General features: G+C 38.4%; 3 protein-coding genes across 4 annotated transcripts; 1 reads left to right on the top strand and 2 right to left on the bottom strand.

The window, feature by feature from the left end:
- Positions 1–11017: 11017 nt before the first annotated feature.
- Positions 11018–21999, bottom strand: LOC6031282 (angiopoietin-related protein 2). Its single transcript, XM_038250985.1, has 3 exons — positions 21992–21999; positions 11774–11830; positions 11018–11715 (listed from the first exon to the last, which is right to left on the bottom strand). Exons 1-3 carry the CDS (start codon positions 21997–21999, stop codon positions 11064–11066), a joined length of 717 nt encoding a protein of 238 aa, XP_038106913.1. The 3' UTR covers positions 11018–11063.
- Positions 22000–32673: 10674 nt separating this feature from the next.
- On the top strand, positions 32674–49584 carry LOC119766436. Its single transcript, XM_038250984.1, has 6 exons — positions 32674–32691; positions 32809–33133; positions 33513–33709; positions 33763–34632; positions 39108–39129; positions 49434–49584. The coding sequence occupies exons 1-6, from the start codon at positions 32679–32681 to the stop codon at positions 49582–49584; spliced, it is 1578 nt and encodes a 525-aa protein (XP_038106912.1). The 5' UTR covers positions 32674–32678.
- A 33979-nt stretch (positions 49585–83563) lies between these two features.
- Positions 83564–130185, bottom strand: LOC6040869 (T-box protein H15). Of its 2 annotated transcripts, none has more exons than XM_038255154.1 (7): positions 129330–130185; positions 121609–121787; positions 120509–120639; positions 99838–100123; positions 95433–95677; positions 95284–95295; positions 83564–84552 (listed from the first exon to the last, which is right to left on the bottom strand). In XM_038255154.1, the coding sequence occupies exons 1-7, from the start codon at positions 129592–129594 to the stop codon at positions 83988–83990; spliced, it is 1683 nt and encodes a 560-aa protein (XP_038111082.1). In that variant the 5' UTR covers positions 129595–130185; the 3' UTR covers positions 83564–83987. The 2 variants fall into 2 exon arrangements, with proteins under 2 accessions (XP_038111082.1, XP_038111083.1); XM_038255155.1 differs by having other exon boundaries at positions 129337–129562.
- Between the last annotated feature and the right edge of the window lie 13994 nt (positions 130186–144179).

Genomic DNA, 144179 nt, shown 5'->3' with positions numbered 1-144179 from the left:
TTCACAATCAAAACAAAAAAAGGTAAGCTCGGTTGAAAAAATAAATACTGGTTTCTTCTTTTGATAAGAAAAATATTAATTTCCATTTCGAAGATAATTTTTTGTTCGGTGAATCAATGTTTTGTTTATTGCAACAATAAGCAATTATACCGATGCAAATATTTTTCAAAGTTTTAGTCCTTCGGCTCTGGCCGGGGTCAAGGGAAGGAGAAAAATAATAAAAAATATAAATATTGAAATTACGAGTCTTAGTTTCAACATTTACATGGATAACGTGTTGTAAAATGAATTTTACACTAGTGCAGTTGTTTTGCAATCATAAGTTTTCAAAAAAAAAAAGTAAGATTGGACGAAAACAAAAAAAAATGCGAAAAAACATATTGCGATAATAAGCATCATCAATTTTCAAAAATTCTAAAAAAAATTAAATCAACAAAACATGCTAAAAATGATTTTGAACATAGGGGAATGCAATTTAAATTGATTTCAGCTGTTTGAACTTAAATTTCCTTTGTAATTTTGAAGTGTTTTGAAAAAATATTTTTTGTCCCCTGATTTTTCGGGCCAATTAAGAAGACGGGGGAGGGGGGAGAAAAACTATTAATAAATTTTTTACCAGCCTTATTCAAAGAATAACATTATGGTGAAAAATTATTCAAAATTAAATTAATGTTTGCATACGGTTTTACTTTCAATTTCTTTCGAACTTTGAAACAGGACAGTGGAATTTTAATCAAGCAACGTTGGTTTTTTATAATGCATTTGCAGTACCTCAAGAAGTAGTTTTCAGCAAATTTAAAAGTTTCAAATTTTAGGATATTACGGTTCTGTTAAGCAACGGAGAAGGACAACCATGGGTGGTCTCTCATGCTCATGCTCTCATGCTCAATTTAAAAATTTAAAATTTCAGTTTACTATAATTTTTTAAACATTGATGAATAGTTGTATTGATACCCTCAAAGTGTGATAAATAAAATAATTTCGAAGTAGAATACGTTATGCATCATCGATTTTTTTTAGGAAAAAAAATACACTAAGAACATTAAAAATTAGTTTAACAGTTACAAGTTTTAATTGTTTTTAAAACAGAATTCGAGAGTATCATTAAATTTAGAACATTTTTTAAGTAAATTTGGAAAATCTCCAATTCATTCTACGAAATTGGCTTTGGTGGCGAAAAATTGATGTTTTTTGTGTGATTTTTTTTTCTTATTTATTTTTATCAAATTTGGATCTATTTATTTCTTTAGCATCAAATTTAAACAAATTTTATAAAAAAATACTTATAAATAAAATTTAAAGTAAATTATTCTTCAAATGAAACAATAAAGCTACTTCACTAAAGCTCAATAATTTTGCGTAATTATTGCATTTTTCTCACTTTTCAGCTGGTATTTGTGAGAACCGAATATCAAAGTCATCCCAGTTTTTAAAACGTACATGGACATTGTGTGGCTCGTTAATAAAGACACCTTACATGTTGTGTGACCCAGCCTAGTATATGTTTTGAAAATGTGAATCATGAGAAAAGTCTTACCAGCTGTATAATATTTCAAAAAAAAACATTGAAATCTTATCATAGGCCTGCCCAACGTCCGGCCGGGACGACTTTTAAAAATAGTTCTATGACCGGCCCCTAACGCTGATCATGAAATATTAAATAAAAAAATTGTGTGTCTAAATGAAAAAAATAACTTGAGATCATTTTTTTTTTTTGCGATAAAATGTTGTGAATTCAATTATTATTTTGATTTGGCTTTGTAATTTTGAAATATTTTTTCTTTCGAATGCATCATGCCATTTCTTTATTGAATGTTTCAGAATCAACCAATAAACTGTAAAATGGCGCAAGATAACGAAATTACCCATTTCGTAAAAATGTTAAATGAAAAATAAACTTTTATCGCTGTCTTAAAATGCACAAAAGACATTTAATTTAAAATTTTACAATTTGTGCCATGTTTACTGCAAATTGAAGCTTTTCTTTTATGAGGAACTTGATTAAAATTTATTTTTTCAATAATTGAGTAAGCAAAACAAAATATTTTTTTAAGTAAAACTGTGCAGTGATAAAGTTTTGTTTGAAAAAGCTTACAGACAACAATTTAGTCATACTGAAAACAAAGATTGCTGCAAAAAATTCTAAAATTTAAAAAAAAGTCCAAAATAAGTAAAGAAATCAGCGAGCAAAAATATATTTTTTCATAAACAATTACACAAACAATTTTAAACAAAAAAAAATCAAATAAACAAATTTTTGAAATTTATCTGTGTTAATCTTTCTAAAATCAAGGTAATGAACTAACACTAGTTTATTTATTGATAGGACACATAAAAAACATTTAAAAAAACTCTAGACTTGAAAGAACCTTAAATTTAAAAAAAAGTTTACATTTTCAACTTTTAACAAACTTTTGATCCGGCCACTGGTTTAGAAAAGTCAGATCTGGCCCGCAGGGCAAAAAGGTTGGACACCCCTGTCTTATCACATTGTACATGTACATTGTATTTTCCATAAACATCGATAAACTTGCAATTCAATATACCGATTATTACCACGTTTTCAATATGATTCCGCTTAAAAATCATAAATAAATTGATTAAAAAACCGTCAAATTCAAATTGAGATATCTATAAATAGACACCGATAGACACGGAGATATTTTCAGGAAATGTAGTTGAAAGTGTATACTTTCATGTGCATTGTTCGGTTTTGCGCCAAAATGCGCCATTTTGAAAACATAGCAACTTGAAAATAGGCTCAAAATCACTTAACAATAGTTATAACTTCTCAATAAAGGCTAAAAACATTATGCTGTCTTCGGCAAAGATGTGTAATTTTATGTCATAAACAACTCTTCAGAACATAGTAGGCCGCTAAAATGCTAACATTTTGAGTTATCGCCAAAAAGTGCTTTTTGGACCATTTTTGCAAAAATGCCGTATATCTCGAGTAGCTACAAATTTGGCGCCTTGGACTAACTTTCATGAAATTTTTTCCTCTACAGCTTTGCCGAAGACACCAAAGCCCTAAAGCGTCATCCAGCAAAGTTAGTTTTTGGTTGTCACCCTGGAAGGTCAATAACTTTAAAAGATAGCCCTTATCAAGTACAACAACTTTTCCGAAGACACCATTTGGCTAGGATGTCAAATAAAAGAGCTATCAATTTATTCCACTTAATATTGCCACTCCGAACACTGTGCAATGGTGATAATACTAATCATTTTTAGAAGAACCAGTGCTGAAAAGTTCATTATAGCACTAATTTCCATTAGTTTTTTTAAATGACTCGTTGTATTTGTCAGACTCTACACAACCTCGTTAGACAAATGTACAATTTATGCTGAAAAAATATATTTTTTTAAATAAAAGTTGTTTATGCTACAAGTTGCGAAAACAACTTTTTTTCAGCACGAGTCGTGCATTTGTCCAACGAGGCTGTGCAAAACCTCACAAATACAACGAGTCATTCAATAAACTAATGGAAATTTGTGGAAAAATACGACAAGCGCTGAAAAATCAAGTTTTGCAACGAGCTGCTTACAACATTTTTTGCAATTCCAAAAAACGGAATTTTAAGTCAATTATCTATGTTTAAAAAAAAAATTCGCCTAGATTGAATATTTTTTTACAATGTACATCAAATTTATAGGAATACACATTAAATATACGTTTTGAATATTAAAAAAAAACTCTCATATCAGTACCCGAAACCTACTCTCGCACATTCTCTCAAACGAAAAAATATCTACTCCACCCAAACGGAACGAACAAAGTTCCATTTCCACCATATCGTAAGTTTCTTAGCCGTTTCTTTTTGCTGATATTGTTTTTCACTTTTCCTCTCCAAAAAAAAACCCACACAAAAAACTCAAACCACATAAATATTTTCATCTCGCTGGAGTGTGAAATTTTAATAAGACTGAGTTTTTCAACAGTTTTTTTGCTGCTGCTGCTGACTCCAAGTGTGTGTGTGTTTTCGGTTCTGCGTATGCATCAGTAGCAAACAAAAGCATAAATTATGTTGCGCGCGAAGGTTTTCCCTTGCTTTTTTTTGTCCTCTCTTCCTAGTTTGTGACGTTCTTGGCAGAGGCGTGTGAGTGTCGAGTTTTTTTTTTATTTTTTGCGAGACCTGCTCCTTATCCTTGCACGGTTGAGATGTTCTAGTCTGGGGTTCTGTGGCAGCATCGCCTTGTTATCTGCGGCAGCAGTTGTTTGTTTCTGTTTCGCCCCAGATAGCTGTCAGTGCAAACGAGAGGCGCGCGAGGGAAGCCAAATTTGTTTCCATTTTTTGTTGTTTTGTTTTGTTTTTTTTTTCTTCTGGTTGATCTCGGCTTTTCCAAACATACACGATTTTCCTCCCGCGAGCATGGTGGCATTCGGTGTCTCTCTCTCTCTTTCTTTTTCTATAACACACGGACTGGTTCATGTGGTTTTGTTGATTGTTGTTTTTTACGAGATACGGATGCCGAGAGAGAGAGAGAGAGAGAGAGAGAGAGAGAGAGAGAGAGAGAGAGAGAGAGGAAGGAAGGAAGAGAGGAGGCAAAGTTGAAAGATATCGTTATGGCACTTTTGACAGTTATTTTCATGTAAATTAGGCAGCAACTAAAAATATGCTGACGACGGCGGCGGCGGCCGGGCTGATGCTGGGTGGGTGGTTTAGCATAAGTGAACTCTATGTTGCTGAGTGTAGCGGGCTTGGTATGTATCCGCGGGAGTGAGGGCGAGAGGTGATAAATGTGAGATTGATTCATTTACTTAGGACTTAATTAAGCCATAAAACATGTGGCATTTGTTTTCGTCTAGTTTCTGGAACAGGAACAATTTACTAAGTTATATTTTAATTTTCTTAAAATACATTTAAATCAAATAAATTTTACTACGTACAAGACCAGATATGATAGATGGGTAATTCTCCGCCAACTCACACAGCAGTTGCCCCGACCCCTCTTCGATTTGCGTGAAACTTTTTCCTAAGGGGTAACTTTTGTCCCTGATCACGAATCCGAGGTCTGTTTTTTGATATCTCGTGACGGAGGGGCAGTACGACCCCTTCCATTTTTGAACATGCGAAAAAAGAGGTGTTTTTCAATAATTTGCAGCCAGTAACGGTGATGAGATAGAAATTTGGTGTCAAAGGGACTTTTATGTAAAATTAGACGCCCGATTTGATGGCGTACTAAGAATTCCGAAAAAACGTATTTTTCATCGAAAAAAACACTAAAAACGATTTAAAAATTCTCCCATTTCCCGTTACTCGACTGTAAAAATTTTTGGAACATGTTATTTTATGGGAAATTTAATGTTCTTTTTGAATCTACATTGACCTAGAAGGGTCATTTTTTCATTTAGAACAAAATTTTTCATTTTAAAATTTCGTGTTTTTTCTAACTTTGCAGGGTTATTTTTTAGAGTGTAACAATGTTCTACAAAGTTGTAGAGCAGACAATTACAAAATTTTGATGTATAGACATAAGGGGTTTGCTTTTGAACATCACGAGTTATCGCGATTTTACAAAAAAAAAGTTCTGAAAAAGTTACTTTTTGCGTTTCTCTTTGTTTTGTCGTCCGTGTCTGTCGCGGGTGACCATGAACGGCCATGATCGGTGACGACCAACTTTTTCAAAACTTTTTTTCGTAAAATCGCGATAACTCGTGATGTTTATAAGCAAACCCCTTATGTCTATACATCAAAATTTTTGTAATTGTCTGCTCTACAACTTTGTAGAACATTGTTACACTCTAAAAAGTATCCCTGCAAAGTTAGAAAAAACACGAAATTTTAAAATGAAAAAATTTGTTCTAAATGAAAAAATGACCCTTCTGAGTCAATGTAGATTCAAAAAGAACATTAAATTTCCCATAAAATGACATGTTCCAAAAATTTTTACATTTGAGTAACGGGAAATGGGAGAATTTTTAAAACTTTTTTAGTGTTATTTTCGATGAAAAATACGTTTTTTCGGAATTCTGAGTACGCCATCAAATTGGGCGTCTAGTTTTTCATAAAAGTCCCTTTGACACCAAATTTCTATCTTATCACCGTTTCAGGCTGCAAATTATTGAAAAACACCTCTTTTTTCGCATGTTCATAAATGGAAGGGGTCGTACTCCCCCTCCGTCACGAGATATCAAAAAACGGACCTCGGATTCGTGATCAGGGACAAAAGTTACCCCTTAGGAAAAAGTTTCACGCAAATCGAAGAGGGGTCGGGGCAACTTTTCTCGATTTCGTGTGAGTTGGTAGAGAATTACCCAGATATAATTTGTAAAATAAAAATAACTGGGAAAAATTCATGATTTTTTTATTTGACTTTGTAAAAATAATAGTTCAATGTTTTGGTTTATTCAGGGAACTTTTAATAAAAAAAACCCTAAATATTGTTAAACAAAATTCCAAAATTCATTTTCAGATTCAAATATAAATTTGAATTCTAAATTTAGTTCACCCATTTTTTGATAAAGTGCCCTTTTCCCCTAAGGAAAAGCACCACAGCATAGCACAGCTGGTTGCTGAAATAATGCATCAAAATTTAATATTTTTTTGTAACGTGAGTTTTTTTCTCAGTGCCATTTATTATATCCTTAAATTTTTAACTCGCTATATTCCGGAAACTAATAGGGGAACAGCATCTAATTCCAGCGTGCCTCTAATGTTGGCAGGTCAGAACTTTGACATTCAATTAAAGCTAATTAAAAGCGTTTTCAACTGAACTCGAGTGATAAATAGCTCAATAAGAAGTGAGCAAGCAAGTTTCTATCAAAAGTTTTGTGAAATTAGTTGTTTAAATAGTGAAAATCAGCAAATTGGATGGAGTTAGGAGCGAGAGCTTAACCTGCCAAACATACGAGAATTTCCCCTACTTCAATTTTTAATGTTTAATCATGGAACTGATGGATGATCCCTTTCTAAGTTTTAACATAACAGCAAATTTGAGTTCTGCGACCCCATTTTAGTTCAATTTGAATGATTGATTGTCTTTTAAATTACCAAATACATTTTTTCAATATTCCATCACCGAAATTTCTTTTTCGGCATTCGAATATCAGAAGATAATTGAGGTATATTTTATTTAACATCGATGTAATTATCGTCCTAAACCACAATAAAATTTTGAAAAAAGAAGGGCATGTTTTAAAGGAATACAATACACCATATTCTTGATTAACACAACGAAATGGGGGTGTTTAAAACGAGAATCGTTTAAAAAAAGAATGTCCATGACTTAAATAGAGAATATGACTTTAATTAAGAATCATCGGGATTTCGTAATAGTTCGGAGAATTTTCGAAATGTATCAATGGTATTTTGTTTGGTTATGTTATTAAAACATGTATGCATAGTTTTGAAACATCTGGGATGTTCTAGTTCATCCAAAACCTCCGGGAAATTTGAGCAAAAGGCTTACCAAAAATACAAGTCGAAACTTCAAGATTTTGACTACGGATCCTACCCAGACTGCTTCAGTGAGTGTGGTAGGCTACAAGGCATTGTTGTAACAACCTATTGGGATGATCAGGGTCATCCAAGAACTGTTTGGAGTTAAGATCTGTTGGTCTACCGACCGACGTAACAAGCAAGCGGTCGACGGGTTTTGACCCCGGGACATACCCGCATAGCTTCAGTGAGTATGGTAGGCTACTTTGCTGAGGTGTTGGAATGTTTTTGGATGTCCTGGGTCATCCAAAGACTCTCTAGAGTTAAGATCTGTGAATCTACCGCCGTAACAAGCAGGAGGTCGACGGGTTTTGACCCCAGAATATACCCGTAGTTTACCATACTTGCTAAAGCTATGCGGGTATGTTCCGGGGTCAAACCCCTTCGATCTCTTGCTTGTTACGGCGGTAGACTCACAGATCTTAACTCCAGGGAGTCCTTGGATTACTCAGGACATCCAAAAACATCCCAACACATCAGCAAAGTAGTCTACCATACTCACTGAAGCCCGTCCACCTCTTGCTTGTTACGGCGGTAGATTCACAGATCTTAACTCTAGGGAGTCTTCGGATGACCCAGGACATCCAAAAACATCCCAACACCTTAGCAAATTAGTCTACCACACTCACTGAAGCAGTCTGGGTAGTATCCGTAGTCAAAATCTTGAAGTTTCGACTCGATTTTTGGTAAGCCTCTTGCTCAAAATTCCCGGAAGTTTCGGATGGACTAGAACATCTCAGATGTTGCAAAACTATGCATACATGTTTTAATAACATAACCAAACAAAATACCATTGATACATTTTGAAAATTCTCCGAACTATTACGAAATCCCGATGATTCTTAATTTAAGTCATATTCTCGGTTTAAGTCATGGACATTCTCTTTTTAGTCATGACTTAAAAAAAGTTGCGTGAATCGAGAATCGTTTAAAAAAAAGGTGACTTAAAAAAAGAATATGGTGACAAAGAGATCCTTCGAATTAGAGAGGATATCGAAGAAAGAAAAGCATCGAGAGTGGAACTATTTATTCTGTGGTGCTGTGTTTTGAAAATATTTTAAATAAGAGAAAGGAAGGAGAAAAACTTCAAAAAACTATTTTTATTTATAATAGATTCAAAATTGTTCAATGCTTGCGTACTGTTTCAATTGATTCATTTATTCAGCAATTTAAATATCAAATTATTTAGAAGCAAATAGTATCACAAACAACCACTTCAACACTCGTAACTCACACATGTACTCTTGCTGCCGTTATTTTTCTGTCAACTTTACAACACGCTACTAAAAGAGGAAGTGTCGCTTCGTTTGCTTAATCCTTGATCCTTTCCTTCAGGGGCTGACACCTCTCCTCCCCGTGCGTGGGAAGAGCATCACTCAGTGATCCTTAACCTGCCCCCTTCGTGCCTTTGGAAATCCGACGCTTGGCTTACACCACTTCCTCGAGCTCTCCTCGTACACTTCCCTTAATAATGCCACACGCACTCCCTTAATCTTCGTCGTGCCGTGCCCTCTGGAAACTGGAACGGCTTTTTGAGATTTTTCTTTCGATTTTTTTTGTTTCATTCGTTCGTTTCCTACAATTTTTGGTACATTTTAACGTTCATCCAGATGAGCGGATACATAGAAAGAAGTGCCAAAGTGTCGTTTCGATTCAATTCCCAAATCTTCGTGGTAGGTCCCTGGCAGTCGACACATTGCGACACTCCGATTTCGGTAGTTGAGGGAGCGACGATTGCGCTAAAATGAGTCCCGCGACGGGGAGTCAGGAGTCAACTGAGATCTTTTTGAAAATGGTTTTTATGTTGTTTTGTCTATGTGTCGTTTTGTTATTCTGTCTTTTGTCGTCCTGTCTTTCGTTTTTTTCAGATTTTTCTGTTTTTTTTTGTCTTTTTGTTTCTATCTTGTTGTCTTCTTGTCTTGTTGTCTTGTTGTCTTGTTGTCTTGTTGTCTTGTTGTCTTGTTGTCTTGTTGTCTTGTTGTCTTGTTGTCTTGTTGTCTTGTTGTCTTGTTGTCTTGTTGTCTTGTTGTCTTGTTGTCTTGTTGTCTTGTTGTCTTGTTGTCTTGTTGTCTTGTTGTCTTGTTGTCTTGTTGTCTTGTTGTCATGTTGTCTTGTTGTCTTGTTGTCTTGTTGTCTTGTTGTCTTGTTGTCTTGTTGTCTTGTAGCCTTTCTGTCTTTTTAGTTTTTTTGTCTTTCCCTTTATTTCAAACCCTAGTGACTTCTTACCCCTTTTAACCCCAATTTCTCAGTTTCACACAAAATAAAGCATTTTTTCGCGCTCGCAAAACCGTTGGCGGGGGAAATCCGCGAGGACCTCGCCACGAGGACAACATAATTTATGGGCTTTTTTCGCGCTCCACCGTATCGATTTATGATTGCGAGACGCGTTTCGGGACCGGGGTTTTATGTGCCTTTTTCCGCGTTCAATTTATGCTCTGGGTGTGAAGACCGCACGCAGGCGGGGTCCGGGCCACGAATACGCGAGGCCAAGTGATGGCGCTTGGGCGTCCCGGGTTCGAAACGGGTCGTAAAAATTCCAACTCTAAGCGCCCCTTTTGCCCCAGTCAGTGGCATGGAGATTTGCGCAAAGTAGCTGTGAAGATCTCATTAGAGAGGGATTACTGGAGAAGGATTCTGAGGGGGAAGAAGTGCCGAGTTTTTATGCCTTCTGAGTGGAATTTTATTTTGCCAAATTTGGCGGTAATTTTATGTCACCGGCTTGAACATGTCCCCGGGAAGCAGTGTACACAAGCTTTGTGTTCGGAAAGTAATCATTGAAATGAGCTGATTCGGGGATTATTTTGAAATTTAGGATCTACTTCTGAAGATTAACCTAACAAATTTCGTATGTGATTCAATCCATAGAATAAAGTTCTCTTGGATCCTAAATCCATTTTAAAAGATAACAAAAAATGTGAACCTTTCTTAAATGTGATCTCTATTTTCAAAATAAACAACTCGTCGAAAGACTAAAGATCATCAAACACAGAAACTCAACCCAAAGGCAGCTGACCGTCCCACATGGTTTTATATTTATGATTTGCTGACTGAAAGATCCACTCAATTAGCAGTACCGTCGTCCGTTCGGCGTATTTTCCCGGGAGGTTCAAACCGTCCCAAATCATTAGTCAAATGTCACCCTTTTTCGCGACATCACAGATCAGGGAATCTTCACGCGGAGAGCGAGAGAAAGTGACTTTCGGTGACTTGTGAAATGACGGATCCGGGCATTAATCACGCGAGCCACGTCGTGAACCAGTCTGTGATCGTCCTAGATCGTCCAATTCACCCCGTGAAACGATGGAGGAGCGCATTCCGGGAAAATCAGGGCTTTGTGACGGAGCAGACCAAGGAGTGTCATCATTGTCGTCCCTGCCGAGCTAATTAATTACTCAACGGCCATGTTGTGAAGCGGCGGTAAACGTCTTCACTTGACTCGGGGATCGCTTGGATATCTTGCTGTGGTGACTTAAAAATAGATTGTCGAGTGAAAATTTGAAAAATTGTTTGCGGAATTTAATTAGCGAAATATTTTTCTGTTTCGCTGACAGCGACGAATGAATCTTGTTTTTTTTTTACGTGCAAGTGAACCGTTAAGTTACGAAGCTTTGGACAAACTTTGATCTAGACTACAGCTCGAATCATCATTCTGGTGCGTTTCAACCCATAGAAGTGATCTCGAAATGTGAGCCAATACATCGATGTCTCGTTAAGGCCTCTCAAGTAAAGTGCATTTAAGTTACTTTCATTGCAATATCTGTACCACCAAGCACCTCTCCGAAACTCAGCACAATTCTCCGGATGAAGATCATGATCAGCGTCGAAAGTGCTGAACCCCATCCCAACATTATTCCGCATCGAATCTCCAGCACTCCCTTCAAACGCTCCCAAACTCTTCAACTCGTACTTCTCAACCGGTCCAGCCACCAAAAACTCACTATACCGAGCGATCGCTTCAACACCATCCCAATCCTCCAACACCACCACCAGCTCATACCGCCTCGAATAGCTCAGCTCGTGGATCTTGCCCAGTCCCAACCAAAATTCACCCTCGATGTTCCCGAATCCCCGCTCGTACTCGCGCCAGTCCCGGTGGAAGTACACGGAGCCCTCGAAGCGGTTCTGGATCACGACCCATCCTCCGTCCTCGAACTCTTGGTCGCAAAACACTTGAAAAGGCTCGCGGAATCCGGGCTGGGGTTGGATCCGCTGAACGCCCGAGTGGCGATTCGTAGATCGTGAACAGGTTGTTGGCAGGCCGGTGGGTGAAGTTGGGCTATTGATGGTGTATATAGATATAAAAATTAATGCATTTTTCACTCATCATATTTTACCTCAGAAGTGATTCACCATTTGAATATTGCGCAAATGGAATAAAAAGACAACTTCCACTAACATCAAACGCATTGTGAATGGAAACAATATGTAACAGCTCACAGTTCTTTTAAAGCTTTTCGTTGAATTTTGTCTTATCATCTAAATACAAAGAATAACCGTTAACACGAACTTATTGACCATTGAAAAGCCATTAACGTCACTCTTATCAACATGTGAAATAAGAGTGGTTGGAATTGTCACCCAAAATAACAATATTGAAACAATTTTCTCAGAGTCTCGTACCCAAGTCGCAAAAAACGATTTTGTTTTTGTTTTTGTTTTTGTTTTTGTTTTTGTTTTTGTTTTTGTTTTTGTTTTTGTTTTTGTTTTTGTTTTTGTTTTTGTTTTTGTTTTTGTTTTTGTTTTTGTTTTTGTTTTTGTTTTTGTTTTTGTTTTTGTTTTTGTTTTTGTTTTTGTTTTTGTTTTTGTTTTTGTTTTTGTTTTTGTTTTTGTTTTTGTTTTTGTTTTTGTTTTTGTTTTTGTTTTTGTTTTTGTTTTTGTTTTTGTTTTTGTTTTTGTTTTTGTTTTTGTTTTTGTTTTTGTTTTTGTTTTTGTTTTTTTTTGTTTTTGTTTTTGTTTTTGTTTTTGTTTTTTTTTTTTTGTTTTTGTTTTTGTTTTTGTTTTTGTTTTTGTTTTTGTTTTTGTTTTTGTTTTTGTTTTTGTTTTTGTTTTTGTTTTTGTTTTTGTTTTTGTTTTTGTTTTTGTTTTTGTTTTTGTTTTTGTTTTTGTTTTTGTTTTTGTTTTTGTTTTTGTTTTTGTTTTTGTTTTTGTTTTTGTTTTGTTTTTGTTTTTGTTTTTGTTTTTGTTTTTGTTTTTGTTTTTGTTTTTTTTTGTTTTTGTTTTTGTTTTTGTTTTTGTTTTTGTTTTTGTTTTTTTTTTTTTTGTTTTTGTTTTTGTTTTTTTTTGTTTTTGTTTTTGTTTTTGTTTTTGTTTTTGTTTTTGTTTTTGTTTTTGTTTTTGTTTTTGTTTTTGTTTTTGTTTTTGTTTTTGTTTTTGTTTTTGTTTTTGTTTTTGTTTTTGTTTTTGTTGCCACTTTGATGGTAGTGAAAGTACTTACAATGATGTGCCTAAGCCTTAAAATACAACAATTAAAACTAAACAGTAAATAACTCACACAAATATTTCAATTTAACTCCCTTCCACGGTTCTCCTCACAAAACCGTCGTCAAGCTCGTTGGCCACCAAGTTGAAAATGGCACCCCAAAAGTTGCCAACACTGCTCCGGCTGAGATTCCCATCATTCCCTCCCCCTCTCAGCAGCGTTGCCATTCCGCGTGCCACATTTCACGCGACGGCCTGCAAGATCTTAATTAGGGTGCAATTTGATGTTTGATGAGTCGTGTTAAAAATTCCGCACACACCATCTTTTAAAGTGCCGCTGCACCGATTTCAACCCTCTTGGCCTTTAACGAACAACAACAAAAAAAGATTTAAAAAATGCACTCTGACAGCAGCCGGCCACTCCCCGCTTTTGCCAAGATCGTTCATTAAATTCGAATTTACACGCCCCGGCAAAAGTAGAAACATTCAGTTTGACTCCGCAGCTCCGGGAAAGGTGAAAAATTGCGAAACGCGTGATCATTACGAACGATTTGGGAATGAACTCATCATGCCGAGATTTGCTGGAAGAGGGCAGTTTAATGTGCCAAAAAAGGGTTGAAATTGGGAACATTAGTGGAAACTTTAACAATGTCGTTTTTTCTTTCAAGTTCAATGACCAAATGTTAGCTTTTTAATGGTTTCTTTCCAATTTTCAAACACAATTTTCTTTTTTCAGACAAACTTTTTCGAAACCAGTGGTAAGCTTAAAGTGAGTGTGATTTCGCTAAATTTTATTGCCTTTCAAAGGACATAAATTGATATCGCTTCTGGTGTGATTCCGGTTGATCTTCTGCATACTGTGGCCTCTAACGCACGTACTCCGCCTAGGGTAGATTCCTGCAGGCAGCTTGAGGGAAACTGCTGCAGGATAGTGTGGTCAGTACCAGGGTAACAAGTGCGCCCTAAGTGCGTTTGTTTGCTTTGCGTAAATTTAGGGTAGCTGGCCTTAGGTTGGACTTTTATAATGAATTCTGATTCGAAATTACAGTAATAGTTCCAACAAATCAGCAATCTAAAATGTCAAGTCAATAACAGGAACCTTCCCCCTTTTGTCCAATCGACAACGACTGACGCACAAATAAAAACCAACGACGAGGATTTCGAAATAAAAGCCAGGCTCTTTCTGTCGATGCAGTTGTGCAGTTCTTTCCCCCTTTCAGATCACCGCACCGCACCCTAGACCGTCATCCCCCTGACTCGAATTGATCCTTCGGAAAAAGGACCAAGGATAACGCACTGCTGCTGGCTGGTGCCATCGAATCTTTTGGCTTAAGGATAATAGAATGTCGAAATTTATTATCAATTATTTTGCCTTGATAAACCCCGGAACAAGTGTAACTAATTTTATTGCCCTTTTGCAAAGTGATCTCGTTCGGATGGGGAGGGAGTTTGTGTGCAGCATGCTGCTGCAGGGATTGGATTGGGATGCAACGGGACGGGATGCCGGTTTAGATAGCCGTGAAGCCGCAGAAATAATTGTGGGATTTGGACAATCTTTGGACAGCGTTTTGTCAATGGGATGGAAATGAAAAATGGTTTATGAAAGATTAGTGCAATATTTGAAGTGTTTGAACCATTTATTGAAAACATTTCAAAGGATAAATCAAAGACTTCCGTAATCTTAGAAACCTTATTAAATGAAATTAACTAAATCGAATTACGTGGTAGAATCCATTCATTTTTTTCCAGTTTTTGGTTCTGAGTCGATTAATTTTCGACAACGAGCAATAATTCTCTAGGAATTCGGCCGATTGCAATCATTTATTTTTTTTATTCAAAAACCGAAAACTTTTGAAAGAATTATTAAATCGACTTGATGTCTTCCACAACGTTGTAGGTATTGATGATAAAAAATGAAACATTTGTAAATTTTTATGAAATTTTCGAAACAAATATTTTGAAAATTATTGAAACAAGACTTAGATTTCAAATGTTGATAATATTGAATATCATAAAATTTCACAAATATTTTATTTTTCAACACTGAAAATTGGACCATCAGTTGCTGAGATATTAGCAATAGAAAATGTGGGAATGTTTGGATGAGACTTGATAAACTTAGCTTTTCCTTATATTCGCCTTATTTTAGCAACCAGAGGTCCTATATTCAATGAAATTTTAACAAATATTTAAAAATTAATATTTTCAGGAATGCACACTATTTTTAAAAATCGAAAAACGGGGCACTTTATCAAACAAAATTGTTAACTGAGCAACTCTCTACGAAATCGACCGATTTCGACCATTTTTATTTTTTGATTTAACTCAAACTTTGTGGGGGCTATTTTGCGTCAAAGTTTTTAAATCAAGACTAACATTTTAAAAGCGCCAAACATTGCATATTACGCCCATTTAAAATGCTAGTCTTGATTTAAAAAAATTAAAAATATTTTTTTGGAAAAGATCGGAAAATTTCACGAATTCTTCATGCATTAAAATTGAAAATCGGACCATTATTTGCTGAGATATCGTCATTAGAAAATGGTGGGTTGTTTTGGTCAGATTAAGAAAACTTCAATTTTCGTGCTTCTTTTTCTTAAAGCGGCTCTATCTTAGCAACCCGGGGTCCAATCTTCAATGTCTCTTAGACAATTTTATAGCAAATTTTCTGAACTTTTAAAAAAAATATTTTTAGAAATGGTTACTCATGGTCACTAGTTTTAAAAATTGAAAAACTGCAAATATTTCGCTAAAATCAAACTTTCGGTGTCTATATCTTGAAAACGGAGCCCTTTATCAAAAAATCTGTTAAGTCTTTTCGATTGCAAATTCAATTTTGCATTTAAAAATAATGTCAAACTTGTTTTAGAATGAAACTTCGATTTTTTCCAAAAATCACTATTTTTTCAAAAATTCATAACTCGGCGACAGATTTTTTGACCATGTTTCTCTTTGGCTGAAAAATCTCGAAAATCAAAAAAAACGTATTTTGGGAAATTGAGTTAAAGTTGATTAAAAAATCTGCAATTTTTTTCCGTGTACTTTTTTTCCTCAAAAGCCCTCAACAATACCTACAACTTTGCCGAAGACACCAAATTGATTAGAAAATTCACTCAAAAGTTACAGCTGTTTGAATTTTTACATATCATTTTCGTATGGACAGCAGCCAAAATTGTATGGAGACTTGTATGGATGAACCAATCACACAAAATAGCTTATTTGGTCAAAGGGAAGGCTCCCACAAAGTTTGAGCCAAATCAAAAAATACAAATAAAATCCATTTCCGGTTTTGGTAGAAAATTGCTCAACTACTTTCTGATTGCAAATTTGATTTTGTATTAAAATAGATATGAATTTCAAATAAATTCTAACTATTTCTATTTTTTTTTCAAAAGTATATATATTTTTTTTTCAAAAATCATAGCTCGATGTTTTTTTTCCATGCTTCTCTAAGGCTCAAAAGTTGTGGTTGTTGTTCTCTAAATCATATTACAAAATTTGAAAAAAATCAAAAAAGATAAATTAGGATTTTAGGGAAATCCTAATCAATTCTTACATCTTTGTCAATCAATTCTTACATCTTTGTCGAAAACACCAAATCGATCAGATAAAAGTTACATATTTTTGAATATTTACAAACCATTTTTGTGTGGACAGCTACCAAAATTGTATGGAGACTTGTATGGGTGAAATGTTATACAATTTAGAATTCATTCGAGTCCAGTCTCAATTTATGAAAAAATCAAGTTAAGAATTGTTGTAAGACGTCTTAAAAATAATGTAGAATCTTTCCAAGTTGGAACAATTCAACAAATTTCAAAATTGCGAAAAAATGTTGAACCAAAGTCAAACAACAATCATCAATTTAACAACTTTATGCGATTTGAGTGCTACTTCCCCTACGCACTGCTGTCATTTCATCTAACTTTAGCACCACCATTTCGTCGCCATCGTGCTAACTTGTCGTACGTGCATTTTGGGCCAAATTGAGTTAAGAACGCCATTTTGTGCAGCTCACAATGCCTCACCTTTTGACCTTCACAGATCCCCAAAATTCGATTTCAATCTTGAGATATTCAACAAAAACCGAAAAAACTCCGTGCATTTTTGTCACTTTACATATGAAAGTAGTTTCAATCTTGTCGTGCTGTCTTGTCATTCCATGAAAATTGATGTAAGTGCGACAAAAGGCCAAAGGGATTTCAGGCCAGGAAAGTCAGGATGCGTTTGTCGCACGTACAAGCTAGACTACCGTAAACATTTGTTATTATAACTCGGGACTCCAGCAACCAACTTCAACCAAACTTTGGGACAATGCACAGAATGGTGAGCCAAACAAAACGTGTTTGTTATTGTTTACATTGCGTGCTCTCGTTTATGAATATTCAAGGTCAAACATTAAAACGCGTTTTTCTCGGAACGTCAAAATGGCGGGTGCGACAAGATAGCACGACGACGTCGATTTGATGTTCCGAACTCTCTGACAGTTGATGTGTGGCACACTAATTCAATAAAGTTTCCGTTCATTTGTTCGGAGGTTTCCCTACGCTGTACTCCAATCCAAGTCCGCCCAAAAACCCGCAGCAAATTAACTTCGAATCCAATCACTTGCACCAGTTGCCCAATCATTAATATAAATTATCTAACCCAAACCACCTTCTCCCAACCCCGGGCTTCCAATCTGCCCTTTGATCACGCCTCATAGTTGGACCCCTCCCACCCACACCCACGACCACACTAAAAGTTGCGTGCTCACTTGATTTCTTTCTTCTTTCAGTTTTCTTTTTCCGAAATCCGGAGGTCTGTTTCTCAATTTGGCAGCCAAGTGGGAAAGTTTCAACAATAAAAACGGTAATTTTATAAACCGCATAAAATCGATAAAATTGAATTAGTCAGGGCAGCTTCGATTTTTCTTCTTTTTTTCTCCCACGTTTCGAGCCCGGGTGCAATAAAGAAGTCGAACCAACTAACTAAATAAATGGCTCTATCTCCCACCCGAAAAAAAAACCGAAAGAAAAAAGGGCGAAAAAGTCAAAAGATCATCGCGGCAGCAAGTTGGCAAAATTCAATAACAATCAGCCAGGTCCAATCGGCGAGGGGTGAGAAGATGATGCGCCTTTGTGCTGCGAACGACTCGCCCCTTAACAAATCGAAACCCCCGAAGAAAAAAAAAAGATGCGCGATTTCGAGTTGGGAAATCTGGTCGGAATGCTAGTTTGCGATTTTACGATCCAGCCAGCGTGCTGTTAATGGGTTCCACAGTCAGTGTGTGAGGTTTGCTGTTGTAGTCAGTTGTGATGGCAGAAATTTTCCAAATACTTTTCCTGTTTAACTTTTATTCATTTTAATGACACTTTTGTACGTTTTGTTAGAGAAACAATCAAAAACAAATATTTTTAAAATTTAGCTGCATCAATAAAAAATAATGATTTTGCATCTTATTTTTCACTAAAAATGAGCGGTTTGCACCCAGAGCTAACCGGCAATAACCGAAGGCCGTTATGTTTATTTAAAATTATTTATGATTTTTTAGATAAAAGTGACTTTTGAAGGTATTGAAACTTTATCCGAAAAATATAAAACAATCATAGACCAAATAGTAGTTTATGCAACAAGTTGCAAAAAGATGATTTTTTCAGCACGAGTCGTACATTTATCCAACGAGGTTCAACGAGTTGGATAAATACGAAGAGTGCTGAAAAAAACAAGTTTTGCAACGAGTTCCATACAACATTTTTTGCAATTCCAAAAAACACACACTGAGTGAAATTTTATGTCAAATTTTCATGTATTTTGTCAATAAATCGTTTAAATCAAAAAAATGTTGAAAAGTGTTACTTTTCGAAACAAGTGCTGAAAAGTTCAACTTTTCAGCACCCATTTGAGTGCTGAAAAGTAGAACTTTTCAGCATTTATTTTGAAAAGTGTTGCTATTCGATTCTGTTATTTTTGGTACAGAAAAGTAGGCTATTTCGTCGTTCAAGAATGACAGGAAAAGTAAGTAGTTTCACGACGGAATTGCAAAAATATATTTTTGCAATTCCCTCGTGAAACAACTTACTTTTCCTGTCATTCTTGAACGACGAAATAGCCTACTTTTCTGTACCAAAAATAACAGAATCGAATAGCAACACTTTACAAAATAAATGCTGAAAAATTCTACTTTTCAGCACTCAAATTGGTGCTGAAAAGTTAAACTTTTCAGCACTTGTTTCGAAAAGTAACACTTTTCAACATTTTTTTGATTTAAACGATTTATTGACAAAATACATGAAAATTTGACATAAAATTTCACTCAGTGTGTGTTTTTTGGAATTGCAAAAAATGTTGTATGGAACTCGTTGCAAAACATGATTTTAAATCAAAAAGTAAGTAATAAAAGCTAAAAATTCGTGCATTAGTATCTTTTTTCAAATAGTAATACTCATCTCTGAAAAAAGTTGTTAATGTGAGCATTAGTAATTGCGATATTTATAGCCTTGCAATAAATTTAAATTTCGAAAAAAAAAATTTTTCTTAGAAAAAAATGGCTCTTACTACTTGGACATTCAAATAACAAAAAATGCAATAAAAAGTCAATTTGTACAATATTGTACGAAATTAACAAGTAAAAGAATTCTAGATCAAACACTTTTTGTTGCTATTGTTTTGATTAACTGGTAATTATTTGTTTTCTTTTAGTTATTAGCTTGGGTGGGAAATGATTTAATCTTTCATCCTGGTATGTTTACTGCATCAATTTACATTCACTTTTGAGAGCATTTTCCTCTCAGTTGATTGCTGACCAGCTTTCGACGTGCATTGCTAGAGTTTGTTTTCAAAAGGACGCAAGAGCCAGTTTATCGATCTGTTTTTATTGTTTTTACAAGAAAAATAAAATCATTTGAGATTTGTTTTTATTTACGGCCATCAAATGACAAAATCTAAAAACTAATTAGATTTTGTTTTTGAAATAATTGTAGTTAAATATCGGAGGCAACTTTGTACGAAAATCAGAACTATATAAATCGTAATCGAAGTCGGAGTCCCTTAATGTCAGAACCTTAAGTCGAAAATTGAATTGGAGTCCCCTGGAAATTTAGTGCTTTTTATGTCCATCAACTCTATATATAATATAATAATAATATAATAACATAATATAACATTATATAATAATGATATAAGAATGATAACAACAATAAAAAGAACTCATATATGGGTAATTCCAGGTGAACTGAGTACACTTTTGGACTCGACCTTCATTGATTTGGACCAAACATGGAGGGAACATTCATCTATTGATAGATAACAGAAATCCCAAGTTTGGTGCTCTTTGGACCATCCCTCTATTTTTGGCACCGCTCTGTTTTTTTACTGTTTTCTTAAAAACTTTTTTTTTTCGTTTAATCATAACTTTGCAAATACCTGAGCAAAAATTTTTCTACAGGCTGCATTTTATAGAAAATTGTCCAAGAAATTCAATAAAAATACAATTTTAATCCTTAAATGCCCACTAGTATTATATTTTAACGTTTTAAATATTAAAATTCAGTTTTGACCAATTCCTTATGTTGTTATTTGTTTTATTTTATCACCATCGTGTTCCCCGGACAATTTTACATAATAATTAATGTAAACCTTAAACTAAAATGAACTATTGGCAGGATACAGCGATTCTACTGAAAAAAATATTATTTTACGCTGCACTCGGAAGTACATGGTGTACTTTTCAACAAAACGGGATGAATCTCGCATAGTTCGATTTTTATATGTGAGAAACTTGTTTCGGATTTGAATTCATAGGACAGAGTGCAGTGCAAAATCAACCTTTTTTCAGTAAAATCGCAGTAGTTTATTTTAGTTTAAGGTCTATATAGATTTTTATGTAAAATTGTCTGGGAAACACGATGGTGATAAAATAAAACAAATAAGGAATTGTTCAAAACTGATTTTTAGTGCTTAAAACGTTAAAATATAATATAAGTGGGCATTTAAGGACTGAAATTTTATTTTTATCGAATTCCTTGGACAATTTTCTATAAAATGTAGCCTGTAGAAAGTCTTTTGCTCAAATAGTTGCAAAGTTATGATTAAAAGAAAAAAAAAAAGTTTTTTATAAAATCGTCAAAAAAGAGGACGGTGCCAAAAATAGAGGGATGATCCAATCAGCACCAAACTTGGGATTTCTGTTAGCTATCGATAGATGAATGTTCTCTTCAAGTTTGGTCCAAATCGGTGAAGGTCGAGTCCAAAAGTGTACTCATTTCACCGGGAATGACCCATATCTGAAATATTTCAATGAAATTTATATAATGCATAAAAAAACCAGCACAATTCTCTTGCATTAATTTGTTTTTAAAGGAAATTTTTGAAGATATTAAAGAAAATATTGCCCTTCGGTTTTTGTTAAGGTCGTGGGTAAAGGGAAGAAATCGTTATTTCAAATTTCAAGCCAAACTTGATACATTTTTATGCTCCCAAAGTTTGCACAAAATCAATGTTTTTATGAAAATGCACACATGTGTTTTTTCCGATCTGTGTTCAAAAATGATTTGTTATGTTTATTTTAATGAAAGTGTTGATTCCAGCAATAATTATTTGGCATGTCCCTGGTTTTGAATGAATTATTTCCAAAAAACTTCTAAATTTTCATGAAAATAGAAGCAATTTAATATAAATTTAAATACTTTTTCTGCGTTGGTGAGGCCATTTTTTGAGAAGATTTCCATTCTTTTCTATATAAGCAGTTCTATAAAAAATAATTCGACATCTAAAATATGTTTTAAGTCTCTATTACATTTTTTAAAACAACCTTTTCTTGATTGTCAAAATATTTTTTATGAGTTTTTTTTTTTTCATTTTTTCAAACATGAGCAGTTCTTTTAAAAAAAGGTCGACTTCTATAATATTTTTTAAAGTTTTTGTTTTATTTATAAAAATTGTTGCAATATTTTAGAGACTTTCATATTCTTTAAAATTATATAGTTTCAAAAAATTAAAAAGTTTTGTTTCTTAAATATTGTTGATAATTATTGATAAATCTTCTCTAACCCCATTTAAAAAAGCCTTCAACAATCTGGGGGCAAGTTTTTTTTAGAAGACCTCTAAATTTTTAAAAATATTCAAGTGCAATTAATGCAAAACGATCAAATCACCTGTTCATAGCTGCTTTTCAATATTTATGCATTAAGGCTCACATCAAATGTTTTGATTTGTTTTTTTTTAACTTCGACCTTTTGTTCTTTAGACGTTTTGTCCATTCGACCTTTAGTCCATTCGACCTTATGGCATTCGAACTTTTGTCCATTCGATCATATTGTCTTTGGACCTTTTGTCATACATTCAATATTGAATCAAAGTATTTAACTGAGGGTATCTGAGTATTTATAATTTTGCTTTTTAAAAATGAATCATTCTAGAAAATTGGTGCGGTTCCCTTCTTGTGCAAGTTGCATGCAACAGCGACGAACCGCCCCAATTTTCCCTACAAACTATGGAAAAAAACTTTTCTTCTCCTTTTTAAAATATTGCCAAATTTCGAAATACTCGTGTTTTTTTTTATTTAAACTTGAATAGAGCATATGCATTCACTTTTTTGTGAGCTTGCCACACATATAATTTAGATAAAATTTAATCAATATTCAACTTTCATTGTTAAAAATCACACAATCCGTCTACACAGCTATTTTCGATTTCTAGAAAAGAGTGAAAAACGATAAATTATATCAAATTAGATAATTTCTCGGTAGCACTTGTTAGATAGATACAAGCAAACCCCCTCTTTGAATCAGTATAATTGAGTGCTTCTTCGAAGAATTTTTCTCCTTGACATTCGACTCGACTTTTCTCCCTCACAAGAGGTTCCCTCCACTAATACACCGAATTTGCTGGTGCCCTCGGGGGAATTTGTTTATTTTCGCAACAACGCCTCGGCAAAAGGTGAGCGACACAGAGATTTTTCTCTCCCGCCGCCCCGTGACAACGTGCGGATTCTATTTCACAGTTCAGTTCAGATGGGAAAACGATCATGATTTGTTTTGCCATCGAACGGAGGGGTGGAAATCCGTCTCAAGACGTTAGGATTTTGGTTCTCAGGGAAAAACACTTGTTCTGTGTGAGAAAGGTATCAATTGAGTCAATATGTGGCGGCGATTGATTTATGAAATTGGCACAGCAAGTGATATAAATTATTCCCTGATGTATAGTTGCGTTTTGATGACGCTTTGCCTTAGGGAAATTGAAAGGCTGGGAAAATGATTCCATTCTTTGCAAAAACTTCATTTTTTTCAGATATTCTTCTTTAGAGGTTCCATTACAGATCTAATTAGTCCTTTTCCGTGCCATACTCCCGTGATTACCACGATGCTCCCACCGTCCAAGAGATGCCTCAAATTAACTCATCTCCGTGGTCCGATCGTAACGAACTGTTTCGTCACATACCATTTACTTGATGAATGACAATTAAAAGAACCATTTCACATCACACTTTTCACCTGTTTTCACGAGTTGGCACCCATTTCGTGGTGTGGTTTGGCTCAGATCTCCGAGTCTCCGCCCGTCCGAGGGTCGTCCATTAATCTCCTGCGCGGGAAGCTGCATAATATCGCATTTTTCAGCTCGATTTGATGCCGGTAATTGGCTGTAAAATTTGTAGTACACTCAGCCAAGTCTGCCGGCTCATTATAGACTGAGCTCTAATATGCAGATCATGCCTCTCGGACTCTACCGAACTCATGTGTGCAGCGGAAAAGTCTCTGCAATTTTCCGCAAATAAGCGCCGACTCTAATGATGGCGATGCAAGCATACGGGCGTGATGATTGATTGAGGAATGGGTTCGAACCCTTTCGAGAGCAAACGTGAAACTGGTGCAGCGTAATGACACTTAATGAGACGTTAGACGAGATTTAAAATTAAACAAACTCTAAATTTCAGATACAAAAAAAACTTAACCTTCTTAAAGAAAAACGACCGAGTTCCCCTCGGCTGTGACCAGGTCATGGGAGCTGCGTCCGTAATGCAGTCAGTCGTGCAGTCTTTGCACGTCGTCAACCGTGTGACACCTTTCCGGTTGGCTGAACATTGCTGCACTGCACCACCAATGCAATGTGAAACCTTCTCCGCAGAACATTGCATGTCTTTTGTCGCGAAGGCGAAGACTTTTTTGCATGTCGACGTCGTCGTGCTATCTTGTCGCACCCGCCATTTCGACGTTCCGAGAAAAACGCGTTTTAATGTTTGACCTTGAATATACAAAAACGAGAGCACGCAATGGAAACAATAACAAACACGTTTTGTTTGGCTGGCCATTCTGTGCATTGTCCCAAAGTTTGGTTGAAGTTGGTTGCTGGAGTCCCGAGTTATAATTACAAATGTTTATGGTAGTCTAGCTTGTACGTGCGACAAACGCATCCTGACTTTCCTGGCCTGAAATCCCTTTGGCCTTTTGTCGCACTTACATCAATTTTCATGGAGTGACAAGATAGCACGACAAGATTGAAACTACTTTCATATGTAAAGTGACAAAAATGCACGGAGTTTTTTCGGTTTTTGTTGAATATCTCAAGATTGAAATCGAATTTTGGGGATCTATGACGGTCAAAAGGTGAGGTATTGTGAGCTGCACAATATGGCGTCCTTAACTCAATTTGGCCCAAAATGCACGTACGACAAGTTAGCACGATGGCGACGATGTGCAAAAAAAGACAACCTAATTTGCGTTGTCTCTTCGCAGGCAGTTTAAATCAATACGGCAATTATCGTCAGCAGAGAGTGATTCCTCAGCGACATTTGAATGGGTTTGTGTGAAATCACACCTCGTAAAATTACGCTGCAAAACGTCCACTTGTTGAATGACCCCCCCGGATGGAATCAAAGGGAACTGTTTGAGTGATTTGATAATTACGGCTGCGTTAAGGTCTTCGGGCACGATATGCAGAATATGTAGTGAAGACCGTGCTCAGTGAACCAGAAAGTTCCTTGGCATTGTTATAAGATTGGATAAAGCTGAGTTACTGGAATAATTTCTGCAGACGAGCCTTTCCATGAAAATGATTTTACTTTTTTTGTCTTTTTAGATGCCTGTTTATTGAAAATTTACATTGTTTTCATAAAATATGAGAATTTTTATCGCCAAAAAAAATGTAAAATATAAAATGTAAAATGTAAAATGTAAAATGTAAAATGTAAAATGTAAAATGTAAAATGTAAAATGTAAAATGTAAAATGTAAAATGTAAAATGTAAAATGTAAAATGTAAAATGTAAAATGTAAAATGTAAAATGTAAAATGTAAAATGTAAATGTAAAATGTAAAATGTAAATGTAAAATGTAAAATGTAAAATGTAAAATGTAAAATGTAAATGTAAAATGTAAATGTAAAATGTAAAATGTAAAATGTAAAATGTAGAATGTAAAATGTAAAATGTGTAAAATGTAAAAAAAAAAAATGTAAAATGTAAATGTAAATGTAAATGTAAAATGTAAAATGTAAATGTAAAATGTAAATGTAAAATGTAAATGTAAAATGTAAAATGTAAAATGTAAAATGTAAAATGTAAAATGTAAAATGTAAAATGTAAAAGTAAAATGTAAAATGTAAAATGTAAATGTAAATGTAAAATGTAAATGTAAAATGTAAATGTAAATGTAAATGTAAATGTAAAATGTAAATGTAAATGTAAATGTAAATGTAAAATGTAAATGTAAATGTAAATGTAAAATGTAAAATGTAAAATGTAAATGTAAAATGTAAAATGTAAAATGTAAATGTAAAATGTAAATGTAAATGTAAATGTAAAATGTAAATGTAAATGTAAATGTAAATGTAAATGTAAATGTAAAATGTAAATGTAAATGTAAAATGTAAATGTAAATGTAAATGTAAAATGTAAAATGTAAAATGTAAAATAAAAAATGTAAAATGTAAAATGTAAATGTAAAATGTAAAATGTAAATGTAAAATGTAAAATGTAAAATGTAAAATGTAAATGTAAAATGTAAAATGTAAAATGTAAAATGTAAAATGTAAAATGTAAAATGTAAACGAAGACGAGCCTTTCCATGAAAATGATTTTACTTTTTTTGTCTTTTTAGATGCCTGTTTATTGAAAATTTACATTGTTTTCATAAAATATGAGAATTTTTATCGCCAAAAAAAATGTAAAATATAAAATGTAAAATGTAAAATGTAAAATGTAAAATGTAAAATGTAAAATGTAAAATGTAAATGTAAAATGTAAATGTAAAATGTAAATGTAAATGTAAAATGTAAAATGTAAATGTAAAATGTAAAATGTAAAATGTAAAATGTAAAATGTAATGTAAAATGTAAAATGTAAAATGTAAAATGTAAAATGTAAAATGTAAAATGTAAAATGTAAAATGTAAAATGTAAAATGTAAAATGTAAAATGTAAAATGTAAAATGTAAAATGTAAAATGTAAAATGTAAAATGTAAAATGTAAATGTAAATGTAAAAAAATGTAAAATGTAAAATGTAAATGTAATGTAAAATGTAAATGTAAAATGTAAAATAAAATGTAAAATGTAAAATGTAAAATGTAAAATGTAAAATGTAAAATGTAAAATGTAAAATGTAAAATGTAAAATGTAAAATGTAAAATGTAAAATGTAAAATGTAAAATGTAAAATGTAAAATGTAAACGAAGACGAGCCTTTCCATGAACATGATTTTACTTTTTTTGTCTTTTTAGATGCCTGTTTATTGAAAATTTACATTGTTTTCATAAAATATGAGAATTTTTATCGCCAAAAAAATGTAAAATGTAAAATGTAAAAAAATGTAAAATGTAAAATGTAAAATGTAAAATGTAAAATGTAAAATGTAAATGTAAAATGTAAATGTAAATGTAAAATGTAAAATGTAAAATGTAAAATGTAAAATGTAAAATGTAAAATGTAAATGTAAAATGTAAAATGTAAAATGTAAAATGTAAAATGTAAAATGTAAATGTAAAATGTAAAATGTAAATGTAAAATGTAAAATGTAAAATGTAAAATGTAAAATGTAAAATGTAAATGTAAAATGTAAAATGTAAATGTAAAATGTAAATGTAAAATGTAAAATGTAAAATGTAAAATGTAAAATGTAAAATGTAAATGTAAAATGTAAATGTAAAATGTAAAATGTAAAATGTAAATGTAAAATGTAAAATGTAAAATGTAAAATGTAAAATGTAAAATGTAAAATGTAAAATGTAAAATGTAAAATGTAAAATGTAAAATGTAAAATGTAAAATGTAAAATGTAAAATGTAAAATGTAAAATGTAAAATGTAAAATGTAAAATGTAAAATGTAAAATGTAAAATGTAAAATGTAAAATGTAAAATGTAAAATGTAAAATGTAAAATGTAAAATGAAAAATTTTATTATGTTTTAGTAAAGTACAGAAAACATATTTTTTTCAATCTTTCTATTTTTTACACGTTTTGGTACCACCCTACTCAAGCGACTAACGCTATCAGCTTACACTACATACCCCTACCCGTCAGTACTTCCAGCACTTGTCCCCCTGTCGCTGCTTTTTAGGCGCTAAAGTGTCGAATTCCCCGAGGATGATCGGGAACGAATCGAATTTATTGCTCAATTGTTTCACACGCGCGACCACCACCAGAAACCTGTTTTGAACACATTTTTCCTCCCTGATTTGCTCAAGAATCTTCTCTCACTCGACAATGATGAGAAAAACTGGTCCCAAAATGACACGCCAAGTTTTGCGCGCCAATTTTGCTCACGCTCGCGCGACACGTGCTCGATTTTATGGCTCCGAGCCCGAGTGTCACTTTCGGGGTGGCCATTTGTCAACGTGTGAGCTGACACGGGAGAAAATCTTTGTCTCTGGTGCATTCAATTGTCATTAAGCGCGAGCAATTGTTGCGAGAATTTTAACGAGGCTGAAATTACATCGAAATCGATTAACCTGCCTCAATTATCGAAGAAGAAGAAGACAAGTTGAGCCAGAGAAAAAAACAGGAAATATGGCAACTCATTGTTCTTCGTCGGCAGTGTTGCGCGAACATTGTGCTAATTATTGTATCACTCTCTTGTTGCTTACTCTTTTTTCCTCCTTCCCCTTTTAACCTCTAGCACTTTTGCACTGACACCGGTCGAGTAATCCACCTTCCGGGGCCGACCCGAGCTGACTTTGATTGAATGGCTGACAAAAACGTTCGCTGCAACGCTGTCATCTGGACGGGCTATCAGGACCTGCTGGCCACACTGCCAAATGGGCACAGTTGGTTTTAATTTGTTTCTGCAAAGTTTACCGTCAGATGAGGTGGCTTTGTACTTTTTCAATAGTTATGTGGAATGTTTCAAAATCCCTAGTTGATTATAATAAAGTGAGCTAAAATTAGAATTAAAATCAAATTCACCCCTCACCACAGTACCACATTTTGCGCAAAACTTGACAAATGAGCGTTATTCACGCTCATTTACACGTAATTATTCACAAACGGCTTTCGCGGATATTGTTTTACACATTTATTTACTTTTTCGTATTCCCGTATCAGCCTATGGGTAACTTTCGTGAGGCTCTCGACTTGAATCATGTTTTTTTTTTTGTTTCAAACAGTTTGCTGCTGGTGCTACTAATGATTTGCACCCAATCGAAAAAACAAACTGCTGCCAACAGCGGAGAAGAATCGTGCACGCTAGAGTGGATATCTGGAAATGGTTATCTCTGGCTAATTGCGATAAATCAATCATATTAATCATCGTTACAGGGTTATTGAGCTGTTGGATGAAACATAGCAAATATATTACGTAGGAAGTTAGCGTTATATGTAGAATACACAAAAAAGGTATTTTCTGATAAATTTTGAAGACACTAAATTGTTATAAGTTATCACCTGTCACCTATGTCGATCGGTCTTATAGGGGTTGCATTAATTTCTCCATACAGGGCTGAGGTGCTATGAAAGTATTGGAAAACCTATGTCTCGAGAAAATATTTTCTGATCAATTTGATTTGATACACGGAAAAATCACGATTGTTTTATTTTATCTTCAACACTCAGCAATTTGCTACAAAAACTGGATATTTAGTTTATTTATATTGTAGGTTAGTGAAACGCTTAAAGTGCCCTATGACCAGACAACAGAAGCCATTTTGGATGTCTTTGTTATTTTTTCAGCTTTTAAGATTTCCGATTTTTTTTTAAGTATTAGAGGACCAAAAAGGCATCTTCAAGAAGTATGGGCATAAAACTGTCAATGGGTAAGAATTTTCGAAACAAAATTAGATAAAAAATAAAGTGCAAAAATATGCTACAAAATCTGAATTAGGCACTTTCTACATCATAATGAATTATGATGTTTGCTCAAAATCAAACATTAAGCGGGTAAATCTTGAAAAGAAAAGCACACTTTAAAAAATGTGTATGCTTGAAATTCAATTTCCCAAATGAATATTAATCGCTTTTGTGGTATTGTTGCAGTTTGGTTCAAAATCGGGTGCCCTTTCAGCCTACAACTTCTAGTACTTTGTTCAGGAGGAAATCCATTTTTTGTGTGTGATACAAACTTCAAATGCATTTTTCTCAGCTTGTTGTTTTTGGATATGAGACATTTATGCGAACTTTGACGGATGTTTTTTTTTTTCAATTGATAATGAATTTTCGAAAAAAATGACTCTAAACCTTGAAAATATTTCCAAAAGGGACCATCCATAAACCACGTGGACACTTTAGGGGGTATGGCGATTGTCCACGATCCATACAAAAAGTTTTTTTGTATGGACAATTGTCCACGAAGGGGGTAAAAGATTCACAAAAAAGTGTCCACGTGGTTTATGGATGGTCCCAAACTAATGATTGCTTTTAACTCGTAAACGAAACTAAAGTTCTTTTAAACAAGCAATTTTATTAGGGGAATATATTTTGTAGAGTTTTAAATTTCCTGCAATGGGAAATGGGATAAATACTTTAAAATCCCGATAATCCCCGAGATATTATTGGAATGGTCATATTCACATTTTTTTCAGTTTTTGAAGTTTCAAATCATAGAAAAGATTGATTACCATAACGTGATTATAAAATCGACTACAATTTTAATAGGGAAAACAGACGTCGACGTCGTGCTAACTTGTAGTAAGTGCATTTAGGAAGTTTACTGAAAATTCCGCAGAAGTGTTGGAAATGATGATGGAAACTCATTTTCCTGGTTCTATGATAGTCTCGAGTGATAGTGGAGAAATGGAAGAGGATACGAACAGTGGGCTAGAATGGACCACATTGGTAGAAATACCAACCTTCCAAGCACCATTTTCACCCGGTCTAAAGTAGCTTGGGCAATGAATTCCTTTCAACCGTTCAAATCACCGGGATTAGACGGAATTTTTCCAGCTCTCCTGCAATATGGAGGGAACAAATTACTTGAGTCCCTCACAGAAATTTTTAAAGCTAGTTTCAAACTAGGATACATTCCAAAAATCTGGAGTAAAACTCGTATTGTGTTTATTCCAAAAGTTGGAAAAAAAGATAAAACAGCTCCAAAATCTTCCAGACCAATAAGTCTAACATCAACCATGCTTAAAATCATGGAAAAGATAATAGATGAATACATAAAATCAAACATCTTAAAAACCTTTCCACTAAGTAAGGCACAGTTTGCGTATCAACAGAATAAGTCAACAATTACAGCATTGGATACTCTTGTTACAAAACTGGAGAAAAATCTAGAGGCTAAAGAAATTGCCCTCACAGCTTTTCTTGACATTGAAGGAGCTTTTGACAATGCATCATACAGCTCCATCAAAAATGTATGGAAAGAGAGGGTTTGATCCCTGCATAATACAGTGGATCATGACCATGTTGAACAATCGTGAAGTATTTGCCGAACTAGGAATGTCAACAATTACTGTTAAGACCACTAGGGGTTGTCCACAAGGAGGTGTACTGTCACCGTTGCTGTGGTCACTAGTTGTGGATGATCTTCTCAACAAATTAACAACAGAAGGCTTTGAAGTAATTGGCTTTGCTGATGATGTGGTCATTTTGACTCGCGGAAAATTTGCCCACGTCTTGTCAGAGAGAATGCAATATGCTTTAAACCTCACGTCACAATGGTGTGCAAATCAAGGGCTCAGCATTAACCCTGCGAAAACTATTTTAGTTCCGTTTACGCGTAAGAGAAAATTCACCTTGAAAACACTATCGCTAAACGGCTCAAACCTAAAATATTCAACGACAGCAAAATATCTTGGAGTAATCCTTGACGAAAAATTGAACTGGAACTCTCACTTGGAGCAAGTTATAAATAAGGCAACGGCTGCTCTTTGGGTGAGCAGAAATACCTTTGGAAAGCAATGGGGGCTAAAACCGAGAATGATTCATTGGATCTATACGGCAATAATAAGACCTAGAATAACATACGCTGCTCTTATATGGTGGCCAAAGACAAAACAATTGACAGCTCAAAATAAATTACAAAAAACTACAGCATCTAATAAGTACATCTATTACAGGTGCATCGCGGAATACACCAACAAAGGCCCTAAATGCCGCTCTTCACATTCTTCCCCTGCATCAATTCGTGCAAATGGAAGCTGCGAAGAGTGTTTTAAGGCTAAGAAGAACAAACAATATATCAGAATACAACTCCGTTGAACATTTGCAAATCTTAGCCGAATTGGAAATAAACCAAGGAGTATTCGAGATTACAAACTGGATGGAGAGTAAGTTGGACCTAGACGTACCGTTCAAAATAGTTGAAACAAATCGCCTAGAGTGGGAGTCAGGAGGGCCAACTATTCCTCCAGGATCGATCATATTTTACACCGATGGATCTAAAATGGGAAACAAAACGGGTGCTGGAATAACTGGTCCTGGACTGAATATTTCAATACCTATGGGACAATGGACAACAGTATTTTTAGCGGAAATATACGCTATTGTGGAATGTACAGCAATCTGTTTAAAACGAAATTACAGATTTACAAAAATATGTATCTTCTCAGACAGTCAAGCTGCCTTGAATGCATTAAAATCGCCAACATGCCAGTCCAGGCTTGTTTGGGAATGTAGAACACTTTTGAAACAATTAGCATCCAGAAACCGGGTACATCTGTACTGGGTCCCGGGTCACCGAGGAATAGATGGTAATGAAATAGTAGACCTTTTAGCAAGACGAGGTTCGGACGGGCATTTCATAGGCCCAGAACCATTCTGCGGAGTCTCGAAAAGCACACTTAATATGGAATTCACACAATTGGAGAAAAAGTTGATTCAGTTGAACTGGGTGAAAGCACACGATATGCGTCAGTCGAAAATGTTTATCGTCCCTCCAAACAAAAATTCGCTCAACTCATGAATATGAATAAAAATATCTCAGAATATACATCGGTCTCATAACAGGACACTGTCCGTCTAGATATCACCTGAAAAAAATTGGGCTCAGTCCAATTGATATCTGTCGGATTTGTAACTGTGAGACTGAAACATCAAAACATTTGATTTGCGAATGCAGCGCTGTTTCTGCAAAAAGAAGACGGATCTTCAATAAGGGCATAATAAGTCCAAATGATGTCTGGCTAGAAAACCCCGGCACAGTAGTTGATTTCATCCTAGAAATCTTGCCAAACTGGGGTACATCGCAGTGTCAGCCAATGACCGTAACCCTAAAAGGTAACGTGTCATCCTGAAATTTGCGATAACAAAATTGGCGCCCAAACGTCAAACTCTGAGATACCTGCAGCGCCTCCATATTTCATAACTGGAACTAAACGAAGAATGTCTTGAGCTTGTTTTGTTTACGCGTGTCATACGTTTTTTGGAGTTCTACTAAAAATATATATTCAAAAACTGCAATTATTGAAGAAAAAATGGATTCATCAGGTAGAACTTTTAAACTCTTTCTTTTGGTACCAAAATGAAAAGGATTGGTTACAATCTTTTGGAGAAATAATCGATCGAAAAACAAATTGAAATTATAGGTTATGTAATCAATTCCAGATTTCGGAGCGGAGCATTCGACCGAGGATTTTGGTGTGTCCCTGGCAGATATTATTGACTACATCGGTGAGGCATCTCGGCCGCTCAAGGAAGGAAGTGCAGTGTTTGATGCCAACCATGTGCGGAGTATAGGTTACACGATCAATCGGCTAGGTCGGAGGGAAGTTGTTGCTCGAGTGACCAGAAGCTCTAATCCCAGGGAGAAACCGCATGAGGTTGTGTTGAAGCTCGGAACGGATATATCCGGTTGGGTACTGAAATGTTCGTGCAGGGCAGGAACGCAGAAATGCAAACATGTAATTGCATGCCTTTTGCACTTAGAAAAGTATGTATATTATGTATAAATATTGACTAAATACGAGTTGCGACAGTTAAACAAAAAAAGACAAATTTGGACAGTAGTTTTAACAAAGATTTACATTAGTAACATCAACTGGGGCGAATCGGGACACATGGGGCGAATTGACAACAGTTTTAACCATGTAGAAGCACACTATTTTGATTTAGAACAGACTCAAACCAACAAAATGTGTACATCCATTTCCAAATTTAAAACCATTAAATGCTCTAAACACTGCTGTCCCTATTCAGACTGTAGTCCCGATTCGCCCCAGGTGACGGTATTGTAAATGTTGATGTTTTCGTAAATGTTTTCCCTTAGAGTGATGATTTCCAATTATTTTTTTTCTTTCTCCACTCCACAGGGACCCCATGCTGGAGTACATGTCTTGTACTGACATAAAACAAGCGTGGGGAACAACTAAAAGCGAGAAACGGGCAGAATGGGACGCCAAGCGCGTTTCAGATATGTGCTGTGTTCCCAAACAAAAACCGTTGAATACCAGTGATGTTGAAACCCTCGAAGACATTTTAAAAACAAGTTTCTCACGAATTTTAAATGGTATTTATTTCTGTTATTTTTAATATGATGAAACTAATTGTTATTTTTTTTAGTGTCAAAAAACTCTGCCATATTTAAGCATACTTCTGGAAGATACTTAAATATTCCAAAAATTTATCCGAATCGTGCCATGCAAGGAGTGATAAGTGATTGCCTAACAATGGAAGAACTCGAAAGTTACCTAACCAAACCTTCATCCGTCGTGCTCAACGTTGCCTATTCGATACTGCAAGATGAGGAAGAATATTACAACAGGAATATTCGGTTGAGCTTGCAACGAGTCATAGAATTAGCAGTTGAAACGCAAGAGCAAAATACGAATTTGTGGAAAATCCTTCGTTCTAAGAGAATCACCGCAAGTTCCGCTTACAATTTATTCACATATTTGAGCAACAAAAATCCTGATTGGGAGAAAAAGATTTCCCAGTATTGGGAAGTCAAAGCTCTTAAGGTGGCCGCTACGAAACATGGAAAAGATACCGAGCCGTTGGCGTTTGCTTGTTATCGGCGCGAGAACCCTAATGTGAAAAAATGTGGACTTGTAATTCACCCGACTGAGGGCTGGATTGCCGGTTCCCCGGATGGGTTTGATCCATCCTCTGGCATTATATTAGAGATCAAATGTCCCATGAATAAGGAAGCGACACTTGCCGAAATTCTTACATCAAAAACCGTTAACAGTTACATTAAAAAGTGCCCAAATAGTGAAAACTTTGAGTTGAATAGGCGTCATGTATATTATTGTCAGGTACAAATTAATATGTACATTCTAAATTGTATTATCAGTCACTTTATTATATATTCTGCCAAAGATGATAAATATCAGTTGCTAGAAGTACCATTTGATAAAGAATTTGTGTCGGTAGTAGTGAGTGGACTCAAAAAATTATATTTCGAGAAAATGCTCAAAAAATTAACAAATGGTAATACGTCATAATGTTAGTTGTTTTTTATCATTGAAATCTGAAAACAATAAAATACCCAAAACTATATATTTTTTGTTTTTCTTTTTTAGAATTTTTAAAATAGTGCAGCGCTTTTCGCAGCTCCAGAAGAAAGTAGTCGAGAAATAGCTTTACGAACAGATCAGATCCATTTTCTTTGGAGGTGCGTATTGACCCGTAGGAGTCTTCTCCCCCGTATAAGTACAAACAATCCAGATTTTTAAGCGAAGATGGCGTTACGAATGGTGAACGCCCAAAATGTCAAAATCACGCAGTGGTACCAACATTAAAAACAAAGTGTGCCATGGCATGACAGCCACACTTTGTTTTTAATGTTGGTACCACTGCGTGATTTTGACATTTCGGGCGTTCACCATTCGTAACGCCATCTTCGCTTAAAAATCTGGATCCAGGTTTTTAAGCGAAGATAGCGTTCGAATGGTGAACGTCCCAAATGTCAAAATCGCGCAGTAGCACCAACATTAGAAAATAAAATGTGGCTGTCATACATGGCACACTTTTTTCATAATGTTGGTACCCCTGCGTGATTTTGACATTTCGGGCGTTCACCATTCGAACGCCATTTTCGCTTAAAAATCTGGATTCAAACCTTTGGACTTCTAGGTTCAAGGCTGATACGCAGATCGGAAGGAACGCAAAACTCCATACAAAAAACGCCCGAGGAATGGTCAAGGAAAGGGTCACGAAAAGATTTTTCTCAAGCGGTACGCAGCTGAAAAGTAACACAAAACGGAAAGTGTCATTTGACGTTTCATTGCGCGGTGCTTGTTTGCAATTTTGATGAAAAAATCAAAGAATTTGAATTTTATTTTTTTAATGCGACTGAAAGTTACAAACATTTTAATGATTTTGTATTCGATAAAATAATATCAAAATCCCGGCGAATCTCAAAATGCAGAATCTTGAAATTAAAAGGACAGATTTTCCTTATTTCCAAATTTCCAAACTTCCAAATTTCCTAATTCCATGATTTCCTAATTTTCTAATTTCTTAATTTCCTTATTTTACAATTTCCTAGTTTCATAATTTCCTTATTTTATAATTTCATATTTTCATAATTTCCTAATTGCTTAATTTCCTTATTTCATTATTTCCTAATTTCCTAACTTCTCAATGTCCTTATTTCATAATTTCATAGTTTCATAATGAAACATCATTAAATTTCATAATTGCATAATTTTATAATTTTTTTATTGTAGTTTTTTCTAGTTTTAGAATTTAAAAAATCTAATTTTCTGTTTTTTTGAAAGAAATTTTAAATTATTGATTTGTTAATTTTGTTTATCAATACTAATTGTTGTTAAAAGTTTTTGAATAAATATTTCAAAGCCTGACTACGCCTTCTATCGGATGGAGAAGTAAAACGTCGGTACATTTGCGTAAAAGATGTTTTGGGTGACTCACCCCACATAACCCCTTTTTTTGCCTTCCTCACCTTACTGAGGAAAGGCTATGAAATCACTCGGAAAACGATTTGATATTGAGTCGATATGTATACATGAAGGTGGGTCTAGGAAGGTCAAATTAAAACACCCAAAAGGCCATGCTCTCTTAGAAACAAAATTTTAAAATGTAAAAAATCATATCTCCGGTTGGTTTCAACCAATTTTGATGAAACTTTCGGAGCAGGTCCAGTTTTCAGTCTAGTTTCAAATGAACTTTGAGTTGGGTCAGATTTCCGGATTGTTCCGGATTTATCGCAGATTCCCTTGGGGTAACTTTGTTTGGGCCAGTGGGGTCACTTTATGTTTACTTAATATTTTTCTTCAACACTTTAAAGTTTTAGTGGAAAAAACTGAAGTATTATCAAAAACAAATACTCCTATGCGTATATGGCATATGATGACCCCTCCACATAGCCCTGGGACCACCGGAACCGGTTCCGTAGTACAACCGTGGGGGACAAAATTTTGAAGTCACAGAAATATGTCAAGCGACATGTCAAAAAATATCTACTGGCTCTGAAAAGTTGATTGGTATCACTCAAAAAACTTTACGAGACCATCCGGACACATTGGCCACCTGGAACCGGTGAATCCGGAACATGGTCCATGGTAGAAAAATGTTATCTGTAATTCCCATAGTGCGACATGATAAAAAATATCTGCTGGCTGGGTCCATAAGTCGCTATTGAAAATTATAAAGTTTAGTTAAGTACTTTAAAAGTTATGCTAAAAAACAGGCGCTCGATAACTAGCGACAAACGTCAAAAAACAAAACACACCGAAACGACCGAGGGTTTAATAGATGCAAAAATCATTTTCAATAAATAGATAAATCTTTTTCCGACATTTTATTTTATTTCAAGTCACAATTAAAGAAAAAATAAAAATAAACATTGTAAATAAATTTGAGTAACTTTTATTTTTTATATTTAATCATATTATGCATCGGTGGTAACCTCGTTATTTTTCGGTCAGCCCAGTTAGCGAGCAGCATTCGGTGACTGGGTTACGTTCTCAGCCCAGTTACCGAACAAGTACTGTAAGATGAAAATAATGAGCACTTATCACATCATAATATGGACTCCCGAAATCATCATTAAACATGAAACCCAAGCCCTTGGTCACACTGCTCGCGATCATCTCGGAACCATCCAATAATCAAGTGGACCTATTTTTGTAATTGGGTCCTAAAATTAAGTTTAAATTTGCGATATTGTTGCTCCTAATGATGAAGCTTATTTTTCTGAGACCCTTTGAACGACCGCAAAGGATTTAAAATGGATTTTTAATTCATTTTTTTTAATAACTTTCTCCTTTTGTTATTTGGAAAAAAACACATTGATGCGTACAGATCAAAACTTATCATCATTTAATATCGGTGGACTTAAGTTTACAATACCACAGACAACAGTCATTATATCGTTAATGTTACCTAGCATAGACAAATTAATAGTGCTCGAAAATATTCCAAAAATTTTGATTCTCTGAATGGCCCTTTCGACATGCACTCTTGCACGCGCTATCGCTTCATTTCGGCTTGCTTCCTGAGGTGTTAGTTTGTCTCCCTTCATAAATGGTGGCATGTGCAACTTAATGCATTTCGTTGAGCACTCTGATTCGATTGATACCCCCTTGTCCACCATTATCTCATCTGAATGGGCCTCTAAACGGTCCATGAGCTTCTCTTCATTCACAATGAATTTGTCTGAACTTTTACCTGAGTAAGCCTGACTAACAAATGTAATTAGCCCTGCCGGAGAAACGCCTATCAAGAATTTCACTGTTCGCCGCGACTTGTAATTAGAGTATGATGCAATTCGGCAATTGAGACATTTCAGGGTGGCTATGGGAATTTCTGTTGCGTCTAGTACTACAGTTACGTTAGAAAAATGTTCTCGAAAACAAAGAGGCACGTTTTGTCTCAATTCCTCTTTGGTCGGCCAATAAATGAATTTTTTCAAAATGAGGGATAAAATTTGTAAAGTATGCGAAAAATAATTAGCAACTGTTGGGCCAGAAATCCTAAACAGTGTGGCGATTGCCTCAAATGAAAGGTTTTGTTTTAATTTGACAAGAGTTAGAACTGTCCTATCACTAGCATGCATTTTAAACTTTCGCGGGAATGAGTTGCTCTCTAATGTTCGAACTGCCAGACAGATTTCAGTTAACTGATCAGTTGAAGACAGACCAGTCCATGTGTTAACTTCCTTGTCAGTAACTAGAAGATCTGTTAAGATCATTTGATCGCTTTTGCGAATGTTAGAGTTTGCTTCGCTGTATGTGTTATTGTTCTCATCTAGGCCAGCATCATCTTCACGCAAATCTTCTGTGCATTGATGAGTCGAATCATCCGGCTGGAATTGCAGTGAGCATCCTTCCCCAGGGTTGAACTCTTGGTCGTTCTCGCTGTTAAGAAAGGACTGCTGGTCATCTTGGTCGACATCGCTCAGGATAGAGTCTCCGCACTCTTCGAAACTGCCACGATGAGAGGACGATGAATCTGAGTCGATAACATCCGGCTCGGAATCAGAGCCACCTGAAGATGTACTCAGTGAGCTCGAGCGTCTACTTAAACCAAAAGGAAAAGGTACAGGTATCGCGTTTTTTTTTAAGTATCGTCCACCTACCAAGAAATTCTGTATGATTAAAAAAAATTTACAAAGTAATACAATTTGATTGACTTACCTGGAAGATAGTCTGTCTGCTTAAAGTGATTGCTGCAGATTTTCGAGTTTTTCGTGGGCATTAAACGACACTTGAGCAGATTAAGCCACAGTTTAAACCGCTTAGTTCCTTTGGCCGGGAATCGATGTAATCTTGTGCCGTTTTTCACTCTAGAATAACATCCGCTCACATAGCAAATGTTGTTGGTCTTTGATTTAGGTTTGTAAAACAAACAGTAGTTGTGATCCCAAAGATGAGACAGCGGAGGCTTTGTTGTGACCTGTGAGGTTTTCTGACGTTTTGGCAATTTCTTAATTTGCCTAGATGGGATTGCATTCGACTTAAGGTAGGTAGAGGTGACTAAAATAAACAAACGTTGACATAATGTTTAGTGAAAACATACTTTTGATTACCTTTACAGCGATCCTGCACTTTGAAATGCCGCAGGCAAATTTTGAATTTTCCCACAGCCATATCATTTGGTATTGCCAAAACTCGTTTCCACCGCCGAAACATGGTTATCCGGGTCGGAAACGGTTGTAGAGTTGTCCTCCTCTTTGTGGTACATCCTTTGACGCAACATACTCCATTCGGGTTCACTTTAGGCGTGAGCAAAGGAATTTTCACTGATGGAACAGCACTTTCCTTCAACCCGATCCGGCAACCTATATTATGTTGGTATGTTTACGTTAGATTGTGAGGTTATGTAAAGGAATAAAAATACTAACGAATCTGAAAATCTGTCTCCTTAAAATGCTGCTGGCATATTTTTTCACTCCGGGTTCCAGATAACTGCATAAATTCCTTCCATCGCCGAAACGTGTGGTGTCCTGTCGAGGGCACTCTGAAGAATCTACGATCTTGTGTTTCGATGTTCCGGCATGCGGGAATGATGCACTTCATTTTTCAAGACTGCAACACCAATATTGTGATAAAAACAACACTTATCGAAATAATTTCTTCTTGAGAAGAGCAATTGGATTGTTTCCAAATTGATGCGCTTAAATAATTACACTTTTCTAGCCATAAATAGTGATTTTTTACAAAATTAAAAAAATGAACTTACTTTTCGCGTGAGTTTGACAGAACTGTAAGAAAACAACATCATTCGAACTAGGGCGCCATCTGGTTGTCATCCGTAGCTTTTAATCGCGAATGGGTATACCGCAATAGATCAACTCAATGGTCGCAGTGGTTCTAAACCCAATAAAAAAAAAAAAGTGCATTTCGGGCCGAATTGAGTTAAGGAAGACATTTTGTGCAGCCTCACCTGGACCTTCACAGATCCCCAAAATTCGATTTCAATCCTGAGATATTCAACGAAATCCGAAAAAACTCCGTGCATTTTTGTCACTTTACATATGAAAGTAGTTTCAATCTTGTCGTGCCATCTTGTCACTCCCTGAAAATTGATGTAAGTGCGACAACTGGCCAAAGAGATTTCAGGTCGGAACGCGTTTGACGCATTTACAAGTTAGACTATCGCAAACGTTTGTAATTATTACTCGAGACTCCAGCAACCAACTTCAACCGAACATCGGAACAATACCCAGAATGATCAGCCAAAGAAAACGCATTTGTTATTGTTTACATTGTGTGCTCTTGTTTTTGTTTATTCAAGGTCAAACATTAAAACGCGTCGGAACGTCGAAATGGGCGGTGCGACAAGATAGCAAGACGACGTCGAGCTGACAAGCATTTGAAAATTTAAATTTATGTACCTTTTTGTGCACCGGCTTTCAAATCAAGCTTAATTTGATATCCAGTGAGATCAAAAACATATTACTTTGACATAAAATAATATGTTTCTGTCCCAGAAATAAAAATAAGTAAGGTCGACGCAAATATTTTTCAAAGTTTATGTCTCTCAACTATGCCGAAGTTGAGGAATCAGAGCCATGTCATTAATTATTTGAATGAAAAAAGTGTTTTTAAATGTATTTTATTACATCTGCCCAGTTGATTGTGCAATCACCCCCCTCATAAACTTTAAAACATATTTGCAAAGGCCTAAACAGATATAATTCAGTTTTTCCTAATTACAGAAAATCATATTTGTTCTAAATAGTTTAAACTCGATTTAATAAATTTATCAATTAAAATTTACTTTTCACTCAACTTTTTCCCTCTTTTGTTTTTATTAGCAAAATTTTGAGGTGAACATCAATTCGAAATAAAACTTGAATTGGCCTTTAAATACAAAAATATAAATAAGTTCAATTTATTCTAATATGCCCTAAAAATTCTCAAAAATGGCTATCGATTACTTAGCGTTCAACTATTTTTTATTCAATTTAGGGCAAAACCGGAACAAAAGATAAAAATTTTCGGATTTTGGGAATCGCTGGTATTGTAAAATTTGGTGGTATTCTCGGATTGGACGCATCTAATTTTTATTTTTCATTTCAAAATGATTTTTGGAAATGATTTAATGTTTTTTTGTACATTTGGTCATCTAAAACACATTGAAAAATAATGTTCCATTTATATTTTTTGTGGATCTGACTCCCAAGCTGCAATTAACTCATACATTCCTGATAAAACAAAATCCAGATTGAACAAACATGCTGTTATAGGCATTTCGGTCATCAAAAAATATCAACTCGCTGATTTTCGGGCGTAATTCAACCAATCCGGACGGATGTTTTTAGAGTGTATTGTAAGTAGGGCTGTGGAGTCGGAGTCGGAGTCGGAGCCGGAGTCGGTGGAGTCGGGTCTTTTTCGGGACCTGGAGTTGGAGTCAGAGTCGGAGTCGGAGTCGGAGTCAGAGTCGGAGTCGGAGTCAGAGTCGGAGTCGTCAAAACTCGAGCAGCTAGAGTCGGAGTCGGAGCCGGAGTCGGCTAAATTTTAAATGCTGGAGTCGGAGTCGGAGTCGGAGCCGAAGATTTCTGATAACCTGGAGTCGGAGTCAGAGTCGGAGTTATCTTAAATTCACAAAAAAATATGTTTTTTTATTGTTCAGTTATCCTCTATAACAGCTTAATTTACAAAACATATTATATTTTTAATTGATTTACCAGATGCAATTATGTTTTTAAAGCTTTTTATTGTGATTGGAAAGCTCTAATTATGTTATTACACTATAATCACTAAATGATAACCTCTTATCCAAGTATGTAGTATCATACTTTAAAAAATTATAAAAAAATATTGGTTATGTAGTCAGACATATCTAATTGATTCTTGACTGCTTCCTTTTGCCTATATTTATGTGCCTTTTCAATTCAAACTTGGCCAAATTTCATCCAGTTCTTTCTGAAAAAAGTACACACACAGTCATTTTTACCCCGATAGCGAATGTCTTGGAGGTTTTAAGTTAAATAATTTTTTAGGAAAAAAATTACGAGGCACATAAAAAGATTAAAACAGTAATCACTGTTTTTGGAAATCGAAAAAGAGTCACTGACAGTTAAACTTTTGTTACAAATAATCAACGATAATAACAATCTCTTACTTGGAACTCAACATGCGCATTTTGTTTATAACTGAGTACAAGAAAATAATAGAAACTAACAAAATATATCAAAAGAAGTTGCAACTAATTTTAAAATAATCATTGATTGTTGATATTGATGTTGATTTAAGGTAAACTATTTTGATATCGATGCAAATTATCGTTGAACAAATCTCAAGAATTCAGCATAAAAATGAACAAATAAAAAAATGTATAGAACAAAATATAGGAATTTAAATTATTTTTCAAATATTAAAAAAAAACAAAATCAACAAATTATCAACTGGTACGAATTTCCTCATACTGTATATCCCACGCCAATATAACGGAAGGTGATTATCATTGCAAATCAATGTACCTTAAAAAATGGAAAACTTGTGACCTAGAAAATATTTTACTTGTGAATATTTGTTTTTTATAATATTTTAAGTTTTTTCATATATTCTGATGGAGGCGCAAGATCATTCATAAAGCTTCGTTTTAGGTGAAGATTCAGGAAGTATCGTGCGCCTCCTTTTGAAAGTATATAAAATTTTAAAATAAAATAAAATAAAAATTTCCAGGGTAAAATATTTTTCATGTCACCGATATTTGAAAATGACATCTTAAGCGTCCTTTCCACGAACAAATTGTTTAGATACATTGATTTGCAATAATAATCTCCTTCAGCCATGGCGTGATGTCCATGTACGTCTGAAAAAAAAAAACAAAAAAAATGTTTCGTTTGAAATTGTCATTTAAAAAACAAGGTGCCTGTCACTGTGCTTCTTATAAATGTCAGCCTGAAAGTGAGCAAATTGAATTGTAATGTCCAATAGATCGTTAAGGCCAGGTTTCTTTTAATTATGCATTCAAAAATAACAATTTAATATTTAAATTTATTAGCTTTGAAAAAAATATTTTCAAATTTGAGGTTAAGCAAATAAATCCTAATTTACTTACAAACCTGTTATTCTCAAAATGCCTCTAAAACTGAAGATATTTTTTGATTTCTGTTTCCATAACGTATAAAACATGTAAACTAAAAAACTTTTTTCCGTTTATTTACTTTACAATATTGTTTTGATCACCGGAAGTCAATTATAATTATTTGCTTATATTGGCAATTTGCGGCGAGAAATATTAAGCTAATCTAGGACAGAAAGAGGAGAGACAGAATTGAAGATCGCGACAACAGTTGGATAGATCCAGACAGGGCGCTGGCAGTTATAAATTTAAATATTAAATTAGCTTAATATTTCTCGCCGCAAATTGCCAATATAAGCAAATAATTATAGTTTATTTACTTTACTTTACTTATTTTTCTTGAGAAAACATGACGCTTAGAGAGTATTTAAATAATCCTATTTATCAATGTTTTAAAAAAAATTAACTAATAATAGTTGAATAACTTTTGTAACATTTAAAAATACGTGGAGTCGGAGTCGGAGTCGGAGCCAACCATTTGTTGAAAGCTGGAGTCGGAGTTGGAGTCGGAGTCGGCTAGAGTTGTTAGGCTGGAATCGGAGTCGGAGTCGGAGCCAACCATTTGTTGAAAGCCGGAGCCGGAGTCGGAGTCGGAGTCGGCTAATCTGAGAAAGCCGGAGTCGGAGTCGGAGTTGGAGTCGTTTGAAATATGACCCGACTCCGCAGCCCTGATTGTAAGAATGTCTGATGATCCTAAAATTGTGCAGATTTCGATTTCTAAAACAATAGTTCCTACATTCTTTTTTTGCGAGTGTATAAAAATTAGCCCTAAATTCCACGAAGGCAAGCGTGACAACAACATTTAATATTTTGAAGTGTGTAAAATAAGTTATGAAAATAAAATTAAATTGATTAACATGTATAGGACACCTTTTTTAAATCTTTCTGAATAACACTAAATTTAAGAAGTAACTTTCTTCAGCACCACTCCATGCTTACAACATTTCAGCAAGTGACAGCATTACAACACCATCGCACTTGTTTCCCACTTTTGGTGAGACGTCGCTCGGCCACGTGGCCCAGCTAATTTTCCGTGTAGTTTCCGTATCACTCGAGCAGCTTAGAGAGTTCACCCAGTCAGTAATTGTCGGGGCGGGTGCTTCCATATCGTTGCATTAATCCTGCCTCGTCAGTTGAAGGTGTAGCATGACAATCGCCACGTTTCTTGAATTTTCCCGAAAAAGTCGTAAAAGTAAAAATCATCGTCGATGCCGTCGTTGCGTTTCACAATTTTCATCGTGAATACTCATGTGTGAAAAAGGTTTCGCCGGATACATTCAATGCGTCGTCCTCTGGGACCAGCATAACTGAGGAAGGATCTTTTCCGGCTAGTGTCAAGTGGCGAGAACTGCGAAAGGACTGCGGCAATCAGCAGAACGACGTTAATGTAGCGGGCATAGCAAATTATTCAATTAATAAAATTTTACGAGCTTGAAGGTGTTGGTGAGTGCTTTGCGTTCACGGCTTCGTGCAGAAGCTGCGTGAGGAGATTCGCTAGAGTATAGGTGAGCTCTCAGGTGAGAGGTGTTCAAGCTGTTTTGTTATAAAATGATCGAAATTTTATATTTTTTTCAAAACATCTATTTAAAAAAAAACATAAATTTCTGCAAAGGCATTTGATATCATTTGACCACCCCCAAAATCTTCACGATTCATCCTAGAACAGAGGATTTTGTTGAGGCGACAAAAACATAAATTGGATTTTCCCGTGAAGTTGTTTATTTTTTCGCTTGGAGCGCCAATCCAGAGCTTCGATTCGTGTGCGTGCTTCTCTTGCCGGGAAAGATGGAACCCGGGAAAATATGAGCCATTCCGCGAAATGGGATTGCGTGGCGAATCGGGTCCTGGCCAGACCGCTGCCGCCGCCACCAGACAGCGATTCAATCCCATCGGCACTGATTTGAAAGTCGTCCTCTTGATAGAGGAGGGATTTCCAGCGAGTGTGTGTTCACGAAAAAATATCAGCAAAATTTATAAAAATGTGTTTTTTTAAGTTAAAAAAATTGTGTAATTGAGCAATTTTTAACAATGATTTTCAAAATTTGAAAAACACATTTTAAATACAAGATTTTAAAGTCAGCACTCTGAATTTGCAACTATAGTCGCGCTTTTCCCGGTCATCATCCGGGTACGAGGCGCAGTTTTCCGCAACCACTGATGAAATTGCATTTTGCATCTGTACTGGCCTCTGTATATAGATTCTAGCCAATTGCAGTGAAGAAGTTCCTGGTTTATGAGCTGCGATTTAGCATGATCGTTGTGCACTCCGCCGACTAGCTGAAAGGAAGTGCCATTGGCCATGCTCGATAAAACCGCTTTGTGACACAAATTGCTGAACTAGACTGGGCAAATGAATGAAACTTCAAATAAAATATTCAAAAAATTTATTATTCAAATCAATGATATAAACGCATTGAAATTTTCATAAACATTTCAAAACAAAAACGTTAAATCCGTACCCACATCGAATCATTTGTTCCTCCTGGCGGTGTGCCCTCCGACCCCCGGAACTGCTGCCGCTAACATCGTCAAATCGTCACCGCGCAAAACCAAAAAAAAGCAGTCCTAACATTAAAACAGCCAACTTCGCACTTCCGCACCAAATTTCTCGCGCCAAAGTGTCGCTCTCCCGGAAAGCGGAAAAGTGTTGGTGTCGATGCGTCTCCAGCGGGAAAATAAACCCCGTACCAGAACAGATTGCTATCTAAAACGATAATTTATTAACCGTAACATCTTATTTTTAACCCCTTTCGCCCGCCTAAATCAACCCTCTAAACAGGGGCATTTAGCAGCAGCAGGTCCCCGGGATAAACTCCCACGGGACACCGACACCAAAACTTCCAGATCATCGACCTATTTTAGACAAATTGCTAAGGTTCTGAAGTTGGACTGCGGGGGGAGGGGAGAAAGGGACGATTCGGTGACGACGGTGTTTTAACAGCAGTGTCTCTCATTTATTATCATCCTGCTAAAATCTGGCCATCCGACCAGGACCGGGAGAGTCCTTCCGGGGGTGAAAATCCGATTTTCGCGTCAACGGAGACGAGAGAAAAAAGGATGAAACCATCTATCAGTGTGGTGAAATTAATCTTACTAGGTGGGGTCCTTCCCTATGACCAAAAAAGCCATTTTATATCATTGGTTCACCCATCCATAAATTTTCGGCAGCTGTCCATACAAAAATGGAACGTAAATTATTCGAAAATCTGTAAACATTGGATAAATTTTCTGATCGATTGAATGTCTTCGGCAACGTTGCAGGTATTGATACTCAGATTTTTTTTTCCGATTTTTAATCAACTTTTGATTACAAAAACCCAATTTAACAGAATCCTTATATTTTTTTATGGGACAAAAAACCGCAACTTTTGAGCCACCGTAGTACTAATTTTTTGAAGAAATGGTTTCTTTTTTCTAACTAAACTTTACCCTGGAACACCCAACGCATGTCCAACTTACACGGACGCCCAAGCCTCCCAAAAAAGTTGGAACGGTAACTTCAACTCGCTGGTTCTCGGGCATAATTTAACCAATTGGGACGATTCTTGTTTCCAGGGATTTGTAAGAATTTGTAGTTGATCTTAAAATGTTGCAGAACTCGATTTGAACAAATCTGTAATTTCTGCGACCGAAAACATCGTTCCGTCTTTTTTTTTTTTTTAAACAGCCTCCGGGGAATTTTTGCGATTTTTTTACATGCGAAAAAAATTAAACGATGTTTTTCAAATTTCAGATTTAATCAGATTGAGTTCTGCAAAGTTCTAGAATCATCTCGATATCCTAACAAATTACTGGAAAAAGAATTGTCTTGATTTTGTGAGTTATGCCCGAGAACCTTGGGCGTTGGAATATTAATGTATAACAAAATTTGCAATCGAAAATTATTCTACAGATTTTTTGATAAAGTGCACCATTAACAAGATACAGCCACTAAAAGTTTAACTTAAACTAAAAAAATCCCGAAGCGAACAAAACAAAAAGGTGCAAGACAATTTAAGTTTTTTGATTTTCATCCAAACATTCTTACATTTTTGCTTTCCTCACTTTACTGAGGAAAGGCTATAAAATCACTCGAAAAACGAACTTTTAAGTTAGACCTCCTAGACCTACCTTCATTTGTACATATCGACTCAGAATCACCAGCTGAGCAAATGTCTGTGTGTTTGGCTGTATGTAGACATGTGTACCAAATCAATGTCACTGGAATATCTCGTCACTGGCTCAACCGATTTTGGCCGGAATGGTTTTAATCGTTCCGTCTTAACGTTCCCTAAGTTGCTATTTAAATTCATGCAGTTTTATCATGTATTTAAAAAGTTACGTTAAAAAACGTTACTTAATCCACCCTTAGGTGGTTGGCGCCTTCCTCACATTTAAAAGGTACTATACAAATTGCAAAAAGTACGTAAATAACACTTAAGTGCTCATAACTTTTGATAGGGTTGTCAGATCTTCAATGTTTTGGATGCGTTGGAAAGGTCTTTTGAATACACATCCTACGATGGGTCGCATGGGAGATCCGGACGACATTTTCATCAAAATATCTGAGATCCGGCCTCGAAAAAGTGCGTAAATAACACTTAAGTGCTTATAACTTTTGATAGGGTTGTCAGATCTTCAATGTTTTGGACGCATTGGAAAGCTTTTTTGAATACCTATCTAACGATAGGTCGCATGAGAGATCCGGACAACGTTTTCATCAAAATATCTGAGATCCGGCCTCCAAAAAGCTTATAAATAACACTTAAGTGCTTATAACTTTTGATAGGGTTGTCAGATCTTCAATGTCTTGGACGTGTTGGAAAGGTCTTTTGAATACCGTTCTGAAAATGTATAGCAAGACGTGTTTTCTTACAAAAACCACCCTTTTTACTATCTTCCGGACTTATGTTAAAATCGTTTTTTTAGCATAACTTTTGAAGTACTTAACTAAACTGCATATCTTTTAATAGCGACTTATGGGACCCCAAGACGGATAGAATGACGCCAAAACGGACAAAATCGGTTCAGCCAATGTCGAGATAATCTAGTGACAATTTTGACAAAGAACTTTGTCCTAAGGGCACTGTCTACGGGTGTCAATCCAAAATTTCGCGAAGCGAAAGTGTAACGATTTGTGTAATCGTTTAAACGCTTATATCTTCCACCCAATTCAAGCAATCTGCATGCTTTATCCACCAAACGAAAGGGGAAGTCTTAAATTGCAAGTAGACTACCTCACAAAGTTGATAAAACTTTGTTAAAGTACTCAAAAGTTAAGATGAAAAATAAAAATTCAGACCGGGAAAATCCCGGTCGCTGATTGGTTGAGCGCAACCTTTTCCGAACACATTAATCAGATTCAAGTATCTAGCACTTAGCAAATTTTGCTCTCTGCCACTGCTTCGAAAGCGTCGTGCCGTCACAGCCAAGCGAGGTTATAAAAGAGCACCGTGCCGCCGGTTGAAGCTCAAACGAGTCCGAAGCTTTGCACGAGGAGGATCGAGAAGCAGCAGCAGCACAGCAGAGCCGCCGAGAGGAAGGAGAGAATTAAAAAATTGGAAAGAGAGGCAGAGCAGGCGCGGGAGGGAAAATTGCCGGCAACTTGGAGTGTCATCATCGCATGGTTTTATCATCGTCATAAGACGTTAAAATGGCCCTTTTCAGGGCCAATTCACACGAAAGAGTATTCTTTAAAAATCTGGTTGGGTACGGTAGTGAGTGTTTGTGTGTGCGGAAGGGAAATCGAGTGGCAAGTTTGGGGCTTGAAAGAGCACCAAATTATCAACGCATACACACAAACGCGGGCTGGGGAGCTTCATTTGTGTGCGCCTGGTTTCTGCCGTGCAACTACCCTTCACGAGTTTGCTCATCCGATCGATCTTGGGGAAAATCGATTTTCGATATTAGTGTGGTTCCGCGAACACAATTTTAGTGTGGTTTACTACACACACACACACACACACACGAGCAAATCCACAGTCGATGGCGCTTTCTTGCTACAAATACACTTGCAACGCACTGTTTGGTGCTCTAGGTGGTGTGTAGTATGTGTAAAGAGAATGAATAAAAAGATCGGAACCCAATTTTTGCGAAGCGAAATCGTTACGTGGCGATTTCCCTCTTCGCAGACTTCCTCCTTTTCCTTCACGCTGATTGGTTGAACAAACCTTTCCCGATCATCCTCTCCGAGAGACGTGAGATTGATGTATCTAAAATCATCTCCACTCAAGCTCATAATTTTCTGACAGCCGAGGAGTCAACATCGAGTGGCAGTTGCAGAATCAGAAGGGACAGCAGAAATTTCCCCCGGTCAACGACGTGGAGAGGTCGCCGAAATGGCTCGGGCCGTCGCAGGAACGGGACGGATTGTCGCTGCAGGCCATCAAGGAAGAACGTTAGGGACCGATGTGGTCAAGCTGCTGATCTTCACCCGGAAGGCTCCGGTTAACGGCATCAAGAAGGGGTCTCCGTGTTGATCGAGAACCAGTTCCCTTTGGGTCAAGTTGGTTGTGGTTGCGATAAAGTTTATGGTTTTTGATACTGGACATGAAATTTAACATTTCGGCAGTCGTGACCGCAATCCGGAGTGGCCGGAGGCCCCGCGGATGTTCCGAAGGGGACATTTGCCGAACCAAAAGAGTTGGGGCAATATGGGTATCAAACTTTATGGTTTTTGATACTGGACATGAAATTTGAAATTTCGGAAGTATTGGCCACAATCTGGAGTGGCCGGAGGCCCCGCGGATGTTCCGATGAGGGGACATTTGCCGAACCATAAGAGTTAGGGCAATATGGGTATCAAACTTTATGGTTTTTTATACTGCACATGCATCTGACCATTATCTGAAGTTACGCAGTTAAAATAAATCGCTTATTTTACGCAGGAAGTAATAAATCGATTACTGCGATTGCCTTTTTATTGTGCCGCGGCGAAATTCTGTTTCTGGAAATATAGAATAACTATTTCGAATTCAATTAGAGCCCTTGAAAGGGCAGTTTTAATGTTTCCTGTTCAAATTTACTTTGCTGCCGCCAATTGCATGCAACAGCCTTGCAAAAACATTTCCGCATCTTGATAACTTTCGAGTGGTGAGGGAAAGTCGATTGATTTCACCTTGATTTCTATTGCAGCTCCATTTGCAATTTCCGTCCCCTTAGTTCGATAGGACGTTGATATTATGTCTTAAAACTATTCACAAAAGAGTTGTCTTATGTAATTATAAGGGAATCATGGGGAAATTTGGACCGGACATTCTTATCGAAAATTTCAACAATCATCTTGCAAAGTTCTTTGTCATACTGGTCATGTGTAACATAACCACCTGCACCTTTTTTGATCAACATCCCACCACACACACAGACATTTGCTCAGAATTTGATTCTGAGTCGATAGGTATACATGAAGGTGGGTCTAGAAGGTCTAATTGAGAAGTTCATTTTTCGAGTGATTTTATAGCCTTTCCTCAGTTATGCGAGGAAGGCAAAAACTGTTTCATATTAAACTAAAATTATGGTAAAAGGGTGGTTTTTTCATGAAACCCTCACATGTTATATATTTTTAGAAAGCATATGAGAAGACCTTTCTTGTGGATTAGGAATTTTCAAGATCTGACTTACCTATCTAAAATTACAAGCAGTTTAAAAAATGGTCAGAATTTACATAACCTCAAATGGTCCCGCCGTCTGATCGCCACAAAAAAAGCCTTGTATAGGGATGCCATTTTCCTGAAAGGCGGTGTCTGTATAATCTTAACAAAAAGTCTGTAGGAAATCTATTTTTTTTTACTCGTCACTTATTTTTATTATGACCTCTTAGGTGCTGCGATCACGTTAGGGGAGATCCATAAACCATGTGGACACTTTAGGGGATTGTAATCACTTTATTAATGAGAGGAAGGCACCAACCACCTAAAGGTGGATTAAGTAACGTTTTTAATAGCAATATATCAGTCAATAATGGTCCAATTTACAATGTTGAAATATGAAACATTTTGAAATTTGAAATGTTAGGATCACTTCGATTTTTTTTTTCATTTTCTAATCAAGACAAACATTTCAAAAGGGTCAAACAATCATTATTATGGGCTGGTCATACAAAATGAGCATATGAATATTTAAAAATTTCAACCTTGAGAAGGGATTTTCAGAGCGATCTGGTGTCTTCGGCCAAACTGTAGGTTATGATTAGGGCTTCTCTGGAAAAAAAAAAGTTAAACGGAAAATACTCTCGATGTTAAGTTGCTTTTGAATCGCTGTATTATTAAATTTTCGAAAATTTGTGATAATTTTAAGGTCACTAAATAATGCATCTTTTGTGCTAAATGATGCAAAATATGTTACCGCTCCTAGAAAATACACAGCTAAAAAGTCATGGTGATATTACATATTTGTAGAGGTACATCTTTAATGTCAGAAAAAATGTATAATTTTACCTCTAAAATGTATAATTTAACAACTTTTTTAGTGTAATGTAACTGTTTCAGTCTTAATTGAGGATCATAGAAAAGGTAATATTCTGCCTTTCACAATTGAATCGGTTTTTTTATCAAGTGCATTGTTCTCAATTGATATGCATTTTAATGAGTGTTTTTTTTTTGTTGAAAAATGCTCAGTTTATTTCAATTTAAAACACTTTATGAAGAAAAAGCAGTGGTTGAATAAATAGTATTTTTTTTTTCAGTTGACTCGTTTCAAATAATATGAAAGTAAAAAATGAAAGTTTTTACGTAAATTTTTGCTCTACTCATTAAACATTATTTCAAAATTTTTAAATATGGAGTAACCTGTAGAAAACGCTTGATACTCTTATAAGAACATTTAAGTTTCCGTTTGGATTTTAATTTTTTTTTTTAAGAGAACAGAAAATTATTTAAAAAAAATATCATTTACTTGAAAACGTTTCACTGTATCAAAAATGAGTCATTTTCGATTCCATTATATTTTGCAAACATATGTGAAAATAATTTTTGAATTTTTGTGTCGTAAAAAATATAACAAAAAACATATTAATACTTTTTGATAATGATAAAGTCTATGAATCCTTCACAATATTAAATAATTTCTGAGACACAAATTTTTCACACAAAAATTTATTCAGTTTCTTGCAACTGAGCATTTTTAAGTGATAACCAATATACCTTGAAAATGACTGATAGTTTCACAGGAAACCAACCCGATTCTTGTTTTGTTTTAAATAAGTTTCCGCGAAAAAATATACTTACCATGATTTTTTGGATTTGGCGGTTTCTGTCAAAGGAGTGATCAAATAAGCACCTTTCAATTTGTTGTTGAAAAGATGGAAACTCAAATAATCGTTTATATTGCAATGATTGCTTCGATATTAGATCATATATTTATGATAAAATGAAATTCGAACCATTCCTTTTTTTATATTATTCCTAGCATTTTCGAAAATGCTAAGTTATTTTTAACGTGAATGAATTTATTTTACATGTTTAAAATTATTTTATTTATGAAATAAAATGGTTCCAAATTTTGTTTTTTGTAAAATACATTAAAATTAAAATAACTATACATTTTCGAAAATGCTGCAAGATAAACCTAACAAAATAAAACTTTTTATAAGGACTCAAATCAACTTTTTCTGATATTTTCAAATGACAGTTAACAATCATCAGTTAGGCCGTTGCAAATATTTTTTAAAGTTTATGTCCCTCGGCTCTGACCAAAGTCGAGGAGGGGGGGGGGGGCGTAAAAAAAATGAATTTGGATCAATATTTGGATGAAAAAAGTGTTTTAAAATGCATTTTACAGGCGTACAGTTGCTTTCCAGTCATTAGTTTTGAAAATATCGAGGAATTGACGGATTTTTTTATTGCAAAAAAAAAAAAACTTTTCGTGGGACTGTACATTGGTATTTCATGAAAATTTAAAATGTTTTCATAGGAGTTTAAACATGCTGAATATGATTATAAACGCGGGTAAATGCATTTTGAGTAGTTTTTAGTTGGTTTACCTTTAATTTTCATTAAAATTTTGAAATTTTTCGAAAAAATATTTTTTTGCCCCCCTGATTATTAAGGCCAACTTTGAAGGGGGAGGGGGCGACATAAACTTTGAAAAATATTTGCAACGGCCTAATTTAAAAAAAATCTCAATCCTTCATCAAATGTATATTAAAAGAAAATATTTTGCGCACATTTGTTCCTTTTACAATTAAGAACCATAATCCCAAATCTCCGCAGATAACAATGTTTTGATTCCAGTTATTAGTTCCATTTAAAATTGGATTTTAAAATCAACTCGTTTCGGTTCGCTCTCTAACTTTTTTTTGTTTGACAATGGTGGTGTCAGAAGGGAGGAAAAGGGGTGAAAGTGTGCTGTGCTGTGTGGAAGTTAGGGATGATAGCCAAAGTTAACTTCCAGAGCGGGCGCCTAGGAGGAGGGGAGCGAGAGAGAGAAAGACTGAAGTCAGACAATCGCTCCGGCAGAACAGTTGTAAGGGTAATTCATTTTTAAATCACTTCCTCAGCCCCGGGGTCGGTATCGTCAAGGGACTTGTCGTTGTCGTCGTCACAGCAGCGCAGCGTCGTCGAAATGGCCAAATGAAGTGATCCATTTAAAATTATGTAATTTAAATGATAATTTCGATGTCAACATTGGAAGGTTTTTTTATGGAGGACTGGGGACTTTAACATTTGGATAAAGTTTGAATTGCCAAAGGACGAAGTACTGTTTGGTTTTGTTGAAATATTTTTAGACAAAATGACAAAAATATATATTTTGTTTTGATCGATGAGTTATAGATTCGAGATAAGGTTTTTTTTTAATTGCAATATCCCAAACCACCAAATTCAAACTACATATCTTCACAAAATAACCCGCCTCGTTCAACTCAAAACACTAATTAGCGCCCTAATATCCTCCCTGAAGCTTTTATCACCCCAAAAACACAACTTTAATGACCCCACAATCTGTCCGGTCGGATCTTGAGCCGGCGTCCCAAAGCTCACACGCGCAAAAGAATCGTAAAACAAGTGCGAATTTCGTCGTTGCAGCCTAATTGAAAGTTGCCGTGTGAAACCTCTACTCTGGACCGCTTGAGGGTTACCTGGTCACGCCAAGAAAACCAGCCGAAGCCAAGACGATGAAGCCCAAAAACGGTAGCCAGGGCCGTTAATTCCCGGAAAGCAAGTGTCCGGTCGTAAAAGGCGCCCAGATAGCTTGCTCGGGAATTGGGTTTGCTTTCCGGGAATTAACCCTTAGCGACCCTAGCCTGGTGAGGAAGATCTTAAAAATTAAATCGCCAGAAACAAGTCAAAATCAACTTCTTTAAATATACCGCCAAGGGATACGTCCTTCTTCTTGCCAACCTAGTCCCAAGTGTAGATTCCAGTCCCAGTCAGAGTTCAGCAGCTTTGACTAATGACTGTTTGTTTTCACCAAACGACGCACAAATCAGCATGTGGGACCCAGCCTCGAGACCCTCCCTGGAACTCGCCGAGCTGTTTTGGAAACACTCGAAATTCCAGAAGTGATCTAGCCCACCGCGTTCCACCTCCCTGCTTCCTCCCTCACCGAAATAACTTGCTCTGACGTAGATTAATAATCTAATCAGCCAGATATGCCCGAACTATCGTGTGTCATTTTTTCCGTCCATCATCCCCTTACGCGGTTGCTGGAATCTGCTTGCTAGACCGGGAAGGACCACCAAAGTGATGCTCAGCGGGCTCTGCTCAAATCTCTCCGGTTGGCGATATCCAGAAGCTAAAAATAATCAATGATCGATGAAATTTCATGCTACGCCTGCTATGCTGGTTGTTAAGCGCCAACTTCGAGCTGGAGAGGAATTCATGCTGGGAAGTTTCTTGGAAACCTGTTGCCATGGACTTAGAAAAGTGCTTCGGAGGTTAATTGTGTGAATGAACTATTCTAAGGAATGGAAATGATAAATGTTTTATTATTTACCAAAAAAAATTGGGCTGAAAAGTTTTATAATAAAATTATCATCAAAATATGCTGAATGTATCAACTTTTTTTGTATTTTGAAGAAAAAACATTTTCCTTAAATGAAAATCAAAATCTTAAAATTGAAATGATTGTATATTCTCTAAAATTTCTATTGTATTTTCTGAAATTCCATTTTAGGGTAACTAAAGCTCTTTTAAAGGGCAAAATTTAATAACAGTCCAGACTCGTTTATCCGAAGCCTTCATTATCCGAAGTTTCTTACACGTAGTTCCATTATCCGAAGGTTTGTATAAGCGAATTATGAAAAAAATGTTTCGTATTCTATATATTCTTACTTTCAACATTAATTTTGAGTTCTGCAATCCCAGTTCTGATTGCCCATCAAATAACCAAATGCATTTTCTCAATATTGTATGACTGCCATTTTGGCAGCCATTATTTATTAAATTATTACAAATCAATTCAGAGTAGTTTAGCCTTCGGATAATCGAGTCCAAATCGAGCCTTGCTGTATTTTATAAATTGAAATTTTCAAGAATACTATTATTCTTTTTTTTAAATCTTATTCAATTCTAATGTTATCTAATCGTATGAAATCTAATCTTATCTTATTTATTTTTCAATTTTGTTTTTTTTTTTGTACATCCAATAAACGGTCTCTAGAATCTGCGATGCTTTCACCTTGATGTATTAAAAATGAAAAAAAAGATAACAAAATAAAATAAATGTATTAAGCCGATACAAATATTTTTCGAAATCATTGTTCTTCGGTTCTGCCCGGGGTTGAGGTAGAAAAATATATATATAATAAGAGATATAATAATCCAAAATTTCAATATTTTAATGAAAAAAAAATCATAATACTGTAGTACAATCAGTTTAAAATAATTCAGTTAAAAAATAATTGTAAGCGAAAACAATAAAAAAAACTTTTTACAACAAAATAAAAATTACGCCATTTTAGAATTTTAAGTAAATCAAGATAATCTGAGTTTTCCTATTTTTAAAGAAGCTATGTACAACATAAAATTACTGGAACTCAACATATTTTTAAGATTAACTCAAACTTGTTAACCATTAATATACACGCAAATTGTTTTCAGCTGATTCCGCTAAAAACTTTATCAAAATTTTGAGGTTTTGTGAAAAAATATTTGTTCAGCCCCCTGATTGTAATTCCGTTTTTGAAGGGGGAGACAAACACTTTGAAAAATATTTGCAGCAGACTTATATGAAAAAGAGACAAATTTTAAATAGAGAAAAAATTACCCAAACCGCCCGTGTTTGCATAAACGTCAGTAATTTAACGTACTTATTGTTTAAAAGCTAAAAAAAATAATTAAATGTTCGAATTTGAAGAAAAAAAAAATGCTTTTTCCGAATTTGGAACTGTTCATGATTTTTTTCAATTTTGGTCGTTGCAAATATTTTTTGAAGTTTATGTCCCTCGGCTTTGACCAAAGTCGAGGAGGAGGGGGGGGGAAGCTAGATTTCAACATTTGGATGAAAAAAGTGTTGAAAAATGCATTTTACAGGCGTACAGTTGCTTTCCAATCATTAGTTTTGAAAATATCGAGGTATTGACGGATTTTTTTTTTCGCAGAAAAAAAACTTTTCGTGGAACTGTACAATAGTATTTTATGAAAATTTGATTTTTTTTCAAAGGATTTCAAATATGATAAATATGATTATAAACGCGGGAAAATGCATTTTAACTGGTTTTCAGATGATTAAACTTTAATTTTCATTAAAATTTTGGAGTTTTTCGAAAAAAAAATTTTTTGTCCTCCGATTATTCAGGCAAAATTTGAGGGGGGGGGAATATTTGTGACGGCCTTATTGATAGAGATTAATTTTATTTGATACATTATGCTGTATGCAATATTACAGTCAAACCTCGTATAAGAGCGCCTCGCATATGCAACTTTGCATATACGAGTCATTCCACCTGATTCGGTTTTGTCGCAAGAGTTGCATATGCGATGTACACTGCCCCTGATCCCATAAATGTCCCATATGCATTTTCATCAATTTCAAGTTATTGATGCAGTTTGGTTCAAAATTGTGTGCTTTTTCAAAAGAGCCTATAACATCCAGTACTTTGTTTTAGAAATCAGGAGGAAATCCAGTTTTTTCGTGAAAAATTAACACGTAGCCTTATGTATGGGACAAAATTCAAATGTGTTGCTTGCTGTTTTTGCATATGGGACATTTATGCGAACATTAGCAGTACAGGGCTTATGGGATTTTGGTTATATGGGAGACATGGGCTATATTTTTTATAAAAAATCATCTTAACTATACAAATTTATAGTGTTTTGGAATCTTTATGAAGTCAGCTATAAAGCTACACCAAATTTACATGGTTTACGATGTTCTAGGTCATGCGAAACTTCGTCAAGTTAAGGCCTATGTGTTCAACGGCGTACAAGTATGAGGTAAGAGATTTTGACTGTGATTTTTGACCACAGATCATCTCCGGATAGCCTCAGGGAGGTTCAGGGACTAGTCTACCAATATGTGGTGATGTTCTGGGTCTTCTGTAGAGTCTCAGGGAGGTTCAGGGACTAGTCTACCGATATGTGGTGATGTTCTGGATCTTCTGTAGAGTCCCGGGAGTTACGATCAATGGGTCTACCGCCGTAACAAGACAGAGGTCGTTAGTTTTTGACCTCAGAACATATCCTGATAGCCGCAGCGAGGTTCAGGGACTAGTCTACCGATATGTAGTGATGTTCTGGGTCTTCTGTAGAGTCCCGGTAGTTACGACCGATGAGTCTACCGCCGTAACAGGGCAAAGGTCAGTGGTTTTTGACCTCGGATCATATCCGGATAGCCTCAGCGAGGTTCAGGGACTAGTGTACCGATATGTGGTGATGTTGTGGGTCTTCTGTAGAGTCCCGGGAGTTACGACCGATGGATCTACCGCCGTAACATGGAAGAAGTCATTGGTTTTTGACCTCGGATAATATCCGGATAGCCTCAGGGAGGTTCAGGTCAAAAACCAACGACCTCTGCCTTGTTACGGCGGTAGACCCATCGGTCATAACTCCCGGGACTCTACAGAAGACCCAGAACATCTCCATATATCGGTAGACTAGTCCCTGAACCTCCCTGAGGCTATCCGGATATGATCTGAGGTCAAAAACCACCGAACTCTGCCTTGTTACGACGGTAGACCCATCGGTCATAATTCCCGGGACTCTACAGAAGACCCAGAACAGCACCACATATCGGTAGACTAGTCACTGAACCTCCCTGAGGCTATCCGGATATGATCTGAGGTCAAAAACCACCGAACTCTGCCGTGTTACGGCTATAGACCCATCGGTCACAACTCCCGGGACTCTACAGAAGACCCAGAACATCACCACACATTGGTAGACTAGTCCCTGAACCATCCTGAGGCTATCTGGATATGATCTGAGGTCAAAAACCACAGTCAAAATCGCCTACCTCATACTTGACGGCGTTGAACACATAGGCCTTAACTTGACGAAGTTTCGCATGACCTAGAACATCGTAAACCTTGTTAATTTGGTGTAGCTGTATAGCTGACTTCATGACGATTCCAAAACACTATAAATTTATATAGTTAAGAAGATTTTGTATAAAAATATAGCCCATGTCTCCCATATAGCAAAAATCCCATAAGCCCTGTACCTCGCATATGCGTGCTTCGCATAAGACACCCCCATATGAGTTGCATATGCGAGGTTTAACTGTACTCACGTCGTTAAAAGCATACATTTCTAACTCTGATATTTGATTATGCGTGTACACAAAAAGCAAAGGCTGCCTTTTTTAGTTCTCAAAGGCCGTAGCGAATATTTTTCAAAGTTTATGTCGCAGTAAGCAACGGAGTAATTCAACGGAGTCTTCTATGGCTAATTGAGTCGTATTCAATTGATTAAGACATTTCCAACCTAGTCTCACCGTATAATATGTACACAACAGACGAAAAAAAAATGCACTAAACCATTACCTCATCCCAACAACGAAGAAAAACCGACAACGAGGCAAATTTGAGCTCAACATGCCCGAATATCAAACTGCTGATGAATTAAAATTTAGCAATAAAAAAAAAAACTTCATAAAAAATCATAAAAACAAAAACATCAAGGCAGGGAATAACAATAAAACTGTAACATATTTTTACGATTTTCGAGGGCACCCTTCTCTCTCTCCCCCCGAACAATCGTTTTTCACACACAAAACCCCATCTATTCGCCGTATACTTGTCTTGTTCAGAACAACAACTACACGCGAGGGCCAGGCAGATGCATACCACACTAACAATTTTCCTCCTTCTCTCTGTCTCTCTTTCACTCCCGAACTTTTCCTTTCAAATATGCCGCGGCTGGTTTGTTTTTATTGCGCGCGCGAGAAAAACAAAATAGAAATGGTTAAATATTCTTCTCTCTCTTTCTCTCAAGTCCTTTTCGGCGGTGATGTTGTACAACCAGGCTGTGTGTCTGTGTTCGTGTTTGAAGAGTTGTAATGTTGGCTTTTATGTGCCCATTAGGGAATCGCTGAAAATCGCTCATTCATATGTATGATACTGCTGGGTTGGGTTCTTGAATGAGCTAAGAAAACAGTTCGAGCTGACTTTTTGACTTTCTGGAAGAAAAAAAATCCAAAAGGGTTGATTTCAAAGAGTTCTCAAAGGATTTAAAATTCTTGGGAGAAATAAATATCATAATTATTCATCCCCTATTTTATTTTGATAAAAATAATGAATTATCAGCATTTTTGAAAAATCACAGACTTTTCCTAAGCGCTCCTTCACTTAAAACGAAACACTGATCATAAGCAAAAAAAATTACATTATTTTGATAAATTTCCAAAGCATAGCCGTTTTTTAAGTTCGATTTTTGCCATTTTGTATTCCAAGTTACTGTCTGTGTTATTACCCTGCATTAGGCAATTAAAAGAAGTGCGATTCTTTGTCAATCATCAACAAGGTGACACTAACCTTCCTCTCCCCCAAAGCTCCCCACGCTTCCATTGCCATTTTAGTATCTCTTCCCGGAAAATGGCACTTTTTCGCAGCAACAACAACAACAATGGGAAATTAAGCTTCAAAGTCTGTTTCTGAAAAAAATACGATGCTAATTGAATGCAGCGATCATTTAACTGTCAACTTGTCCAAATAGAGTGACATGGGGCGCATAAAGAGCAGGCTCGTCTTTTAACTCCGCCACCCCCCCCCCCTTTCAAACCCCACCCAAAAGCCCAACCCACTTCCGTCGCGCGCCTCTTTGTTTGCGGCCTGTCACTCTCGGAGGCGTCTGCTCACTCACTCTTTCAAGCAGACACACACTCACACACAATTTCGGTTTTTAATCCGGGAGACTTTTATTGGCTGCGATTGGCGCCCGGTTCCCATGGGACGGAAATTATTATCAGTGTCAATGGCGTGCCAAATCAAGGCAAATTAAACTGTGAAATGAGTGAGAACAAAACAGGTTTAATTGCAGAAAAAAAACACTTGTCTGAATCCTGCATTGACAGCCAACAAAACAGAGTTTTTTTTTTCAATTTCCTCAAATTTATAACACAATTCGAAGAATGTCCAACAATTGCATCTGCTCTGTTCCGTCCCGTGAATGCATGCGATAGAATGCAATTTTTGTCGCACACATTTCAGCGCATCTTCGTGTCCTCCCGAAAGCCAACTGCCGAAGGCTACTCACGCACACGCCCCCCTGGTGAATGAGTCCATTTTTCAACATTATCACCCTTTGAATCGTGTGGAATCCAACGGTGGAACAGCACAACAACAACCACAACTCAAGCCAATGGCATTTGGGGCCATTGAATGCAAAAGTAAACAAAAATTAAAATTTTCCGCTGACACATCGAGTCTTCTCAAGCTCCCCCCCACCCTTTCCACTGCACCCTTGAATTATGAGTTGTGACTCCTCTTGGAAGTTGCAGTCAATTGGCTGAAATGGCACAGTGGTTACTGAGTGAAATTATGTCCAAGAAAACATACTGTCAGTGGGGGTGACTTTGGTTTAATAAACGATACATCTCTTGTCATTTCTTAGTAACAAAAACAATCTAAATAACATTGAAAATCTTTCAACGTAGATTTATTCTTAAATAGTTAACTAACATTTTCCCAAAATATGGTGGATTTTGATGATCACTACCTTAAATGCCAATAGTTTAAAACTGACCCAATCTCACCCCTTAGAGGGGGTGACATTGGGTCAAATGAAACTAAAATTATAAAAATAAGGCTACCAACTCTTGCTGAGCAAAAATCCGTACACTTTGCCGATATGAAACCATAGTCTAACAAAAACTGAGAATTATTTAGATAAATTAAATTAAATAAATTTGAGAATTAAAAATATGAAAAAGTGCCATTTTTACAGCTGACAAATTCAATAAAATGCTATCAGAGTGCTTATGACTTGCACGTTTAATAGTATTCATAAAATAAACCGTGATTTGAATCAAATCATTATGTTCTTCAATTTGTTTTTTAAACGCTTAAAAGTTGTCGAACTGTCAAGTTTGTTTTTACGAATAATATCGTTCTCAGTGTTTTCACGAACGCATTTCCAGCGTTTTTTTTTGAATATTGAAAAGGTCATGTGAAACACAACAGTTTAAAGGACCTTAAATAAAACTCTAGAAATGTTGATTCAAACGTTCAAAGGTTTTCACAAAGAATGCCTTTGGATCTTTTAATGGATGAATATGTTTAGTGAGGAACTTCTAAAAGAACATTTCTCGGCATAGTTTTCAAATGACCGTAAGAGCCATTGGTCAACAAAGTTTTTTTTACATCGGTTTTCGACCTACTTACGAAAAAACAATTTCAAAAATGGTTGTGATTGTTCATCTACACCCCACACTAAAATAAATGAAACTGTTTCATTTGGATAAAAACGAAAATTAGTGTCGGAGGTAGAGGGTGACGAGCGGGAATTCCCGGGAAAAAAATCGATCATTTTTGGACCTCTCGATTCCCGGGAAATTTGGTCGAGACTTCCGGGAAATTTTATTCTTATAAATATGAAAGCCAAATTTAATAAACTAATCAGAAAACCATATGAAAAATCGAAATTGTCCAGAACATTGCGTGTTCAATGATCGATATTTAAGTTCAATTAAACCAATGCTTTTATAATCTTCTTATTTAGAAAGTGTAAAGTTTAACTTGTCAAAAAATTCCAATAACTATAATTGAGTGTAAACAAAAGTTGCATTGAAGCATACTTTGCAGGTACACCCCAGAAATGAAAAACTCAAGTTTTTTTTTATATTATTTCAATTTATTATTTCTAAGAAGGAAAAGCATTTTTAAAATAAGTTCATTTTCTTTATCATCTCTCGAGCATAGCAAACCTTATGATTTGAGTTTTTTTTATTCTAGGTAAGTTAATTTCGCTGTATCAAGGTAATTTCCTTTTTGATGTCAATAGTAGTATTGGGTTTAGCATCAACCTCAATATTAAATAACATTTTGGAAAAATAACTCTGCAATTCTTTGTAATGTTTAGGTCCGCCAATTGTTAAAATTCTGGTTTTCCGGATAACTGTTAATATTTCTTCATATAATATTTACAGTTGGCCCAAGAAGGAAAAACAATTTTAAATTGTTGTTTTGAGTCGTTATTTATAAAATTGCAAAAATAAATATACTGGGAAATAATATTTAGCTAATAACAAGTTCATGCAAAAATCTTCAGAATTCAGAAAAAATATATCAAAATGTAGAACTGTGAACTATAAAACGAGGCTACTTAAATTAACGTTTCATTGAATAAGTTTGAATAAATTGTAACTGAATTGTTTTTTGTTTTTTGTTTTTTGTTTTTTGTTTTTTGTTTTTTGTTTTTTGTTTTTTGTTTTTTGTTTTTTGTTTTTTGTTTTTTGTTTTTTGTTTTTTGTTTTTTGTTTTTTGTTTTTTGTTTTTTGTTTTTTGTTTGTTTTTTGTTTTTTGTTTTTTGTTTTTGTTTTTTGTTTTTTGTTTTTGTTTTTTGTTTTTGTTTTTGTTTTTGTTTTTGTTTTTTGTTTTTTGTTTTTTGTTTTTTGTTTTTTGTTTTTGTTTTTTGTTTTTGTTTTTGTTTTTTGTTTTTTGTTTTTGTTTTTGTTTTTGTTTTTTGTTTTTTGTTTTTTGTTTTTTGTTTTTGTTTTTGTTTTTGTTTTTTGTTTTTGTTTTTTGTTTTTGTTTTTTGTTTTTTGTTTTTTGTTTTTTTTTTGTTTTTTGTTTTTGTTTTTGTTTTTGTTTTTGTTTTTTGTTTTTTTTGTTTTTTGTTTTTGTTTTTGTTTTTTGTTTTTTGTTTTTTGTTTTTTGTTTTTTGTTTTTTGTTTTTTTGTTTTGAAATTCGAATTTTGAGTTATTAAGATCTGATCTGTTGAATGTAAAGATGTTTCTTATCTTATTTATATAGGTTTTAGACAAATTTTAGAAGAGAATGGTTTTTACGAAATTTCCAATGCAATGTAATGTCCAACTAAGGTTGTGATGAGCCCACCGTGCGTTCGCGGTTGTGCGAAAGTGCGCAGCACCCATGCTGCCATAACTCATAAACTTTGAAGAAGAGCAGCGAGCGTGCGCGCGGGCGCAATTCTTGGACCAACGCGCGCAACGCAACGTGCGCTTCGGAACAGAGAGAGACGCAGGTAATTCTTTATGTTGACTGCTGATGGTGCTACTTCATACCTGTCCCGTAACGTCCCTGTTCCCCGTTGCCATTCCACGGAAGCCACCGCCAGAACCTGACCTCGCGCAGCCATTCGCACGCGTACAGTAACCTCTCGGTCCCGGGGACCAACCGACGAACCTCCTTCGAGGGAACATGGAATGTTATAAAGTTTATGATGATTTTGGAGAATTGCCACTCGCTTAACCGGGAACGACGGGTGGTAGTCGTTGACTCGGGATTAAGCCTCTCAGTGCTCAGGTTCAATTCTTAAACCTGGTTGGAGTTGGAGTCAGACGAGGGGCGAAAAATTGAAAATATTCAAATTATGAAGAATAAACAGTGAATCGATTTATGATACCACAACGGGTGGAACCTCGAGGTCTTGGGAGCTGTAAAATATTTCCTCACGACGCGGCGACGACGACGAATGGCACTTCTGGTCACCTTCTGGAACTGGCTGGAGGAGGCCAAGAGGGGGACCGTGGAATTAAATGAGACAGCTGCACGGCAAGCCCCGCGCACGATAAATGGGAATTCGTTGAAGTGTCCATCTCTCGACGTCCGACCTGGTTTCAGAGCTGGGCTGTAAAGACCAGAAGTGATTTAGATTTGTTGAATTTTTATAACATTGTATTTTTGCTGATCTTCTTAAAAACATTTTGATAAACTTTTTTTTTTTTTTTTAATTAATCATTCCAATTCTCCGTTAGTCTATTTTCTTATAACTATATGCACCGGAATTCTCCAACCTTCAAAAACTCCATAGCTCAAAAAAGCCTACAAATAGAACTAATCTCACACCTACTTTTTATCGAACCTCCACGAGAAACAAATTCCTGTTGATTGATCTCATTTTTCAGCCTGGACGCGAGCGTACTCCCATCACCGCGTGGAAGTTCCTAGAATTTGGCCCACAAATTTGAAACCCATCCACCACGTGTGGCCAACATCGGCGTTCCGAACACTATCTGCTAATCAAACATGCTTTTGTGGTGTAAACCTGTTCGCGTACCTTCTGGTTTACGGTGGCGTTTCGGAGGGACAGAAATGGGATTTTGGGAGAAAAATATAGGATTTATTTTTGAAAGCAAAGGTTCATAAAATCTACCATTTGACTTTGGAAAGAGAAACTCAGCTTAAAAACATGTTAACAATTTAACAATTTAAAATTCCCTTCGTTTTAATCCCCCAAAACCACAAAACAACCTTGTTTATGCAAATTTTTCGACGTCACTTGGAATTGCACAAACCATCCATCACTCGAGGCGCCGCGTTCCGGGATCCAGAAACTCCCATCCCAGGAAGATCCATGAAAAATAAACACTCGTTGGCTTTATTGATTACAACTATAGAGCGCAATGTGTGTGAATGAATAAAAAAGGCGAGGAACCCCTTCTTAGTCACCTGTGTGTGAGCGGAGGACGGAGAAACTGCCAGAAGACAGAGACACACTACAGAACAACAAACAAACTAATTTATTAACTTACATTTGTTTCAGTTTATTATCTGATCGTTTTATTTGATTCCTTCTCTGTCCGTAGCCCTCCACCGGCAGATGTGGGTCTCGTGGCGAGCTGGCTTCTTTGTTTGTTTGTAACGATTGACGATCACTTCTCATCAAGTCACTGGCATCGCACACATCAACCAGTGACGACCCATCCGTCAGGTCGGGGTCCGTGGCGCTCCATGACAGATTGATAAACTCCTACGGGTTCACCTGCGCCTTCGTTTTGTTCCAGTTAAATTGAATTTTGATCCAAAACCAGCATGAAGTTTTGGTTTAAGCTGCTTGATTAATCAATCGGTTTTATGCATTTATGACATAGAACATCTGGAAAACGGTTTTTTTATTTGCGAAGAAATTTAGTTAAAAAAATTGCCAATATGGAAAAAAACTTGCATGAAAATAAAAGTTTTTTTTTCAAAAGACACAAGATTAAATCCGTGCACTATTGAAAATGTCAAATTTGGATCACTATATCTCGGGATAATAATACATCGTCATCCCAAATTCGAGCAAAATCCATTGAATGCAAAACAATTAAAGTAAAATTTTGATTGAAAGTGTCACTTTGAACCTAAAAAAAAGTGAATTTCACTCAGCACAGGGTTCGAGAGAGAGAGAGTCACTCAACGCGAATGAGTTCCTCGTCACCAACATTACCACCGCCGCCGATCACAATCGCCCCATCGTCGACTGGCCATAATCATCAACATTTGCAGTTAATGAAGCCACCATATCGTCCCCCACCCCCGCTCGTCACCCCATCAAACTGAGGTGATGCTGCTGATTGTAGCTTTCCTCTCTTTCTTTCTTTCTTTCTCTATTGCTCTGTATCACTGCTAATGGTTGCTCAGGTTGATGATAAACTTCGTCACTTTTTTTTTTCTCCTTCTCCCTCATTTGGTCGTTGTGTGCGATCTCGCGAAATGTTTAAATACAATATTTTTCCTCTATCCTGTCAACGATCTGCACCTGTTGATGAGTATGTGAGCTTAAAATTACCTTTTCGCAGAGCGCACAGCCACCCCGTTGCCATCCGGCCTGGGCCAGAGAGCAGTGGGGTAGTGTGGTTGGGCTGGAAAGAGATAAAAAACCGCCCCATAAAATTAATAGATCGCAGGCAGGGGTTATCCAAATCAACTGTTTAAATTTGTAATTGTATTGGAAGTTTTTGAGAATAAATTGCTTAGTTTCAATTATGATAACAAATACATTTCTCGACTTTATTTGATTAGGTTCTATAAACATATGAAAGACAATAGGTTGTAGGACCTTTAAAAAAACTCTGGATTTTAAATTTATCTCAGTAGAGTTATAACAGTTTTGTTTGCAATTTTGAAATAGATTTAAATGTACGAAAAAATCAAATTATTCGCTCTACAGCATTGCCTTGGCGTTCTCGATTGCGAGATTCCTACTCGAAACTACGTGTCCGAAGGCTTGATTGTTGAGGCAATTGCAAACCTCTTTTTGCACCTTAGTTTCCATCCACCCCGGGATTCGAACTGACGACCTTTGGATTGTGAGTCCAACTGTCTACCAGCGACTCCACCGAGGCAGGACCCAGGGAGACGACTCCTACACTTGGACTGAGCTATCGACCTAACCCTTTAGGTTAGACCGGGGCTAACATTTACTTCCCTATCCGACGGAAGGCGTGGTCAGACAAATCTCGTCTCGAAAAATGCCACCGGGACCTTCTGGGATCGAACCCAGGTCGACTGGGTGAGAGGCAATCACGCTTACCCCTACACCACGGTCCCGGTGTTGGGATGTCCATGGTCTGTTAAAAAAGTTGAAATGGCATTGATAATTTAAGAGAAAGTTTTAAGAATCTGATAATGATTTCAAAAAAAATCATTGAAAAGTAATTGTTGTGGAAAAAAGCAAATATTTTCATCATGATTATGGTTGTTTTCAATTAAAAATGATAATCAAAATCGAAAATAATATCAGCAATTGAATCTTATTTAAGGACCCAATGCACAAATATAGACATTTGTGTTTGTTCCAATGTTTAAAGTTTCTTGAATATTTTTTTTACATCTTGATTTTTTTTAAGTAAACTACGACTCGTACAAATATTTGTAAAACTTTTTGTCTTTGAAAAAACTTGCATCGGCTTAAACATATTTATAATTTCCTAAAAAATATTGAATTACTTGAATTTCTTAATTTCTTGAATTTCTTAAAATTTTAAAATTTCTTTATTTTTTTAGCTTCTAAAATTTCTTAAATTTCTTGAATTTCTTGATAATCTTGAATTTCTTGAATTTCTTGAATTTCTTGAATTTCTTGAATTTCTTGAATTTCTTGAATTTCTTGAATTTCTTGAATTTCTTAAATATATTGAATTATTTTAAATGTCTGTGGTGGTCTCAGTAATATTTAATTTATTAAATTTGTTGTACTGATCACTTTTCCATTAGAAAAGTTTTGATTTTAAAGCAGATGAGATAAATTATGTTTAGAAATCCGAATCAAATTCATAGACAAAATAAGTTTAAAGCAGGGGTGCTCAAAGTTATGGGATGCCGGGCTAAATTTAAAGCTCAGATAAGCTTGCGGGCCAAGTATACAAATTTATTTATAAAGTTAAATAAAATTATTCAAATTTAAAAGACTAAAAAATGCATCTGTCATGTGTGTTTTGAAATTTCAGTTATATTTTAACATTTTCGTCACATTAAGATATCAGGAAACAGAAAATGTCAGTTTTCAATAGTTCTGTGGATTTTATTGTTTTATGCTTTTTAAATTAATGGTATTTAGTTGAATGTGTATAGATTAAAATTATATTTATGGTGGTGTGAAATATGCAAATCCATGAAATTGTGTAATTTTATCTTTAAATTAAGGGGTTACATACATGTAGAAAATTTCAAAATTTCATATTACAGAAAATTCACTAAATTCACTAAAAAGATGATTTTCAATCACTTCTGAAAGTTTCATGAAGATAATTCGTGACTGAACTGAGTAAGAGACGATTTAAGTTCATAACTTTGCCATGCGCAAAGCGAACTGTCAAACTTTGTAAACGTTTTTCTCTAAACACCGAGTTGATTTACGGGTGCCAAGATATCTCGAGATGGTATGGACCAATTTGGCTGAAATTTGGGATGAAGACTCCCAAGACATATCCCGTGTGCATGACGAACCCCGATTTTGAAATTTTGATATTTTTTTTCAAAATACAAAAATCAAAAACTGATTTTTTATATGAAAAACATAAAAATTATAAAAAATATTTTTATCTTTTTTTAGATTCAGTTTTTGAAAATCGGCCTTCGCCATGCACACGGGACCAGTTTAACGAGTCTTCACTAAAATTTTGAGCCGATTTGATCAAAGCAGTGTTGAGATATCGTGGCACCCGTTTTTTGAAACTGCTAACTTAAAATAGCTATATCTCGGCATTGGTACATCCAAATGACTTCATATTTATTTTGTTAATAGATGAAAATGTACATTTTAATGCCCTGTAAAAAGATTTAAAAAAAGTTTAAGTGTGTGCTCATACCAACCTCTAACATTGTTGACGATTTACATGTATGTATCCCCTTAGGGGAGAGTGGGGAGACTTGATCCCAAGCCTGTATCTCGTCAGCATGTGGATAAAACAATTAGCTTTGTTCTAGAAAGTTGTGCGAAATTGACTAAAACTCATTGTAGAAAACAAAGAAAAAAATAAAAAATGTTTAGATTGAGTTACACACTTTTTTCTAAAAAGTGCTGCAAAAAACTACCAAGAGATCTTTTTTCTTTGTTTTGATAAGTATAGAAAACACTCAAAAATTATTCAAAAAAATATTTTTTATACATGAATTGTTTGATAAACATATCAACTCCAAAACCCTTACGCATTTGACTTTAAATTTATCGTCATACTATTTTTACAATCAATTGTTTAAAAAAGTGCGTTTAGGGAGACTTGATCCCTGCATTTTTACAGTAACTGGAATCAGCCTCAAGATTAAATAATTGGGCTGGGTTTTCGTACATAGTTTTCTTTAGTATAGTTGTACATAACTTACTGCATTTTGAACCATTTTTCAAAAGTTCTGTAAACAAAAATTGCCAGCTTTTGTAAACATGCTCAATTTTGGTCTAAAAAAGAAAATTTTAAGTTTTTGAATATTTTGCATGCTTAACTTGTTATATTTTGAACACAAACATACAGGTTTAATGTGAAATAGCTGTAACTTATAGAAAATTAAAAGTTTGGATGAATAAGAAACATTTTGCTTAAGATTTCTTCAAAATGTTGAAAGGGGGATCAAGTTACCCCCAACATTTTGAAAATGCCGGTTTAAAATATTTGTTTAAAACGCTTGGCATGATTCGAAGAGTTTATCTGATGAAATACCCTTATCAGCCAAACATAATTGAATGTTTAAGCTTTCAATTCATGCAAAAAGATTATAGTTTTGTGAGAAATTGACAGAGTTATGTGCGATACAAAAAAGGGGATCAAGTCTCCCCACTCTCCCCTAAGTGTAACAAATGAATAATCGTTTCCAACAATAAGGCTATTGCAAACATTTAAAAAAGTATTTTTACCTCGACTCTGGGCATAGTCAAAGGAAGGCAACAAATAAATAAAATATTTGTAAAAATTCTGATAACAAGTCAGAATATCAACATTTCATAAAAAATAATTGATGGAAAATGTATTATACACCCGTACAGATTTGCAATCATTTGTTTTCAAGTAATGTATAATTTGCCGAGGAATTAAAAACATTTAACAAAAAAATGCGGTGCTGTACGTTAAAAAATACTAAAATTTTAATTATTTTTTAACTAAATCAGAAGCTGCTCAAAATGCAATTTAAATTATTATCAGCATTTGAATTTCCATAATTTTTTTTGTTAAAAATGTTACTGCCCCTTATTTTTCGAGCCAATTTCAAAAAAAGAGATGGGACTTTTGCAATGGCCTGATTTTCGACGATTTTGCCATTTTGGCTCGCGAGCCACAAAAAATTGGTATATGAAACAAAAACAAAATAGTTGGATAGAGGCAAAACAATCTTCATACATAAATTCATAAATCCTTCAAGTAATGTTTTGTTTAAATTGAATTTGATAAGTTTGATTATTTTTTGTAGTTATAGATCTTTAATTTTAAAGAACTGCATTTTTAATATTTCTATGATGTTTTGTATTCTTTATTTATTTATTAATCCATCGAACCAAGGGTCTACATGGATGTTTTGGTTGGCGAGGGCAAAAGCCAAACATTAGAATCATTCTCACAAAGGCACAAAACCTCACTTCTTTTAGAATAAATTACATCGAGATTGATAACATGACAACAAACGTGGTAAATTACAATACATCTTAAAAATTAGTCAAGTCATTGTCGTCCTCTGCGTAACCGGCCAACGACGGGATCTTGGCGAGGCGCACCAAGCAAAGTTCTTGTACGCTCCTGGAACTCGATGAGTAGTTTTTCGCAAAATCTTGGAATGGGCTCGTGAAATTCAAACAGGAAGTACATTTCGTTGAACGCCGCCGACATCGATCGAACTGGTGAGTTGTAGTGGAATTCGGTCCTAACAAGCGGTCGTGCGAGGAAGTTTGGACGATTTCGCAGGTCCCTAGAAGAAATTTGGGTATTTAGTAGGTTTAACAGATTGGGTATTCAATAATGTACAGCCGTGAACAAGATTTTTTTTAATTTGATTATTTTAACATTCCAACGCCCAAGGCTCCAAAAAAGTTGGAACGGTAACTTCAACTCAACGGTTCTCGGGCATAACTCAACCAATCAAGATGATTCTTCTTTCCAGTGATTTGTAAGGATGTCTAGATAATTCTAGAACTTTGCAGAACTTAATTTGATCAAATCTGTAATTTTTGCGATCAAAAACATCGTTCCAACTTTTTTTTTCGCGTGTAAAAAAAAAAATCGCCAAAAATTCTGCGGAGGCAGTCGTTTTAAAAAAGGTGGAACGATGTTTTCGGTCGCAGAAATTACAGATTTGTTCAAATCAAGTTCTGCAATATTTTAAGGATCATCTAGACATTCTTACAAATCACTGGAAACAAGAATCGTCCCGATTGATTAAGGTATGCCCGAGAACCAGCGAGTTGAAGTTACCGTTCCACCTTTTTTGGGAGGCTTGGGCGTCCGTGTAAGTTGGACATGCGTTGGGCGTTCCAGTGTTAACGTTCCTTTCCACAAAATAAATTTAGATCAATGTAAAACTGTTCAGATTTGACGTGAAAATGTTAATTGCTTAAATATAGCGTCAATATTTTATTTGAGCAAATAAAAATATTTAGTTATCCCATAAAAAATAAAAGTGGATTTTGAAACATATGCTTTGACAATCTCTTTGAAAGTCTTTGAAAGTCTATGTAAATTGAGGGACGTTTGCGCAATAAAAGGGGTTCAAGTTTCCCCAATCTCGACTATATTTTTCCTTGAGTGATTTTTTTTTTAAACCAAAAGGAATGCAGTTTCTAGATTAGCAAATCGCTGATAAAGTTTCACAACCCCTGCCCTATAGTCTCAATAGATAACACTGCGCCAATCTACGCACAGCAACCGTCGCGAGGTCTTCTTCGCCGGGCAGGCGCGGCAAACTTGGGCGAGTGACCAACCAGCACCGTTTTCCGTTCAATTCCACGCGGCGGGACCTCGGACACGGTGTGCGTCTCTCTCTCTCTTGGAATTAGCTACATAAATTATTGGATTTTATGATTTTTCGTTACGCTTTGATAATTATGCAACATTTTTTTTTCAGCTTCAGTTCCAGTTTCCATTCGCTGGCGCACTGCTCTATGGATTATTTTTAATTTTTTTTATTACCCGTCAGGTACAAATGAGGAAGGATCCACCGACCGTCGTCACCGTGACTGTTGCGGGGTTGGCTGCTGCCAGCAGGTATTCGGAGTGGAAAGGTTTTTTTTAGTTTTAATATCTATTCGGAGGAATTTTATTTCCTCGCGGACGCGACGACCGGTGATTTGAGCCATGCGCGTGATGCGCTGCTGACTTTTGTAGCTTGTTCGCTGATAGTTAACGAACTAACAGTGAGCCATTAACACTTTTCTCATTTGTGATTGCGATAACGAAACGAATGATGGCGCTGGCGGTGGCGGTAATTAACGCGAGGTTTCCTCGCGGATTTTTGGTCTGCTGAGCTTGGAAGGTTGCAACGTTTTTGAACAAAATTTCTCAAATTTATCTGGAGTTGAAAGACACAGCAAATCTTCAGACAGCCCCGTTACCAAGTCAGCTGCCCAGCTTCTCTAGGTCGTGATAAATGATCGTCGAGTTCAAACCAGACTGCACAGTAGCAGCAACTCCACGGCTCAGAAACCGGTAGCCATGTAACACCGTTGTAGACGCATTTGTTCGGCAAGCCGTCGCAAGATAACCAACTTCTCAGGGTCTTCGTGTATGGCTATGCAGGTTCCGCGGTGTCACCGCTTCGTAGTGTCCACCGCGCGAGTGGTGATGAATGTGGAACCGTTTTGCTTGTACAACCATTTTATCTCTCTTCTGAAAAAAAAAAGTGATAAAGTGAAGCTGTAATTCGATAGTCGGCCCATAACCTGCCGCGGTGGTGGTCATCGATAGGCCAAATCTTCGGTGACTACGGGTTCCAGGAATCTTCGGTACACGAGGTGCAGCAGATCAATTGTTTAGGGACTCACGACTTGACGGTCTGAGCACTTCGCCAAGAACGCGATGATTGATGGCGGACAATTAATCAATGGGTACAGATCCTCGCAGCTTCCAGAGGTTAGGGGAGCGCAGTCCACAGTGAACATTTGGTTGGTTATCTGAAGAGAGCCCCTCACCAAAGCGGGATTCCCCCCTAAAATTTGAACACAATGAGAACTTGTTGAGATTCACAGAGTGCCAGAAAAGGCATCGCGCATCCCGAGAGGAAAAATAAATGAAAATCGGATGGAAGTGATAAAAGATCGCTTAAGAGGTTGAAACCTGACCTCGCTGCGAAGATATGGCCAGAATAAATGATTTCTGCTTTGCTCATCCAAACATGAAGAGAGCCTCGAAGGGTTCCGTTGAAATGTTATCTGGGTTTGAAAAATTAAGACATTTTTATCGACACCTCTGCGCGCTGGTGGCGTCCGAGAGGAGGAATCGGATGCTGGCGCACCAGAAAGTGTGAACAAATTGGACAATAATGGTAATGAATAGTAATTCTTAGAAAAGAGCAAACGAGCCTTCCAGAAACGCGATGAGTTTTGATGCAGTGTGTAAAGTGATATTGCAGGCTAAGTGATTGCTAAATGATACTGAAAGAACAATCTGTGTAAGACTACAGAAATTATTTATCAAAGTACAAAAAAAAAACAGTTCAAACTTACCAAAAATTAGTTTCATTGAAATTAAAAATATATTCCAGAAACAGTATGTACTTACTCGTGTCTGATAAGTTTAATTTACGCCGAGAATAAACTCGCATGCAGTAATATTAAATATCAGAATCAAACAACACAGAATTATAAATAAATCAGAATCCTACTCCAAATACAAATAACCGACAGGGTGAACCGTTGATGATAAATCTCCCCCCGGTTTCGAAAACGCATTGCTTCTCACCTCATTTTGGGGCCAAACATTTAATATTAAGCTGAAACAAAATATCGTTCAGGAGAGCAACAGACAAAAAAAAATTCAGGCACCCAGCCTCATATATCTGTTGGTGCTGGTGGCATTCTCCCTGGTGTCCCGAACCAATCAACAGATTATAAGCCACCAAACCAAACCCCAACCAAAAAAAAAGAGGCTCCTGCTGAATCCCTCCCCACACCGCTGGCCAACAGCCCAGATCAGGTACCCAAACTCAGCAGACACAAACACGAAACGCAGAGAGCAAATATCGAAAATCACCATCAATAATTTTTATTAATATGTTTTTTAACTAATGAGGATGATATATGTTTGTTTTCATTAATTACAAAATGATTAATGGCCCGCGTCCGAAACCGAGTGGACCGTGGAGAGCGCGAACTCGGGGGCCGCAGTTGTCCGTTCGCCGGGTAATCCGCCGGAACACAGCGAGCGATAGCTACGAACGGTGTTTCAACGATAGTTGGACTGTTCTCAAGGGTTCGTAGTGGCTCAAATTGTTTGCTTTTAGCGAATGAATTGATATGTTCTAGTTGCGAGGTGGTTCAACTTAAGGTCAGTTTTGAATGATTTAAATCAATTTAATATTGGTTCTGAAAGTTTGAATTTAAAATGAATCATTATTTTAAGCATAATGCTCATATAAATATAAAAGTCAATTTGGTTGCCAGAGTTCCGAGTTAAAATTACATATGTTGACGGTAGTCGGGCATGTACTTATGTCAAACGCGTGCTGACATGAAATCCCTTTTGGCCAGTTGATGCACATACATCAATTTTCAGGGTGTGTCAAGATAGATCTAGATCAAGATTTATCAAGATTCTTTCATATGAAGAATGACAACATTGCACGAAGTTTTTCTTTTTTTTCATTTAGTACAGCTTTTTAAATTTCGAGTTTTTTTTAACTTTAACCACAAAGTCAATTACAACAATGCGGTAACGAAATCCGGGGTGAATCGGGACTACATTCTGAATAGGGACAGCAGTTTTTAGAGTATTCAATGTTTTTAAATATGGAAATCACCCCAGTTTTGCGTTATAAGTTCGAAATAAGAATGTAGCACAAGAATGCTCATTTTGTCATCTTGACCACTTTGATCATTTTAGGAATTTTTGTCGATGTATTGGTAATTTTGGACATGTTTGTAATTTTGGTTATTTTGGTCAATTTAATCATTTTGGTTATTTTGGTCATTTTTATCATGTTGATTATTTTGGTCATGTTGGTCATTTTGTTCATTTTGGTTATTTTGGTCATTTTGGTCATTTTGTTCACTTAGGTCATTTTGGTCATTATGGTCATGTTGGTCATTTTGGTCATGTTGGTCATTTTGGTCATTTTGGTTATTTTGGGCATTTTGGTCATTTTGGTCATTTTGTTCACTTAGGTCATTTTGGTCATTTTGGTCATTTTGGCCATTTTGGTCATTTTGGTCATTATGTAATTTTGGTCATTTTGGTCGTTTTGGTCATTTTGGTCATTTTGATCATTTGGGTCATTTTGATCATTTTGTTCATTTTGGTCATTTTGATCATTTTTGCCATTTTGTCATTTTGGTCATTTTGGTCATTTTGGTCATATTTGGTCATTTTGGTAATTTTGGTCATTTTGTTCACTTAGGTCGTTTTGATCATGTTGGTCATTTTGGTCATTTCGGTCATTTTGGTTATTTTGGTCATTTTGGTCATTTTGTTCACTTAGGTCATTTTGGTCATTATGGTCATGTTGGTCATTTTGGTCATGTTGGTCATTTTGGTCATTTTGGTTATTTTGGTTATTTTGGGCATTTTGGTAATTTTGGTCATTTTGTTCACTTAGGTCATTTTGGTCATTTTGGTCATTTTGGTCATTTTGGTCATTTTGGTCATTTTGGTCATTTTGGTCATTTTGGTCATTATGTCATTTTGGTCATTTTGGTCGTTTTGGTCATTTTGGTCATTTTGGTCATTTGGGTCATTTTGATCATTTTGTTCATTTTGGTCATTTTGATCATTTTTGCCATTTTGGTCATTTTGGTCTTTTTGGTCATTTTGGTCATTTTGGTCATTTTGGTCATTTTGGTCATTTTGGTCATTTTGGTCATTTTGGTCATTTTGGTCATTTTGGTCATTTTGGCCATTTTGGTCATTTTGGTCATTATGTAATTTTGGTCATTTTGGTCGTTTTGGTCATTTTGGTCATTTTGATCATTTGGGTCATTTTGATCATTTTGTTCATTTTGGTCATTTTGATCATTTTTGCCATTTTGTCATTTTGGTCATTTTGGTCATTTTGGTCATTTTGGTCATTTTGGTCATATTTGGTCATTTTGGTAATTTTGGTCATTTTGTTCACTTAGGTCGTTTTGATCATGTTGGTCATTTTGGTCATTTTGGTTATTTTGGTCATTTTGGTAATTTTGGTCATTTTGTTCACTTAGGTCATTTTGGTCATTTTGGTAATTTTGGTAATTTTGGTAATTTTGGTAATTTTGGTAATTTTGGTAATTTTGGTAATTTTGGTAATTTTGGTAATTTTGGTAATTTTGGTAATTTTGGTAATTTTGGTAATTTTGGTAATTTTGGTAATTTTGGTAATTTTGGTAATTTTGGTAATTTTGGTAATTTTGGTAATTTTGGTAATTTTGGTAATTTTGGTAATTTTGGTAATTTTGGTAATTTTGGTCATTTTGGTCATTTTGGTCATTTTGTTCACTTAGGTCATTTTGGTCATGTTGGTCATTTTGGTCATTTTGGTTATTTTGGTCATTTTGGTCATTTTGGTAATTTTGATCATTTTGTTCACTTAGGTCATTTTGGTCATTTTGGTCATTTTGATCATTTTGGCCATTTTGTCATTTTGGCCATTATGTCATTTTGATCATTTTGGTCTTTTTGGTCATTTTGGTCTTTTTGGTCATTTTGGTCATTTTGGTCATTTTGGTCACTTAGGTCATTTTGGTCATGTTGGTCATTTTGGTCATTTTGGTTATTTTGAGCATTTTGGTAATTTTGGTCATTTTGTTCACATAGGTCATTTTGGTCATTTTGATCATTTTGGCCATTTTGTCATTTTGTCATTTTTGCCATTATGTCATTTTGGTCTGTTTGGTCTTTTTGGTCATTTTGGTCATTTTGGTCATTTTGGTCTTTTTGGTCATTTTGGTAATTTTGGTAATTTTGCTCATTTTGGTAATTTTGTTCATTTTGGTCATTTTGGTCATTTTGTTCACTTAGGTCATTTTGGTCATGTTGGTCATTTTGGTCATTTTGGTTATTTTGGTCATGTTGGTAATTTTGATCATTTTGTTCACTTAGGTCATTTTGGTCATTTTGGTCATTTTGATCATTTTGGCCATTTTGTCATTTTGGCCATTATGTCATTTTGGTCATTTTGGTCATTTTGGTCTTTTTGGTCATTTTGGTCATTTTGGTCACTTAGGTCATTTTGGTCATGTTGGTCATTTTGGTCATTTTGGTTATTTTGGGCATTTTGGTAATTTTGGTCATTTTGTTCACATAGGTCATTTTGGTCATTTTGGTCATTTTGATCATTTTGGCCATTTTGTCATTTTGTCATTTTTGCCATTATGTCATTTTGGTCTGTTTGGTCTTTTTGGTCATTTTGGTCATTTTGGTCATTTTGGTCTTTTTTGTCATTTTGGTAATTTTGGTAATTTTGCTCATTTTGGTAATTTTGTTCATTTTGGTCATTTTGGTCATGTTGGTCATTTTGGTCATTTTGGTTATTTTGGTCATTTTGGTAATTTTGTTCATTTTGTTCACTTAGGTCATTTTGGTCATTTTGGTCATTTTGATCATTTTGGCCATTTTGTCATTTTGGCCATTATGTCATTTTGGTCATTTTGGTCTTTTTGGTCATTTTGGTCATTTTGGTCACTTAGGTCATTTTGGTCATGTTGGTCATTTTGGTCATTTTGGTTATTTTGGGCATTTTGGTAATTTTGGTCATTTTGTTCACATAGGTCATTTTGGTCATTTTGGTCATTTTGATCATTTTGGCCATTTTGTCATTTTGTCATTTTTGCCATTATGTCATTTTGGTCTGTTTGGTCTTTTTGGTCATTTTGGTCATTTTGGTCATTTTGGTCTTTTTTGTCATTTTGGTAATTTTGGTAATTTTGCTCATTTTGGTCATTTTGGTCATTTTGGTCATTTTGGTCATTTTGGTCATTTTGGTCATTTTGGTCATTTTGGTCATTTGGGTCATTTTGATCATTTTGTTCATTTTGGTCATTTTGATCATTTTTGCCATTTTGTCATTTTGGTCATTTTGGTCATTTTGGTCATCTAGGTCATTTTGGTAATTTTGGTCATTTTTGTTATTTCGGTCATTTTGGTGATATTTGGTCATTTTGGTAATTTTGGTCATTTTGTTCACTTAGGTCATTTTGGTCATTTTGGTCATTTTGGTCATTTTGGTCATCTTGGTCATTATGTCATTTTGGTCATTTTTGTTATTTCGGTCATTTTGGTCATATTTGGCCATTTTGGTCATTTTGGTCATTTTGGTCATTTTGGTCATTTTGGTTATTTTGGTCATATTTGGCCATTTTGGTAATTTTGATCATTTTGTTAACTTAGGTCATTTTGGTCATGTTGGTCATTTTGGTCATTTTGGTCATTTTGGTCATTTTGGTCATTTTGGTCATTTTGGTCATTTTGGTCATTTTGGTCATTTTGGTCATTTTGGTCATTTTGGTCATTTTGGTCATTTTGGTCATTTTGGTCATTTGGGTCATTTTGATCATTTTGTAAAACATTTTTCGTTTGTCGTCTTTTTCGTTGTAGAATATTCAAATTATTGTTTTTTTTGTATCATTTCAACCGATTTCAATGTATTGGTTTCCAATTCAAAATAATTGAAATAAAGAGTTGCTTTAGGATTTAAGTTTACTGAATATTCATTATGTGTGCTGCAGTATCATTTCCATATAAATTTATTCATTTTTTATTAATCCACAGAAATGAATGTTCAATCGTGATGAAATTTGCTACATCTCGGTCATAATTTTTATGTTTTCTGAGCCTGCGGATTTGATCTGATCTAGTTTCAATAATTATTATTAAATAATTTTCCTGGATTATGCAAAAAATGGCGGTACTGATTTATTGATAGATTCCTATTAAAAATTGTGCAACATCAATAAATAATTATTTTATATATACAGCATTTTATGATGATACTATTTTTAATCTTAAAATAATACTTGGATAAACAATACAAAGATAATAATTAATAATAATTTATTAATTTTTAGTAACATCAACATCAATTGGCATAATTTTTAATATTTTTTTTTTTTCAATCTGATCAGTTAACAAAAGGTTTACTTCTCTACAATTCACTAAACTTAATTTTAAAACAAATCCATTGAGTTGTAAATATTTTCAACCATTAATCGTATTTATATCTACATCTTAAGTTTTGAAAAAAAAATCAAACCATTACATTAAAAGTTCTGAATCCTTTTGAAAATACGTAGCAAAAATGTGTAAATTTTGGCGAAATAACACTACACAAAATCTTAAATCGATGTAATTAATCGAAATTTGATGCGAAAGATAAGCAACCTTTTCCATACGGATAAAACAAAACAGAAACGAGATTTTCAGGCAAGTTAAAGCGTAATTTAGTCTTTTCTGAAAAAAATATTCTCATTTTGAAACGTTGAAGCTGGAGTTTTGCCTTAGTTGAAAATTAAATTGGTCCACGATAATAGTGTTTCTGCAAATCACACTTTTTAGTGAATTGTATTATATTTAGTTTTTAGGACAAAAAAAATGGTGGACATGCCAATCCAAGCAACTCTGTCAAAGACACAAACATTTTACTTTATCTCTTTCTACGAACAAATCTATACAAACAACCAAGCAAACCAGTTGTATTTTCCAAAGATTTAAATTCAAAACTCCAGTACCTATTTCGAAAACGTAGGTCAATCTCAACGAACTAGTTTGCATTAAAAACGGTTAAAAAATATCTCAAATGCGGATTTCTGCGGTAATGCAAAGAAACACAAAAAAAAAACATAAAAGACAGTGTGGAGAGAGTGAGTCTGAATTTCATTAAACTGTATTTGAAATACCAAATCTGTATCTATTTAAAGAGCTCTTATACAACTCCTGAAAAACTACCACTAAGGCGCCCCCTTAACTGAAAATTGATCTAGTTTTTTTTAATTCAATATTTTTAATATTTCAATCCATATTATCAAGTAATTCTGTAGTCCTACATTAACTTTTGCCGTCTTTTCTATTGCGAATACCTTCTTACGGTGTTATAATAACATGACAAATTTGTTCAATCGTCGATTTCGGCGCCCCCAAGGGCTAGGTACGGCGAAGATCAGGAAAAAACTAATAAAAGTTCGTATTTTGAATTAGAAATCTTACGATAACTCACTTTCAACGAATACTTAACATACGGACAGGGGACACATCGCCAAAACGCGTTTCTCAGTTGAGCAGTTCTCTACGGAATCGGTCTTTTTTCTTTAATTTTAATTTTTGTATTTTTTAATCCGGCTGAAACTTTTTTGGTGCCTTCGGTATGCCCAAAGAAGCCATTTTGCATCATTAGTTCTTTCATTTAATTTTCCATACAAATTTGGCAGCTGTCCATACAAAAATGATATGTGAAAATTCAAAAATCTGTATCTTTTGAAGGAATTTTTTGATCGTTATTGTGTCTTGAGCAAAGTTGTAGGTATGGATATGGACTACACTGAAAAAAATTATGCAAGGTAAAAAATTTTGGGTGATTTTTAATTTCACGTTTTGTCACTAAAACTTGATTTGCAAAAAAACACTATTTTTTTTTATATGTTTTAGAGGACGTCAAATGCCAACTTTCCAGAAATTTCCAGAATGGGCAAAAAATCTTTGATCAAGTTATGATTTTTTGAATTAATACAGATTTTTTTTTCAAAAAATGTAAATATTGGTCGAACAATTTCTCAACTTCATTTAACGATGTCAAATCAAATTTGCTATCAAAAAGTACCTTAGTGAATTTCTGATTAAGTGCACCGTTTTCAAGTTATAGCAATTTTTAGGTAACCTTTTTGAACAAAGTCGCAGTTTTTCATTTTTTTTTAATATGTGCCCATGTTTGCCCACCTTTGAAAAAAATATTTTTGAAAAGCTGAGAAAATTCTCTATATTTTGCTGTATTGAACTTTGTTGATACGACATTTAGTTGGTGAGATATCGCCATGCAAAGGGTTAAAAACAAGAAAATTGATGTTTTCTAAGTCTCATCCAACTAACCCACCATTTTCTAATGTCAATATCTCAGCAACTAATGGTCCGATTTACAATGTTAAAAAATGAAACATTTGCGAAATTTTCCGATCTTTTCGAAAAAAATATTTTCAAAAAATTAAAATCAAGACTAACATTTCAAACGGGCCAAACATACAATAAAACGCCAACTCAATGGTTCTCGGGCATAACTTAACCAATCAAGATGATTCTTCAACTTAATTTGATCAAATCTGTAATTTTGCGATCAAAAACGTCGTTCCAACTTTGGTTTTGGCTTGTAAAAAAAATTCACCAAAAATTCCGCGGGGACAATCGTTTTAAAAAAGGTGGAACGATGTTTTTGGTCGCAGAAATTACAGATTTGATCAAATTGAGCTCTGCGAAGTTCTAGGATCACCAAGACATCATAAAAAATCACTGGAAACAAGAATCGTCCCGATTGGTTGAGTTATGCCCGAGAACAAGTGAGTTGAGGTTACCGTTCCACCTTTTTTGTGCGGCTTGGGCGTCCGTGTAAGTTGGACATGCGTTGGGCGTTCCAGTGTTAAAAAAAGATGGCAATCATTTTGGAAAATATTAGCAACAAATTGGTTTTGAAAAAAACTAGGGAATGTGATAAACCACTACCAACCAAGATAGAAAATACAACCAGTTTTGAATAATGTTCAATATTTCTAGTGTTTATTTGCTTGAATTCATCTATACAACATCGATTTCATTTATCAAATACATGCATTTTTGTTCATAATTTATTAGTTTTCCATTCATTTCCATTTTTTTTTTCTTTTTTTCAAATGTGTTTGTGTATCCATATTCTCATCCGCCCTAATCAAGACATTGTATTTATGTAGATATAATTTAACATTGTGCTACGCGAACCGCGCTCCCTCCATCCCTCCCTCGCGGCATTCGAATATATATTAGGCTTACTTACAGACTACCGAGTGCGCGTGCGCTACCTGCTACTCGCTTTCATTTGTTTAGTTTGCGTTATTGTTTACTTTATAAAACGAAAGATCACATTTATTTACACACGTCGAACCTGTCTACTTTGTTGAGATTTTGTTAAGTACGCTCAAACTGGTTTTGATATTGCGCATTTTGCACTTTACTAGAGTCTTGCGCAATTATTTTCATCACAGTATTTTTTCATCACAGTGATTTTTCTTCACAGTGATGACGAAGATATCCGTTACTATGGCAGGTTGTTTATTTATTTTTTGTTGGATGTTCAGAAAGCTCGTCCAGCCCAGAGAAAGTGTTTCAGACCGTCTAAGTAATTGAAGGGTCGACGAATTGTTCCGACTGTGAAATCGTGGTCTTCGGTGCCGGGATGCAGCGGTGTTGCGCCGGCATCTTGGCCTACGGTGGATCTTTGCAGTCAAAAAACGGCTGATGGCAGTTGTTGCTGCTTCGGGCAGGATTCTGCTGCCGGATGTCGATCGGGAGTAGCACGATTTCCGCGCGGCTAGGCGTCTTCCCTCAGTGACGGTATCGGTCAACCCCGCACCTGGCTGATCCGGTTGAACCGAGAGGGGAACTTCCTTAACGATGATGGCGCGTTCCGCGCCAGAGTTGAAGATGGTCCTTGACGTTCGATGCAAGCAATGACCACTGCGCACTCACAGGCCTGGACCGGCCAAAAACCGTGGGTTGCAGAGGTCCTGCGGATTAATTACTTCCGCCGGGACACTTTCTCTTCCATAATGCAGAGCGTGACCAGTACGAAAACGGGACTGACACTGGGACACTCGACTAACCACACGGACGTCAGAATCGCAAAAGACTCCGATCTTTGGAATCGGTGCTAAAATTCCACATCTCTCTCCTAAACTATCCAGAGGGAAACTCAACCATTTTCCACTTTCACCCATTTTTGATGCAGTCTCGACGCAGCGCTGTCGAGCCTGTCTTAATTGCAGCGGTACGCAAATCCCTTCACTGGTAGTGTAGGGTGTAATGTTGTATGATGAGGAATTAAGTTAATAAGTAAAGGTTCGTTCAAGAACTGTGACCAACGGTTACAAGATGGCCGATATAATTATGCCCTCGTTAGAAAAAATAACCCGTAAAAAAACCCAAAAGTGTTAACTACCAGAATCGATCCAAGAACCTTTAACAGACCATCTCAATGACTTAACTGCCTCGGCCACCACAGCTTGATGACTAGATTGTGGTCAGAAGTCGATGTATTGCACTTGTTTTGTTTTGATGGTGTGATGAAAATTCGGTTTGCCAACTGTGATGAAAATAATCCCGCAGCACTCTAGCACGGTGCAAAGTGCGCAAAGTTGACAGTTCTCAGTCCTGCAAAGCAGTGTGATGAAAAAATCTAGGCCTAGCACGATTGACACAAAACTCTATAAATTGCTGGAAGGCGCAATATTTTTAGTTTTTTTTTTTTATTCGGAACACTAAACTAATTCTCTAGCACAGAAACAGAAACGAGATCCTAGCCTCCTCACTTTTAACATTTTTACAATATTTTTTTAATTTGGAAATGAGATGAAGCCTTAATACGATGAAAACGAAGGAAAAGGGTGGTTCTAAGATTGCAACGATTACAATTATCTGCTCAAAAATTTTATTTTTTCTTTACTGAGGATGCAAGTTTGGCGAGCAATAAATAGCGATGAATATTTACAGGATGAAACGATTTTTATTGTTTTTGTCACGAGGCTTTTCACTGGGTTTTTGTTGTTTGTTCGTGAACTCGCTTCGTGATGCTGCGAGAGTTGCGTTTTGTTAATACTGTGATTTGATGATCAGCCTCTGAGGGCGGCAGTGTTGCCAGCGCGCGAGAAGTTTAGTTTGAGGGACTTCTCGGGGAAGGTGATTGGTGGGGGGGTGCCGGACCGGGCTGTTGCTGCTGCTGGTGGTGGTGTTGCGGGATCTGGTACGGGCTGAAGCGGGAAAAGTGCTTGGCTCGGAGGTCGGGCGAGGGAGAGCCGGCCGAGCTAGCCGGACTGGTCATGGTTTGGGATGGTCCGGGTGGTGGAGGGGTTGTTCGTGGTGGGGGTGGAGGAGGGGCGGTGGGTGCCGCTACTGCGGCGGCGGCGGCTGCGTTCGGCAGGAAGCCCGGTGGGAACTGCTGGGGCCACTGGCTCTGCCAGAGGTGGCCCAGGTTCAGGGCAGCGGCCATGTTGGGTCGTTGGGCGTACATCTGGGGGATGAGCAGGTCACCGTACGGGGCGGCACGGCCCCACATCTGCAGGTGCTGGCGGGCCTTCTCCAGCAGGGCCGCCTGGGCACCGTCCGGATCTTGGCCCGGCATCGGGCCGCCGCCGCCAAATTGAGCCATCAACGGGTCCGGGAAGAGTCGCAGGGGTGAACGGAGATGCTGTTCCAGCAGCAGTGCGTCCATGGGATCCCTGGAAAGAAGAAGAAAGAGGTTCGTCAGTTCGCGATTCACAGCAGTTGAGAGTAATTATAAAATGATAATGAGTCCGTGAGTAATGGCAGTGAGGGCAGAAGCGTGGAAAAGCAGTCGTAGCTGGGGAGTTGGAATTGTTCACGCAATAGTTCGGCTTGGCCGCGCTCGCAGACATGCTGACTGGCTACGAGGGCGGAGCAACAGTACCACGGCGTTGATGGACTAGGGTATGATTGATCGGGCAACATGGCTGCCGATAGTGGCGAGGGGCGTGCATTAATTGAGGTGGAATCGAAGCGTTGGCGTGTTGGTTTATAAGCTCGGAGGTTTGATCTAGATTTTCGTTTTTTAGAGAATTTCAGAATAGTTTGTTGGCAACACTTCCCTTCAAAAATCGAAACTTCCCAGCCCAGGTCGGCGGCATCTTTCAACCGATCCCTTTGATCTCGCCGCGCAAATAAGGGTGGACAATTTCCCCGCGCTCGGAACCCCCGGTTCTGTCCACGCATGCAAATTTCGACCCTTGCAGCTACATTTTTCAAAACCCTGCCCTGTGTTTAGCGATTCGCCGAAGTCTCAAACTCGCCGCTTCGGAAAAGCTCGTTGCAAGTCTCGCGCGCACTTTTGGCGTTGCCGTTTCCAAGGTCCGACACTTGCACTTAATTATCATATTATCGTCCAATTTAGCATCCACAGTGCCAGAGCTTCGCTCTCTCTCTCTCTCTAATAGCCGCTGAAAGGCCGCGCGGACCGTTTTTCTGCGCCGCGGTGATTGAAGAACCGCCGCAGCAAAAACTCTGCGAAAAAAAAATCTTCAGCCCAAATGGTGATGATGATGATGATGATATGGTTAGGTGTGAAGTTCGTGAAGGGAGGCAGCGGGGCAAAAAAGCTTCTCGCACGCAAGCTCTGCTGGACGAACCGTCCGCGATATGAGACGTGATAAGTATCCCCGACGGCGACGCCGACGAAGACTTTGGGAGATACTCTTTGATCTGCTGGGACGACACGGTGCGAAGATGTGCGCGGTTCTTCGAACTCTCGCAAGCTAATGTGTCAAAGAAGAGCGTGCTAACCGGTCAATTACGCTGAAGAGACACGGAAGGTATTGAGCTATCGACGGGTTTGGGGATCAGGAGATGCTTCAAAGCAAGTATTGAGTTTGGTAGAAATATCATCAAGATGTCCAGTTGGTCCGTCAGAACTTCAAGCTTACAATCAGGTTTGTTTTGAAAAGACATCAAAAAAGAGCTCAAGATTTTTCATACAAATTAGTTGAGCCTTCACCCATTTTAATGAGCGATTTCAGTTAAGACCTGTGAGATATATCAACTTGAAAAAATATTTAAGTTGGTTAAAGGAATAACAACACACCAACACAATTGATCGAGATATCGTTTACCGCTGGGTTGATCCACCAGGACTTCATTATCTTAGTTTAAAGCTTGAAATGTGCCAAACTTCCAGTAGAGATAGCTAGGGGAATAGTTCACTCCAAAATGCAGCGTTCGCGTCGATTTTAATATGGGACTTGGCGACTTCTTCCGTATCTTTTGTCTTTAAATGCGTTTTCAAGCACTGATTTTAAATATTTTCTACTCAAATCAAATAGAACAGCACAGCTTGTGCTAACGTCGGTTCTTCTCACATAAAAAGAGGCGTTCGCGAACAACTATGTTTCATAACTTTTGTCTTTAAATGCATTTTTAAGCACTAATTTTGAATGTTTTCTATTTCAATCAAATAGAACAGGACTTCTTGCGCTTACGTCGTTTCTTCTCATTTTTAAAGAAGCGTTCGCGTTATATTTTGTATGAGACTTGGCGACTTGTTTTGTAAGTTTTGTTCTTAAATGCATTTTCAAGCACTAATTTTGAATGTTTTCTACTCAAATCAAACAAAGTAGAACTTCTTAAGCTTTAAAATGCGGCGTTCGCGTAATGTTTTGTATGAGACTTGGCGACTTGGTTCGTAACTTTTGTCTTAGTTCAAAGCTTAAAATGTGCCAAATTTGATCTGAATTGTTCAGAAAAGTGTCGGAAACTCGGCTTTCACAAAATGTTGATTGAGATTATTCGATTGATACTCCAGAACATCAGTATCTGCGTGGCTAATCAACCAGCGATTCAATATCTTAGTTCTATCAAAGCTTGAATTGTATCAAATTTGATTGGAATTGTTCAGAGATGATCCAGAAACTCGATTTTCTTCACATTTTGATCAAATTTGTTCTGTTGATCCTCCATACCACCAATATCCGCGTTCCAAAACACTCCATATCCTCAAATATCCCCATTCTGAACCATCCAATCCCGCTGCATTTCCGTCACACCGCGGCAAATCCAAACCACCGCCAGAACCCAGCGATACAATCACGCGATCGCCCGTTGATAGGGCCCTTCAACCCCTTCTTCATCTCTTCACCTGCAGCCGGCAACATCAGCAAGTGTGTGTCTGCGCAGAAAGCCACTAATTTGTTGTACACGAGGTGTGAAGAAATCGCTGCCTTCCACCGTCATCATCATCATCATCGCACCGTCCTCTCGTCCAGCCCTTTAATCAGCGAACCACACCATCGGAACGACGTGTTCTGGGGGTCGTCTTTTGTCTTTGCAGACTGGTTGGCACTGACGGCGAAGCCGGGCAGGCACCTCTCCCCACTTCGGTCGCGACCTTCAACAGCCGGCTTTCGGCACTCCGGGAGGATCTGCTGCACCCAGGACGAGGCACAGCGAGACCCGGACCGGCTTCTGACGGCAGGTAGACGGGGAAGGGGTGGAATAAAAATCGATATTTCCACCCTTTTTCCCGCTTCGCGGCACGGTGGGTTCGATTTTTGGAGAATTTGGTTAAAATTTCTGATCCGAAGCTGTCTACTTTGAGTACTGGCAAAAAAAATCAAACGTTATTCTTAATTTTCCAGTAGAGATAGCCAAGAGACTAATTTTTATCAAAAATGCAGCGTTCACGTCGATTTTTATTTGGGACTTGGCGACTTTTTTCGTAACTTTTGTCCTTAAATGCGTTTTTAAGTACTAATTTTGAATGTTTTCTACTCAAATCAAAAAGAGCAGCACTGTTTGTGCTAACGTCGGTTCTTCTCACTTAAAAATAGGCGTTCGCGAACAACTTTGTATGAGACTTGGCAACTTGTTTCATAACTTTTTTCTTTAAATGCATTTTCAAGCACCAATTTTGAATGTTTTCTACTCAAATCAAACAGAATAGAACTTCTTGTGCTCGCGTCGTGTCTCTTTACTTAAAAATGCAGCGTTCGCGTAATGTTTTGTATGAGACTTGGCGACTTGTTCGTCACTTTCGTCCTTAAATACATTTTCAAGTACAAATTTTGCATGTTTTCCACTCAAATCAAACAGAACAGAACTCTTTATGCTAACGATGAATCTTCTTGATTAAAAAAGAAGCATTCGTAAAAATTTTGTATGAGACTTGGCGACTTTTTTGTAATATTTGCTTTCAAACCCGCTTTCAGCAACAATTTTGAGTCGTCTAACCCACCGTACCGATTCTGCAGGTCCAGCGCGTTCCGTTCTGTTCGTTCCATTCACTCTCAGCCCGCTCAGTTTATCGTGGTCCAGTTCGAAGAAGAGGCCTTCCCAGTCGCAGTCGCAGTCTCTCCGGGCTGTAGAGGAGGCTGGACCCTTTGGCTAATATCATCACGCGCGGCACCGGCGCAAATTACAGGGCGGCGTGGCGGCTTTTGATGAAAACGCGCTTCAACAACCGGGCCCGATGAACACGGCAGCAGCAGCACCGGCGAGTTGCAGGCCAAGTCGTCCTGGACGACCCAGAAACCGTCGACGATGATGATGATATGCTACGCTGCGGCGAGGGCCCCAGTTTCGGGACATCGTTTTTTGTTGTTGTTGTTGCGGGCACAGGTTCTTTCGCCGTGAGCCGTGGGTCTTAATTTATTTATGATCGTGTGAAATTGAAAACTGAGTCTCGAAAAATTCTAGGAGGCGGACTATCGCCGGAATGAGTTGCCGGTTTTGCGCGGATGAATGAAGCCTGGGAGCGGGCAGGATCAGCCCACTTTCTGCACACACCAGCGAGTGCTCTGGAGAGAGAAGGGTAGCGATGACGTGCGCGAATCGGCGCGACTATTAAAAAGATATTAAGCCACATTAATAGAGGTTGCAATTAGTGCTGAGCCGGGATGGTTCGGCGAGAGTTTCTTGAGGGATGTGGACTACGGGAAGGTCATAGAGAAATTCGTGGAGACAACTCTTCTCTTGTTTCATTAAATAGTCTTGAAGAAGACTTCAACTTTGTAAAAGTCGATCCTATTCCAGATATTCTCGAATCTTGATTGAACCATAATCATTTTTCCTGCCACATTCCTGATATCTCCCCTTTCCTCGGCCATCTTGGTCATCGAAACTTTTCCTGACCCAGCAATCAGTCCAACTTGACGATGGTCACATCAACCTTTCCTGTCCGTGAAAACATTGACGAAACAGTATGATTAATGATCCCTGCCGGGGTCTCTACACCGGGTGTCCCCAACCGGACCCCAATTGCACCAAGAAAGCTCGCTACACTTTCGGGAGTTCACCTACCGTAAATGTGGCAACATCGCTTCGCGCCGAGCTGTAATTACCCTACGTTCTTCCAGGGAACTCCGCGTCCCGCAGTCTGGCCCGAAATCATAAATTATCGCGCGCTCTCCCGAAAAAAACAACGCAACGCTATCCGGAACCGCGTAATACGTCTTCATACACGATCTTCGCTGGTAGGTTCCACCGCCGAAAAAGGCATTAAAATTCATCAATTTCGTATAAATTATCCCGGGTCGAGGTCCTGCGAAGAAGCTTCAAACTTCACGTTGGCAAAATTTTTATCAATCATTACCTTCCCGAAAAGTGGCCTCTCCTCCCGCGGGAGGAACCACGACCGGCCACGGAAACATAATAATTTGCCTCGATTCCTTGGCTCGGGTCTCCCGGACAATTACGGCCACTTTTAGCAGTCATTTAGTTTGGGGGGCTTCGTCGGCGTTAATAAACAGTTTACGCGAAGGATGCCGCTCTGTAATCAACACTTTTTCGGAGGTACTCGGCCAGCGGAAGATAATGTAGCAAGCAAGTTGGAGGGAAAGGGTGGGTGGCACTCCACCCCCCGAAATGATGGTGTACCTCTGTACCCTTGGTGGAGGGGAGGCGAGAAGGATGAGGCGGTCATAATGAAATTAACTCATACTCTGGAGGGTGACTTGAAGCGATTGGGAGGAGCAGGGTTGAAGGAGTTGACAGTTGGAAAAACTGTTTTAAAAAAACATAAAAATCTGTAAACCTTGATTTAAAAATGCGTCTGGTATCCAGATTTCCCTACTGAAAACGTAAGAATCAGTTTAAAAAATCCAATAAAAAAAACAAAATCAAAAAACTAGTCTCTTCACTTCGATAAAATATAAAAAAAATCTATTAATGATAATAAAATATCTAAAAAATGAACTCAACACAAGAAAACTCGTATTAATTGATATAAGATGTGAATCGATTTTAAATCAGTTTATTTTGGTGTATGTATTCGTTTGAGCATGTTTTTTTTATATAAAAAAAAAACTTATTTTCAACTGCTCTATGTTAAAATTCAAGTCATTTGTTCAAAAAACATACATTGTCAAATTTAAATATATCCAAATGCTCTAGATCTAAAAAAATAACAATTTAAGGGGAAATTCAGAAACCCCATGGCATCATTGTCACTTTGTTTATTTAAATTTTATATTATACTCAAATTTTGTGTATACAAAAGTTTACATAAGAGTGTCCGTGTGGTTTGCTAATGACCCCTTGGAAATTGATTTGAATTTTCAAGTATGGATTTGATCTCTTCTTTTTGTGATAAAAAAATAAAATTTATACAAAAATGTATTCAATTCTACAGTGTTTTATAGTTTGAAAAGTACTCTTTCATCAACATTTATTAAATTTATAATCCACTCAAATGTAACGTTTTGAACAAAAACAAAAGAAACATTAATAAAATAGAAAATGTTTTATTTAAAACTGATAGAGAATTTTCAAATTTCAAGCCTGATTTTCAAAACAATTATGCACAAATAACCATAAAATCCTTTATCAGTTTTTTTTTAAAACTAACTTCAGAGGCAAATTTGAAAAAAAATTAAAAAAATATTTAATGGATTTCATAAGTTTTATTTTTTTATTTTGATCTGTGTTCCCAAATAAAAAAATAAACTACTAAAAATCTTATCTTTCAATTATTATTCGTAAATAAACGTTTATGATGTATTCATGAATTGCTTGAAATTTTATTTCAAGCTAAAATTATTTGATTTATGGATGTGTGTGTGTGTGTGTGTGTGTGCAACCAACCAAACGGGACCACGCGGTCGCTTCTTACAAATTGAGTTGTTTCCATGTATTTTAGATCTACATTCTATACATGCAAATAACTCGCATAGGCATTTGGAAGGTGTTAGTTCTGCCGAGCTTCAGTGACCCATTTCTACGCTGGCTAGCCGAGCGCGAGGTACTTCAGCTTTGTCGACAAGCCCCACCCTGAAGAACGTTTGGACCAATCGGATTCAAACGTTATTTAGAACTTCCGAACCCTTGTCAAATGGACAAGGACCCAGCGCGTATATAGTTGATGGTGGTAACAGTATTCCTAATTCCAGTCATAGCTCACCAAGTCGCGATGGCCTAGTGGTTAGCATTTTTGCTTACCAATCCAAAGGACGGGGGATCGAACCCCGACTCGAGCGACTTTGATTTTTCGTACATGTTCAGAGTTTCAAGATTTATATTTCCTATACTTTCTCGTTGGGAGCAGATGGGAATCGAACCCAGGACCATTCGCTTACAAAGCGAACACCGTAACCAATCAGCCACGGCCGCTCCCTTAAAATTATTTGATTTATGGATGGCCCCTTAACATAACTTTTATAATGCATAAAACATTTAGTGATACATCCTGAGAAAAAAAAATCAAACAATTTTTTTTAAATAATTTGAAGATAAAACTTATAAAATTGAATTATTATTTAGAAAAAAACATGTTTTATGCAATTCTGAGCCTTTATTTGAAAAATTAAAGAGAGTAAAGTTGTACAATATATTCCGAATAGTCTACAATCGATTTCACGAGTTTTTTTTTAACAAAGAAATATAATTTCCTTGAATGGTCTGATCATGTCCTAAGCAATCTTTTTTTTCATTTTCTTATTTTAAAAATCAATTTCGCAATCAGCGACCACAAATTTATCAAATTTGAGTGCAATCGTCTGTTTCACTATGGGAAAATCGAGGACTACTCAAAAAATCTTGAAAAATCTTAAAAATTTAGAAAAAAAACGAAGTTGACTTTATAGCTGTCGGCCACCATTGCTAGTACCAACCACTAGTGTCTTCCTTTTATCTACAAGGACTTCGCCGCCCTGGGCTCCTAAGTGTATGAAAGTATGGCACGGAGCGACGGCGCTGAATACCCATATTAACACAAAGAATTTTAGAGCGCCCGCCGCGGGATTCTAACCGGCGACCTCTGGATTGTGAGTCCAGTGCGCGGTCCGATTGATCCACACGGGTGGTGCAAATACAAATATGCAAGAACAAATTTTAAAAAAGTAGTCAGTTTAAAGGAAAAACAAATTCTAGTCGGATTCAAAATTTCGTAAAAAAAAAAACAATTTTACAGCGCCTCGTCGGCGTATTGCGTTCTTTTTGTATTTCTAAAAGTATTTTGATACTAAAAATCATTAAAACTTTTCCTTAAAAAATTGCTGGCACAAATATTTTTTAAAGTCGGCCCGAAAAATCTGACGGCAAAATTTGTTTTTCAGAAAAAAAAATTGTTTTCGTCAGATTTTACATGTTTTAAAAACTAAGGATTTCAGAACATTTTTATTTTTAATTTTACAATTGAAGAAACAGTTTTATAAAATCTGAAACATAATCTTTTTTGAATAAAGATTTAGAAACTGAATGCCAATAATTAATTTATTCAATGATACTTTTAATGAAAAATCTAAATTTCACAAAAAAACATTTTTTCTAACGCCATCCAAACTTCATCCCTGCCCCTATAACCATTATCGCACTCTGTTTCATTACCAGCTCAGCTCAGAGTACGAGCCCCCATTACATCACACTCTCTAATGTCGTCCCCTCAACGACAACGACCGATGACCATGTTCCTCACACCCCGCCTGGCCGATCGAGTGTCCTGGTGGACCCGGTCTCCACACACACTATTTTGAGCCACTATGTTTTACATAATTTGATCGTAATAATTTCAAATTAAAAATTATGCTGCACTCGACTGATAAACCGGACCCCGAACGTCGTCCCGGTTCCTGCAAGAAACTCCTTACACTGGAAGGAGAAAACATGCTTTCCGAGTGCACTTTACATGACCATTTTCGCACCACCCTTCCTCTCCTGCCATTCTGACTTCTAATGCGTGTTCTCCGGGGCGAACATTGAAAAGGAGTGTTTTATGCTCCTGCTCCGGAACATTATAGCCCTTCCAGGTATCGTCGATAGAGGGCTCGGCGAACCACTTTTTTATGTTCACAATTTATTCAAATTATGCGTTAATTATGCTTAGCGGTTCTCCGTTGCACACTTCGGGGCTACTGCAACGCTGGACGAGACTTTAAAGAAGGTTGTTTTTCACACCTTTTGCGAAGTGACGGGCCACGGAAATCTCTGACCAACCTTTGACAGCCTAATGGGACAGGTGTGGAGACATCGGCCAGTCTGTAATTGCTCCGCCGCTACGCGGCGGTGACTTGAAACGCAAAATTAGACGTCCACGTGGTTATTAGATGCCCGGAAGGCTGGGAGGTGTCAACCGTGCGGAATCTATGGGAAAATTGACCCGTCAAACGTTGCGGCAGCGGCAAACTTCAAAGAGATTTCGAGAAAATTTGACCTTTAACGGGGTATTGGCGTACCGCTCGGCGCCACTGTCAGTGACAGTGCGAAATGTCAGTTTGACAGGTCACCTTGGTGACCGAGGGGCACTACGCATCAACTTTCTGCGTAAATTGAGACTTTTTCAAGCCGCATTCATCACAACCGGCGAAAACAACTAATGAATTCCACATTCATTAGCAAAATCACCCAGCTAACGACTCCATCCGCACACCCCTCGGCGGCTCACCTTTCATAAAACGCGATGATTTCTGCACCTCCCACTTTTTTGTTTTGTTTCTTCAAACCGCCGCCGACGGCTTGTCTAACTGAGAAACTCACACATGGGTATAGCAGCAGCAAAAAACGAGCTAACTTCCATTTCTAAATGAAAAGAAAACAATCCAAACGCGATCATTTCAACAACAATCAATAAAGAAGCCGCGCGATAAGCCACCGCAAAGAAGAAAACATGAAAAGAAAACATTTCAAAAGTGGGAACAAAGAAACGAGCGTCAAAAGGATAGCGCGAGAGAACAAAAACAACGAAAAAAAAAACAACAATGAAAACGTGGCGGAGAAACTTGGTAATTACTGGGCATCTCGTTTTATCTCTCCGTGGTCAACGGCGATAAAAGGCCGCCCTTTTGCGTTGAGTACTAAAAACACGTGTAAATTACGCTCCTAGGTCGTATACATTGCCGATTTTACGAACCCCTCGTCGAGGCCGTTAAAAAAGCAGTGTGCGGTAGCCTTATTGTCAATTTCTCGGCCGCCGCCAGCGCCGCCGAGCTGTCAAATCTTGAAGTGTCACGCCCTTGTCGAATTTTCGGCCGAATTTGCAAACCCCGAGGGCGGCCGTAAAACAAGATTTTAGTAGGGTTTTGGGCACGCTAAACGCCCCCTCGCTAGGGACTGGAGTCTGGAGAGAAGGTTGATGTCCCGATGATGACGCGCGCGCACCGATAAAAAAGGATGTCGTAAAAGGCTTCGGCGATCGATCCGGTTTTTCGCATAGATGAATGGTTGAGACAAAATTTAGAGTGGCGAGCCCCTCGGATCCGAATGTTGGCAACACTGCTGTCACTTTAACAGCGATTTGTTTATGTTTTTCATAGCATCAACAACAAATGCAATCTCAGCCCCGAAAGCCGTGTCGCATCTCAATTCCCGCTCTATGTCTCGCCTTCCGGCGGCATCGTCGCCATCCTTGACGATGACGCTTCCCTCTGGGCGCTGACAGGCCCATCTCACGGGGCGGCGGCTCTTTGTCGAGAGTCGCTGGGTCGAAGTTTTCCCCCGGAGGCAAACATCAATATTCCCGACACCATCACAAAGTGGCCCGGGAGAAGGGAACACACCGCGTGTTCCCTGTAATTACGCCCGGCTCCGGAATGCCGACGCGGCCCGGCCACTTCCGCGCGAGCGTCGTAATAATCATAAATATAACGCGATATTAACAGTCGTCATCTTCATCCACACACAGACTCTTTCCGATCGGCGATTCTTGGCCGCGATGCGCCTTGATTAATGGCGAAAAACTAACGCCGAAAACAATTATTTAGCCATAAAGCATTTCCCCGCCCCCCGCGTAATGCATCCCGGCCCAATGCTGCCAGGTAACAAGATTTACGAGCAAAATTAGCGTTATTGATTGCATTTGGATTGCGCGAGCAGTGTCTAGCCCCTCGGCGAGCCGCCGACGGCACAACTGTCAAAAGCGTCATTGCAAGCGTTAGCGTTAGAGCGAAGCGTTGTTTGTGGAGTTAGTGTCGTTTTAGGTTTGTTTTTATAGTTACGTGAATGTTCCGGATACTTACATGCCCGGGAAACTGAAAGATACAGAAAGGGTGCATCGTCAGTTTTGAAACAAAATTGAGGTGGAATTTGAAAAAAAAACTTGTATTTTTTTGCACTTGCTGCCGCTCGGAAGGATTTTTTTTTTTCGAGAATAAAAGTTGCAACTCACCTATCGAAGTCGGTTAGCCGGGACGAGTCCCGGAAGCCTTTGGCGAACGGGTTCGAGTCGATCTTGAGCTTGGTGATGAGTTGGTTCTGGTACGCCGTGACGGCGGTAAAGATCGTCTCCGGGAAGACGTACGTCTTGTGGTCGACCTCCTGCAGCTCCTTTGGCGTGGTGGGGATATTCTGGCCGGGCACGAGACGCACCAGGTGGATGCGCGGCTGGTAGCGGTGCATCGAGTTGAGGACAATCTGGAACGAACGAGAAATTGGGAACCATTAGTGACATCTGGCGAACTCTCGTGTGCATATGTCACGCGCAAATCAAAACTATAATGTGGCAATTAAAATTCAAACCGCGAGTTTGTGGATAATTTAATCCGGAAATAATATGTTACCCCACCTATCGGCAGTGCTCGTAAACTGTAGCAAATTAGCTCCCGACAATAGTTTCATCCCCGCAGAATCTGGGCCAATTAAAGACGCTGCAAAATGAACCGTTCTATATGCTGACAATGTCTTCGCCCGCACCGGATTAGACCGTGACTTCGTCGTCGTCGGAGATGAGCTGTGAAAAGCTTTAACGAAAGGCGAGGGAGAATCGATTTGTCCTACACACAGGACGGATCCACAACCAACGGTGCCGAGATAATCCTTGGCCGTCGGAACCTGTGTGTGCGCGCTGGTGTTGGTGTCCTGGACGTTGCCATGGCAACCAGAAGGGGTCGTCGTCGTCGGAGTCTGTGCGAAGGTGTTGGTGCCGGAAGATTAGAACATCGTTGGAGCGCGCATGTCTTGTACCAATACCATGGTAAACCGACCCGAGTGGGGGGGCGAGTTCCGGGGGATGTTTGTGTATGTCTGCTGGAGCAAGCGTGTTTAGCATAAAAATGGCTCTCTGTGTCGGGACAGCGCTTTGGATGTGTTGGCGAGGTGTTAGTTTGATAAATTAGGTACGAAGCATAAAATACGCTGTTGATGGCGGTGTCGTCGTCGGGAAGGATGCTCGAAACTTAACTACCGTGCCGAGTTGTTGGTGTGCGGTGTGGCCAGGGATGCTCTCGTGACAAATTGATCCCGTTTCCCGGGGCTATTTTTCAGACCGGAGGGGAGACGCGGGTTTTTGCGGTTTACAACGGTCGCTCTCTCTCTCTCTCTCTTGACCGGAATGCCCAGCTGGATGACCACTGGACCGTAACACCCCCCGAAGGAGGTAAACCACGTGGATGGATGCACCAGACGACGATGTGTTAAAATGTGACTGAAAACTATCTGTTATCGAGGCCGTCCGGAGAGACCCGGGCCCGACGTTTGATTGATTCTTCGGTCTGGCAACACTGCCGCCGTCGCTCCAGATTCAGCCAAGCGTTTCAATTAGGAGCCGTGTTCTAGATTCTACCGGGGACACGGAGTGTCGGGTCAAAGGGGAAGCGTGATACCGGTATAAATTACATTAATTTATATGTTCCTCCTGTGCCACACCACCGAGGTTGGAACCGCTTTGACACTAGGGCGACGAGGGTCCGCCCTCATACTAATTATCCGGAATGTCTCAATAAAAATGCCGTCCATAAATTATACTCCGTGCTGCGAGCGAGCGAGCGAGCGCCGGGTTGGGTCGGGAAGATCATCCTGGAGGATGAAACCCTCTTCACTTTTTCCAAACCTAAAAAGCGAGGGTGGACCGTTTCTTGGGGCGATATAAATGTACACATGTACACTTTAACCTCAAACAAACAACAAACAAAAACGGCAGGGGTGCCAACATGGCTGTTCAAGCTGCTGCTGCTGCGTCTATTGTTTACCGAGGGTTCGCTGGACCAATTGAGGTTATGTACAAAGTTTTTCTTCCCTTCAAGGGGTGTGCGCGCGAGGGGGGGTGTTTGCCGAGCTGTCGTTTGGGTAAAAAGTGCAAACACAATGCTAATAATATTTCCGACTGGAGAACGTCGGGCAAAAAAATGTACGGGAAGAAACTGTGTGTAATATACACAACGACGCCGACGAGGTGGAAATAAATTCACACAAACAAACGGATGACATCTCCCCGAGGGAGAAAGATTGTTTCAGATTAGCGTGCTAAATTCCCTCCATTTGTTCGGTTGAGGTTATGATTCGTTTTTAATCTGGCTGGTGTGGCCCCGAGGGGAGTGTTGCTGTGTACGACTCCATTATTGATATTGGCTTTGGCCTAGCCACTTATGAATCGATATCAGTTTCATCAAATCGTTATTTGTACGGATGAGCTCTGTGGCAGGTTTTCCGCCCTTTTTCCCTTGGAGGGGGTATTTCAGCACGGAACATGAGTTAAGACAGGAAATCCTATCCGCTCTGGCGGAGCTGGAGTGGCATACACGCTAAACATTAATAAATAATAAACATTATTTGTTTCTTTTGTTGCGTGAGCCGAGGGGAGCGTCACTCGAGCAAATAAGAGAAATGGCGCTGCGTGCTGGAGAAATGTCATAATCGATCACCGAGGGGTGATTCACAAGCTTATTTCGAAAAATTTTGTTCATATGCATTCCGTCAAATTCAAAATTGAGTGTTTGGCATTGTTGCCAGTTTCGTTTTGATTTGTGTTAAATGTGCTCAAAAGTGCAAAGAAACGGACAATATTTAGCAGTCATTTTCACCGCGGGGCTAATCAAAACAAACTTCACCGGCCCCTCCAAAAACCGCACGCCCATGTCACAACACGCTCAAACCGCTTAATTCCGATCAGCCGGGCTTCGGAACCAAGTAGCTGTCATAATTTAATTATCATAATTCTCCCCCCCTCTCGAAGCCCTGTGCAGAGTGCAGTTTATGCACCGAAAACAAAAAATATATGACACCAAATTGCGAAAATTAACCGAGGAGAGAGCGCGCAAGCGGCTTGCGTCGGCTCCAAACTACAAATTACGGAACCTGCAGCAGCTGCCAAGGAATTATAATTTTGCGCCGCGATGACCTCGGAAGAATGAAACTTTTTTTTGTGTCGTTACTTTGAAATTTGCGAAAGTACGCAGGCAGCGCTTCGCGCGCTGGCATCTCTGCTGTCAGTTTGCGTCGCGTTGACGAACCGTGTTGATGTGGGGCGACCTTCGGTCGCGCGAGGTTGATTGTGACCAACCGGTTGATTAATTGAAAACCGGTTTCGGAATCGTCGCAATCGCGGCTTGGTTAATTAGCCGCCATGTTGACAGTTGTGGAGTAGCTGTGCGTAAGCACCGAGTTGCCAGCAAATGTGTTAACTCGTGAAAATGGTCGTATTTTGAAACTGGAGCACGAGGGTCTACAAATCGTTGCCTCGTAATTAATACGAATATAAATGGCACTAAAGATAACTAGCAAACGGCGTTTTCGACGAGGAAAAGGGAAAACGCGCCGAAAGCGTTAAAAAACAAGGATTATTTCCTTATGCAAATCGGTTCGCCCCTCGGTGTGAGCTGTCAAAAAAAAAAAAGAGTGTGTGTGCGGGAGAAAAGCTCCATAAAGCCGAAAAATGGCGCCCTTTTCAAGAGTGGGGCCCACGAAAGGCCGAATTTCCGTAAATGAAGTATAAATTATTGTCTTTATGAAAGCTAATTATACTCCGGGGTGCGCGATGTTTTCGTTAGAGAACCGTGTGTTTGCGCTATCGATTTTGTACCAGCACGTGGCCGTTCGTAGGCGTTCTAGACTGCTGGGCCCCGGGTGGAAAAAATACGGTTATGGTGAAATTATGGAAATTAACCCCTTCTCAAGGGCCAGAAGGAAGGCCTCAAACGGTGCCATCATTAAAATATTGTTTGTTTTTATGACCTTCATAACACGAAACGATCATCGCACTTCATAATTTCTCAAAGTTCCGCGTCTGGGTCGAAGCAGAGACGGAGAGAGAGAGTCGCGTACGCGACTTAAAGATTAATGAAACATGTCACGATGCACTTGTCATCTGTCAAAACAAAAGACAGATGAAAACTGGCGCGTCGCGCCAATGTCAGCCCAGGCGCCCCCTATTTAGCCGGTAAATTGACGATGAAGAATGCGATGAGAGAAATCTCCCGGTCTCCCGGTTCTAGGATTCCGGGAACCCGTCAACGAAAAAAAAAACAAAACAAAACCCGTGACACATGTAGACAACTCTCGTGGGTGTAATGTTACCACCGTTTTGGTCCCCACTTTGACAGGCAGATACTCATCGCCCCCTTGTTGTTGTTGTTGTTGTCTGACTCGCACGAGCTAGAATTAAGTCAGGTTGAAATAATTTGACAGTTCGGCAATCCCTCCCGAAACACCAAAGTTCATGTTTTGGCCGCGCAGAACCCATGTTCCGGGGGCGCGCGCCTGCACCCGCGGGGGCTAATGATCCAAAATTTATCATGATCGCGGAACGTGATTTATAAGATCGTATCAAATTACAAGCCGAGCGAGCTCGGAACGCTTACCTGGCCATTCTTGTCCATCTCGTTGTTGGTGAGCTTGACTTTCTCGAACGAGATAACCTGTTTGCGCAGGGCGTCCGCCCCGATCGGGGTGTCCGGATGGGCGTACAGCCGCGGCGGCGGCGGGGGATCTGCCTTGCCGGCGACGAGCCACGCGGACCGGTGGTACGCGTAACGGTAGCGCCGGTTGTCCACCGGGACGACGTCCAGCAGGACCACGTACCGGTCGGCAGGCGTAATCTGGCGGAGCGGCCCCGAGAAGGACACCCGCACCGTCGGGAACATGCGTCTGGAAGAGAAAGAAAGTGAGGTTAGAGCTAGCTGTCAATCGTCGGGTAGACGTCATGAAGACTGCACGATGCAGGATTCATAATTCTGGTAGACATTTCAAAAGGTTTAAAACGAAAAAATATTTTCGAATTGAGGATCATTAAAAGTTGGCAACACTGCATCCGTATTCTTTGTTTACAAACAATATTGGGTTTTATCAAATGGTATGCCACTCTTCAAAGACAATTTTAAATTTTATTTTAGTATTTTGACATTTTGGCAACACTGCAAACGAAATCATTATTTACAAACAATTCCAAGTTCATCGAGGGGCATGTCACTCCAACGATTACCGTCCAAATTTAGCAAGGACCATTTTCGAACCATTTCTCAAGAAGTTCCAAACATCCCCCAGTGATGAAGCCATTCAGCCGGGAGTGCCCGCTGACGTCTGTCAGGAAAAATGTAACGCCGGCACGCAACCAACATGGCGACGGAAGTGACTGTCAACCCGAGCCTGGACAATTTACGACTCCCCCGAGAAGAGTGGTCGGGCAATAATAACCGCGCGCGCCTTATCGGGGTCATAAAAATCTAAGATTTTCGTCACTACCGAAAATAACTCCGACATTTCGGCGGGGAAATCAGGGCCGGCCCTCGGTCGTAAATCTTAATTTAATAAAAAAGCAAGCGAGTGAATATCTCTATCGAGGGGGGTGACAATTCGAGCCTAGCTCCGGAATGAGTTATTAAATTAAATCACGAGAGCCAATGGGCGGCGGCAAGTTGGGCCGGGTTCGTGTAAGTGGTAGGCGTGGCGGTTAATACGAGGTGCAGATTTTCGATTTTCAACGACCGCCGAGCTGGGCGACGACGACGGCGATGAAACGCCATAATGACTTGATTTGTGGTGATAGTTTTTTTTTCCCGGCCTGCGGACTTGAGCTAACGCTAATCCGGTAAAGGTGCCTTTTTTGTTGGGAGGTGAAAATGGGCTGCGAAGTCGCCGTTTGAAAAATGTGCACGAAATGTCAAATTTGATCACTCGGTGCGTACCGAGGGGTGCGTCACTCGGTGAAGATTTTATTTAAAAAATATCGTCAGTTTGACATTTTGAACAAAGCGAACTCAAGTGTGATTACCGAGGGGTGTGTCACTCGGTGTACATATTTTTAAAGAAATTAGATATTTTGACATAACTCTCCCAAACTTTCAAAACACTGCCTTGCACAGTGTTCCCAGCAACAACGCAAGCCTCATTTCCGTCCGGTTCTCGATGCTATCTTCGGTCGAAGCTCGCTCTCGCAAAAAATAATAAGCAAATATGACTGACCGGTAATGAATTGGACACCGAAGGGTTGCCCGAGGGCACCAACCGACGACGACGACGTGCATTAGCATTTTTTTTCATCGCAAAGCGCGCGCTTATCGCAAATTATCGCACCTGGGTGCGAAAGAGGGACGCGCTTTGACGTTTCGTGTGCATCGGGACAAAAACGGGAAAGTCATTTGAGCAGCTCTGTTTTTTCGCTGAGGACATTTTCCGACTCTGTTTCGAACATGTCAGTCAATTAGTTGCTGACAGATGATATGGGAATGCTGATGGGTGCGCAACTTGGGAGGTTTTGCGCCCTTCGTTATTAATTGCGCCCGAGAAGTGTTAAAAGCGAATACTTCTCGTTCAGTTATTAGTCAATTAAAGTGCCTTTCGCTGGGAAGTGGGTAATAAACTGCAAAGCACCGGTGGTGCGTAGTAGATTCGCTCCCCTCGGGGGCCCTGTTCAGGACACGCACCGGCGGTTTCTGCAAAGCAAAAACACATCAATACAAGATTGTTGCAATTTTCTTTTATTGCGGAAATCATTTCAGAACATTCTGCACATAATCATAGCCATCGTTAAGATAATAGCACGCATTCCCAGCAACAGTCCGCTTTATATCCAACTTTTTGTTGCACCTTTTCTACCGCCAACAACACAATTTCTTCGATATCGCCTCTCTCGTACCCAGTTTTGCATGGTTCTTACCCTTTTTGCACTCGCACTCGTTCACACACATAACCCACAGTAATTGAATATTAAATGAGAGGCTAAAGTGATAATGAATCTAAGCCTGATTAGCAATTCAAAGCAGCGCACACTAGCGCTTGAGCTTGTGTATTCATTTATTAAACGAACACGACATCAAATCCACCTAAGAGTGCAAAAATCACTACAATATCAAAATTTTCACATCGTGATATCTACACCCAAACGGTACCCTTTACGTCAAAAATCGTCTCCGAAATTTCATCACCCGATATCAATCCCTCTCACCAGCTGTCGCAAAGACAACCCGACTCTCTCTCTCCCTCTCACCTGCGCCAATTTGCACATGATTTTTCTCTCTCCGCTAGAGCGAGCACCCGTACACGCTCACACACACGCTGCACCTTGCACAATTTCTCCGGCCCGCAAATGTTTGCTGAAAATTAACACTGCAACTCATTATCGCGATCGGAAACCTGTGAACAAGCGAGGGAACAAGCGAGCGAGAGCGAAAAACTGCTAGCAAACGCTCTTGCTAACGCTCGCTCCCTTGATTGATCGCATCTGTCAAAGCGTTAGAAGCAGGGAAAAAAGGGTCACCCGAACCAAATTTCAATTATGTAAATTAATTTTTCGATTTGTGCCCGGGCGCACCACTCGATTAAATTAATTTCTTTTCATTAGAAAAGAGTGCTCTTTTCGGCGCAGCCAAGCAGCATGTTTAAGCTCTTAATTAACATTGAAACAAACGATTACGAGGCATGTTTTGGCGCTGGTGTTTTCGGTCGGAGTGGAGTGGTTTTCTTACGGGGAGAGAACGGGGGTGGAATTTATTACACCTTTTTCGAAACGAGCGCGTGGTCAGCTCGAGAGCAGAGCAGAGCTCACGAAAGGAAACGCTCGGAGATGATTAAATTAACGTGATAATTTTAAGGTCCCAGTTGTAATTTATCGGACCGATGGGTAGCCGGACGCTGATGGTCACCCGACCTAATGCCTTACTGGGGTGAGTTCATTAATAGAAAGTTTATCGTTTTCAATAAATAATAATTCCGACGGTTTTTGTTGATTCGGGGAAGCAGACTCTCCAGCTGGTCGATATTTCAAACCGTAAGGTGCGTTCGTTGATCAAGAAATGCACAAACTGTTTCGGAAAAGCGAAAAAAATGAAGTTTACATCTAGTTGTCTGTGGTAAGCGCTATTTGACAACGAAAAACGAGGGGTAATACAACTAATCAGAATTAAAGTTACACAATTCACCACCAGATGGCTTCAACGTCATCGCTGCCGAAAAGCAAGCCACAAAAGCACCCCAAAAAATCAAGACCTTACTTCCGCAAACTGACCTGCCCGCGTGACAGTTGCACAAAAGGGCAATTACGACCAGGCATTGTTTGCTCATGCCGCACTTGTCAACGGCACACGCAAACGCCACCGGTTTTTGATGTGTGCGCTGACAAAACAACAAAAACGGAAAGGAAGATTCCGCACGGACGACAAGTGGACCGTAATTGGTCCCGCATTTTTTGTTCGTCCCGCAACTGTCACCGTGACGTGCGGCGAAAAATATTTGTCACATTCACACGTCACTGATTTTTTTTTTTGTCGCTGGCGTTGCCAATTTCACGTGGTCGTGCAATTTAGAGGTTATGTCGAGCGCGCGCGCTAGCTGTCAAGCGGTTGACAGCTGGCGGGTAGTTCAAAACAAAAAAAGCCGCGGCCTATAATTTGCACAAACCGTCGTGACCTCCGCCAAATGACCTGGCGGCCTCCTTTGATCCAACCGGGGGAACCATATGTCGGTTCCACTTTCCACGGCGTTCCTTCCTGATTAAAATGTAAGCCCGCGAACGCAAATTATGCTAATACGACGAGCCCTTCTGAATGTTTGCCCGCCTTCCGTATTCTTTGCGTGCGGGAACCAAGGCCTGCACCTTTTGCGGAAGGGGACCTCCGTAAATGATCGATGGGGATCGCCAAGGACACTTGGCGGCGCGGTCAACGGTGTGCGATCAACAAAGTGTCGCCCTTAATGGCAGTTGAAATGACACAATTTATTGGCAGGGTTTTGGGCGGCAGGTGAATTTGGGCGCCCTTTTGGGATCGATTTACTTTTGGACACGCGGGTTCATGTAAGAAATGTCTCGGATAATTGTCGAGAATTTTAAATTGCGTGTAAAACTAGAGCGAGTTACATGATAGTGTGTAAAATAATGTTGAAAATAACACGAGTCAATTAGGTTGCGTGTTTCACTACACTTTAATGGTTGTGGACGAAAATGTAAAGCTTAATTTCAGAGTCAGAGTCGGAGCAAGAGTCAGAGTCAGAGTCAGAGTCAGAGTCAGAGTCAGAGTCAGAGTCAGAGTCAGAGTCAGAGTCAGAGTCAGAGTCAGAGTCAGAGTCAGAGTCAGAGTCAGAGTCAGAGTCAGAGTCAGGGTCAGAGTCAGAGTCAGAGTCCGGTGTCTGGTCAGCTGTCAATTTCTTCTACATTTCTGAGTCCTCCTACCATAGATGGACTTTAAAGACAAGACACTGACTATTTTGCAACTAACTACCCCATTAAGTTGACACCTTTCAAAACCAACCGAAAATCAAAAGTGTAAATTGAAATTGGCCCCAAAACTCGATATTTTGAACCCCCCAAAAAGCCCCAAAGATGACGTGATCGTCGCTTAATGTCAAGGTGTACGCTCTCGTCTCGTTAGTTCTCACCTGCTGTGCAGTGCGCGGCCAAATGCACAACGACCAGTGCAGTGCAGTGTTGCGTTCTCCGCCCAGAGGGGGGTCATCCGCGACGTCGTCGTTGCAACTGTCCAGGCCACAAATATTTGTTATTCGACCACCACCAACAGACGCCACCAGCATCGCCGGCTAAAGAGGCAAAATGTTGATGGAATTTAATTAATTTATTATTTATTATCGCTAGTTTACGATTTTTTCGCGCGAGAGATGGCGCGCGCATCTCGTTTCGTTTACTGTGTTTTGCATGCGGGGCAGGACTTCAGGTTTCGCGCGCGCAGCGGAAAAAACGGAGAGATGCAAAAGTGTTAAATTTATGATTATTTAAGGTGCACCTTTTCCAGCGGCTCCCTTCCGCGCACCCCTCGGCCCGAGGGCCGTGGTTATCTGCAGTATCGCTGGTGGCCGTGGCGCAGTGCAGAAGCGATCCGGCAATGATTATTTATGTTTTCTCCCGTTTGAAACGTGATTGGCTCGGTAATATGTTGGCGGTTTTGACGTTTCTGCAAACATTCTCCCCGTCCGGGGTTCGCTGCACGAACGGTGGCGCCACGGGGCGGACGGGAATTGCGGTTGACATTTGGCGACTGACGCGAACACGCGAATGACTCGCGCAATCAACGTTCAGCGTTAGCGGCAAACGCTCGCCTGTCGCTGGCTCGTCAATTTGACGGGGTGCGATTTCTCTCTCTCTCTGTTTATCTGTGGTAGAACCCGTCGAAATATTTCACACGTTGCCGCTTGCTCAACGATCCACCAACTACAAATCGTTATTTCATTTCTACTGGTTTTTAAAGATTATGGCCCCGTAAAACGTGCACGTACCATCTCCCGAACGAGTTACGCTCGCTGCGCAAGATCAATGACCCACGAAACGTCAGAAAGTATAAAAAAGAGCAACCCACATTGTTGCTACACCGTTTATGGAACCCCCTTCCTCCGTCGGATTAGAAGGGTTACGGAGCTAATTTAGACCGACTCCAATTTCTCACCTCATTCACCACGGCGCTGGCAACACGGCCGCGGCTCAACCCCTGTGACAGCTGGTTTTAATTTCGCCCGCGTTCTAGTTCGGCCATTACGGCGCTCAATTTCCTTCTCGTTTATTGAACGATTATTGCTCCCCTGAGCTCGCTCGCTCGAATTACATCCTGATTGAAATGTTTCACATTGTACCAGTGAATTCATTTTCGATTTGCTCGCGGCCGCGCGCCAACGAGATATCAATAATTTATTTTAATAACAATCATTAAGTCATGTTTTAAAATGGGATTGTTCTGCTGTGCGATGCTAGCGTCGCCATGCGGCGAACGCCGCTGACAGGTCGCTCCGCTAATTGTTTCAATCATAATTGTCGATGCGTTGCCGTCGACACATTTTTATGCATGCAGAAATGTAATTGAAAATTACCGTCCGGGCCAATTTTCGACGATGTTGGAGCACCTGCGTTTTTTTTGCGTTCGAAATAAGCGTGTAGCGTCTGTTTTCGCTCATTGTTCTGTCGGGTGCAAATTGGGGTTTATCTTGCCGATCGGGACTACCTGTCAGAAATGTCCGACAACGTGATGGTTGGTAATTTTTTAGTTTGAACATTTTGGGTGGTCTATTTTTCTTCAAATTTGCTTTTTGCACTAAAATGTGGGTAGATGATTAGAGAATGTCAACAATCACCATCTGATTTTGCATCTTTTTTTGAAATTGACTTCTGTCAAAGTGACAGTTCCGAGGGGTCAACCACCGCTGCGATTTCGCAGAAAAAAAACCCCAAACAATCCGCGAACCCTCATCAATCATTTCCAGAACTCATGTCGGCCGGTTGTTAGCCTAATCAAACGGACAGGTTTCGTGGAAAACACGAGCAAAAATTCAATTTTGCCCCCACCGATTGGCGTACCCCTCGCGCAAAGGGCACGCACAGACACCTTGTAAGAATGCATGTAAAGTTGCAACCAAACAGACCCTTCAAAGACCGGAGAGGGAGAGAGCATTTACATTTATTGCCCGATGGCCGGCCGCGATAACGATCTTGAGCACCCCCCGTTCGTTTCCACAGCTCGGACCGCTCCGACTGCTTTGTATATTTTATTGCAGCGCTCGACTTCTTCGTCGTAGTCGGGCTTCTGCGGTGAGTAACTCGGAACGAAGCAGGGAATTAGCAGACGACGACGACGACTACGAGAGATATTTTAATACGAAACAAATTTTTTACGATATCGACCCGGTCAGCTGCACGACCACCACTTCTTCCTTGAGGTGTGTGTTTTACGACTTCTGTGGCGAGCTGGGTACAAGGTACTTACCGATACGAGTCGATAAGATAACTGGGGCTTCCAGGGAACGTGCCAGATAGTGTAATGGCACGATTAAGGATCGCCAGGTTACCTGGAGCAGTGCTTTCCAGCAGCACGTCTAGTCATGAATGAAACCTCCGTAGACTTTGGCCACGCGGAGGTGGGATCTGTTGTGGCAACCTCCATTCAGCAGCCACTTAATGATAGTGATTTGCATATTTATCGCCGTTTTCGATTGTAGACCTCGCACCTTCCATCTACGGTGAACGCTCCGGCTACCTCGTGAAGCTGCTGCTTCCGCTCCGATAGAAGTGCTAGAGCTATCGGAGCGCGTGGGTGGTCCCGTCCACATGTGAAATTCCTCAACCGGCGGTATTGTGCACGGTCATGTTTCTGCCAGGGTTGCCAGACCGCAGCTGGTCACGAACGCCAGCTTCCTCCGCCGACCTGGCAACCCTGTCGAGAGTCCCGCAGATAAGCTGTTCCGGCTCTCGTTAGAAGAATCGAAAGAAAAATCGCCGTTTGACAGTTTGAAAGGACTCCGCCACACATCTGCGTGACGGCTTTCAATGGGACGACGAGAAAAACGACCTCTTAACAACATGTTTGTTAATTCTGGCAACCACCGGCACCACCGAAGTGGTGGAAGTGACACACGAAAAAGAAGTGTGAAGCGACTTCAGAGAGAGAGGATAAAAAGGTCACACGTCGTTTGGAGGGAAATTTATGACGCTAAATAGATTCCAACGCGGGTGCATTTTTCATCCGCGATCGCGGTTGGATTAACTTGCTCCCGGGAATCGAGCGCGTTGAATAGCGTGTCTAATGACCACTCTGGCGGACAGTAGCAAACTCGATGCAAGCAGGCATCTGTTTGTGCAATTTAGTGTGAATTACCGGGAAATGACTGTGTGCAGAACCTGTGGATTAGCCGGTTTGGATAAGGTTTGCTGGATGAGTGCGTTTTGAACTGCTGCCTCATTACCAGGAATAACATGGATTGTTGGATGGTCAACGTTGTGAAACGTTAGCTAGAGTTAGTAAAGCAATGTGCTTTTTTATTTCATTTTGACATCTGTCACAAAACTTCGCTTCAGTCTAAAAAACAAACAGGTGACGTGCCCCTCGGAATTAACAAATATTGCAGATCCAATTCTTTTTTGTTTGTGTGACAGTTAGCATCAACCACCTAAAAACTAGTAGTGACGTGCCCCTCGAAAATTTCCCACACACCGGGTGGGTTTTGTTTGTACACAAACCAATATTGTGCATCTGAGTCTTGTTTACAAACATTGCAATTCCAGTGCTGCCAAATTGCCAGTTTTCGTTGAACTGTTGTTGTGATATCATTTGTTATTGCAAATTGTTTATTTTTATTAAATTTTCCAAAGAAAGTGTTCAAAAGTCATAACATGACAAATTTAGGTCAACGAGGGGCTCGTCAATCTATCATTGGCATAAATTTCTATTGAAAAAGAACTTTTTGCAAAACAATGACTATCACAACTGTCAAACATTTAATGTAAACAAATGTGAATCGAGGGGTACGCCGCAATGATTGTCAAGAGGCGTGTTACTTTAAATTGTTAAAAGTTTTCGTGTTTTAATGTAAAGTAACATTTAGAAAGAATTTTTGCGTTCTATGGATAAAGTTCACAAATTTCACAAAATTTAACAAAAAAAAAACTCAGACAACCCATCGTAATTTGTTCCAGAAGTGACTCCCCCTCTTAAGCCATGTTCGCCGCGCGGGAAACACGCCATTTCAATTCCAAACAAGCCATTCTCACAATCACACAAATAACTTCATCAACTCGCTTCCCAGCCCGGCTCAACCACACCTTAGCTAGCTACTTCTGCTAAGTAGCACCAGGCGGAAAATTGAAATGTGATTCTGCAGCACCAATCTCGTAAATCATTTCCACCCCGGAGAGGGGTCCACCCCCTTCCCACATTTCGTGGAAACTTGAGAAAAATTAGCTTGCTCTTTTTTGGGAAACTTTTTATTTTTAAAGGCAACAAGCAGAAGAAACACATCGTCTGCATTAATTACAACAGTTTTAAAGCCAGCTAGCCAAGTTTTGTTTAAGGTATAAATTTGGGGCTGGTTCCTGCTTGTTCCAAACTTGGGTTCCGCTCGATGGCACTCGGCATATTGAATTAAATTAAACCACGAAAGAGACGAAACTAGCACCCCGCGGAACAAGCAGCGGTAAAAATTGAAATAAATAATTATAATCAGCGAGTTGAAGCGAAAAAGCAACGAAAACGAAGACCTCCACAACGTCAAGAGGTCATCAGCGCTGAAAAGAAAATGGAGGCGATGACATTTAAAATGCACCCCTCGCGCCACCCACACGAAACCCCCTCGCTTGATCACGGGGGTGTCCAGTCCCCATTATAGATTACGATGGCCATACCTATCGTGGTGCAGCGATCTGAAGCGTTGACTTGTCGGGCTGGTCTGATTAAAGCGACGCGATATAGCTGTAAATGGGGGGTCATTTGGAGAGGGGCGGGGGAGGCACTTGGGTGGTCACCTTTTAACGTGGTGGAAATGTGCCGAAAGTGGGCAAATTAGCGACGGGGAGCCGCGCGCGGATTTATGAGGAATGATTTGAACTTTTTACTTGCGGGCTAACGACTCGAAACCTGCGAATGTCAGCGGTAATTTGGGTCGTAAACTAGCTAGAAATGTACCGAATGGTACGGGGTTTTGAAAGATGTTTAAATGCGCAGAATATGGCCGGAGATTTCAACGGGCGAATACTGCAGTGCAAGCGACGAACCGAGCTCTCGTTGAAGGAAATTACGATTTGAAGCATAATTCGACCTAAATTTGCCTGTAAACAAATAAAAATCGGTTTATGGATACCCCAAACTCAAGTCATTACAGCCTATTAGGCTAATGCGAAAAACCAGGTATGATTCACTGCCACAAGTCAGCACTCCCTCCATAAAGACAGCTCCTAATCTTCGGCAGCCCGTCAAAAAATCATCCAAATCATTAGCAACAATTTCCCGCGGCATTATTTATGGGTAGTTTGTCCGTCCCCACAACTCGCACCCAAGGTAGCAACTTTTCCATCACACTCGCAAATTCACAATTAGAACATTATCGTTATTTATCGCACATAATCACCTCGCGACGATAAAATTGTCAGCGCCCTCGGGCGCCACAAAAAAACTTCCTGAAAGGTCGTCAAGTTGCACGTGTGTGTGACTGTGTGGAATGACTAAATCCAAACAATCCGGCCACCAACGACGACGACGCGGTAGTCAATTTGGCGACATGCAATTCGATCATTAGCAAGGTTGAGCCCGTTTCAAGGCAGGGGTTGCACCTGTTTTTGCTACGTCTCAGGTCATCAATCTACACGACTGTCATAATCAGGTTGCGAGGGTGGGAGACAATTGGTGCGATTTCGAGTTTTTAGTTTTGGCGAAACATGACTTTCTCGCTGTCGTTAATGCGACGTTTCTTTGTGAACTCGGCCAATATCGAGCGGGACTCAGCCTTTGACGTTGAACAAGTTTGGATTGCAAAGTTGGAGGTTAACTGAAGATCTGGAACCATTCAGGTCATCAGTCTAACCCGTAGATTTGGAGACTGACGCCGAAGATCTCCATAAAAAGCAAGAAATTCGAACCGTTCTACCGGACAACCGTTCGTCAACACCTATACGCTTTCCGTTCGCACCTCTTTCCCATGGGCGACGACGCCAACGCCTAGCTCACCGACGAAGGTTCCCTGACAACGACTAATTACGTGAGAACGACCCCAGCGATCTTTCATCGGCCCGTTCGATTTCAACACGTCGTAAAATCTCCGAAAAAAACGTTCGGTACCCACCAATCATAACCCACATCACACACTCGACATTGTTTCGTGTTCTGGGTGGTACAACCGACAGGTTCCGGAGAGCGCAATTTTCGAACCTTCTAATTTTGACTAATTTCTTCAGTGGTGCCGGGCGATCGCCATGACCCTGACTGCTGAAGGTCGGTTGCGTGTGGTCACCACTTGTTCTGCACACGATGTTCCGAAACTCCGTGATAAATTTGAGCACACATTTCTTCTCGCCATCCCAAGAAGAGCAGGCAGAACAGGCACAGCTCTTTGAGGTATAATTCCATATTTTTACGGCTATCCGTTTTGGGACTCTCGGAGCTTCTCGGCAGGTTTCCTCGCCATTGTGTGTCCAGCTTCCCTCCAGGGTGCGGGCACGCACCTCGGGAGACCGAGAGGAGTCTTCCCGTTTGTTGTGTGCAGTGAGAACAGCCCCTCGAGAGGTGACAATATTTATGTTTGCGGCAGGGTTGCCAGTTTTGTAGTTTTTAAACTACCTTGGAATCTCCCAAGAATGTTCTCAAAATAACTTTGAAAATTTTAGTTACAATTTAAGTCCAGTGATCTGGCAACCCTGCCAGTCGCATCCCGCAGTCTGGCTACCACCCGCCGGGTGTCAAGGTGTTTGTTGTAGCAATAAAAATCGTTCCACAAATGGTCCACAGTCCCCGGCTATTGTCCTCAAAAACGGTGTGTGGTGGCCCAAGTGCGGGAAATCGACACGGTCGACAAAAAATAAATAATAATTAATTGAAAAATTCCAAAATCTCCACGATAATACGATTACAAACGATTTTTTCAACCCCCTTCATCCACTTCTCAAACATTCGGGGGCAAGTTCAGCAGATCTCCCGTAAGCCACCTCGCCGAGTCGGGTCGACGACGTGGTGGTTTCCTGCTCGCGGAGCAAAACAAATGACTGCAGTTATTCTTGTATTTGTATATTTATATTGAAATGTCAAAATAATCATTTTTCTTGTTGCCCTCCGTTGCGGGATCGACGGCTGGCGAAGATCTTCGGCGAGAACCTGGCCCGGCTCGGCTTAAGTATATGTTTATTTATGGTGAGAATACACCTCTTCACATGATTGTGTAATTAATCTAATCCCTGGTCGCGAGAGGACGAGGTTTTGTTGGTGGTGGTTTGACGACACGCGTGCTGTTGAAGGGATCTCCCCCGGAGGTTGTCGTGGGAAATGGCCTGAAGGTACCCACGGAGGGCTTTCTGAACAGGTTGTTGAGAGTTTATGGTATTGGTTGATATACAATGTTATGGGACTTTTTGTTCAGTTTTTTTCTAAAATTAAAAGTACTTGATTCTTATCTTTATCAAGTTAAGATAGATCTAGGAAGTGTGACCAAGTTGCCAGAAGAATTTTTGTTTTAAATTGCAATGTAATATCCTACAAAATTTAGATGCCATTTCAATCAAAACTTACAGTATCAGGTCAAAAAAAATCCTCAAAACTAGTTAAGTAGCAACATCTCACAGTAGGGTTGCCAGATCACGAGTTCAAAATTAATTTTAAAAAGTCAATCTAACGATTTACATCAAAAGTCATTTTCATTAGAATAAACAACAGTTTAATTTGATAAATCCCTCTAAAATTGCAATATTTCATGACAAGGTTGCCAGTTCATGGTTAATCCAAAAAGTCTTTAAAAACAATCTAACGATTTACATCTGGAGTCATTTTCACCAAAATAACAACACTTGAATTTAATATATCTCTCTAAAATTGCGATATTTCATGACAAGGTTACCAGATCAACAAGTTCACGGTTTGTTAGATAAGTCTTCCAAAATAATCTATCCATTTATATCTGAAGTCATTTTTATTCAAATAAGCAACACTGAAATTTGACAAATCCATCTAAAATTTCGACATTTCATGACAAGGTTGCCAGACCAACAAGTTCACTATCAATCAGAAAAGTCTTCCAAAACAATCTAACGATTTACATTCGAAGTCATTTTGATCAAAATAAATATCAATTGAATTTGACAAATTCGTCTTAACTTGCGATATTTCATGACTGGGTTGCCAGATATGCAATGTTTATTTCTATAAAAAAAATCAAATTTTCAGAAGTAATTTCATCAGATTTGGGCTAAGTAGTCATAATTTTGAGCAAGGTTACCAGATCTTCGATTTTTTAAAAATATTTTCAAAGAAGTACTTGAAACATATCAGGCGCCATCCACAAATGACGTAGTAATTGGTTAAATATTTGTTTTTAAATTAAAAAAGTTGCCAAAATCAATAAAACATCCATCAGCCATCCCACCGTCGTGTCCAACATTTCAATTAGCATAATGTCAACGCTTCTTCAACGCGCGCGCTCGTGTGTGACACGCCTGAAATCGGAAACCATCCGGCCACCTTGCGCCAACTCGGCCCACCTCCCGGAACATTCCACGGCGCGCGGTCGCCGCATCAGGCCAAAATAATCTCAATTAATTAAATTAAGATAAAGGCCCCTCGGTGGACCCCTCGCGCCTGACGAGCTGACCCGGGGGGACCATAAATCGTCGTCGTTTTCGGTAAGCAAACACCGCCGAGTCCGAGACTCGACACAAATCCTAATAAAATCAGTTGGATTAGATCATAAAACTCCGGTCGGATATTGATCCCTCGCGCGCTCGTTGCGATGACAATCTGTTGTCCCCGTCGGTTGAATAGGTCTAATTTATGGGTTTTGTCGGTGCTCTGACAGCGAGCCGAGGGGTCCCGTGATTGGAATTTAATTGTGCCAAGAAGCGGCTAATAATAATCGCATTCGGTTTGTGTTGGGAAAAAAACCCGGACGAGGATGATTGACAGATTAGTGCGCCCAAGAATGGAAGCATAATAGCGCAACTGTCAGGTTGAATAGTTATCGTCCGTTTTTTTTTTTCTTCAAGGGGATGCGGGAAGACCGCACCAGCTGACGAGGGGTACCATTTTTCTCACCTTTCTAATGTTTCACGGGGCTTTTGTTTTGGCGTGGTAGCGCCGCGCCGCCAACAATTGGCCCGTTTCTCACATCTCACCTCAAATTAAGGCACTTATCGATTTGACACTTTGACTTATTCAATTTAATTCAATTTTCGCACCGTGCGACTCTTCTTCTTTTATTTTGCCCCGTGACGTGGTCGTCGTCCAAGACGACTCCTCCGAGGAGGACGACGACGGTGATTGTTTTGTGGCCGTAAACAATCGCGCACCTTGGGTGGGATTCCGGAATGCACTGTCAGTTCAAGTTTGCGCGCGATTTGCGGTGCGGTTTGCCGTTTTGACAGTTGGCGTAATTGAAAAAGTTCCGCTGATGGTCGCGCAGGTCGTCGTGGGATGGTGGAATTTGGGTGGGTTAAACTGCGGAGTTGGTCTTTTGAAGGGAGGAGTGATGTTTGTAAGCGTTTCAAAAACATTTACTGAAGTGGTAGTTCACCACTTCTTCATGAACTCGATCAATATTGAGACCAAGTGATGTTTTTGCCTGTAACATAACTAAACTAGCTTATCTGGAGTCCCTGCCATGATTTAGACACGTGGGGACATCAAACCGATTCATAATTGTGGCTACAACCTTTCAAATCTGCAGATTCGATGATCATAGCCGTTGTAGCCGATGTATTGACTCAAATCGATGTCCCCGTGAGCTCAAATCATCATAACCAGCACAAATCTAGTTATTCCAACTTGATCGCACCCCGTGCATCAACTCTGGTAGACATAGCTCCAATTATTGAAGTCATGTTACTACATCTAGGCCTTTTACCACCCAACAAGCCCAGCTCGAGGTGACCTCTCCGCAGGCAATCGCTCGCACGTGTCCGCGCGACCCACTTTTGACAGCTGATTGACAAATCAGCTGAGGGTCTCGTAGAGGCCGCGTAACTCCACGCCACCAATCGTTATGAATGGACACCCCAAACGTGTCCAGCGAATTTCCTCCAAATCAATTCGATAGCCCAGGCTGACCTACAACCTACCGGTTCAGCTGGGTTGATTGAGTTATGATTCATCGCGGGCGAGCGAGTTGGGAATGTGCGATCGCGCTAAACGGTCCAGCCGCGGATTATGACAGACGTTTAGAGTAAAACATTTCACATTATCGATACACAAGTAGTAAATTATGCAAATGAGAGGCGAGCAGGCGATAGGGGATCAGCTGCTCGACGCGATGGCACGCGGAGTTCGTCCGGAGACTTGGGAAAGCTTCACAAGTGAAGAAGACCCGTCTTTGTCATTTTGGTTGTTTTGGCGAAGTACTAACTAAGCTGGATCCAAACCTTTAAAACTTATCCACCATACTACGTTTAGAAGATCATACCATGCTCTAAGACATGTTTAACCCGAGCCACTCCAACATGATCCAGCAGTCCCCGGGGCCATAAATTACGGCACGACCTATGAAACTGTCAATACCTCTCGCTGGATGTGGCCACACAACGGAACAAAGCTGCAACAAGACCTTCTTTTTCTCTGTGTACGTCCCAGAGCGGCAAGAAAACTGTCACGCAACCCCTTGGACGACCCCCTGCTGCGCCGAAGGAGGATGACCAGTTCGGGGTCGGGGCTTTATAGTCCCTAAACACACAAACACATGATGCCGGGGGTCGTCCCGGAGAGTGGTTGTCCATTCAAGAACCGAGAGTCCTGCGGGGCATTGTGTCCCGTCGCGTTCACTTTTCGTGACAACATCCACCCAGCTGCATGTGTGTTTGGTCGTCCACAGCAGGGGGGCAGCTCGCTAGAAACACAACCTAGACCCGCGGGCAGCAGGTTGTGTTTGTAGTCGTGTGCAATTATTTATCGATGCGATATCAATTTGGTCGCTTGCGGGCGGTTCGTCACTTACCGGCCTACGCACACGACCGCGGTGTTGAAAGTCTCAACCGTCGCGACGAAGAAGTGGTTTCGTTCCAAAAACCGCACTAAGCCGCCATTTTTACGGTGTTGAATGCCAGCGCGGCTTAGGGCGGGCTAACCTCACTCGACGCCCGCTAGTGACAACCGGCTCTGGATTAAGTCGCCCCGAAACGGGTCCGGCCAAGGTGCCCGACTCGAGTGTGGTTAATACTTTTATCGCTTTATTGACCGCTGTGGCCACCGCCGAATCCGAATCTCCGGACACCTTCCCAAATCCCATTCAATAAAGCGATAAAGCGATAATTCTGCCACGGTAGTGGTCGACGGTCTTTAAGACCCCCTGAAGAAGGAAGAGCTTAAAGCGCGCGAACTCGCGCGCTCGAGGTGTCCAAATTTCGGGATCGATTATGATCGATCGTAAAAATTCAATTCATATTCCTAAAAGCGTTGGAACCTCTTCAGAAGATCCATTCATGAGCGAAGGTGTCACACTCTGGAGTCCCTTTCTCCCGCGCGGGATCCCATAAATAAAGAAACCGGCCGGGCGCGATGAGAAACGGTCCGGAAACTGTTCGGAGAATTTTTATTGCGCTCAATTGAATAAATTATGGGCGATGGGAAATGTTAATGAATTCATTTCTTGAGGGACCTTGCGTTTTCTGGTGCAGCACACTGGTGGTCTAAATGGCTCAATTTTTAATGCTCGCGGGACAGCTGCCGCGTAGAATTGTGGGGTTGTCCTGCAAGAGTTGTTGCGCCAAGTTTACGACCCGCGTTCGACGGCGTTGTCTGGCTGAAAAGTGCTGCTGCTAATTGTGCAATAATTGTATTAAAATTCAATGGCTCAATAACCTAGAGGTGCTCTCTGGTTGTAACGATATCGATCGACAATGTAACACATTTTAGATGCGGTTAAGCCAAATTTACGATATGATATGAAACAGGTTCTGGGCTGGACTGTAATCTATTTTGAAGGTGATAGTACAAGTTTTCCATTACTTTAAACAATATTTACGATACGATATGGAACGTGTAATGGGACGCAATGTAATCCTTTTCCAAGGTAACAAGTTATTCCGTTAATTAAATTAAAACTTAACGAGTTGGAAAACAAAGAAAAGCAATTTTGGTGTTTTCAAACATACCTTTTGTTGCCTCATGATAATAAGCGATAATGCGATAATGCAATAACATGAAAGTAGCACATTTTTTAGCTAAAGAAACATGCAGAACACATGCCAATTCATTTACACCCGAACCTGTATCAACGCTGTAAAAGATCTTTCACTAGAGGGCTAACTTGTCTCACAAGAAAACTTAGCGAAAATATACTCCTATAACATGAAAAAACCTAAATCTAGCAAGAACATGGCTAAATCTATCCGTTTTGGATGCAAGTGCCTTTCCTTGTATGAAACTTGCCACTCAGAACAAAAGGGCTAACCCGTCGCAAGAAATTTGCCCAGCAATGTGACGTGCTCAACTTGAATTGCCAAAGACAATCTCTTCACAATTTTATACACGCAAAAAAATATTTTGTAGGATCAGCCTGTACGAGGTTTGATTCAACAAATTTTTTGTTGAATATAATCAACGCCGATTTTGGGTTGAAACAAACCTTGATTTTCTCAATTCCACAAAAATCTTTTGTTGTTTTGAAAAAGTTGCTTTGACGTTTAGCGTTGATTCAACAAAAATCTTGATTTTCGAATCAACAAAACGTTTTGTTGATTCAAATAAGCCTTATTTTTCTGCGTGTAGGTATACGGTCAACGACCTACAGTAATTAAGCTAGGCGACTAGTTTTAGATTGAAGAGACCATTTTTCCAGAGTAGAATTTAAATATGTTCAGAGACTGTACTTGTTAGGGCTAACACGCCTCACTGCAAAATCTTCAAACAAGTAATCTAAGATGTCATAAACAATCCTCCGATAATTTATGTACTCTTCCCTACCAAAAACCCTACTCTAATCTTGTCCCTAATAATGAATAATAACACCAAACCCATTCCGGATCACGTAAAGACCCACAACCTTGAGCCCATTAACGGGCCGAGGTCCCGAAACGAAACGATCGAGTGCCATAAATTTCGCCAGCTGCCAAACCTAACGCATTCAATTTTCCAGTTTATTACCAAAAGTCGAGCCGCCTAATTAGACCCCGGGCCAAGACGTTTTGCCGTATTGATTTTGACAGCTGTTTGTTTACACAAGCGTCTTTGTGCCCTTCTGCAATGCTCTCGTTAATTAAACGCCCTTCTTTCAAAGTGAGCTAAGGGAAGGCGCAAAAGTCACCGCAACCTCAAGATTAAGAAGGGAGGGGGAATTGAAAGAAAAAAAACACGAAAATGATTTATTTATGCGGTTCTCTTGTAGCAGAACTTCCAGGTAGAGAAGTAGGTACAACAAGCTTCCTATTTACGTTTCTCACACACAATCGTTGGAAAAGGGGCTAAACAGGAACCTCAATCACGTGGCTTCTTTTTCTAGGCGGCGGTGTCACTCTTCAAGGAAGAAGACAAAGTGTCGGCTGCCAACCGCAGCGAAGAAAAACACTTCTTTTAATTTTCCATTCAATTTTTGACAGTTGTTGTGGCAGAGCGGGGCGTTACCCGGGTTTTAGAGAGACCCTTGAGAATTGTTCCATCTGACGGCGCGGGGCTCAAAAGGTTGTAATTTCGTGGTGATTTCGTGCCATGCAAGTTTCATGACGGAAGGGTTTAATTTTTTTCTGGGAGAAACGAAACGAAACACGCCATAATTGGTGACATTTCCGATCAAAGATGGCGGCCAACCGAACCCTTTCGCTTTCGATCGATTTAGAGCGCGACAATTTGGAGTTCGTGACGGGGTTTAATTGTAACACTGTTCAAACGTGACACGAAATCGGTGCGGCATCGTCGTTTGACAGGGGCCGGGGAGGGGTGCGCCACCACCAACACCATAAAATGCATCAAAACGATGGACGACGTAATTTAAACTGACAAACGACATGCCGGATTTATGAACGCGCAGCGTGAATGTTCTGAAAAAAAGTGGAACATTTATGGGCGCGCGCTAGGGTCGTACGTGCGAGCGCCCCCGTTTGACAGCTTCGGGTGGTCGCCATCTTTTTTTTTGCTCGCTCGGTCGCGCGTACACAAACACATGTGTCCAAATTCCCACACCGACGACACACCGCCGAAATCGAACTAAAACAAATAATTGAAAATCAAGCCGTGCGCGCGCTCAGGAACAAGGTATTAAATTTTAAAATTGAAAATAAATTTCCTTTCGACGTGGCTTGTTTTTGACGGGGGTCCAGTTCCGGGGAAAATTTCCGCCTTACGCGGCGGTCATAAATTTTCCCAAGTCCGGCTCGCTGGTAGGCGACATCCCCAGCAGGGTCGGGCCAATGTGGGAAAACAATAAAACAAGCGCTAAATGGGTTGTCATTTGTTAGTCTTTTGGACGATGTGTGTTTTTGTCGGAGCGCTGGACGTTTCCAAAGGAGTAGGACATGTTGGGGTTGCTGGTAGCCCGGCCAATTTGGTCGTTTCTATGACCGGAATTGACAAAGTCATGAAATTTCAAAAACTGTTTCACCAATTTTGAAGTCTTCTTCAGGGATTGTACATAAAGCAACCTAACCTCAAACAGTCTCGTCATCCCCGGAGCAAAACCCGCACACCGATGAGAACCCATCAAAGTTGCACCAAATGAAGCACTTCTTAACTCGTCATCTTCATCGGTCAGGCAAATTAATCGCCATTACCTGGAAGATTAAGTCCCGGCTCTTTATACAGATCATTGAAAGCGCCCCTCAAGTGGCCATAAGGGAACCTCTCTTGCAAGAAGGGGTAAAAACCAACCCAAGCCAATTGATTTCCCTGCCCACTTCGCCCGAACAACAGACAAAAAAGCGGTCAGCTTTTTCCTCTATTGAAGCGCCCCTCGATCGTGCAATCGATCGGTTAATTGTTCGGCGCCCCCCTCTGAAACAGGGGGGCCGCGGGGCTAATAGACACGGGCTACCGCCCCCAAACCGCGACCGTGCGCCGTGCGATGACAGCTACACGTTCAATAATAGCTGCCAACTTCTTTCTCCTTTGATGATCTGACCTACCCCCCTCGATCGACATCGATCGCGGATGATGGCTCAATTTTTTTCGCTGAATCACGTGGGAAGCTGCTGGCCCCGCGCAAGAATCGATCGATGTCGCACGGGACCTCCGTGAAGGCTTTCTGTTGCAAGAGGAAGGGGGCTAACCTCACCGCAATTTAGACGAAAATTATACACTGACTAATGTCTTCTAATTTATAATCCCACACTGGCGGAGCCGGTAATAGTTGTATTTTGTCTAAGATATTTATCTGTGCGCTCATTATCTGGTCCTTCTTCGCTTCTTTCTCCCGTCCGGCGACCCCTCGAAACTTCAGTGGCATAATTTATGGACGGAGCGCACCCGAAAAATGAGCAAGGGAAAGACCCCGAGTGAAACGCATGATAAATTCCCGCACTAATCCCTCTGGAAATGCCCGCCGAAGATGACACTCGAAAGTGTCTCCCGTAGATCGATAGGGATCTCCGGCGAAGTGTTGCGTTTGACACGAGCGACCGGCGTCACGCCCCCTGGTTGAACTGAAGTTCGAACTTACCGTCCCGTTTTGGTGATGATCATCTCGGTGCCAAGCTCGTTGAACTTGTCCCACAGCTCCTTGGTTTCGAGGTGGCACTGTACGGGCCGCAGATCGTCCGAGTTGCACGAGCCCTGGATCTGCGGTCGTTTCTGGTGGGGAGGAGGAACATGAGGGAAATTAGTTGTTGATCAGTTGTTTTTGGGAGATAAGAATTTGGGATCGTTAATGAATAATTAGCATATCAATTAAATGATAAGATAATACAGGACATGAGGGCTGTGAAGTAGATGTATGTTTTTATGACTACGACTACAGCTTCTTGAGTTTGATAACTTCGACTTTGACCCCTACTTTAAGTCTGACATCGATTTCGACTAAAGATCTTCATAAAGACTTGACCGAATTTCAAATTCGTGAAAATTAAGGAGATATCAGACTACGACAAACAGTCTAACAAAGTCACACCCTTTGACAGATTGACAGTTTGTCTACATTGCTTTGCCATAGTCTAATATCTCCTTTAGTCGACTCCGACTTCAGCCATTTATTCACGACTCCTCAAAGAGTTTTTGCTTCACAACTACTACTCAAGGAGTTTCTAGACTATGACAAATAAACAAACTCGCACTTTTTCGAGTTTGACAGCTTGCAAAACTCGCAAATTTGTTTGCGGAAAACTCGCAAACCAAGCAAAATGTAGGCAGGTTGCAAATGCAGGCAAACTGTCAAACTGTCAAAAATTCGAGTTTTTTGTTAATTTGTTTATTTGTCATAGTCTAATAACTCCTGCAGACTCCAGGTACATTAGTTGTTCGTTAAAAGTAAGATTTTTAACTGAAATATGTTCTTTCTTAGTCAAACGTCAAAAACAATAACAAAACAAAAATATCGAGGACGAGGGGTCAGCGGATGCAAAAATCAGTATTAGCAAATTAATATTCCTGTTTATATATATTTTTTTTTTTGCAAATTCTCTCTTGATTTGAATTAAAATCGAGAAATCTTTAGTGTTGACAATCCACTCGTAAATTTTCGAACATGACAGTTACCTAATAAGTACTGTACCCAAAAGGTGCGAACTCCACCAACTCCACAGTCATAACCTAATCCAAACTTACCGAGGCTGGTTCCGGCGTGAGCCGCTCCTCGTCGGACACCGAGTTGGGCGTGGCGGTCGCCCGGGAATGTGAGTTCCGGCCGGACCGCGAGGCCGCCTCCTCCGAGTCGGAGCACTCCTCCACGTCAACGTCCACCTCGTCGTCCACCTCGGACAGCCGATCAACCGAGCTGGGGGGTCCTGTTGAAAAGAAGAGCAAAATGGCGGATTAGTTCTATACGCCCTTTTTTTCTCTGGTTGTTGTTGTTGGCGATAACCTTATCTGCTCGACAATTAGCTTATCTACCCTCCCTCTCCGAAGGGCACTCTTCCTTACGCGCAATTAATTTTATTTCAGTATAGAGTAGTGGTGGAGGTGGTGGCGGCCATTACCGCATGTTTAATAAATCAAACAACAAATGCGTATAAATTTATGCCAATTTTCCAACTCCCGCACCCGCGATGCGCCGGCAGTGTTCCGTTCCGAGCGAACGGGTTGAGTTAGTTGGTTGGTTTAATTAAATTTACATGTAAATTAGGCGTGAAACAATTATAATGTTGGAAAGATGCGGTGAAAAAAGGTGTTCGAAGAAACCGCGCGGCTGGCAACAACCTCGAAACGTCAAACCGAATTAAGGTTATGTAAACAGCGTTAACAAGCTCGGCCCCAAGGGGCCGAAACCGTTTGGCCACCATATGGGTTTGAGAAAAACCAACATCCAGCCGCTTCAGCTTCCCTCCCGACCAAAAAGGGCGAGAAAATCGAGCAAATTAGAGCCCTTGCGGTTTCCGCTGGCAACCCTGCCAGGTTGAATCCGCGCCATCTGACGCGCATCATCGCCGTCCTAATTTGAATAAAAACAAACCTCTTCCTTCGGGAACCACCACCTAATGTCCCTGCGATACCCGTGGTAATTATAGAGTTCCCGGGAGTTCCGAGCGGACCAGATGGTCCTGGCAAAATCGGGATCGCGCGCGCTGATGGATTGCACCTCATCAGGAAGTGTTGCCGGCCGTCTAATGGGGAAATAATTGAGGATTTCTCGGGGAAGATACGTGCGCGCGTGTGTCCGTAAAACCCCGCTCGAAACCATGCTCTGACGGAACACCACCGGCGAAGAATTCACTTTAGTGCAGTGCGCTAGTGCTTCCCATTTTTTTTTTGCAGGGAAGGAAACAGCTGTAGGAGTTTCTTCGGACAAGGAAGGAAGCGAATGCTAATGAATTTAGACAACTGCAGCCAACATCAGCACTTTAGATCGGTTGGCGATTAGGAGTGCGGACCGGGTGTTGCGCGAGGGAATTAGTCAAAAATCATCAAAAGTGAAAAATTTAGAGACCAGTTGGTTTAGGACTGATGTCCGAGGAAATTGCGGTTGGCCGGAACTGTGGAATTTTTAATTTTTTAAATATCACCTTCAAAAGTGAGGGCAAATGTATTGCGATTGCTCTCGATGAGCACTCACTGAGAGAGAACATGAAAAGTGAGATTTCCTCTCTTTGCATTTCAAGCAAATAAACGTCAAAAATAATAACAATCCAAAATTAACGAGGGGTATTTGGATGTAAATTTTTGATTTTTGGATTTAATTTTAACTGTTTATGATTCAATCCATAGTATCTAAACATTTTTTTTAAATAACAAAATTGTGCATCGATAGACCCCTCGTCCGTTTTCAGTCAGTACAATTAATCCGCCTTCTGTCAAAGTGTTGGCAGTTGGCACGCTCAATGACGAAACTATTTTACATTTTTCAATCCCGTCAAATCCGTGTTATTAAATTCATCCAATTAGATTTTTTGCAATACCCCCCGCAATCCATTTGACATCCCCTCGTCCCCTTTGCCCCAATCGCACCTAATTGCGAATAATTGCTATAATTTCCACTAACAGACTCACGCGCACACAAACTCCTCAGCAATGACCGCCAAAGGCGTAGGCGTGCCCCCGCCGCCCTCTTTCAGGACCCTCACTTCACCACAAATCAATTCCGCCAGCACTTCGGTAGCAACTCCAAGTGTGTGTGTCCCCTTGGGGGACCCCCCGCGCGTGTTACGCGCGTCCAGTGCTGCCAGCGATTTTGACATCTAGTCAATCGTAAGGTTAGGGTGGTTCACCGGTGTTGAAAAGAATATTGTCGGCGCCGCCGCGCGTTGATTAGAGGTTTGAGGTTCAAGAAGTTTGCGCTAGTGGCCGCTAGGGGGAATTCCGAGGGGTCGCGCGTAATGTAATTGAATTGGCGTCGGGTTGGAGACCAACTCAATTGGGGCGCCCGCCACCTAATGATGGTGATAATCTGTTGAATTAATTTATACAGCGTTCGATTGTGTGTGCCACTGGGATTAACACGTGGCGCGAGAGACCCCTCGCGAATATCTCGTTTACCTCGTGTGTGGAAATGACCCACAAGTTACGCGCGGGTCGTAAAGACTAATTACTGCCACACACAAAACCTTCCTAAATCAACTCGACGCTCAAGTCTCAGTTCGCTAATCAACAAACAATGAGGTACTTCTTCTTATAACCCACCTGCTTGAAGAAGAACGCCCCCTTAAGATGAAAATGATAACTAATTAAGACCACGATTTGAGCGCGATAGCGCTAAATCATCTCCGAGAAAACTCCCAGCTTCTAGAGGTGACACAGCAACGACGAGGGGTCCACCAAATTTTCCGAAGACTTCAAAGCGAGCAAGCGACGAACCCTCAATTAATTTGCACGCAAGTTGCTCGACTCTCTTTTTACTGCCGCAGCAGTATTGGTGGTGCTCTTGCAAATGTGTGAACTCCCATTCGACGAGGGGTCCACCGTTCGTTGGTTCGCGTAAGTGGTGTTAACAATTCGCAAGTGAAGAAAATTGCGTGTGCGTGTTTGTCGAAAGTACTTTTTTCTTCTGTGAGTAATCTTTGAAAAAGGGGAGCAAAACAATGCACTTTTTCGGAGTAAGCCGTTTTCGAATATTCGCTCCGTTCGGCCTCAAGTGAGCGCGCCGACGGGTGCTAATCATTTTCGCCCGTTGCGTTGAACTTGATGGGAAATGATTGCCAGTCGGCACAATTACCCTTTGAGGTAAGGTGTTGGAAGTTTGGTAAACGCACACGGTAATGGTAATGATATGACTGCGAGTTCTTTTTTTGGGGGGGCATCATTTGCGTGCCTTCATTCGGTTTCGAATGTTTTGGTGTTTTTGTTTTTGGTAGTTTGTAACATTTTTTGTATGAATTCAATGATTTGAATTATAAAAAAATCAATAGTAATGATTTTCGATCCTTTCTTTGATAAAAAATTGATGTTAGGAACTTTTTAAATTTTATAATCAAAATAAACGTATTAATGGCAATTTCAACTCAATAAAAGCTCCAACAAGAAACGACGACTGCTCTTCAGTTACGAAAGCCAATTCACGCACTTAAGTGCCTTTTTGTGTACCATCTCTGTTTTCCACCCCCGACCAATCATTGCCAAGTTTGCAAAACCCACAAATAACTCACAAAGCTATTTTCCCTATTTACTGTACCAACAAATAGAAGCAAAAAAAAAGTTCAACAATTTCTACAGAAGCTCCCCCATTTCTACGTGCGTGTCTCTTTCCCACCTCCAAATTCCAACGCCCTCCCACCAGCAATGGGGGAGGCGGGTGGGCGGCCCACCCATTGCGGTCGGGGGTGGGCACTTTTCAAAGGAAGCCGCGCTGACAGTGTGCGTGTTCGCAGTGCAAAACTTAATAAAGCGAAAAGGATGATTGTGGTGCTCGCGTCGAGTCTGATTTGTTATTTTTTTTTGTTTTGTTCCCTCCGTGTCTGTTGCTTCCAGTTGCAGTTGCTGCAACGGTGCGTTTTCCAACTGTTTTGAATAAAATTCAGCGGAAAAGAGGGGGGAAAAACTACGCGTTGCGTTACACACACCTCAAGTACGAACGCGTGATTTACGACTTTTGTGTGTGGACCTTTTCTAATAAAGTGTTGAAAATCAATGCTAAACTTAAATTGAATTCAGCCCACCCAAACCACCCCAACCACCCACCAGTGCTGATGGTGGATCAACAAATCAAGTAGCTAAACAATGTTGCACCCAGCATGGCCGGACGGACTCAGGGGTGGGTGATGCAATACTCCTAGACTAGACTGCAGACCTCCAGTGGAAGTATGGGGAAGTTATTGCAGTTGATGATTAACATCATCGCGGCAATTATTCCAGTCGCTGGTTTGGCAGTTGCTTATTATTTTATTTTTTTTGTGTTTGATACCACGAGCGTTTTTCTAGGATTTTATTGAGCTGAGTGAACATCTAGAACTGGTTCTGTTCTAGACTTGGGGTCGCCGTACTCAGGGAGGTTAAGGAAACCGTTAACTTTTAGCAGATCATTATGCTGCAATTATGTATTGCACTTTATTGCACAAAAAATGGAGATAAAACGGAAACCCACAGACCTTGGCCGTCTCTGTTGCTAAATTATTTAAATTAAGCAGTTCTAATGCAGAACACAGTCCAGACTCGATTATTACAAGGCCTTTGTAAATATTCACTTCGGATAAACGAATCAAGAAGTTTTTTTCTTTCTTATCTTAATTTTGGTTTTATAGCTTAAGTATGACCCCTTAACAACTCTAACTTGATTTGAAATTTTTAGATCGAGATGGCGCTTAAGTAATATTGAGAAAAAACATTTTGTAATTCAATCGACAATCAACGGTTCAAACTGGACAAAACTGAAATACAAAAAAAAAACATTTGAAATCAATTGAACTCATAAGCAGGGAGGATTGATTAGTCCAAGTTTAGATTAAACTAGCATGTTGAAGTACTGTTAGAAGAAAATCCTTTGAGTTAAATAACGTTAAACATTTGATTTTTTTAAATTTATTAATAATTAATACAATTTGCATTTGTTCATTTAAAAACTCAGTTCTATCTAAATATTTCCTTTGAAAATACGAATTATTTTAATTTAAACGAATATGATCAGCTTCAGGGTGGCCATTGAAGACATTTAATTTTACAAATAGCTCTTAAAAGTTTGATCCTTTAAAATTGCGCAGATCTCGAAGTGCCAATAGAATGTAGAAATACTTCAATTTATAAGTGTGTTTGTTTTTGTTTTTCATTCTTATTCAGAAAGTTATTTATTTTATTTTACTACTTTAGTCCTGGAAAAATACAAACTGCTAACTACTAAACATATTACAAATGTAATTTTCTAATTTCTTATGAAAAAACCAAGAGCAAAAATTAGATGGGAAATGTTATTCAATTCAATGTTTTTAAGCATTAGGTAACCTTTCAATTTGACTTAGGGTAATTCTCTACCAACTCACACGAAATCGGGAAAAGTTGCCCCGACCCCTCTCCGATTTGCGTGAAACTTTGCCGTAAGGGGTAACTTTTGTCCCTGAACACGAATCCGAGGTCCGTTTTTTGATATCTCGTGACGGAGGGGCGGTACGACCCCTTCCATTTTTGAACATGCGAAAAAGAGGTGTTTTTCAATAATTTGCAGCCTGAAACGGTGATGAGATATAAATTTGGTGTCAAAGGGACTTTTATGTAAAATTAGACGCCCGATTTGATGGCGAACTCAGAATTCCGAAAAAAACGTATTTTTCATCGAAAAAAACACTAAAAAAGTTTTAAAAATTCTCCCATTTTCCGTTACTCGACTGTAAAAAATTTTGGAGCATGTCATTTTATGGGAAATTTAATGTACTTTTCGAATCTACATTGACCCAGAAGGGTCATTTTTTAATTTAAAACAAAAATTTTCATTTTAAAATTTCGTGTTTTTCCTAACTTTACAGGGAATTTTTTTAGAGTGTAATAGACCCTTAATCTTTTGCGTTTATAAGCAAAGTAACGTCGTTTTTTAAGATACCGCAGATATGTGTTATACTGTTATACTTGCCAAACAGCGTGAGCCATTTTGCAAAAATGTCCACAGATCGATCTGAAAATTTGAAAATTTAGCCAATTCTATGCAAAATAACAACATTACAAAGGAGATTCAAATTTGAAGTAAAGACATGGCCTACTTATCATCATACATAACTGTGCCGAAAAGTTCATTTAATCACGCATTTCAGTGCTGAAAAGATCAATTTTTCAGAACTTGTATGGAAAAATAAATATGTACGACACTGTTTTTAATTTGGAGTTGACCAAACACACGGACGCCAAACTTTAGTGGGAAAACTTAATAATCATATTCAATTGTGTTTTTTTTTCGGAATTGCCAAAAAATTGAAAAAATCAAATTGCAAAACTATTTTTTTGAGTCAAATGTACGACTGGTGCTGGCAAATCACTATTTTTACCACTTATTGCAAAAACCACATTTGAGTATTCAATTACCAAACAAAATGAGAGTCTTTGCGGGTCCAAACATAACTTTGATGAAATTTTCAGCAAAATTGGTTCAGGTTTGGTATTTTTTTTAGAACAAAGCGATAATTGTAAGTGATTTCCAAGCTTAGCATTAAATTCACTTTCAAAAAGGACAATTTTATTAAATAACATTTAAAAACCTGCCCAGATTTTATTGAAATTGTAACTTAAAAAGCTTTAAGTGACCTTTTTCTGTATAATTGAATCACCCTAATGTTTGCAGGAAAGCAATGTAACACACATGGGAAAATATAACCTTAGAAGTTTACAATCGATAGCTATAGATTTTTTATTCAATAAATCAAAGTTTGTTAACTTATCAAAACTGAGTTCTATTGGTAAAATAAGCCACACTTTTGGATTTTTTTAATACCCAGTTGGCAAAACTATTCTATGTATTGAGATTTTATTTTGAAAAAAAAAAATCATAGAAAAACTACTCAAACTTAAAGATTTTTTGAGATTAAATCAGAAGAGACATAATCTTTAAAAAAATATGCTGTAAATCTCATTTGTTCAAAAATACTTTTAGCGTACCAGATAATACAAATATCAGGTAAAATATCGACTAAATGAGTTGATATTTTTATGTAATTTATGTTGAGTTATTGACAGTTAATTGCCGTGTTTTACCAAAACTTTAGAAATTTTGCGTAAACTGATAGGAATACATCTTACGAAGAATTTATTTAAATTTTCAATTAAATTTGGGTTCTTCTTAACCATGATAAGATTCAAATTAAAAAAAAAAAACAAATTCAAAATATATGTTAAAACAAATTGGGAAATTTTATTTGTTTATTTTTCAAAATGATTTCTAGAAATATATCATAGGTGTTTCTTCAAAACATGTTAAATACACAACTTAAGGAAATAATCTATTTTTTTTTAAATTTGAAATGCAGCTCAACAAGTCTCAATTAATCTTTAAAATCATAAATTTCTGTTTTGCAAAAACAAATTCAACAAGTAATAGAAGTTTGTACTTTTAGATCGTTCTAAATAACGTGCATTAATTAGTGACTTATTGGAAAAAATATATGTTAAGGAATAATCACAACACATTTAAATAAATAAGATTATAGTGTTGATCGTATAAACTATTGAATCATATGACTCAAATCCAATAGTTTATAGATCGATATAGTAAGAATTTGCAGCTTAAAGAAAGCAATTGAACTGTGTTTTCAATTCTAATATAAATTTATATTTATCACCATAGTTTAAATACTACACTGATTATTCTAGTAAATACTATAAACTGACTCATCATTTCTGTTCCTTACAAACTAATCCTTACAGTTCATTTCCTTCCAACCCAGACTTAACATCTAATTAATAAAGGAATCCGAAAACAAACTTGCCACTTACGAAAACTGCTTCCAGAGGGCTCCGGCTTGCGGAACCCTCCCGCAGTGCCATGATTGCCGCGATCGAAAAGTCCGTCGCGCCTTTGGCCGCCGTCAGGGCAGCCGCGGCCGCCGCTTGCAGGGCCGCCGCCGACGCGGCCACATTCCGATGGTTCACCATCGGTCCACCCATCTGCCCCACCAGTCCCATGGAGTTGGTGGGTCCGCCGACTCCACCTCCGCCGCCGTTATTGTTATTGTTCTGTGTGTCCAGCAGCATCCTTTCGTGCTGTGCCAGCTGCTTCCGGTGGTGAGCTTCCGCCGCCGCTGTAATAGCCGCTACCGTTGCCGAACTGCTGCTGGAAGTACCGCTTCCACTTAACTCACTAGAGGATTCACGTTTTCGTTTTATTCTCTCAATTTTGACCAATTTTCGCGCGACCACTGTGGCAACAATGACGACAACCGAACGACGCGAGCCGCGAACAACCGAACCGAACCTGTTCCAGTTTACCGACGGGTCTCTGCTTTTCTCACTTGAGCTGAAATCGCTGTGTGTTCTTCACTTGACCGAACTTCCGTTTCTAGCGGTCGCTCGACTTTCTTGAGAGAATTGCAATCACACACTCACAAAAAAAGAAAACAATTCGTTTGCTGCTTATTTTTCCTTTTTACAAATTTCTTCTCACACGTCACGACACACGCCGTCAACACCGCAGCCAAAACCCCGAGAGTCAACTGTGTGTACGAGCCTTCAGGCGAACAGTACGAAACTAAACTCGAACCCGGGCTCGAACTGCCTTCCAACTGGTTTTCCGAAACCCTCCTCTCAACGCACTGCACCAACACTCACTTCCTCATAAAAACAAGTTCCAAGTCCACCACTACACCCAAACCCCTCGGAAGATCAAACCAAAGCAAACCATGCGGGAGCCGGTTTGCTGAGCGGCGAATGCAGTGATAATGAAGCAATCCGATGCAAAACACTCACACGAAACAAAAGAAACCCGTTTTGGCCACGCCCCTCCACGGCAACCAGTTGCTTTACCCGCGAGCATGTATGGGTGACGAGAGGTTGCGACTCACTCGCTGCGCCGCGCGCTCACTCTCTTCGCGCTCGCTACCATTTTGTTTTCACGTGCGCTTTGCGCCACTCATTCACCGAGGCAGCTCTCACTGGAACGAAGCTGACCCATCCCACCTCGGCGAGTAAGCGCGTCGGAGTCCCTCCCCAAAATGAGTGACTTGAGGGAGGTGGGGTGAGTGGATCAGTGAAGGAAAAAAACCCCTCTCAATGACGATGGTGACAAGCGAAGAATGAGAAATGAGAGCGGAAAGAAGAAATTATGAGTGGAGACAGTCGTTCGCTCTCTTTTGCGCTGCCTGATTGAACACGTCGTCACTTATTTCGCGGTGGTCGCACTCACTCTTGAGCGTTGATGATGGCGATGATGATGATGAAAAGTGAGCGTGAGGAAATCATCTTGAAACCATCGGGGTGAGTGAGCGCGCGCGAAGGAAGTGATCCATTTCCAGAACTAGGGCTATTTACAGCTTGCGCGTTAGAGATTGGATTTTCTTGGTCTTTTTCTTTAGGGTTTTTTTCTTCTCTGTCTCCTCATACATGTGTGGAAGTGAGAAAGGATCTAAATAAGTTTCCCTCTGTAACGAACCAAGGATAATGAACGTGTCGAGTCGACGAACTGAAGCTGTTTACACGCGGGTAGTATTTTTTTCTGAGCCTTCATTGTTCGTTGACTTCAATGAGGAGGATAATGAGCCTTTGATACATTGGCGAACCAGTTTAGAAGAAGAGATATTGAATGTGTGTAATATGAAATTATCTTTAGTACGTTCTAAGACGGGAGATGATCACTTCGAGTGAGGGTAATAATTTAGAGGAGATCGGAGCAGATGTGCAAAGGATTGTTTAAAGATGCACAATTAAAATGAGAACGATATCAAAGGGGTCAATGTTTATGTTACAATAATACTTGTTATATTGCTATTGGTTGTTTTCTCATAAGAGTTGTTTTCTTAAGATTTTTTTAAGCAAAATGAAAAACCATGCTCTTACATGGCTCTTTAATGCTCCCTCCAAAGTTTGTCCGAATAATTAATAGGGGAAAAAAATTTTTGTTTCAAAAAACTGCAAAATTTCAATGGAAATTTAAGACCAATCAGCTTAAATCAATTTAAAATGCGTTTGCCTGCGTTCAGAATCACTTTTAGCATGATTTAGTTGATTTTAAAATGATTAGGCCGTTGCAAATATTTTTCAAAGTTTGAGTCGAACTCCCCCCCCCCCTTTAAAGTTGGCCTGAATAATTTGGGGGCAAAAATTTTTTTTTCGAAAAACTTCAAAGTTTTAATGAATGTTAAAGTTTAATCAACTGAATACCAGTTAAAATGCATCTTCCCGAGTTCATAGTCATATTTAGTAGGAGTTCAACTCCTTTGAAAATATTTGTACAGTCTCACGAAAAGTTTTTTTTTTCGCGAAAAAAAAATCCGTCAATACCTCGATATTTTTAAAACTAATGATTGGAAAGCAACTGCACGCCTGTAAAATGCATTTTAAAACACTTTGGTCCCTAGCTTCCGTGATATCGCGAGTAAAAAAATATGGGCGAATGAGATGACACTAAGAAGTACTCATTTAAAACAAAACAAACTCAAAAAAAATTTCTTTGCAACGAGCAGTCCGAACAATAATTTATAAAATTTGTAGGGATTTCTTTTCAAAGTATTTCAAAATGTAAAAAAAATATTAAAAAGTAACCTAAAAAATTATTAATTGTAAAAAGGGCCATAATAAAAAAAATTCCAAATTTCTTGCAATTTTAGTGTTGAATTTGGCATATGCACGATATATAATACAAAAATGGTGGTGAATAAAAGCCAGTTTGTTTTTTGAAAGTTAAATAAAACAAAATAGCCCTTGCATGGAAACAATCGCTCAAAGTTCAATCCCAACGTTTGACACTTTCTCACCATTTCATCTTTTTTCCTAACCAGGATTCATCGTTTTGCAACATTGATTGAAGGTATCGAAACATTGGTTCCCTCTCAGAAAAGGGAAGCCCTTTTCCATCCTCAACTTCACAATCTCCCCCTTCTCAAACGTCCCACATTTATCACATCGATGCTCCACAAACTGTGAAGCAACTTTCGCGCCTCCACCGAAACTGCCAGCGCGTCCTACTGGGCGTGAACGTGCGAGTTTCAACAAAATTGGATGGCGAGAAAATTTCACCCCCGCTGGCGAAAAACGTGACGTTCCCGAGAGTTCGACACCATCGTTTGCCTACATCCAGGGGGAGAGAAGAAGGACACATGAGATCGCGCCGGAACCGATACTCAAATAAATGCTTCGAAATTTATGTTTTGATTAATTTGCATACATAAATTAATATATCGTAATAAGTCATTGTGCGGGGCGAACTTTCTGGAGGGTTGCGGGTGGTTTATGCGTCGAGTGGGTGTGTCTATTTTTGGATGGAAAATTCAGCTGCTGCCAGCAAACAAGAGAAAACTGTAGCGTGAGGCAAATTTGGGAATATTTTTCCTAGCACTGCGACAACGTGGAAAACTGAGGGTGATTTCCCCGTGCAATGATGTCGAAGCAAACAAATTTGCGGTTGCATGGCTGCGGGTGTCAGAGCTGCCCGTCAGGACAAGAGTTCTTCTGAAATATTGTGCACCCTGGCTGTTTCCTCGTAACGATGGCAACGAACAATTTCACAACTTTAAAATGTTTTCAATTTTATGCTGAGCATAAGTTTGACCAAGTTATGATTTGTGTTAAATGTCAAATTTGAAGGTGAGCCAACAATTTTTTTTTTCGATCAATTTTTTTGTGAAAACAGCTTAAGATGTTACAAAATGACTCAAAAAAAAATGCAGGATTGAGCAACTCACCTTAAAAAAATACAAAAATCATTTACTGAAAATGTTTTTTTAAGTGTCAAAATTTTCAAAAAATCAAATACAGGAATCGATTCCCTAGACAATTTTACATAAAAGTCTTCATATTGACCTCTGTCTTAAGACCATTCCTTGTGAAGTTACAGCGGTTTTTAAAAAAAATGTTGAAAAAAATCTTTTTTTGATGGTTTTTGACAATTTCTATATGGTATAAATGATTTTAAGTCTCGTAAATATTTTTTCCGGAAAGCTCGTCCAATTTCCCATAAGATTGTCTTTGACCACATTTTAATGGAAAGTATGGGCTTACAGATATATCCTAATTACATTGCTTATAACTAAAAACAGAGTATTTTTTTCGGTGTAGTTCAGTGGATGGTAGTAACCTGGATTGTAAATTAGCTTAAATCATACAAAGAACGAGTTATTTAGAAAAGTGGTCAAAGACGATCTTATGGGAAATCGGACGAACTTTACGGTAAAAATACTCACGAGACTAGTCTGTCATTTAGAAATTGTTGAAAACCATCGAAAACCCATTTTTTCATCATTTTTATTTTTGAAATCGCTGTAACTTCACAAGGATTGGACTTTGGACAGTGGTCAATATGGAGACTTTTATGTAAAATTGTCTAGTAAATCGATTCCCGTATTCGGTTTTCGAAAATTTTGACGTTTAGAGCACTTTAAGAAAACAGTTTCAGTAAATGAGCAATTCTCTACCAAAACCGGAAATGGATTTTATTTGTATTTTTTGATTTGGCTCAAACTTTGTGGGGGCCTTCCCTATACTCAAATATGCTATTTTGTGTCATTGGTTCACCCATACAAGTCTCCATACAATTTTGGCAGCTGTCCATGCAAAAATGGTATGTAAATATTCAAACAGCTGTAACTTTTGAGTGAATTTTTGAGGGCCAAACATTGAATATTACGCCCATTTAAAATGCTAGTCTTGATTTAAAAATTTTCATAAAAATTTTTCGAAAAGATCGGAACATCTCACGAATGTTTCATATATTAACATTGAAAATCGGACCATTAGTTGTTGAGATATCGTCATTAGAAAATGGTGGGCTGTTTGGGTGAGACTTAGAAAACTTCAATTTTCGTGTTTCTTTTTCTTTAAGCCGCTGTATCTCAGCAACCAAAGGTCCAATCTTCAATGTCTCTTAGACAATTTTATAGCAAATTTTCTGATATTTTTAGAAATGGTCACTTATGGTCACTATTTTAAAAAATTGAAAAACTTCAAATATTTCGCTAAAATCAAACTTTCGGTGGCTATATCTAGAAAACGGAGCCCTTTATCAAAAAATATGTAAAGTACTTTTCGATTGTGAATTCAATTTTGCATTAAAAAATAATGTCAAACTTGTTTTTGCGTAAAACTTCGATTTTTTCCAAAAATCACTATTTTTTCAAAAATTCATAACTCGGCGGCAGATTTTTTGACCATGTTTCTCTATGGCTCAAAAGTTGCGGTTTTTTGTCCTCTAAAACATATCAAAAAATCTCGAAAATCAAACTGTACATATTTTGGGAAATTGAGTTTTAGTGAAAAAATAGTTGATAAAAAAAATCCTCAAATTTTTTTTCCGTGTACCTATTTTTTTCTCAATAGTCCTCAACAATACCTACAACTTTGCCGAAGACACCAAATTGATCAGAAAATTCACTCAAAAGTTACAGCTGTTTGAATATTTGCATACCATTTTTGTATGGACAGCTGCCAAAATTGTATGGAGACTTGTATGGGTGAACCAATGACACAAAATATTATATTTGGTCATAGGGAAGGCCCTTACAAAGTTTGAGTCAAATCAAAAAATACAAAAAATAAAAATGGTCGAAATCGGCCGATTTCGGAGAGAGTTGCTCAAATGATTTTTGTATTTTTTAGGAGAGTTCCTGCATTTTTCGTAAGTCTTTTTGTAACATCTTAGGCTGTTTTCACAAAAATTTTGTACGAAAAAAAATCGTGGGCTCACCTTCAAATTTGACTTTTAAACTTAAAAATTATAAAATCTCATAAAAATAGCGTGTTTTTTTCTTTCAGTGTATTTTTTCGGAAAGCCCGTCAAATTTCCTACAAGTTTGTCTTTGGCCACTTTTTGATATGATGCAACGGATTCGAGATACAGAAATATTTAAATTACGAATTACAATAAAATTGAAAACACTTACGCCCTTCTCAAATGTCATTATCGAGTGAAACTGGCTCCATATACACAAAAATGGCTTACATAAGCGTAGGATAACATGTCCAGAAAGTTTCATTGAAATCGGAGAGGGTCGAGAAAAAAGTACCTAAAAATTCCTGTTTTGGGCTGGAATTGCTCTAGAACTTATTATTTTTAGTAGATTTTGTATTTTTTATTCGTGTTATAAAATAATATTTTTTACGTTAGAACTTTGATCAAAATCGGACATTTGATACCATCTGATTTTTTTCACATTTCATTTAATGTCAATAAATTAATGAAGTACACCAAAAATATTTTGTTAAAGCATTTAAAAAACACTTTTTTAAAAAAAAACAACATGAATATTTTGATTGCTGCTGTTACATGGGTATTTTGTGATATTAAAAAAAATGGTACGAAATTTGTTTTGGACATTTTCGTGCTAAACAAATTTACGTACATTTTTCTCATAAAGTTCTGATTTTTTTGGTAAAATTACTCAAAAATGAAGTAATATTCTACCAATCAAATTTTAAACTTTCCGAATTTTTTTTCTATGTGCTTTTTTACGTGCACAATACAATATATGGAAAAATTTGACACGCAAAATGTTAAATTTTAACACTGAGAGAAAAACAAAAAAAAACATAATTAAAAAAATGCATTGTTAAAAATTTCAGAACAAGTATGCATAATTCTAGAGAATTACTCAATATTGTAACAAAGTTTTAATGTATTTGTGTGCATCAATTTTCGACTCCAACACAGTCCTGAATATTTGAAATTTACTTTTTTATTTTTATTTTCTAGATCTGTCTTGTTAGAGATATTAGTTTTAAAAGTTGTACGAAAAATCAGAATAAAATGCTTTTTCAAATTGAACCTAAAAATCCTCAGTCCTGGCATCACCGCCCCACTTTGACAGATATTCCCAAGTCGAAGCCATCAGTTGCCACCGGTTCGTCGTTGTCGTCGTAGTCATTCCGTACCGTGTTGGCTGTGAAGTCCCAGAGCATAACTTCAGGGGTCGACAGTGGTGGCGGGCCAGAGCTAAAAAACAAGACAAACGACAACATTTCAATCAATGTTTGTTTAGGCAAATTAGAACGAGAGGCGTCAGGGTGTTTTTCTAATTTGCATATAGGAAAAAGCGTCAATCTGCGGGGAGGTGGCGTTTGCTTGTGGGTTCTTGTTTGTTGTTGCGAGTTTATAAAATATAAATTTGATTTTCCGTCCGTGGCGCGCACGAGTTTTAGAAGCGTTCACAGATTGGATCCCGAGCGAAATTGGGCATGTGCACACGTTTTATTAAAATTTTATTCCCATTCTGTTGGGTGGGCTGAGCGAGCTTAGATTTTGATGCTTCAGCAAATAGTTTTTTGGTTCTGGTGACATTCTGCTTCAAGGCTTTTTGTCAACTTGCGACGGAAAACATTTCACTTTCGGATGAAATATGGATTTGGGACTGACGCGAGAATTATTCACAAATGGATACATTTCCGTGACTTTGTTTTAGTATGCAAATTGGAAGAGATTTTGGGATTTGCAGCTGAGCTGGGCATATGTTGAGGCAGGTCATTTTGATTTTTATTTTTGTTGCTTGATTGGGACATGAAATGAAAAGTTTACAAAAAAATCAAAACTAACAATTCAGTATAAAAAAAATTGATTTCCTTTAACCTCACAGAGTTTTATCTGGATGATGGAAAGATAAGCAAAAATATTATCGATTGCAAGTTTGAAATTTTCACGGAACCTCCACACCCGGGGAAACTTGGCATGGCGATGATTTATTGGAGCATCACTGAGGGGGAAAAGTTTTGCCACGAAATTTTGAGTCAAGCAATTGGAAAATAATACCACAAACGTGTTCTGAAATGACAAATTGCTGGGGAGTACGGATTTCTGTTTGTTTTGAACTAAAAATGATTTGTTTTTTATGTTTATTTTTTTGCTAAAATTATCATCTAGTATATGTATGATGTTTGAGGTATTAAAAATTGTGGACTTATTTAATTTTTAACTCATGTTCTATGCTTTGCAAGCAAAATAAAATTAAAAATACTAAAATATTCCTGTAAATTGTTTTCAAATCTCGCCAATACATGTTCCCGGTTCAAATCAGCTCCCCTTATCCACCAGAACTTCTTGATCCAACAACACATCCAAGTCAAACTCGAGAGCCCTCAAAACCCAAACAAGAGTCGGCAAATCGGCACCACTTAAAAGGGTCCATCCTAATTACAGGGCAACCCGTTGATTACTCTCATTATCAAGATGAATTCCGAAGCTTTTCATTATTTATCTCTCCGCCGCTGCTGCACCAAGTCACCCCTCACCATAGCTCCCCCTTAACCACACTTTTTCGCACAACGAAAAAAAACCCCCTCCAACTCCAAGGAGTTGCAGCAGTGCAGAAAAAAAATAACAACCATCGCGCGCAAAACACGCGGAGCAGCCACAAACCGCCCATTTTTATTGCAAGCTCAGCTCGGGCGCAGCTTTCGAGCAGAGTTGGGCACCGGAGTTTCGAGGTAAGAGCTTAAGGCTGAGCCACCTTGCGCGAAGCCACATCCTGTGGCGTGGCGTTGATCCAAATCCCCGTCCCTTCTATCGTAAACGCTTCAAAGGGTCTGGCTGAAGAGAACGGGGTCCGAACTCGTGACGGTGTTTGGGGCAGAGTTCTTTTATTTGTCGTTGTTGTGGTATTGGCAATAGGGTACCGTACTTGTCTGCTCAAAATACTTAATACAGATTTTTGCTGTAAAATCATGTTGGTTACAATTTCGTTTCTAGAAATTGTGAATTTTTTTCTTTATTAGTTTTTTTTTAATAAATGAAAAACTAAATAAATAAACAAATAAATAAATAAATAAACAAATAATGATGATTAATTCAAAAAAGGTTCACAAGACTTTTGTATTAATTAATTTTTATTTTTCACACAACTTTAACAAATATTTGGGCTGAATTTTCAAATTCCAAACTATTTGAATGAACTTGACGCCTAATTATCACCATTAATTTGCAACCCGAAGTGGTTAACAATACATTTTTTTAAAAAGGCGCAAATTCAATTTTTTTAAATTGCTTTTTGTACCAACATTCGGCAAAAATTACTCTTACTTTTACCTTTCAATTTCTTTTTAATTTTATGTTTTATTAATATATTTTTAGAAATTGATAATTTACAAAAAAAAACATTCTGATCAATTTGGTGCCTTAGACAAAACTGTAAGTAGGGTTGCCTGGTTGCCAGATGAATCTGAGAATGCCAGATTTTTCAAGTGCAGCCAAATTAAAGATGAATTATTAGCTGTGCCAGATTTTGCCAGATTTTAGTTTTCTGTCAGTTAAGATCATTTCTTGATTAAAATGAAGGATTAGAATTATAAATTCAGCAAAGAATGTAGTAAATATTTTTATTTGACTCTGGGGATTGATGACTATTCAGAAAAATAGGTTAACGGAAAAAAAAAAAATTGTAATTCATTTTTTGTTAAAAAATTACAGAATATCAATATTTTTAAATCCGTTTTTTATGTATTTTTTTAATGTTTGAGGGAAAAAACCCTGCAACATTTGAACCATACAAAAAAAGCCAAAATTAATGATTACCGACGAACTACGATTCCTTTAGAAAAAAAATGGAAAGGAATTAAATCTAACCCCTAATTTAAAATAAAAAAAAATAAATGAAAAAAAAAATCTTCGATTTCGAGTTATGGCCACTCATGGTTTGATTTTAATTGAAAATGTGCAGTTTATCGTTTTTTTTATAAATAGGAGTTCAAAAATTTCCTAAAACGTTGTTCAAGTAACATTGACGATTAGACCTCTGCTGAGATAAAGTGCATACAAGAAAAAGAAATAAGAAAATTTTAGTTTTCTTTGTCTCACTCCAACAGTGCACAGTGGTCCAGATTGCAAAATTAAGTGGAAAATGGATTTTCCGAAAAATGGTTAAGTTTTGGAGCTTTGGTGTCTTCAGAAGAGTTGTTGCATATGGAAAGGGGCAACTTTTGGTTTGGTTGAAAATAAGGGTGGTTTACGATTAGGGTGATTTTGGAAATCTAACTTTACAGGAATATTTTTGGGAATTTTTTCGTCTTCTAGAAAGTTGACGGGCTTGCCAATCCAAGCAAATTTGTCCAAAACACCAAAATTTTATCTCGTAATCTACGCCTTCTACGACAAAATATATAGAAAGCATCTGAGCAAACCTTCAAAAATCAGTTTTTTTAACGTGGCAATTCAGGGTTAAGTTTTAGAGAAAAGTGGTATTCGGAGCATTTTTAGAGCTCTAAAAACAAACATTTTTATTATCTGACAAGTCAATTTGGACTTAAGGGTCAAAAGTTACAGCGATTTTAAGGTAAAAAAGATGCAGATTTAAAACTTAAATATCTCGAAAAGGCGCAAGCCAAATTTTATGCACTAGGCTGCATTTGAAAGAAGATATCCAGCACTACAAACGCTGAAAAAATCTCAGGGGTGTTTTTCTTTAAACTCGAGTTATCTTCATTTGAAAAAGTCTAATTTTCAAGGGAAAACCTTATGGGACCACCCTAACAAATTTCGAAAATTGTCCAAATATATGTTTTTCCATGTAATTTTGCCCGCTGAAACTGAATCTGCCCTCAGAATTGACCCAAAGTGTCGAAAAATCGATTTTTGGTCATATTTTGGGTTTAAATGATAATTTTTCATGGATCTCTTCTTTCAAATGCAGCCTAGTGCTTAAAATTTGGCTTGCGCCTTTTCGAGATATTTAAGTTTTAAATTTGCATCTTTTTTACCATAAAATCGCTGTAACTTTTGACCCTTAAGTCCAAATTGACTTGTCGGATAATAAAAATGTTTGTTTTTTAGAGCTCTAAAAGTGCTCCGAATACCACTTTTCTCTAAAACATAACCCTGAATTGCCACGTTAAAAAAAAACTGATTTTTGAAGGTTTGCTCAGATGCTTTCTATATATTTTGTCGTAGAAGGCGTAGATTACGAGATAAAATTTTGGTGTTTTCGACAAAGTTGCTTGGATTGGCAAGCCCGTCAACTTTCTAGAAGACGAAAAAAATTCCAAAAATATTCCTGTAAAGTTAGATTTCCAAAATTACCCTAATCGTAAACCACCCTAATTTTCAACCAAACCAAAAGTTGCCCCTTTCCATATGCAACAACTCTTTTGAAGACACCAAAGCTCGAAAACTTAACCATTTTTCGGAAAATCCATTTTCCACATAATTTTGCGATCTGGACCACTGTGCAGTGGGGCAGCGAATGACACTTTATTTAAAGCTGCTGCAAATAAACGAATTAACAACAACAACATGCCAATAGTATAATTGTATAATGTCAACATTTCAGCAAATAGTGGTCCAATTTCCAATGTAAAAAAAAATAAACATTTGTTAAATATTTGTTCTTTTCAGAATTTATTTAGAATTTTTTTAATCAACGCTACCTTTTTAAAAATAACATACATTTAATATACCTTTTTTTGGAATGTTAGTATCCAGAAAAAAATCTATGAAAAAAATTGAAAATACTGATTTTGGAAAATTGGTTTTGCGTAAAAAAAAAAATAATATAAAATCAGTTTTTTCCGTATACAATTTTTTTTTCATATAACTTTACCAAATACATCAAACCAAGCCATTTTTTTTCAAAAGATACAGATTTTCGAATATTTTCGTACCATTCGTACCATTTTTGTATGGAGTCAAAACTGTATGGAAACGGTGATCGAAAATTGTCCAATGAATTTGAAAGTCGTGTTCAAAATTTTATTTTAATTATCTTGTCAAATGTTTTTTAGTAGCTGAATGAGGCTGAGATATTGGCTGACAATAAACTGTTGAACCAAAACGAAAATGTATATTAGTTATATCGACGTCGTCGTGCTATCTTGTCGCACTCGCCATTTTGACGTTCCGAGAAAAGCGCGTTTTAATGTTTGACCTTGAATAATCAACAACGAGAGCACGCAATGTAAACAATAACAAACACGTTTTGTTCAGCTGACCATTCTGTGCATTGTCCCGAAGTTTGGTTGAAGTTGGTTGCTGGAGTCCCGAGTTAGTCTAACTTGTACGTGCGTCAAACGCGTTCTGACCTGAAATTCCTTTGCCCTTTGTCGCACTTACATCAATTTTCAGGGAGTGACAAGATAGCACGACAAGATTGAAACTTCTTGCATATGAAAAGTGACAAAAATTTTCGGAGCTCTTTTGGTTTTCATTGAATATCTCAGGATTGAAATCTAATTTTGGGGATCTGTGAAGGTCAAAAGATGTGGCATTGTGAGCTGCACAAAATGGCGTTCTTAACTCAATTTGGCCCAAAATGCACGTACGACAAGTTAGCACGACGACGACGATATTATGTAAATTATTGTGAATAACTTAAAAACTAATTTTGATTTGAATCTTATTATTCATTAGATAATATTAAAGAAATTAATATTTTTTTCAAATTCACATTTTCACATTTTTTATACGTACCCATGATTTCTAACTTCACTCGCTTCACCAGTCGCCTCGATATCGCAGATCATTTCTCAGTCACAGTCCGGTATACTGGCCCATCATCCGTTGAAAAACGGTTCTTTCGGGGTTTGCAAAGGTGAGTCCCTTATCGCGGCCTTAAAGCTCCTCGAAAGCATTCACAGCCATCCGTTCCTTTTGCCGCGCTGCAAACGTGAAGTGTGCCCTCCAGCAAGGAAGATCCGCGACTTTGTAGATAACTTGTTGCACGCGCCGCCGCTGCTGTCTCTTTTTTGGCGAGAGACCCCTTTCAGAACCCAAATTAGCGAGCGCTAATCCCGCAGAGAAGGAAGGATTATCCCTGCAAGCTGGGACTGAGCGGCCCTGCCAAACTTTCCTTTGGGACTTAATTTCAGCGCTGAGCTGACCGGTTTCCTCCGAAACCATAAACCTGCGCGGAACTTCACCGCGGTGTAATTTGCCTAATTAGGACCGTCAAACTGGCTGGTTTTTACTATTGAGATGTTGGGAAATGTGAAACTTCCTTTGCTGAGGTAATAATAGTACTCAGGGAAAATTCTCTGTGGTTTGTTACGTTTTTATTGAGAAATGTTTTGCAGTTCTACAACATAAATGCCACAATACCACAGAGTTTTCATAAAAACAATAAAAAAAATGTGATGGATTTCTCAAACTTGTTTTCCCAGAGAATCACGCTCATAAGATCCTAAACGTCTCGGACAGTAATTGGATCAAAAAGAGGGCCACTTATTACACGGCGGCGTCGTCCCCTTAAAACGCCCGTGACGGTTGACGGGCTGATTTGGGATTTCGATTACGTTTGATTAACATGTTATGCACCGCGCGTTAGATGGATTCCTGGAGCTGGAGCATTCGCCACCACCAGAAGCAGCAGCAGCTGCTTTTACGGCTTAATAAACGAGCTCATCTCGAGTCCAAACAAACCCCCAAAAGTGCAGCCCAAGAAGGCCCAGCCCCGGTGGTGGATAATAAAATCCGCCGAAATTAATGCCCCCTCATTTGCATCTCCCGTTGGCCGCTGTGTTTCCCAGCTTGTGGATCTAATCGGGCCACGGGAAATTTTAAGGTTTTAAAGTTATTAAGAGCAAACATTAGACATGGCATTTGCAAATGGTTATTTCGTCGAGCGCGGTTTATGATCCTTTGATGTGAGGTTTATTGCTGGGCAACTGGATCAAAGGGAAAATTCCCATGATTTAAGATGAGAAAATGAATTAGCAGTTTGATTTTTCTCATTGATACCAGCAATGAGTAATTTAACAAACCCAGTTATCGTTTATAGGTACATTAAACTTTTATGAAATAAGATGTTATTTCTTGTAACGCTTAAAATTCTTGAAATACCATCAGAAATTGAAAACATAGATATTATTCATAATGTTTCCTTAAATAACATACATAACATAAGGTATCCTTTTTAAAACATGTTTTGTAAGACAATTTTTCCGGTTGAAATCAGGGTGGTTCCCGGTTTTCACCTAAGACCAACAATATTTTTATCGGAAAGTTGTAACATCGATTGACAATGGTTTTGAATCTAATCCGAGCATAAACATACTTTTTAAATTTATATATTTGGTACAGGTATTTTGTTTATCATTCTCATTTCACAGTTTAGCTTTCTTAAAGAGCGATACATGAATAATAAATTTATAAATTTATAAATAACTCTTTTTCTATTTTTCATAACATTTTTTAGACACGTTTAGTAACTGAGCAACTCTCTACGAAACCGGCCGATTTCGACCATTTTTATTTTTTTGTATTTTTTTATTTGACTTAACTTTTGTGGGGGCCTTCCCTATGACCAAATAAGCTATTTTGCGTCATTGGTTCACCCATACAAGTCTCTATACAATTTTGGCTGCTGTCCATACAAAAATGGTATGTCAATATTCAAACAGCTGTAACTTTTGAGTGAATTTTCTGATCAATTTGGTGTCTTGGGCAAAGTTGTAGGTATTGTTGAGGACAATTGAGAAAAAAATATGTACACGGAAAAAAAATTTGCAGATTTTTTTAATCAACTTTTTTTCACTAAAACTCAATTTCCCAAAAATACCTTTTTTTGATTTTCGAGATTTTTTGATATGTTTTAGGGGACAAAAATCCGCAACTTTTGAGCCATAGAGAAACATGGTCAAAAAATCTGCCGCCGAGTTATGAATTAAAAAAAACAGTTATTTTTGGAAAAAAACCGAAGTTTCATGCAAAAACAAGTTTG

The sequence above is a fragment of the Culex quinquefasciatus genome, chromosome 2 (genome assembly GCF_015732765.1).
Source record: "Culex quinquefasciatus strain JHB chromosome 2, VPISU_Cqui_1.0_pri_paternal, whole genome shotgun sequence".
Lineage (NCBI taxonomy): Eukaryota > Metazoa > Arthropoda > Insecta > Diptera > Culicidae > Culex > Culex quinquefasciatus.
This window is presented reverse-complemented; position numbering and strand designations above follow the sequence as displayed.

Coding starts and splice junctions, on each gene's coding strand:
- LOC6031282 (XM_038250985.1), bottom strand. Junction 11,716..11,773: donor AATGGTGAATCACTTCTGAG/GTAAAATATGAT, acceptor CACCATCAATAG/CCCAACTTCACCCACCGGCC.
- LOC6040869 (XM_038255154.1), bottom strand. CDS start 129,594: ATGCTGCTGGACACACAGAACAATAACAATAACGGCGGCGGAGGTGGA. Junction 100,124..120,508: donor ATCATCACCAAAACGGGACG/GTAAGTTCGAAC, acceptor TTTCTCTTCCAG/ACGCATGTTCCCGACGGTGC. Junction 95,678..99,837: donor AGATGGACAAGAATGGCCAG/GTAAGCGTTCCG, acceptor CGTTCGTTCCAG/ATTGTCCTCAACTCGATGCA.
- LOC119766436 (XM_038250984.1), top strand. Junction 33,134..33,512: donor TGCCTTTTGCACTTAGAAAA/GTATGTATATTA, acceptor TCCACTCCACAG/GGACCCCATGCTGGAGTACA. Junction 34,633..39,107: donor GCTCAAAAAATTAACAAATG/GTAATACGTCAT, acceptor TAATTTGCCTAG/ATGGGATTGCATTCGACTTA.